Source organism: Canis lupus, chromosome 8 (assembly GCF_048164855.1).
Source record: "Canis lupus baileyi chromosome 8, mCanLup2.hap1, whole genome shotgun sequence".
In the NCBI taxonomy this organism is placed as follows: Eukaryota; Metazoa; Chordata; class Mammalia; order Carnivora; family Canidae; genus Canis; species Canis lupus.
Genome location: NC_132845.1, coordinates 27,263,418 through 27,379,490, shown reverse-complemented (window position 1 = coordinate 27,379,490; position 116,073 = coordinate 27,263,418). Strand labels below are relative to the sequence as shown.

At 39.2% G+C, this 116,073-nt stretch overlaps 1 protein-coding gene, 1 long non-coding RNA gene and 1 pseudogene across 2 annotated transcripts; 1 reads left to right on the top strand and 2 right to left on the bottom strand.

The window, feature by feature from the left end:
* Positions 1-15,691: 15,691 nt before the first annotated feature.
* PALMD (palmdelphin) lies at positions 15,692-65,425 on the bottom strand. Its single transcript, XM_072834672.1, has 8 exons — positions 65,004-65,425; positions 48,364-48,444; positions 42,342-42,466; positions 24,356-24,470; positions 24,186-24,219; positions 23,966-24,079; positions 20,173-21,267; positions 15,692-16,053 (listed from the first exon to the last, which is right to left on the bottom strand). The coding sequence occupies exons 1-8, from the start codon at positions 65,046-65,048 to the stop codon at positions 16,010-16,012; spliced, it is 1,653 nt and encodes a 550-aa protein (XP_072690773.1). The 5' UTR covers positions 65,049-65,425; the 3' UTR covers positions 15,692-16,009.
* Positions 64,613-90,436, top strand: LOC140638033 (uncharacterized). The gene is made up of 2 exons (XR_012035151.1): positions 64,613-64,849; positions 90,294-90,436. It is a non-coding gene; the product is annotated as an uncharacterized lncRNA (long non-coding RNA).
* On the bottom strand, positions 83,596-84,658 carry LOC140637571 (proteasome subunit alpha type-1 pseudogene; annotated as a pseudogene).
* Positions 90,437-116,073: the final 25,637 nt, after the last annotated feature.

Here is a 116,073-nt window from a genome sequence, read left to right as displayed (position 1 = left end):
GAATGGTTGATATCCACAGATTGAAAAATCTATTCTTCGTGCCTGTCATTATTTCTTCTTATTTTTGTAATAAACATTTTTTTTTAAAACTTCCTTTAATAGGAGTGATTGTTAAACTAAATGTCTTTAGATCTTCAGCTGTGTTGTCCCCAAACAGTGATCAAAATCATAAGTTTTCTTCCTAAGGATGGTTTCCTCTATAAAATAAAAATAAGTATGTTTTTTTGGAAAAGATGAAACAAATTCTCAAAAATTATGGTTGAGGTAACAGTCACAACTGAAGCTATTTTTTGCTTTCATTATTTTCTGCTCTGTGGAAATTAATCTTAAGGGCATAGGTACCCTATGGCATAAGTTATCGAATAAATGAATCAGATTCACTTAGTGCTTACTTGGTCTCAGTCAGGATTTTAGCTGTAATGTGTGTGAAGTGATATTCATCCCTTCCACATCCTGCCTCAGTCTGGGATGCAGTGGAAAAAGACGGTGCTGACTAGTAGTTGATGCCAACTAGGAAGTTCTAGGGGCACATGTAGCTTTTAGCTGAAATTTTATTTAACTCTATACTCTGGTAAAGCAGAAAAAAATGAATAAAGATCCTTGTTTAAGATAATCCATTATAGATGGGAATGAAAGGTAAGATTCTTCTAATCTCTTCTCAAATTTGATTAGGATACACACTGTTCCTATCCATACCCTCTTCTTTCCTCCTTGCCCAGTACCCAGGCTCATCTGTACCCAGGCCCCTGGTAGTCATGATGATGCCTGGAATGCCTGTTGTGTTTCTTTCTAGCAAAAGCTAGTTTTATCAGGTTCTTCTTCTTCTTCTTCTTTTTTTTTTTTTTTAAGATTTTATGTATTATTCATGAGAGACACACAGAGAGAGAGAGGTAGAGACATAGGCAGAGGGAGAAGCAGGCTCCCCAGAGGGAGCCCGATGTGGGGCTTGGTCCCAAGATCCCAGGATCACAACCTGAGCCAAAGGTGGATGCTCACACACTGAGCCACCCAGGTGCCCCTAGCGTATCAAGTTCTGTCTCAAGATATTCTTGTCTTTGGAGCCTTCTCTGGCTCTCCCTATCACACGGGTCTCTCCTGACCATCCTTATAAGTGGAGTGGTAGTGGGCTAGGAGGCCGCTGATCTTGTCAATGAAAAAGGATTGGGAGTGGGGCACCTGGGTGACTCAGTTGCTTAAGCATCTGCCTTTAGCTTTGGTCATGAGGTCCTGGGACCCATCTCATATCAGGCTCTCTCTCAGTGGGGAGTCTTGCTTCTTCCTCTCCCTCTGTCTACCCACCCTCACCTGCTCCTGTGCACATGCTCTCTCTCTCAAATAAATGAAATATTAAAAAATAAAAATAAAAAGGACCAGGAGTTTGGGGATGGAGTTGAAAGACCTGTGTATGCATGTTTATATTACAAGCTGCCTGTCCTTGAGCAAGTGACTTATGTCTTCTCTGAACCTGGTTCTTTCATCTGTAAAGCCTACCTCACAGGGCAGTTGTGAGGAATGAATGAAGTGATTCCAGCAAAAGGTGCTTTGTATGTGTTATTGATGATGTTGGTGCTGTTTGATTACAGTGTTAAACTTGAGTTGTTTTTACTTATAAAATGTGCATTTTTGTTTCATAAATAGTTTTGATTTTCATCTTGGAAACATGCTCAGGAAATGGCCAGGCATAAATGGACAACTATGGTGTGATTTTATTTATTTGAAGTACATAGACTTGCCAAATTAATGGAGAAGAAAGTAGAATGATGATTACTGGGGGCTGAAGGAGAGGAGGGAGTGTTTAGCAGGATTTCTATTTGGGATGATGAAATAGTTCTGGAGTTTGGTAGTGGTTATGCTTGCATAATACTGAGTGTATTTGATGCAATGAATTGTGCACTTAAAAAATTGGCTAAAATGGTAAATGTGTTATGTATATTTTACTACAATAAAACAACAACAACAAAACTTGGTGTTCATAGCAACACTAGTATTTCTTTCTAAAGATTTATTTATTTGAGAGACAGAGATAAAACACCTGTGTGAGCAGGAGGAGGAGCAGAGGAAAAGGAGAAGGAGAGAAGCACACTCCTTGTTGAGTGTGGATCCCACGTGGGGTTCGATCATATGACCCATGAGATCACAAGCTGAGCTGAAACCAAGAGACACTTAACTGAGCCACCCAGGTGCCCTGAGAATCTAGTATGTCTACAACCTAATATTTTAGGATGTACAGATGATAATTCAAAATTACCTGACAGAAGAACCAGGAAATTCTGACCCATTCTCCAAAGTAGGGGTTGGCTAACTTTTTCTTTTTTATTTTATTTTATTTTATTTTATGATAATAGTCACACAGAGAGAGAGAGAGAGGCAGAGACACAGGCAGAGGGAGAAGCAGGCTCCATGCACCGGGAGCCCGACATGGGATTCGATCCTGGGTCTCCAGGATCGCGCCCTGGGCCAAAGGCAGGCGCCAAACTGGTGTGCCACCCAGGGATCCCTAACTTTTTCTTTAAAGGGCTTGATGGGGGGTCGTGGTAGCTCAATCTTAAGCATCTGCCTTCGGCTCAGGTCATGATCTCAGGGTCCTGAGATGGAGCCCCACATAGGGCTGGCTGCTCAGCTGGGAGCCTGCTTCTCCCTCTCACTCTGCTGCTCTACTTGCTCTCTCTCTCTCTCTCTTATTGTCAAATAAATAAAATCTTTAAAAGAAATAAAAGGCTTGATATGAAATATTTTAGTTTTTTTTATTTTTTAAAGATTTTATTTATTTATTCATGAGAGAGAGAGAGAACGAGAGAGAGAGGCAGAGACACAGGCAGAGGGAGAAGCAGGCTCCATGCCGGGAGCCCGATGTGGGACTCGATCCCAGATCTCCAGGATCACGCCCTGGGCTGAAGGTGGCGCTAAACCACTGAGCCACTGGGGCTGCCCATATTTTAGGTTTTATGGACAACATATAGTCTCTGTAGAATATACATATGTGGGATTATAAAATTTTGTTTTTTTACTGATCCTTCAAAAAATATGAGAAACCATTTTTAGCTCATGGGCCATACCAAAAAAAAAAAAAAAAAAAAAAACATACAAAAACAGGATGTGGGATGGATTTGGCCTGTGGGCTATCATTTTTCAACCCATGCTTTAAGGAAAGAATCATCAGTGTAGACCATACTTTAAGATTTCCTAGATGATTATATTCAAGAGATAAGGATTTTATACATCTATTATAACTATTCTCAAAGATATAAAAGGAAATGTTTGCTAGAAATAGAAAAGATGCACAGAAATAGAAACAATACAAAAGGATCATACAGATATTGGAGAACTGGAAAAATAAAACTATTTGAAAATATTCACTGGAGGGAATTAATATTAGAATGGAGATGACAGAGAAAAGAAACCATGAACTTGAAGATAGATCAGTGGAGATTGTCTAATGTTTTAAGAGAAGAAAAAAAACTGGAAAAGAATTGAGCAGAGTCTCAGGGACCTGTTAAATGATAGCATCTTTAGGTATTATCAAAGAAGGAGAGGAGACTCTGAGGAGATAATGACTGGAAAATCCCCAAATTTGCTAAAAGGCTTAACTTTGCTGACTCATGATGTAGGAAAACAAGCAAAAAAAAAAAAAAAAAAAAGGCATTTTTAATCTTTAATCTTAAATCTTTTAAAAATCATAGTCAAACTTTTAAAAGCAAAAAAACAAGACAAAACAAAAAAACGAACAAAAACCAAGCAAACAAACTAGAGTAAATCTTGAAATGAGAAAGAGAAGAAGGAAGGGTTATATACTGGGAAACAATGATTTGGTTAACATCTGACTTCTCATAAGAATATATAGAGGCCAGAGAGAGTGGAATAATATCTTTGAAGTGCTGAAAGAAAAAGCCATCAAGAATTTTACCTGAAAAAAATCCTTTAAGAATGAGGGCAAAATGACATTTTTTTGGGTGAAAGACATCTAGGAGAATTAGTTGCTAGCATACTTGAACTATAAGAAATGCAAAAGGAAGGTCTGCAGGCTAAAGAGAAGTAATGTTAAATAGAAGCATGGATCCTCAGAATGGAATGAAGAGCACTCAAGATGGTAAATAATTGGTAAATATAAAGACCTTTTTGTATTTTCCCATTTACATTCTTTATAATAAATGTCTTTTTAAAAGCAGGCAAACAAAAAAACCCTGTATTGTTTCATGGGGATTATAACATATGTGAATGTACTACATATAACAAGTTATTATAAAGGATGGGAAGGGATGATGAACCTACATAGTTGCAAGATGTCTGCATTTTATTTAAAGTTACACAATTTTAGTTCTCAGTAAGTTCTAAGTTCTAATGTAAAAAGCTAAGAATGTATATTGTAATTCCTAGGGAAGAAAATAAGACACATATAAAAAGCCCATAGAAGAATTAATATGGAATTCTAAAATTATTTAAAAACTTTAGAAGGGCAGCCCCGGTGGCCCAGCGCCTTCCGCAGGGGGTGTGATCCTGGAGTCCCGGGATCGAGTCCCACGTTGGGCTCCCTGCATGGAGCAGGCTTCTCTGTCTGCCTGTGTCTCTGCCTATCTCTCTCTCTCTCTCTGTGTCTGTCATGAATAAATAAAATCTTAAAAAAAAAACTTTAGAAGACAAGGAAGGAAACATAAAGGAGGAAAAACAGGGGTAGAGAACAAATAATAAAATGGTAGGCCAAAACACAAATCATATTAATAACTCCATTAAACATTAGTAAACTGGGAGGGAGGAGGCAAGGTGGCGGAGGAGTAGGGGGCCTCAATTCATCTGGTCCCACCAACTTACCTGGATAACATCCAAAACGTCCTGAACGCCTACAGATTCCACTTGAGAGGTAAAGAGAGAACAGCTGGAACGCTGCAGAGAGAAAAGGACCGCTTCTGACAAGGTAGGAAGGTGGAGAAGGGAACGGGTGGGGGAAGGAGCCCGGCTAGCCTGGGCACCACAGCCCGGCCCCGGACAAGCGGGAACTTTAAAAATCTGCGCCTGGAAGAGTCTCCCCTGACTGAAAAGTGCTTAGCGGGGAAGTAGGGGCAGAAGTGCACGAGGGGCAGCGAAGCCTCAATATTCCCAGAGACACAGTAAGAATAGGGGCGCCCCGGGGGAAGCTCACCGCAGACCGGTCAGATCTCGGTAAAGGGCCTGAACGCTGCAACCCTCCGGGCTTTTGGGAGAAGCTGCTGGTTACGCGGCCGGCACCGGAGCTCCCTTACCCTAGAGCCTGGCAACGCCGGAGGCGGCTGTCCTCAGTTCCCTCCGGGAGAGGTGGACCCGGGAGGCACAGGCAGTGGAGAAGTCTCCTGCCGCTGGGTGCTCTTCAATTTGTGCGGATCAGTGCCCCTGCGCCTGCCCCCAGGAGCATCTAGGCCGGTGTGCATGGGGAGACTATGGTTCGGTGCTCCTGGGGAGCTCTTGGCTCCAGGGCTGGAAATCTGGGCCCTGCCATTTTTTATTTTCTTCTTTTCGCCTTTCACCGGGAGAGGCACAGCCTCTAGGGAACAAAGGCCTCACAGGATAAACAGCTTCACATTGAGTGGGGCCACCGGCAAGGGGCGGGGCAGGGCATCCTCGCCCAGGCACGGACATCTGAGACTCCGCGTGCACGCCCCTCCCCCAGAACTGCTGGAAGAACAGGGGAAGAGCAAGTTTACTCACTAAGCAGCCCTGGAAAGTTCCAGGACTGAGGGAAAATAGTATATAGAACTAGAGGTTTTTTTCCCTTATGATTCATTTATCCTTCAGGTTAAAAATTTCCAGTAGTTTTTCCTCTTTTCTTACCTTAACTACAATATTTTACCAACTCTTTGTTTTTAAGCTTTTTCCTTTTTGACTTTCATATTTCTACAATTACATGTCTTAGCTATATTCTTCATTTTTGGATTCCCTTCAACATATTCAATTTTTTGGTAGATACATGAGTTATGGGTTTTTGTTTTTTGTTTTTTCTGTCATATTTTGTTTTATAATGGTGGAAGTTAGTACCTTCTAACACATGGACCAAAACACACCGAGAGCCAAGTGGAACACTGTGCTGGTTCATTCTGTGAGACTATATTCTTTCTTCCCATTCTGCCCCCCCCCCCCCCCTTTTATCTTGTTTGTTTTTGTGGTCAATGTTGGGTCTCTATATAAATTTTGCTGGCTTATATAAATTTGGAATTGAGGATCTTCTAACATACAGAAAAAATACACTCAGAACCAAGAGGATCACCCTCTAGGTCCCCTCGGTAAGACTATATTAGATTCGCTCTCCACTGCCACTTCCTCACCACCCCCCTTTTTCTTTTCTTTTTTCTTTTTTTTATTCTATTTTTTAAAATTTGTTTTTCACTTTAGTGGTGCTTTTGTTTTATTTTGTTCTGTTCTTGTTTTTCTTTTATTTTCTGGTCTCTGACCTCTTTGGAATCATGTAGGGTGTATTTTTCTTAGGTCGTGGTTGATATTTTTGACTCTGCTCACTCATACAGCCACTCTGCCCTGGACAAAATGACTAGAAGGAAGAACTTACCACAAAAGAAAGAACTGGAAGTAATACTCTCTGCCACAGACTTGCTGGATGTGGATTTAAATACCATGGCAGAGATACATTTCAAAAGTACAATTATGAAATTACTGGTGGCTCTAAAAAAAAGCATAAAAGACTCTAGAGATTCTCTTACTGCAGAACTGAGATCTGGTCAGGCTGAAATTAAAAATACTTTAACTGAGAGCAGTCTAAACTGGATGCTCTAACTGCTAGAGTTAATGAGGTGGAAGAGAGTGAGTGACATAGAAAAGAAGTTGATGGAAAGGAAGAGAGCAGAGTAAAAAAGAGAAAAACAACTAAGAACCCATGAGGAAAGGCTTTGGGAAATAAACGATAGCTCGAGAAGGAAGAATATTCATCTTATTGGGGTTCCAGAAGAGGCTGAGAGAGAGAGAGAGAGAGAGGACCACTAAGCATATTTGAACAAATCATAGCTGAGAACTTCCCTAATCTGGGGAAGGAAGCAGGCATTCAGATCCAGGAGATAGAGAGGAACCCCTCACTTCCATCAACAAAAACCATTCAACACCTCGGCATTTAATAGAGAAACTTGTACATTTCAAAGATAAAGAGAAAATCCTAAAAGCAGCTCGAGACAAGAGATTCTTAACTTATAGGGGGAGAAATATCAGATTAATAGCAGACCTCACCACAGAGACGTGGCAGGTAAGGAAGGGCTGGCTTGATATATACAGGGTATTAAACAAGAAAAATATGCAGCCAAGAATACTTTATCCAGTGAGGCTGTCATTGATGATAGAAGGAGAGGTAAAGAGCTTCCAGGATAGGCAGAAACTGAAAGAATATGTGGCCACCAAACCGGCTCTGCAAGAAATCTTAAGGGGGACCCTGTAAAAGAAAGAGGAAGCCCAAAGAAACAATCCAGAAAAACTGGGACTGAATAGGTATTACAATGACACTAAATTCATATCTTTCAATAGTTACTCTGAACGTGAATGGGCCAAATGATCCCATCAAAAGATGCAGGGTTTCAGACTGGATAAAAAAGCAAGACCCATCCATTTGCTGTCTACAAGAGACTCATTTGAGACCTAAGAACACCTCCAGCCTGAAAGTGAAGGGGTGGAGAACTATTTACCATTCAAATGGTCCTCAAAAGAAAGCTGGGGTAGCAATCCTCACATCAGATAAATTAAAGTTTATCCCAAAGACTGCAGTAAGAGATGAAGAGGGACACTATATCATACTTAAAGGGTCTATCCAACAAGAAGACCTAACAATCATGAATATTTATGCCCCTAATGTGGGAGCAGGCAAGTATATCAGTTAATTAATAACTAAAGTTAAGACATAATTAGATAATAATATACTGATAGTAGGAGACTTCAACACAGCACCTTCTACAAATGACAGATCTTATAAGCACAACATCCCCAAAGAAACAAAAGTCTTGAATAACACATAGGACCAAATGGATTTTACATATATATGTAGAAATTCCATCCTAATGTAACTGAATACACATTCTTCTCACGTGCATATGGAACTTTCTCCAGAATAGACCACATACTGGATCAAAAATCAGGTTTCAAACGATACCAAAAGATTGGGATTACCCCTTGCATATTTTCAGACCACAGTGCTTTGAAACTAGAACTCAATCACAAGAAGAAATTTGGAAGAAACTCAAACACATGGAGGTTAAAGAGCATCCTGCTAAAAGATGAATGTGTCAACCAGGAAATTAGAGAAGAATTGAAAGGATTCATGGAATCTTTTTGAAAGAAACTAATGCAAATGAATAGACAACTGTTCAAAATCTTTGGGATACAGCAAAAGTGGTCCTAAGAGAGAAATACATCATAATACAAGCCTCCCTCAAAAAATTGGAAAAACCTCAAATATACAAGCTAACCTTACACCTAAAGGAACTGGAGAAAGAACAACAAATAAAGCCTAAACCAAGCACAAGAAGAGAGGTATTAACGATTAGAACAGAACTCAATGAAATAGAGACCAGAAGAACTGTAGAACAGATCAACAAAACCAGAGCTGGTTCTTTGAAAGAATAATTCAAGTAGTTATCAAAAACCTCCCAGGACACAAAAGTCCGGGGCCATATGGCTTCCCAGGGGAGTACTACCAAACAAGAAGAAATAATACCTATTCTACTAAAGCTGTTTCAAAGGATTGAAAGGGACAGAATACTTCCAAGCTTGTTCTATGAGGCCAGCATTACTCTGATCCCAAAATCAGACAAAGACCCCACCAAAATTATAGACCAATATCCCTGATGAACATGGATGCAAAAATTCTCACCAAGATACTAGCCAATAGGATCGCAACAGTAAATTAAGAGGATTACTCACCATGACCTAGTGGGATTTATCCCCGGGATGCAAGGGTGGTTCAACACTTGTAAAACAACATGATAGGGACTCCTGGGTGGCTCAGCAGTTAAGTACTTCCTTTTGGCTCAGGGCGTGACACTGGAGTCCTGAGATCGAGTCCCACATCAGACTCCTTGTATAGATCCTGCTTCTCCCTCTGCCTATGTCTCTGCCTCTCTCTGTGTGTCTCTCATGAATAAATAAATAAAATTTAAAAAGATCAATGTGATAGATCACATCAATAAGAGAAAAAAAAAGAACATATGATCCTCTCAATAGATGCAGAGAAAGCATTTGACAAAATACAACATCCATTCCTAATTAAAACTCTTCAGAGTGTAGGGATAGAGGGAACATTCCTCAATATCATAAAAGCCATTTATGAAAAGCTCACAGTGAATATAATTTTTTAAAAAAATTTATTTATTCATAAGAGACACAGAGAAGGTAGAGACATAGGCAGAGGGAGAAGCAGGCTCCTTGCAGGGAGTCCAATATGGGACTCCATCCCAAGACCCTGGGGTCATGCCCTGAGCCAAAGGCAGATGCTCAACCACTGAGCCACCCAGGCATCCCTGAATATCATTCTCAGTGAGGAAACACTGAGAGCCTTTCCCCTAAGATCAGGAACAAGACAGGGATGTCCACTCTCACTACTGCTATTCAACATAGTACTAGAAGTCCTAGCCTCAGCAATCAGACAACAAAAAGACATTAAAGGCATTCAAATTGGCAAAGAAGAAGTCAAACTCTCCCTCTTTACAGATGACATGATACTATACATAGAAAACCCAAAAGACTCCCCCCCCCCAAGATTGCTAGAACTCATACAGCAATTTGGCAATGCGGCAGGATACAAAACCAATGCCCAGAAATAAGTAGCATTTCTATACACTAACAATGAGACTGAAGAAAGAGAAATTAAGAAGTCAATCCCACTTACAATTTCACCCAAAAGCATAAGATACCTAGGAATAAACCTAACCAAAGAAGTAAAGGATCTATACCCTAAAAACTACAGAACACTTCTGAAAGAAATTGAGGAAGACACAAAGAGATGGAAAAATATTCCATGCTCATGGATTGGCAGAATTAATATTGTGAAAATGTCAATGTTACTCAGGGCAATTTACACGTTTAATGCAATCCCTATCAAAATACCATGGACTTTCTTCAGAGAGTTGGAACAAATAATCTTAAGATTTGTGTGGAATCAGAAAACACCCTGAATAGCCAGGGAATATTGAAAAAGAAAACCAGAGCTGGGGGCATCACAATGCCGGATTTCAAGCTGTACTACAAAGCTGTGATCATCAAGACAGTGTGCACTGGCACAAAAACAGACACATAGATCAGTGGAACAGAATAGTGAACTCAGAAATGGGCCCTCAACTCTATGGTCAACTAAGCAGGAAAGACTATCCACTGGAAAAAAGACAGTCTCTTCAATAAATGGTGCTGGGAAAATTGGACAGCCACGTGCAGAAGAATGAAACTGGACCATTCTCTTACACCATACACAAAGATAAACTCAAAATGGATGAAAGATCTAAATGTGAAACAAGAATCCATCAAAATCCTAGAGGAGAACACAGGCAACAATCTTTCGAACTTGGCCACAGCGGCTTCTTGCTAGACACATCTATGAAGGGAAGGGAAACAAAAGCAAAAATGCACTGAGACTTCATCAAGATAAAAAGCTTCTGCACAGTGATGGAAACAATCAACAAAACTAAAAGGCAACCTACTGAATGGGAGAAGATATTTGCAAATGACATATCAGAGAAAGGGCTAGTATCCAAGATCTATAAAGAACTTATCAAACTCAACACCCAAGAAACAAACAATCCAGTCATGAAATAGGCAGAAGACATGAAGAGACATTTTTCCAAAGCAGACACATGGCCAACAAGCACAGGATAATATGCTCCGCATCACTTGCCATCAGAGAAATACAAATCAAAACCACAATGAGATTCCACCTCACACCAGTGAGAATGGTGAAAATTAACAAGACAGGAAACAACAAACGTTGGAGAGGATGCAGAGAAAGGGGAACCCTCCTGCACTGTTGGTGGGAATGTGAACTGGTGCAGCCACTCTGGAAAACTGTGGAGATTCCTCAAAGAGTTACAAATAGAGCTACCCTACAACCCAGCAATTGCACTACTGGGGATTTACCCCAAAGATACTGATGTAGTGAAATGCTGGGACACCTGCACCCCAATGTTTATAGCAGCAAAGTCCACAATAGCCAAACTAAGGAAGGAGCCATGATGTCGTTCGACTGATGAATGGATAAAGAAGATGTGGTGTATATATACAGTGGAATATTACTCGGCCATCAGAAAGGGTGAATACCCACCATTTGCTTTGACATGGATGGACCTGGAGGGTATCATGCTGAGTAAAAAGTCAATCAGAGAAGGACAATCATCATATGGTTTCACTCATACATGGAATATAAGAAATAGTGAAAGGCATTTTAAGGGAAAGGAGAGAAACTGAGTGAGGAAAAATTAGAGAGAGTGAAAAACCATGAGATACTCCTAACTCTGGGAAACAAAGGGTTGTGGAAGGGGAGTTGGGTAGGGGGATGGAGTAACTGGGTGTCAGGTGCTAAGAAGGGCACTTGATGGGATGAGCACTGGATGTTATACTATATGTTGGCAAATTGAATTTAGATTAAAAAATTTAAAAAAACACTAGTGGACTAAATACTCCAATTAGAGGGCAGAGAATGTCAGACTAGTAAAAAAAAGGAAAATCCATGATGTGATTTGAATATAAAGAGGTAGATAGGTTGAAAGCAAATGAGTGGAAAAAGATACACCATTGAAATAGTAAGCACAAGGGGGCTGAAATATCTGTACTTATGCTAGATAAATTCATTTACAGCCAAGAATATTATCAGAGATAAAAGGAGACCCTTCTTTTAAAAAAATTATTTTATTTATTTATTCATGAGAGACACAGAGAGACGCAGAGACAAAGGCAGAGGGAGAGGCAGGCTCCTTACGGGGAGCCTGATGTGGGACTTGATCCTGATGCAGCCCAGAGTCAAAGGCAGACGCTCAACTGCTGAGCCACGCAGGTGTCCTAAAAGGAGACCTTTCTTAATGACTAAAGCATTCATTTATCATGAGTACACTGCAGTTATAAGTATGTATATATTCCTACCACAAGACTTCAAAAACACATGAAGAAAAAGTGGACAGAATTAAAGAGAATATTATATCATTCATGATATAAAACACTCAACAAATGTGAAATAAAAGGGAATTTCTGAATCTGATAAAGTCATCTAAGAGAAACCTATAGCTAACATCATACTTGATGGTGAATGACTGAACATTTTCCCTCTAAGATCAGGAACAAGAAAGAGTGCTTGTTCTCACCGTTTTGCATCACCATGGTATTGGGGATGTTAGCAAGGGCGGTTAGGCAAGAAAAAGAAATAAAAGGCATCCAGATTGTAAAGGAAGAGGTCAAACTATCACTTTTCATTGATGACATAATCTTATATATAGAAAATCCTAAGGAATCCAGTAACTACTAGAACAAATGAATTCAGGATGGTTGCAGTTGCAGGATGCCAAATCAATGTATAAAAACTGACTGCATTTCCAAACACAAGTGATGAACAATCTGAAAGTGAAGTTCAGGAGACAATTACATTCATAATAACAACAAAAAGAATAAAATAAGAATAAATCTTAGGAAATGCAAGACTGGTACACTGAAATGTATGGAACATCATTGAAAGAAACTAAAGATCTAATGAAATGGAAAGACATCTCATGTTCAAAGCATTTATGGGCATACATCAAAGGTATAGAGGAACCAACTGAAATGACCCAAAATGAAACAAATTTGAGCAACAAATTGTGTTGAGTTAGATTATAACTCAGGTGTAAAGTAAACATTCATGAGTCCATACTGGTTTAAATTAATGATTGAGTATACAAATAAATTGAAAGAATAGACAAATCTGTGCAGAAGAATTTGAAATAATTTATATAGGTACTCCCTACCTTCAAGGAGAAAGAGTCTAATTCCCTGCTGTCTTAAGTATGGGTTGTGTATGGTGACTTCTTTCCAAAGCATACAGGAAGGGGGATAAAATGATTTTACAATGGAGTAACCTGACAATCACATTAGCAAGAGATCATGGTCAATATCACCAATGTAATGGTTATTATATACGTGTATATATATGTATAATATTATATATAATATATATGTCATATAATATATGACATATATGTACCTTATATATGTAAGGTATATATGTACCCTTGATATGATGCAATGAAAATGTCAATTTACCTCTGTGGTCTTCTCCCTACAACCCCACTCTAATCCTGAGGAAAACATTAGATAATTTGCAACAGAGGGACATCCTGCAAAAATACCTGACTGGTAATTTTCAAAATTGTCAAGGTTATCAAACAAGAAATTTTTCAAAATTGTCAAGGTTATCAAACAAGAAATTTTTAAGAGTAGCATAATAGACATGACAAAAGTAATGTAGTTTTCTGTGTGGGATCCTAGAACAACAACAACAAAAAAAGACATTAGGTAAAAGCTAAGGAAATCTGAATAAACTATGAGATAATAATGTATCATTATTGGTTCATTTAATTTCAACAAGTGCACCATACCACTTAATGTAAGAAATTAGTTATAAGGGAAACTGGGTGTGGGCATATGAAGACTTTGTATTATCCTCTCAATCTTTCTGTTAATCTAAAATTGTTCTTGAAAGTAGTGTCCAGGGATGCCTATGGGGCTCAGTGGTTGAGCGTCTGCCTTCAGCTCAGGGCATGGTCCCAGGGTCCTGGGACTGAGTCCCGCACCACACTCCCCACAGGGAGCCTGCTTCTCCCTCTGCCTGTGTCTCTGCCTCTCTCTCTCTGTCTCTCATGAGTAAATAAAGTCTTAAAAAAGTAATGTCTAACATAGTTAGCTGTGGCTACAAGCAAGGACTCTTGAGAGTATCTGTCTCCTTTTGGGGAGAGGGTAAAATCTTTGTATAAAAGATAGCTACATCTTATTGGATGTAGTTGTTTTTTGGTTTCTCGAATGTTCAAATGTATGTGGAAGGATAAATATTCGAGTAGAAAAATGGATGGACTGTGCTAGTTTAATGCTTCATCTTCATCATCATCATTTAATGTTTCATTTCCAAATACATCCTTTGCCCGGATTCGTGATCTTGACCCTGTAAACATCTTTTGCCAGCTGATACAATGTTACGCTTTGCCAATAGAAAGTGCTGGAGGAATGCTGTGAGGCAAGAGTCACAAGAAGTCACCTCACTTCCGTTTTCGCTGAGCACAGGAGTCGGTGGGTTAGAGTGTGGGGTAGTACACTTTCTTAGCAACTGCCCTGACTGACCAGTTCCTGCTTTGCAGCCCCCCTCTGCTCACCTGGCAGCCAATTCCACAGCAGCTCTAGCTTCACCCCTAGATAAAAGGCCAAGTCCAGCCTTCTGTATCTTTTGGCCACGCTGGGCTATTTTTATGCACCAGGACCCGTGGCAAGGGGCCAGAGATCTGCCAGCCAGATTCTGGTTTATGTTGCCTGAGGCCAGCTGGTATTACCAGTGCCCGCTCGTAGACTCTATCTTTTCTTTTCTGAACCATTCATTAATTTATTCATTCATTTATTGATCACTTACTAGGTGCCAGGCAGTGATCTAATAAATATTTGTGTACAAACAATCAAAACCAAAAATCAATGCTTTAATCACAAGGATGGCAGACCTGCAAAAGAATGTGCAGGTTTGACAAGTCACTTATGCTAAAGTCAGAGCCATGAAAGGGAAGGAATGGGACCATTGGACCTGGGATAGGGTTGTTTGTGTCACAGTGTCTCTGAAATTTGAACCTCCAGATTTCCCAGATTCCAGGCCAGCAGAGAGAGGCATTCTCTTATGCTAGAGAACAACTGCCCCTTGCAAACAATTCATCTGAGGTTGATGCTTGGCAGGTTTAAGCTTGTCCTCATCAGGATCTGCTTCTTTTGTCTCTCATTGCCTCCACACCAATAACCAAGACAAGGTCTCATAATTTCACCAGAGAAATTCAGTTTCTGCTCTGAGAAGAAACAGACTATTTACTGAAGGACTTGCAGGACCTGGATAATATGCACTTGCCTGATCCAGGGGAAGATGTGTGAAGATGGATTTTAAGAGTGTTGGGTGGAGGACAGTACAATAAGGTGGAGTAGGAGAGAATTGGCATAGGAGTATTTTTCAAATCAGGATTTAACACCTTGGCAGAAAGCTTAGAGGTGACGGGCTGTACACATTCTTGTTAAGTCTTAATATTAGGCTTCTAACATATTTACAAGGATTGTCTAGATTTGTATTCCTCGAGAATACAGGAAGTCCTCCATCTAATAGCCTTAGGTCATAATCAGTCATCACACCATGGAGTTCACACTGAACTGAATGAAAGAAAAAATACTTCAAGAATAATAAATGTGTCAGTTATCATGTACAAAGTCATGAACACTATCAAGATACTACAAATCTAGTCCCAAAATATGAGGATAATTATGACATGCACCTTTGGGATGGGTGCAAAGAGTCTGAAGTCTCTACCAAATCCATTGGTCCTTAGCAGGAGGATGTGGTTGTCTTAATGCCTTGTGGATTTGGGATGTCATGTTTACTTGTTGGGGTTGAAGATGAATATTTCTGTGATGAGGTTGCAATGGCTTCCTATGATCTTTCAGTCTTTGTATTAGCAAAATTACCATGTTGGTTAATAGAATATAGTCAGGCTATTTTAAATAACTTTATTTTTAAATTTAACACACTCTTATTAGAAATGCTTTGGTATCAATACAATAAAAATACGCTGGTTTCTCCCCCACCACTGAATTGTGTCAAGTAACTGGAAAAGTTAAGCATTTGTTCTCCCTAGCTTTTTTGGGATTTTTTCCCCACAAATAATGAGTACTGCTTATTCACATGGCTTAATATGGCTATAATTATAATTTCTGGAGTCTCAGGAAAAAAGAAACAAAATACCCAGAAGAGAAGGTGGCAAATGTTTCTTAGTTTCTTCTCCAAAGGATGTTTAGGTAGATGATACACCTCTCAGATAACTTTTTTTCCCAGTTTTGCCATTCTCATCCTTAAAGCTGAAAATTAAAAAAAATAGTTATTAAAAAAAAGCTTTAGTTTTCACTCTAAATGACCATTTCATAGAATGCAGGAAAGTTTGAAACATACCTCAGATGATTTTATCCAACAATGTGAGCATTGTTTTAGTAGCACAAAAAGATAGTAGAAATAATAAGCTATGGTTAACTAGGGCTGAAGCAGGTTCAGAACTAGAAGGAACCTAATTTCTATAAAGATTAGAAAAATTAGTAGGACAAACACAGCATAAGTTGAGTAAATATAGATTAATGTGCGATTTTCATTATTAGCTTTAGATAAATTCCTACACATCAATGACTGTTTTGTGCATATTTCTGAGTTATGCACTACTAAAAATAAGAAAAGCATTGACATAAACTTTAATTCATGGCTGAGTTATCATTTAAGTCATCCAACTTGCTTACCCAAGGAGCTCCATCCTTGGATATAGAAGGACAAAAACATATTTCTTTGTGAGTGGAAAAAATGTTGACCAGTTATTAAGAGTTGGAGTAATTATAAAATTATGTCTTTGTCAGGATATAAGTATACTTTCAAAAGACAATATATCTTTTGAGCATATTCCACTGCTAATGATAAATGTGATGTAGAAAACATTTTTATAGATTTAGAATTCATAGCACTCCTCCAGTGTTCTGGTATCATGCCTTTAATACTTAGGACTTCAAAGTATGGCTGCCTTGGTCATGTTTCAAAAGTTGAAAGATGCTTTCAAGGCACTACATATTCTCTCATTTTCCAGCCATATAATTAGTTGTGTATTAACAAATGAAATGACCCCCATCTCTAAGGTGCTCTTTTTTCACAAATACGAGAGGGGATGGAGGGATCCAATACTGTAACAAGACTATGATAATTTTTATTCTTATTCTCCTTATTTGAAATGTTTTCATTTAAAAGAAGTCAAGGAGCATTCTTTCCTGTGGAACCTTATGGGAAATGGTCATTTCTAATGTCAGAGTCATGAATATTTTCTCGAATTTAGGACCAACTGAGAGAATTTCCTTTGCTCTGTAGCCAGGAAGATGGTGTCTGCTGCCAGGATGGTGTCTACTGTCTACTGATGTTGGATGGTGAAGCCTGAGGAGAGGGCTGTATTTCTACAGCAGGAGGTGAACTTAAGGCAGAAGGCAAAGCTTTATATTTTCTACTCTTGGATTTTATGGATATCTACCTTGGCCCTAACAAAAAAGAGGGCAGGGGAAAAGTCCATTTTAAGGGACTTTTAAAAGGTCTCTTTTAAGGCAGGGACAAAGTCTTCCTCCTTACAGCTATTCCTCAACTTGAGATTTAGGAGATCAGACACAGCCTTTGTGCTGTGGACATTTAATGGAGTTTTTTTTTTTTTTTTTTAATGGAGTTCTTGAAGACATCCTAGATGTGCACATCCTCAGCAGTGAGGTAATGCAGTAGCTCATTGTCCCATTTCTTAAGGGAAAAAAAAAAGAATTCTAGATTGCTAGAATCTATTTTTTTTCTTTAGACCTATGGCAAGGAGATGTGTGGAGCTAGAGTATATTGGCAACAGGAAGGGGTACCAGGTTAAAAAGAATCTGGGCCATCAACTCTTGCTTGTATTTCTCCTTTCTGCTCTTTTTTGTTCTTTACTTCTTCTTCCCACAGCAATTCAGACACATAGTTTTGGCTGGTTGAACTTGGTGGAAGAGAGCTTGCCTCCTTATTCTCAGTATTCCTTGGCTCCTAATGATTGCTACACGTTGGCAATTTTGACACCAGAAGCGTGTGAATCCCTCGGAGCTGAAGTTCCCTACCTCCATCACCCTGGAATGCTGCTGACATATCTAAGAGGGGTGAATAGAGCTAGAAGTACAAGAGTAGGTTGGTGAGGACTACCAAAGAAAGCCAGCTGCCTAGTTGGTGGGAATAGTAGTGGAATCCCAGTAAAAAGTTATTGGGGCCACTCGTTGGTGGATGTATCTGGCCTTGAGCTGTACTTTAGAACATGATCCTGTTATATTTACATTAGCAGATGGACATAACTTTGCTGAATTTTCTTGTCATGTCTTAACCTGTTCAAGAGTTTTAACTAAGACATTTGGATCTCCAAGCTCCACTTTCTCCCATTTTTCTTCCTTCTTTGTGCTCTTTTCCAAGTTCAAAATTGCTCTTAGATAAGGCTCTCATAACAATATTTACACCAAGACTAATAATTCTTAATTATTATGCCTACCAATATATTTATATTTACTAGGGGACCATGAATAAAGGAACTTACTGAAATGATGGAGTTTCAGGTGTCAAGAAGCATTTATGGGGTGTTGAGGGAGACACTCAACCTATGTGGTGCTTGTGAAATCGACCTGCATAGGTGGCTATATATTTCTATGGGTGCCTTGTGAGGGTGAGGACATATGTCAATATGGTATGCTTATTTTAAAAGCCCATTAGAAAAAATATCATTTCTGTGATCCATGCACTGAATTGGAAAACAGGAATGTAAAACAATATCATGATGGAAGGTAAGGAATTTGGGGCATTCTGTTTATAATATGCTTTGATTGATAGTACGGAACTTTGTATTGTTACTTTGTCTGGAAAAGGTCTTCCTGTTTTCATTATGTTAGTTCAGTGGCATGATTAGTGTTGTCTGGAAATGTTAGTCACTTCCTGTCTTTTTCTATGGGGTAAATGTGTTGACATGGGTAGGGGAGAAGGAGTAAGGGCATTTGGGAGGAGGTGGCTAACATTCAAGGTAAAAGATAGAAGGTTTTATGCTTGGTAATGTTCCTGCTCTTGACCATAGTCAGTGTGTTTATCTTTTCTAGGTCTACTGTGTTGTTGTTTGAAAAATGAATTTAAGATGCACAATTTGATTAGCAAACTAAATTCATTCTCAAAACGGAAAGGAGGTTTTCATTTTAGTAGGTTTTCATTGTGGGGACACATCATTCAATTCTGATTTAGGAAGATAACTGTACACTTACCAAGAGGTTAGAAATTCTCCAGATAATTAAAATTTTGGTGTAAGTGTAATTTACTTAAAAGAATGGAAGAGGCTAATTTTATTGTATTATTGGCAATCCAGTATTGGGCATATGGGTTGCAGAAGAACCCTTCCTGAATTGTGCAAGTACTGCCACACTTCTATAGAATTATCAGGTTCTACTTGCTGAATTAGCTGGGATGTAATATTTATTGCTTTTTAACAAGAATCCTTCTATTAAAAACATTAAAATTACTATCCCATTCACACATTCAGAGCCTATATGTCTGGGTAATTTGACATAGGTCTTTAGCTAAGGTTAAGTACAGCTATTATACTTGATTTTATCAGGCTCTTATTTATTTATTTTTTTGTAAATGAGAAATAGGATATAATATTCAAGTGATAACAAGGAATTTAAATTGATGAGTGGTTACTTTTCTAGAAAAAAGTGTTACTTTTTCCATTTAATACTAAAAAAGCTAGATAGCTATAAAACTTTATAGAGAATGAGAAATGTGAATATATATAAAATAGAAAAAAATCACTAAGTTCAGGAAGATTATGGAAAGTTAAATATTATAGATAATGTAAGATAAATTGACATTCTGTTTTAAAATGTAGAAAATTAAGGAAATAAAGTTAAACTATAAAAGTATAGAGAAACAAGATATAGCAAAGTAATAAAATATCACACTGAAAATAAAATTTGTTTCTTCTTTTTTTCTTGCAAAATTAAGGCAACTTGTTAACTTAGGTAAGAAGTTTAAATAAAAGGCACAAACAAGTAGCTGGCCTCAGATTCTGGTGGGAAAAGACATGATGTAGATGACCCAACATATTAGTGATCCAAACACATTCACAAACAGTACCACACTGTGACAGAAGACAAATTTCGTTTCTAAGGTCAATCAATGCAGTATCCAAATCAGGCAACAATAGTTTTTTCATTTTATCTTTCAAAGTGACTTACTTTAGTTATGGCAACAATAATTCAGGTCAGATGAATAATAACAATAAAAAAGCCCTTAGCGTGTATTAGTTTGTGGGTGATCAAAAAAAAAAAGCTGAAAGCAAAAGGATTTGTTAACAATGCAAAAGGAAGATTGTCACACAATTAAACAGCAGTGGCAAGCCTTGTTATTCTCATTACCTGTTAAGGATGGGTCTTCGGTCCCGTCTCCGGCTATCTGAACGTCAAGTGGACATTGTTGAGCAGGGCTGCCTAAGCTTTCTTCTTGCTCTTTCCGGGATATGGAATTTTTGTGGGGAGATCTGTGGCTTGTGTTTTCATAGGGCTTCATTTCTGATCTTTTTCTAGGAAGTGGTGTTGGTGTGGCAGGCTGGTAAACCTTACTGCAGGGAGCCACGGCATGGTAGGATGGTTTCTCAGCTTCTCCTTCAGCCTCTTCCTCCTCATCATCAATCACAACCAGCTCGGCATGGATGATCCCGTCATACCCTGTCAGAAGCTTCTTTTCTTCTTCGTTGTCTTCTGCCTGCTGATACCCCATGAAAATCATCGTCACAGGTTCTGAATCAGCCATATCAGAAGGCAGGGAATGAACGATATTATATCTAATATCTTCCTCATCCTCCTGGCAAGCAGAAGAATCCTGGTGGTTTGACTTCCCAGCTAGTGGTTCACTGGGACTCAGTCTTGCCTTTGGAGAGGCCAAATATTTGTCCTGCATCACATTTGATTCTTCCCAAGGAGTCATCAGCCTCTTTTGTTGGGTGTGCGGCATCTCCTCTGCTTGTTGAGTCACTGATCGGGGTTGAGGTACTGGCCGAACGGGGCTGATATGATTGAGGCTGTTGTCCCTCTCCTCTGAAAGCCCATTGTCCATTTTGAGCATGGATTCATTCATATCATTACCTAGTCCATTAGCTTTCATCTTTATCCTTTCTTGAAAGTTTGGACCAGGAGTTACCTTTTCCCTCTGTGGAGTTGTAGGCCTGCCAAATGGATTGGCATAGACAGGCTCATGATACTCTGTTGGGGATTTAGAGTTTCTCTCGGAGGCTTGTCTCAAAAGTTCCTCCACCTCAACTGGTGCCAGGCCATCGGTGCCATTGTATGCTGCCCCATGATTAGAGCTTACTGCATATACTGACTTTTGCCCGTCATCGTAAACTTTTATTCCTGTACCTTTAAAGTCATCTGATGGGAGAGGTATTGAAGACAGGACTGTACTTTCTCCAGTTTTCAAGTCTTTTTCAACTTTAATTTCCATGGCATACAAAGCTGTTGAGAGAGAAATTTGATCTTTTATTTATTTAAAAGATTTTATTTCTTTATTTATGAGAGACACACAGAAAGAGTCAGAGACATAGGCAGAGGGAAGAGCTTCTCCCTGTGAGAAGCCTGATGCGGAACTTGATCCCAGGAACCTGGGATCACGACCTGAGCCAAAGGCAGATGCTCAACCACTGAGCCACCCAGGTGCCCCTGATCTCTGATTTTTTATTTTTATTTTTATTTATTTTATTTATTTTTTATTTTTTTTCCTGATCTCTGATTTAATTAGTTTTCTCTTATGAAGTAGCCTGCTTTCACAGTGTATTTTTATGCTAATTATGCTCTTGATATTCTTTTTTTTTAAAGATGTATTTATTAATCATGAGAGACACAGAGAGAGAGACACAGAGACACAGGCAGAGGGAGAAGCAGGCTCCCTACAAGGAGCCTGATGTGGGACTCAATCCCCGACCCTGGGATCACGCCCTGAGCTAAAGGCAGATGCTCAATCACTGAGCCATCGAGGTGTCCCTCTTTGATATTCTCTTATGTGAGATTTTGTTGTTGGTTCTTAAAAGTTTTGATTTTATTCATTAGTTGTATAATGGTCAACCCTGTAATGACATAGGTTTCTATGTAAGGATGCACGGAAATACTGCAAAATGGGATTGAAAACCTGGTTGGAGAAGAGAAGCTGATGATTCCAAATAGCAAAGATCTTCATTGGGAAACCAAAAAATATTCTATTTGTAACTAATAAATCTGACAAGACGGATTATATTCTTACATTATTCAATGGGAGGCAACAGACCTCTTTGTTGGGAGGAATACATGGCCCTGGGCATTACAACAGGTAAAAGGCCTAGCACGGTATATTTTTAGTTACATCCTTGCTGTGTGGACCAGTAGCCTGCCGAAATTACGGAGGAGCGTTCTAAAGTTCTCCCAGCAGGGAGCTTGTTTCAATGCAGAGCGGGGAGGAAGGCTAGAATCACATGCTTCTCCTCCTGCCTCCTGTTGCTGTCTCTTTTACTCCAATATTCAGGTAGGAGGAAAAAAATAGAGCAATATCAGCTCAACCGAAAACAACCAATCTAGAGAGCGCTGGGTAGTTGAGCTCTGCCTCACGGCTCAGGCAAATTCCTTATGACTGGAGTTTTAAGAGCCAATAGGGTGGCTGCACCATTTCACATTCCCACCAACTGTGTGGAGGTTCCTCAAGAGTTAAAACTAGACCTGCCCTGTGATCCAGCAATTGCACTGCTGGGGATTTACCCCAAAGATACAGATGCAATGAAACGCCGGGACACCTGCACCCCGATGTTTATAGCAGCAATGTCCACAATAGCCAAACTGTGGAAGGAGCCTCGGTGTTCATCGAAAGATGAACAGATAAAGATGTGGTCTATGTATACAGTGGAATATTCCTCAGCCATTAGAAATGACAAATACCCATCATTTGCTTCGACGTGGATGGAACTGGAGGGTATTATGCTGAGTGAAGTAAGTCAATTGGAGAAGGACAAACATTATATGGTCTCATTCATTTGGGGAATATAAATAATAGTGAAAGGGAATAGAGGTGAAGAGAGAAGAAATGGGTAGGAAATATCAGAAAGGGAGACAGAACATGGAAGACTCCTAACTCTGGGAAACGAACTAGGGGTGGTGGAAGGGGAGGAGGGCGGGGGGTAAGGGTGACTGGGTGGCAGGCACTGAGGGGGGCACTTGACAGGATGAGCACTGGGTGTTGTTCTGTATGTTGGCAAATTGAACGCCAATAAAAAATAAATTTATTATTAAAAAAATAAAATGGATTAATTCCCTGAAAAAAAAAAGAGCCAACAGGAATCTGGGCCAAATGACAACATGGCAGCGCTTACTTCTCTTGTGACCTCCTGCCTCCCTTTTTGGACCATCTTGGATTTCATACCTCCTCCTTGGTCCCCTGGTGGTTCTTGGCCTTCCCTGGCTACCCAACTAAAACAGCACCCCTCTCTCCCTGTCCCCTTCCTCTGCTTTAGTCTTTATTTTCACACCCTAATATGATGTATTTTACGTAATTAATTTAGGGGCTGTTTTCTCCTTGAGAATGTCAGCCCCAAGAGGGCAGAGATTATTGCTGTTTTATTCACCACTCTATGATTACTGCAAGAATTGAGCTTGCCATGTGGTATGTGATCACTAAATATTTGTTGAATATTTAAATGGATGACTGCTTGATACATATAGAGTGTGGCTTTCTTTTCTACTCTAAACTTCAAAGTTTCCCTTTCTGCTCCCAGGTAAGCCTTCATTTTGTCCAGAGGCTTTGAAGTATAAGTTTTATGAAAATCATTCCCACATGGGGGTTAAATCATGTCTAACCTTCTCAAGGGGATACTTTCATTTTCATAAAGGATCTTAGTGACCCAATAGAGTTTCTACTAGATGGAATACTTGGGGATAGAGATTTTTAAGCAGTGGAGCTTTGCTTTTAAGAGTTTGGCTCTTTCAAGCCTTTCTCTTATTTGTGCCTACCTAGTTTGCATGAGTACTATAACCCCATTATCCATACCTATGCAAGTAATGCAAATACCTCATGGAACTTTGTAAAATGGACCACTGCTTCACCTGAAGCATCAGATGTCACAGCAAGTTGCTAATATCTAACATTGTAAAATCTGAATGAGAACCTACCTTTGGGTACAGATTTTCCACATACCTTTTCTGTTTTGTTCATCATCTTCTGTTCCTTCATTTCTTTCCTTCCTTAATCTGGAAGGCACATAGGATTTCGGAAGGTCAGGGATGTTAGCATAGATGTCTTCGATTGACTCTGTAAAATTATTATTAATTCAAAATACATTTAGGATATATTTACAGTAATGGGAAAAATTTCCATGGATTTATTAAAAAATATCATAGACTGCTCGAAAACATACCTTCTGAAGTTTCTTCCTTTTCTACCTTCACAGACTATAAGAAAAAAGAGTTCTCCATGACTAATACAGTTTAAAACATGAATTCTAGATGTGGGTATAGTTTAAAGAATGATATACTAATTGTGGACTCATTCTGGGAGGGGTTTATAATTTTAAATGTTAATGCTCACCCTTATTATGTCTTCTGTTGTCCTCTCAACTGATTTTAGTTTCTTTAAAATTGCCTCTTCATTGTTTGAGATTTGTAGCTCAGCCTTTTCAAGATCTTGGATCTCTTTCTCAATTCTGACAACAGAAAGATAATGTTTTTCATCGCTTCAGGAAGTACAAATGCAAAGTTCCCAAGTCTATCTTCTCCATATAAACACTTTCCTTGGAATATTGCATGTGAATATCCAGATACCTTTTAAGAACACAGCATCACACTAGCGATCATACTTAGTACATGGAAGGTACCTAACACCTGGCTTTGATTTAACAATCTTCAATTCAAGTTTAAAACAAAAATTTCGACAGAAGGAATTCTTAAGTAAAGTGTTTGAAACTTGCCTCATTTGCTTCATTGTAATTACTGATGTTATTTCCAAATAATTAGAGAAATTTCTTTTATAAAGAGACTTAAGTTTAAAGTTGAACCAGAAGGAATGGTTCATCCTTTCCTGAATGGTCCATCCATAGTTATTTTATAGCTCATCAATTTTTCTTACCCATGTCTTCATATAAATTATTTGGAGAAAGCATTATAATTATTTTTTCTAGCCAATCAACACTTTGTAAGATTATAATATTTAGGCTTAATTTAATAATCAAAACTCTCTCTTCAAAATCCTGTGTATACTAAGACTGAAAATGATGCTTCATTTTAATTTCACAGTTTCCGAAGAATTGTGCCATATTATATTGAGTAGGGTAGAGATGAGAAATGGACAAAATATAGGATAGTGGCCTCAGCTGCTGCTGTTGCACAGACTTCATTTTCCTTTTTTTTTTAATTTTTTAAAAAATTTTATTGATTTATGATAGGCACACAGTGTGAGAGAGAGAGAGGCAGAGACATAGGCAGAGGGAGAAGCAAGCTCTATGCACCGGGAGCCCGACGTGGGATTTGATCCTGGGTCTCCAGGATCGCGCCCTGGGCCAAAGGCAGGCGCCAAACCGCTGCGCCACCCAGGGATCCCCAGACTTCATTTTCTGGGGAAAAAAAAGGCACACATGGCCTGATGAAGTATAAGGGAATTTATAAGACAAAAAGACAGACATTCAAAATTGGATTATTGCAAAAATTCTGAGCTGGAATCTTGACCAGAGTACAGCTGCATGTCAGGTTCAAGTTAACACTGGGGTGTGGTGTCATGAGCTCTGTCCTGTATAAAAACACAGCCACTGGCACTCATGCAGTTAGTAAGGCTGACCCTTGGCTGCCACTAAATATGAAATACGTGGTATCTGAGCCAAATATCCTAAACTCTAAAGTCAGCTGCCTCAAGGGATGGCTGATTAAATAGAGCAGCTAGTCTAGGAGGTGACAGCCATGGGTATTTGCATCTGCTATGGTAATTGTCCATTTTCTTGGCTTCCTTCTTAAAGCTGACTCTGGATATGGCAGCTCAAAAATCTTGTGCTATTGTCACACCAATAATAGCCCAGGGTATGGTCTGCTTGACCATTCTCTTACTCATTGCTACAGTTTCAAAGTTCTGACTTTCTTGCTGCCTCTGGCCATCGGTGATTGGCTATTTGCAGCTAAGGAAGTTTTCTCAGGTATCCTAGAACTCCAAGTAAGTGTAGTATTTTGGTTTTTTAGAAGTTACCGAGGTCTATCTGTTATCCTAGTAAAATCTATCTCCATCCACGGTAGCACATTTGCCCATCAGTAGAGCTATGGGGATATATGTTGGTTGGTAGAGTGGAAAGTGATAGATCTGAATTATTCTGTTTCTGCTATTCACTATTTGTGAGAACTGATTCCTTTAACTTCCCTGAAACTTGGTTTTGTAACATGAACCATGAGAACAGAGTACTTGCCTTACTTTATACAGAAATTTGGTGAAGCCAAGAAGAGGTGATGTGTATGAAAGCACAGTGAATACGGTTGATATCAGATCTAAGCATTAATATGGTATAATTATTAAAGGTTTTCTGCAATATTCTGTGTCTCTTTCTCCTTCCACACCCTGTCTCACAGAGTTCTTTATCCAATAGTAAAGTCTAATGAGGTGCCTTTGAGAAAACAAGGGCGTTCCAATCATTGCTGCAAGTGGCTCTTGGACTGCATGATTCACCTGTGGAACCAGATGGATCTGGGCTTAAATACTGGTTCATCTTCCAACTTCCTGTGTGACCCTGGACAAGTCAGCAGACCTTACTAAGCTTATCTTCATTCATTCATTCATTCACTCATTCGTTCGTTCGTTCATATAAAAATATTTGTTGAGTCTCTATTTTGTACCAGGCACAATCCTATCTGCTGGGGATATGATAGTAAACAAAACAAATTTCCTGCCTTCAAGGAGTTTACATTCTAGTGGGAGGACACAGTGGGGCTGGCAACCTTTTCTATGAAGGGCCAGATAGTAAATATCTTAGGTTCTGCAGGCCACATACAATTTCTGTTGCATATTCATCTTTTTTGCTTTGTTTTTCTTTTTCTATCCCTCGAGTGATTAAAAAAAAAGATTCCTACTTGCAGCTATACAAAAAGAGGCCAGGGCTAAACTTTGTCCTCGGGAGGGGGGGCATTATTTACACAGTGTGGTCAGGGAGAGGCTAACGGATAAAGTGTCATTTGAGCAAAGACATGAAAGAAGCGAGAGAAGGATGAATGAGGGCTTCAGGGGAAGTGTGCTTCCAAGAGAAGGAAGAGTAATGACCAAACCCAAAGTAAGTGCACAGGGAAGGAGAACAGTGGTGAGAAACGAAGTCAGAGAGGCGACAGGTGACGACTAGATCATATGGGACCTCATGCACAGTGAGGCCTTTGGGGAACCATGAGGGAGGCCTGAGCAGAGGACAAATGTGTTATGACCTGAAATTCAACCAATTACACTGGCTGGTGTGTGGAGAATAGACTGGGGGTGGGGAGTGCAAGGGGGAAACATGGAGGTCAGTTGTCATACTTCCATGAAAGTGGCTTATTCCAGGCAGTTGCTGGTAGAAGGATGAGAAGTGATTAGATATTCTGGAAATATTTTGAAGGAAGAGTTGTCAGGATTTGTTGATACATAACATGTGGGCTGGGAGAGAAAGAGAGATATCAAGGGTGATTCTAGTGTTTGTGAATAACTGGGAAGATGTGAATCCAATTGGTCAGACAGAAATCTGGGAGTGAGAAGAAAGGGGATTGGTGGGGGATGTGGTAACTTCGAGACAGTCTATGGTGATGAGGTTAAAACAACTAGATATAAAAGTCAAGAGCTCAGAGAAGTCTGGGTTTCAATATAAATTTGGGAGTTGGTACTTATAGCCATAGGAGTGAATAAGATTTCCTAGAAAGTCAGGGCTTCCAAGGACTGAATTCTGGAGCAATTAAACATTTATAGATCTGGGCAGTGTTACTACTTCACAGGGTTTAACAAAGAATAAAAGAAATAGCAAGCATTCAGCAAATGCTAGTTTCCTCCTGTTTTTGCCCCTTTCTATAGCTGGGGCACAGAGACAGATTCTTATTCGTTTTGGCCAAATGTACTGGTATTTGCAGTTGCTTCCCTCTGTGGAGAGGCCTGAGAGATAATGTAATGCCACGTGATTCTCATGGATGTCTTTAGACTAGTATGGGAAGAGCATCAGGTTGAAAGCCTGCTAACCTCATCAAAGTATCTGCTAATGAATGTTTTTGAAGGTTTTCAAGTCACTGGGTGAAAGACCCTTTAATATAAGGTTGCAGTCAAATGACACATCAGGCATGTTTATGAAAACCGCAGAAACAAACAAACATCCTTTTTCTGTTCTTTATCATCTAGTTACAGCCAGTTGTCATTTATATAGGATAATAAGGAAGCCTCTTGGCTTAGAATCACAAACCTCTACCAGAGATGCTTACTGATAGATGGCATTTCCTGATTCTCACTTCAATGCAAAACTCTATACCCTATTGTTACATGTTGATTTGATATATCTGTATATTATTTGTGGACAATATAAATAACATCAAAAGATAAATGTTAGAGATTTGTCGTTCTAGAAAAGCTCTCTGACATCAGAATGCCAGTGGAAGGGACGGGAACAAGAGTAACAGAGTACGGAACTGGCTCCTGCTGCCTCCCCTCACAGGGTCAAAACTCAGAGGGGAAGGCATGATGGTAGTCGGGCAATGGAAGAAGAGGTCTAACGAGCTCCACACCAGATAATGCACCAAGGTTTTAAGGATTGCTTGTTCTTAAGGAACATAAAACAAAAATTGCAACTGGCATGCAGACACCATTTTTGTATATATAGCCCAGGGGGGAGGGTCTCAACCGACAGTGATTTCCCCCCGCACTGAGGACATTTCGCAATGCTGGAGACATTTTAGTTGTCACAACTTGAAGACTTGCTGCTGGCATCTAGTCAGTGGATGCCAGGGACTCTGCTAAACATCTTATGATGCTCAGAACAGTTCCCACAAAACTTATCTGGTCCAAAATATCAATGGTGCTGAAGTTGAGAAAGCTTGAGACAATGCTTGGTATGGTGGGTGCTTGATACATGCTTCCTAAGGGATTTTTAAAATATCCATCTCCCTGATATTTTTTCTTTTTCCTCATTATTTCTCTTTTCCATTCAGCTACGATATGGAATCCAAACTATTATTTGTTCAATAGAATTTGATCACCTCTATTTTTATTTAAAATTACCATTTGGGTTAACTTCCTTTCCAAATTTCTCTGTATTTATATCTATCTATGCATTTATTGATTTTTTTTTCTGGCTCAGTGACCATTCATAGTGAAGAGGATACTCAACCCAGACTTATTTATTTATTTATTTATTTATTTATTTATTTATTTATTTATAAAAAGATTTTTATTTATTCATTCATAGAGACACACACACACACACACACAGAGGCAGAGACACAGGCAGAGGGAGAAGCAGGCTCCATGCAGGGAACCCGATGTGGGACTCGATCCCGGGTCTCCAGGATCATACCCCCGGCTGCAGGCAGCGCTAAACCGCTGCGCCCCCGGGGCTGCCCTCAACCCAGATTTAAAGCTCAAAAAAATTTGGCCCCTAAATTAGGGACTCATATCTAATCCTTTTCCAAAAGGCTTGGATAGAGAGAAAGTTTTAGCAAGTGTAAATGAAGTACTGGGGAAATTGTGTGTGTGTGTGTATGTGTGTGTGTGTATGTGTGTATATCTGTGCATGGTGTATATATATTTGTATATATGCTCATCCATTTTACATACATACATAAACATACATATATGTGTATCTGTGAAATTTTAGTTTTATATCTATAAAATATAAGCTTATGTATATGTGAAATGATTTCTTTTTTATATGGAAAGCTTTTGGGGGAGGTCACTAGGGGATAACTTTCTAACCTTCACCTGCTTATCTCTCAGCAGACGGGCTAGAATTTCCATAAGTGCTCCCATGCCCACCTTTAGAAGGTATTACCTTTCTGAATGGGAACTGAGCTCCCAGAAATGCTGATTCAGTCTGCCGAGCAACAGGCAGCGGAGAAAGAGAAATATCCTTCTTGGGTGCCTCCTGGGCTGTTAGGCGGGGCCTGGTGGATGAGTTAGCACCTCTCACGATTTCTGAGAGATGGTGGGCAGGCATCATGTGCCAATTTAGATAAGCAGAGTACATGAAAAAGGATTTGTAATGCTATCCATTATTGGAATCTTTCTTTTCCTTGCCTATTTGCTGGGGAAAAATAGGGTTATTTTCAAGAGCTCCCTAGGTGAAAGCAGGTAGCTTTCATTTCATGCACTGTTCTAGTAATGACCTCCCTTAATCATCACGAGATAATGTCCCCAGTCCAATTTCAACACGCAATTTTTTTGTCTTAGGAAAAGGACAGCGCATAAATGCTGGATATACCAAGAAGGGGTTATTTCGGAAGGCAATTTTTCTGCTGCTAAGTGTCCATTTATCTCTTTCATTTTTTGGTGGAGTTAACAAGGACTAACAACCTAATGAAGTTTGCCATTGGGACGAAAAAAGCCAGAACTCAGGACAGTTACATCCTACCTTCCATCATTTTACTTGCTGGCAATTATAACAACCTTAAAATGTACTGAGGATCTACCCCACATCAGGCATTGATCTAATTAGTCCTCCCAGCAACCCCCATGAGTACCATGATTAGTTCCATTTGACCGATGAGCAAGCAGGGCGCCTAGACAGGAAACTGGCCTGGAGGCTTACAGGTAGCTTGTGGCAGGACAGAATTTGAAATCAAATCTCTGTCGGCAGAGCCTGAGCTTTTAACAGCTTTCTAATTAACCACCATGGGAATAAAACTTTAAAAAATGGATTCTTATGAACTTAGATACAACATTCATTTTGCTTAGTGGTGTAAAAGGATTTCTTACTTCCTATCATAACAAAGAAAGGAAAGACTGAAATGGTGGCTGGGGTCCACCCACATGTAAAAGTTGCTGACTCATACCTATAAAGGTAGTATTTCTGTCCTGGTCTTCATTAGGGTCATTTTGTTATAGTAGGAATTTTTCTGCTTAGTGGACAGTCTGACCAGAATTAAAGTCAAGGCTTTGTCTCTCTCTTTCTCTTTCTTTCTTTCTTTCTTTGGCTGCTTGAGTCTGGATTTTGGTGGAAGTCTTAGAACAGTCTCTTTCAGACTTGGGGTTTCCCTCAGCTATAGCCACTTTATAGAGAGCCTTTCTTTGGCCATAGAACTATTGTTCAAAGTAATAGAAGTTTTAGGCCTTAAAGAAAAACTGACTGATGTAATTTGATTATACAACCATAGTTTGAAGGTAATCACTGAGGCTATGTTTGAAATAAAGTTTATGACTGGCTTTAGCTGTATACTTTGAAAGGACTGATGACCTGTTTGCCTCTGGGGAGTCCATGCTCTCTCATTAAAAGCTGGGCCTACACCCAAAGAAGACCCAATTTTCATTTCTCTGGGTTGGCCTGAATCAGCAGCACTGGACCTAGGTCTATATCACCGCTGATATACCTCTAAAACCAGTTGATGGAAGTGTTAGGACCACCTCACCAACCCTACCCCAAGTTAGACAAAGAAGGATCCAGTTTCTTTGGGAAATCATGGGCTCTCAGAATGGGTTTGCCTCCAGAAGGTGTTGAATTAGGCCTGGAGTGGTGAGCAGTTTGTCATCTTTGACTCTTCGCTTGGGCTGCAGATTCTCTTTCCTTTCCTTTCCCACTGAATCTTGGGAGAACAGGAGATGGCTGGTGATTTACCTACATTTTGTTAGTTTTTGGGTGAAGGTCTACTTTTTTGTTTTCAGTTCTACCCATGGTAATAAGAAAGGGAGCTCAAAGTTAACTAAAGCTAACATACTTGGTTTACTTCCTTAGCCCAATCAATCTTTGGTTTTCTTATCTAGTGAATAATAACAGTATTCACAAAAGGTTGTCTTAAGGAGATAAATGAAATCATGTTTGTAAGCTTCTAGCATAGGGTGTGACACAGAGGAATTACTCAATAATGTAGGAGTAGTTACCCCTTTCTCTTCCTACTCTGCTACGGAGAGGAGGACCATCTATGACAACTCTAATAAAAAAAAGAAAACCTACCAGGTCCATTTGGGGATTTGATCTTCAACTTTAGTATTGATGATTTTGGAGCAAGTGTGGGTGTTAATATATAGCCTCAGGGACACACTGTCTTTAAAAATACAGTTCTAGCCAGAAAACCAAAACACGCTCCAGTTATTACTAGAATTTTCATAATATTTATGGGAATGGTGTCTATTTAACAAATGTTATCTATTTTATAATTGAGATAATATGCTAGTCTGTTTTGACAACCTGCTAATCCCCCCTTCACCCCGGTTCATTTCCCCTGTTCTTTTTAGTAATAGAACTCCTTGAGTTTAATGTGTCTCCCAGTTACCCTGCTACAGACTACATTTCCTGGTCTTTGCATTTAAATGGTACCATGTGACTAAATTCTGGCAATAGGATATTAGCAGAAGTGACCTCTCCAATTTTCAGGTCATATCTTTAAAATAGAACAGTTTGCCCTCCATTTATCCTCCCTTTCCTACCCTGGAATGCAGATGTGGTGATGATGAGCTGTCTTTGGCCATCCAACCATGAGATTGCTTAGGAAACAGCAAAGGAACAGGACAGAAAGAAACAGAGTCTCTTGATCATTGATCATCTCATGGGACATTGCTTCTCCTCTTCCTTTGAATGTCTCCCAGCTAGGATTGTTATGGGTGTGAGAGAAATGAACTTTCTAATCTTGTTTAAGCCATTGCTATTATAGAATTGTTTAAAGCAACAAAACCGGCAATGCTAACTATTGCATTGTCTTATGGAGATGAATCTCTGAGTGACCAATTCTATGAGATTTTCCAAATATTTTTCTTTGATTTGCAAAATTACTCATTAGTATCTTGCATTTCAGGTAGTTAGCCAGTAAAAATAGAAAAACAAGTCAGTTTTGCGCCTAGTGATTAAGGAATTTACATGTCTCTAAATCATCTATCAAATCTGACATGATTTATATTGATGATAGCTAGTTAATATTGAATGGCTAAGGTTTACAATGAAAAGAGAAAGATTTACTTATTTATTTATTTAAGATTTTATTTAGGGATCCCTGGGTGGCGCGGCAGTTTGGTGCCTGCCTTTGGCCCAGGGCGCGATCCTGGAGACCCAGGATCGAGTCCCACGTTGGGCTCCTGGTGCATGGAGCCTGCTTCTCCCTCTGCCTGTGTCTCTGCCTCTCTCTCTCTCTTTGTGACTACCATAAATAAATAAAAATTAAAAAAAATTAAGATTTTATTTATATATTCATGAAAGACAGAGACAGAGACAGGGGACAGAGACATAGGCAGAGAGAGAAGCAGGCTCCATGCAGGGACCCTGATGTGCAACTCAATCCTGGGACTTCAGGATCACACCCTGGGCCAAAGGCAGGTGTTCAACCACTGAGTCATCCAGGCATCCCTTTTTATTTATTTTTTAACCATACCTCATTTAAATGAATAGCTTTAGAATCACGACAGATACTATTGAGTATATGTAGTTGATGACTTCAATCAGGTAATCTTGACTGTGGTGTGTTGGTCATAGGTAATGGGCAAATAAGCTATTACTTATGGATCAAAGGTTAAAGATATTTTATCTTTTTAAAAACGATTTTATTTATTTATTCATGAGAGACACAGCGAGAGAGGCAGAGACACAGGCAGAGGGAGAAGCAGGCTCCCTGTGGGGATCTTTTTTCTTTTTCTTTTTTTAAAGATTTTTAAATTTATATATTCATGATAGACACACACACAGAGAAAGAGAGAGAGAGAGAGGCAGAGACACAGGCATTGGGAGAAGCAGGCTCCATGTCAGGAGCCTGACACGGGACTCAATCCCAGGACTTGACGACGCCCTGGCCCAAAGGCAGGAGCTAAACCACTGAGCCACCCATGGATCCCCAACCCTGTGGGGATCCTAATGCAGGACTTGATCCTAGGACCCCAGGATCATGACCTGAGCCAAAGGCAGATGCCCAGTCACTGAGCCACCCAGGTGCCCCAAGATATTTTATCTTTATAGATAGTTTGCTTCATGATATTATCAAACTATATTTTCTTATAAAATTGACAACATACAGTCTAGTAGAAGGGGGTTGTTTTATTTTTTAAAACTAGGGGTCTGATAAATTTCATCGAACATTTAACAAACTTTTGAAAAGTCCTTACTATGTGTCAGGCACATTTTATTCACCAAACTGAAATAAAAGTATACCAAAAAAGATGAAGAATACTTTTATGCATAGGCATAGGACCAGAATTGCCTTACTATCAGCCCTTGCCAAAAGGGTATGTGTGTAATAAGGAAGAGCTAACCCACCAGTGCAAACAATCACATGCTATGGGTAAGCATGCCAGAGAATTAAAGGGCATTTGGCATACAACAAACACTCAGTTTGCCCTGAGCCAGATCTATTGCCTCTAATCCTGAGCATTTAAGAACAGGAGGAGTATAACACAGCAGCTTCAAGATAACAAGGAGCAGAGAGCCGGCCCAGCAGTGACATTGAAACACGTGTCAGTCTGCTCTGATAATTGCGAACAGAGCGGATATTTAGAAAAGCTTAATAATTTATGGTTACATATGAGCAGCTTTTGCATGGGTGAATCATATCTCCTAATATAACTCAGTAAATATTAATAATTATCTTATGGACAGATGATATATCATGATTTGAAACTGCCATGTAGGCAGGTAATGTTAGAAGATAATAATTTAGCAGGAAAGCAAACCCTCTTAATCAGAATCATATTTTGTAAATCAAGGGTTTCATTTGCCATGAAAAATAAGAAACCAAACTGGTTTTCAGAGAATCACCCACTTTCATGCGCAGATTACAAATGTAATTTTAAAATAATAGCAAATAAATGCATGCTCTGGAGGTTGGTGCCGTATGGCATACTGGCTTCTCGAATGGGTGTGTGTTTTTTAATTAGAGCCTGTAGAGAGCCTTGTCGTACATGCCAAACACTTAAGAGCTAAATAATTTCAATAATAATTCACACTGACCTCTGCATAGGTGTAATGAGTGTCCCAAGTGATCTTCAAATACTGCTATAGCCAACACATGATAAGTTAGCTGCAAATGTGCTTCCCCCTGATTTGGGGAGGTTTTTTTTCTTATTAAAAAAAAGGTTGTAAAGGAAAATATTTTAAGTGAATAAACTACTTGTAACCGTATTATCAAATGGCAAAACATATTCAATGATGTATACAGCCACCGACTCTCTCTACTCAGAAATAATTACCGGCTTTGTGCCTTGTAACCCTTAACATTTGACTCCAACAATATTATAGAGCAGCCACTGTGTTTTCAACTTTCTATCCAATTCATTTTTGCTTTGTTTCTAGTATTAATTGTTCATACTTGATACCAAGAACAGGACCCTATTATTTGAAGACCAATAAATATAAATTCCAACCTTAATATAACATAGAATAACAAACAAGGATCAGTTAGCCTGGGGTGGTCTAAATGGACTAGGTGACACTTGCCTTATGGCAGAAAAAGATGCATTCCAAGGGGTGTGGTGTGGAAGCTTTCTGAGCCAAGAGGCTGGGGTGGGCGACAATCTTGGGGAATGGGGAAACCTAAGCCCTTTGGTAGCACATTATACAAAAGAGTCTCTGCCTTTGAACAATCTTTATGGTAATGACTTGGAGGATGGATCACTGAAACTAATTCTCCTACTTTCTCCTTTGTTCATTTATTTCTTTGTTCCTTCTCTACTCATGTCAACACAGCCAAAGATTTATGACATCCATACTAATGGTTTTAAGTTTCTGTTCTGAGTTACCGTGTTTTGAATGAAATAATTAATGTAAAATCACTTTGAAAAGTTAAAAGATCTAAAGGGAGGTAAACATAAATAAATATTTGCTTGGAGGCACCTATGATTCTCAATCTCTAGATGAAGATGGGTTTGATGTGGGGGATTCTCTATATGTGTTTATTGAACTGTATCAAGAATAAGCTGAGTGGATCATGGTGGAATGAGTCTGGAGTCAGAAAGATCTACATGTGACTCATGGCTTCACTTATTGGATTTACAGTTTTCTGTGTTCTAGTGGCCTTCTATATGAAATAATGGTGATCAGACTTCCTCCAGCGAACCATCATTCTCAGAATAATGCTTAGTACATAGTATAAGTTCCATAAAGGATAGCTGTTATTATTGAATTACAGTGGAGTGGTGTCATTCTACTCTACCTTTAAGCCTACCTTGGTGGGGGAGTGTTTATTCTGGGTAAATTTAACCCTTATTTCTACTAACCTAATGGATGAGATTGGTAGGTGTGAACAACAGAGAAGGTTGGAAGGTAGGGGACAAGGAAATAAAACAGCCTATGAAAGAGGGAAAGGTGAGAAAGTGAAGTGATGGTGAGCCATCAACAGTGGCCTCAAAAACCACGGGTACCACTGTCATGTAACTTTGCCCTTTACTCAAGATGGTTGGGTACTTACTCTTTTTTTATTTTTTAAAGATTCTTGAGGCTTTCCTTTTTTAGTTCCTTAACGTTCATGTCATTGTGTAGTCTTTAGCTGGTCCTTTTTTTTTTAGCTGGTCCCTTTAATAGGTGATATGTTCAAGTCTGCCCATCCTTTCATCCGTCCATCATCCATATTTTTCCATTCATTTATTTATCAAGCTACATAGTCACAGGTATTCCCCTATGTGCTAGGCATTGTACTAGGCTTTTTCTGATGGGGGCTGGGGGACAGATACTTCTTTTTTGCTGGAAATCTGATTCATTTTGGTCTTTTTGTGAAATTAAAAAAATCTCCTGAATTAAAAATAATCAGAATATCTGGGAAATTAAAAACAACAACAGATGAACTCCTACAAATCTGATAAACCAATTACTCAAATATGGAGAGTGAAAAACAAGCTTGGAATGATTTTGACTCATGTAATTGCTTCAGAATAATTTCTTAAGTGTTTCTAGGCAACAGCAAATTTAAGAAGAAGAAACAAATGGTGGTTTCTCTCTCTCTCTCTCTCTCTCTCTCTCTTTTTTTTTGCCTTTTCTCCCTTTCTCTTCTCTCTCATGTTGTCACAAAAGAGCACCTTGTGTTATCTCCCACAATGTAATGCTAGATATGGCTGGCTAGGTCAGGGCAGGAAGGCAGAAACATTTGGAATGTGATATGTAGCCTTCCTCACTGCATTGGATGCGACATTAGTTTCATTAAGGTACAGGTGGACCTCACAGGTAGATCAGAGCATTAGGTAGGGTTAAATTTGGATTGATATCAAACGAGCTGGATTTCGATAAACCACAACCAGCATCAAAATCATTTAACCTTTATATTTCTACGTCAATCCTTTGAGTTCCTTTTTGAAATTGAATCTTACCTGCTATTTTTTTTGAGTTAACTGAGTAGATTATTGCTTTATATGATATTGAGAAGAATGCATTTCCTAATACTGAATCTCCCTTTGTGGAGGAATTTCCTTTATGTGGGGTAGTGGTAGCTGCGGCCCGCTCCTCAGATTTTCTCATGACATACAATCACACAGAAATCTACTCCTTCATGTATCTTCCTATTAGTACCATATGGGCAGGCAGTTTCTAACCATTTGGAGACAAATGAGAGCTCATTAAAGGAAGGCAGAGGGTCAGAAGTACACTTTAGAATATGAAAAAAAAAGGTCCTTACTAAAGAACATTTAATCATAAGTAGATAATCCTTCTCAAAGGGAAGGCAGTGCGTTTGTCTCATTCTCCTTGGCAGTTAACCTTTTGCATTTTATGCTTGTGACATTTCTGTCAGGCGCTCTGTGTGCTCCAATTGAAGTCAGAGGTCTTTGGACACAGCTCAAAAAGTAGCAAGTGTCTGGAGGGCAGCTTGATGTAAACCATTTTGGCAGGAGTCATGGAGAACAGCTGGGCAGCTGCATAGGAAAGAGGAATCTAGAATGTGAATGACATAGTTCCTTGGGATACTTCTGAGGGTGCTTGGTGGGGGGATGGTGGTCATTTGGGGTACAGGCTATTGGATGGAGGGAATCAACAGACGTGACAAAAGAGGATTTCTAAGCCAGCCTATAAATGTATGCACATGGATGTCTGGACTAAAAAGTCAGCACTGGATTTGCACCTGCGCCTATAATCAGGAAGTAAGTGGTTCAGTGGTCACAGTAAGAACAAGGCTCATCTGGGAGACAAATTGAAAGTCTATTTAAGCAAAGTGATTCAGAAGGAGTTGTTCAATATCATTTTCCTCCTGGGAACATTTCTTCCTAAGGTATTAATCAGGGCACCAGGCAAAATACTAATATTGTTCCAAAGCTGAGAATGTGTCTCTGAGACAAAAACCATGGAAACCTACTTATTTTCTGAAATGTTGCTTCTCTGAAAGAAAAACTGAGAGGATGAATAAGCAGACATGCTTTACTTAAAGGTTAGGTGTGAGTCAGGGAACCTCTGAGTGTTTTCAATATGGCAGAGAGTCATCTGAACGTCTATATAAAATGATGCATGTGAAAGAGTGAAATCATAGCATGGATTGGAAATAAAAAGTGCTGTAAAAGGGTAGCATTTACAGGATTTGACTTCTGTAAAAGTTTTCTGCAGGATCTGAGGCATAATTTATTTCTATAATTAAGACTTCTAATTTGATTTTAAATCTTGGGTCTTAAGTTTTTAGCTGTAGGAGTCAGGGCAAGTCAGCATCTAAAAATGTCATCTTTCTCACCCATTAAATGTTATCTACCTCATAAGGTGATTGTTGGTATTCAACAAAATAATCTATATGAAGGACTTAACACAGTGCCTGGTCTATATCACACACTGTAAAAACTAACTGCTGTTGTTAGCATTTCAGTCTTCAAGCCATAAAGAAAACCCATCAATTATTTCCAAATGGAAAGAATCCTACTTGGGTGCTAATCTCAGTTTACTCAAAGAAAAAGATTCTTTGTACTGGCATAAGGAAATGAGAGATCTTGGCCAAAAGATAAAAAGCCCCTGATAAATCTCCAGGCAGTGTCCTTCTTTCAATTGTTTTTGACTCCTAGTAAGGAATAGGATCTAATATTTTTTGAACACCTACATGTATCAGGCACTCAAGAAGTTGCTTCACTGATAAAGTCCTGTGAAGTCACTATAATTATCCCATTATTACAGACAAGGAAACTGAGGCCCAAAGAGATGAAAGAACACATCCAAGCTTCTGTATGTACTATGGTTGGCAGAAATAGGGACTTGAATGCCAAAGGCCACACTCTTTCAGTTCATCTCACAAGACTGTGGAAGTATAGTAGTAGGAATGAAAACTCCAGGGGCAGTCTGGTCCTGCTACAGACCCTGAAGGAACAGCAACGTTTCTATTTTGATGTTCCCATTAAAATCTTATCCTCTAGCTGAGAGGCCTGGCAGATGGCAAATGTCACCCTTGAGCAGTCATTGAAGTCAAATGATAAACACATTCAGGGCTGGGGATGCTTCCCCTGCTTAGGGAAGGAAGATGGCTGTGGCTGGCTCGACCCCATTGGTTGACTTGGTTGCTTCTTGGAGCTAACAGGAAAATGTACTTTATTTAGCTGGTAATACTAGCTCCTTTAAGTGCCTCAGGTAGTTGTTTTGGAGACAGATTAAATCTAAAAACACGAACCTGATGTTGAGCAGCTTTAGAAATATCTGAGAAGAAAATGTTCAGTTATCAGGTAAAGCTGCTCTGGCAACATGATTTCTACGATGTGGGGCAGTAGTGGAGGCTGCTTAATACAGACAAGGCACAGATATTTTTTTTCTCTGTATGTTGCTTCAGAACATTCTGTTCTCTGCACATTTTTAACAAGATAAACATGGCTTTGTGGGTCACAGTGATGCAAATTCTTTAGTAACTCTTGGCAAATACCTTTGTAGGGCCATTCCTTAAACAAGGCAATTTGCTGGGAGGTGGTAGGTGTTTCAGCATTTCCAGGACATTTCTACTTACAGCACTCCTTTAGTTTTACAGCAGGAGAACACTAAACCTGACTGGTTTTGAGGCCCATGTTTACCCATGCTTCTGTGAACTCAACTAAGTCCTCTATCCTTTCCAAGCCTATTTTGCAGTGTCTGCCATGGAGGTGTCAGTGCTTTCTAGGATTGCTGTGAAAATTAAATGGCTTAATGTAAGTGCAAGTGCTTTGCAAATTGCACAAGGGCACTTAAAAATGAATCATTCTTGTTACTATTATTTCTATTTAGGGGTTGACATCATTCGGTGTTAATAAAGGAGCACTGATGGTTAATGACACCCTAAAGATTCAAAACAAAGTTGTAGTGAAGTCACAGGCACGAAAAGCACAGTGTAGAGAATCTAGTCAATAATATTGTAATAACATTGTATGGTGACAGATGGTGACTATGTTCATCATGGTGAGCACTGTGTAATGTACAGTTGTTGAATCACGATGCTGTGTTCCTGAAACTAATATAATAATATTAGATGTCAACTATAGTTCAATTAAAACAAAACAAGAAACCCTCATAATTCATAATAAGGTGCCAGAAATTGGGTAATGTATAGACACGTAACTAGTAATTTAATATAGATATTAGAGACTTCCTATAAAAGATAATAACTCTTCAGACCATAGAGTGTGGTCTGGAATGCTGTGTGCTGTCACTCTATAGGCAGCATAGCGTAGTCAAATGAGTTAGTTTCTGATCCTCCACTTCCTAATTGTGTGAATTTTTCAGCCTCTGCACAAAAAGTGAAGATGATGACACTGTGTCAGGGTTATGAAGATTAAATGGGATGATATACGTAAAGTATCTGGTGGGTAATATGGCTAGTAAATATGGTTTCTCTACTTCTTCTGGCTCCTCTTTCTCCTTTTGTTTTTTTTTTTTGTCAGATAGGAGCTCTAACTAGGCAATCCACGGTCAATACCGCTAGAAGCTTATGTGCTTCTCAGAGCATTCAGGCATGGACTGAAAGCAATCAGTAGAACCCTAGTAAATTCTCTGGGATTACTTACAATGTTGCCCAAACTTGTTAATGGAGTCTATGTAGCCACTTCAATTATCATCAAGTGCAGAGAAAGTTGTAGGTGTTCAATAGGGGCAAAGATTCTTAATGAGGAGGCTCTGAAGGGAAGCATGGAGGTGTCTACAGAGTGCAGGGGATGCAGGGATTAAATCCAGAACTCCTTTGGAGAAAAGGATTCTGTATTGATGATGAGAAAGTAATCATCAGCTAAGCCAGACTTTGGTAAGAAGCTCTTGCTAAGGGATGCCTTATGGAGGATCACGCTTTCCAAACTTTAGAGTTGATTTTTTGAGTTATTTTTAAGTATTTGTTCTACTATTCAGAAGCACTTCACATCTTTGAGCAAGCAACGGAGGAGTTGTAAATGTAAGCATTTCAATGATTACAATATAACTTTTAAAGAATTGTTAGTTTAAAAACATCTCAATGAGTAGTCAATGATTTTAGCTCTTAAGTATACAAGTGCATGAAATTAGGCAAGCAAAATGAAAATCAGTTTAAAAAGGAAGCTTTTTTCCATGTTGTCAATTTGAGGCCTAATGCAATCTGTCCGTATAGTGTGCTGAGGATGGACAGAATGTGGTCGTTTAGCTATGGGATATTTTCACTTTGCAGGTCTTTTCCTATAGCTCTCACCAAAGAGAACAAAGTCGCGGTGAGTGAGATTTTGAAAGCTACCTATGTTTCAAAGATCCATAGGCTTTAAATTGTTGTCATTATTATGCCATAAGAAATCCCATCTTTTTTCCATGCATAGGTTAGAAAATGGTTCTAACATTTTCTTTCTTCCATGCTATCTGTATTTTGTGATAATACTAATAACCCCATCTTCTATTCCAGCTTTTCAATTTTTTCATATCCATCACCTCATTTTAAGCCAAAGCAATTTAAAAACTTTCCTTGTTACGTCATAAGTTGCTGACTTAGTACCGATGGTGTGTGATGGGCAGGGAAGGACATTGTGAAGTGAGGTCAACACTTGCGACCCAGTAATTAGGGAAGTAGAAGAGAGAAAATGCTAGTAAAGTATTCCTATGGTGTCTTCTCTTCCAAAGTATGGTTGTGACTGGGGAGAGCCTGGGAGAAGGGTGATGGAGGCACAGTGTAAACACACCTGTAGGGCTGTCACCTGTCCTAAGGCGAGAGTGGGGGATGGGGCTGGGAAGGACTGTTTTATGATCACCTGTTATGTGCCAGGTAGGTGCCAGTAGCTGAGCTACAATATACAAAATACATATATTTTTCATTTGCTCAATAACTACAAAAGATATTATTACTACCGTTTTATAGATGAGGAAATAGGCCTGGAGAGCTTTGGGTAAGTCACTACTATGTATTTAAAAAATATATCTGTTGTCTTCTGGTGTTGTCTTAGCCTTTATTAGAAATCCAAATGGAAGATCTGATTTTGTCTCTAAAAATAAGAATGGCTCTTATATATGCAAAGTCAAACTAAAAGAAGTTGTGGAGTGTCTCAGTGAGGGTCATACCTGAGGATACTTTGTTCTAGAACCTGGATCTGGTGCTGGTCTTGTTGATTTTGCTTCTTCATCTCTTCCTGTTCTTTTCCGCTGCTGACTCCATCTAGAAGCCATTTCTCCCTTAAGGCCTTTTTCTGATATCAGGAAACATAAAGATGTTTTTATATCAGTCAACAATTTCCAAAATCTCTGACTGCTTTGAAATATTTTGAATTTTAATATGGACAGAATAAAGAGAAATGATTTTTTCCCACTGCTTTGCCTGAATAAATCTGGTATTTTCCTTCAGTGTACACTTTGTGACTCCCTCCCAAAGCCAGTTTATGTATCTAAATTCTATTATCTTTCAAGTTCTAGTTCAGGTCCCTCCTTCTCTGTGAAACTCTCCATCCCCCCCCCCACCCATGCTCACCCTCAGAGAACTCTCTTTTCTCTGAATCATGCAGCACTGTCTGTTTACATATGCTGTATGTCTACCAGTTGTACGGGGACCTTATCATGTGATACCTTACTATTATTTATTTGGTTAATGGGTATACATCTTGTGTCTTTGAAGTGGAAGCCTCCTTTAAGCCATTTTTTATTCATCTCAATGACAGTGTACAGCTCATGTTCCAAAAAATCTTTGTGGGATTATTTGAAATGATGGGCAAAACAAGAAACTGCTATTGTATCTTAAACCATTCAATGTTAGTCTTAAGTGGTGTGGTCAGGATTTATTGCTTTGCCTACCCAATACCCCTTCTTTTTTTTCTGAGAACCATCCTGGTTCCAGATACCCAAGTTCAGCACAGATTACTTGTTCCAATAATGTGATGCACAAAGTTCACTGATCTGTCTAAATATTGGTGAGTTGAATTTTTGTTAACTTTAACAACAACAAAAACCTTATGTTTTATCACATGCAGAAAAACCCCCTTGAATTTGCATGAAGGAATTACAATCCTATACTTTGCCTGTAAGAAAACTTAAAGCAAATGAGACATGTGTTAATTTTGGAGGGAACTTACCTAGCATCCTATCCATGTCTTACTTCGGAATTGTTAGATATTATTTCAGAGAGTTTGAGTTTCTCCTGAAGAAAACTGTTCTCCCGGGCAGCCCGGGTGGCTCAGCGGTTTAGCGTTGCCTTCAGCCCAAGGTGTGATCATGGAGACCCGGGATCGAGTCCCATGTCGGGCTCCCTGCATGGAGCCTGCTTCTCCCTCTGCCTGTGTCTCTGCCTCTCTCTCTCTCTCTCTCATGAATAAATAAATAAAATCTAAAAAAAAAAAAGAAAACTGTTCTCCCTATATATCTAACTACCTATAAATTATTTGTTCAAAAATTGCTTATTGGGGATTGACTGTTTCTAAAATGGTGAGGAGAGAAGAATGGGAACTTTGTATTTTCTGAGATTTCTTTCTCTTACACCACGATTAAAATGAGACCAAGTAAAAAGAACTGGAGAGGATGCTAGGATTAATGGTACTGGAATATAAATACCTTTGAATTTTAAACAAAATTTAAATAAGGTTGACTGTGGTAGGTAATTATCAAGTGATGGTTATTTTAAGTGAGGCAATGGTTTCCAAGACAATAAGAAACATTACATTGATTACAAATATATATTCTATGGAATTATAGTTTTTAGGACTGATAAAACCTGGACTGCTCTAGTTGAAGCATTGAGGGGGCCTGGCAGCCATGGATGCACAAAACAGTTTGAAAGCCACCAGACTGAAAAACGACCTTGTCCCAGCTAATCATATTTGTGCTGGCCTTTTCAGATTTTCAGGCAATTGCTTGTGGACAACACACCCCATAAGAGTGGTTTGTAGCCAGAGATTATTTTCCTCAGTGTTATCTTAACCCTTAATTACAGCTGTTTAGCCGTTTGTAAAAATGTTCTCCTACAGACACAGTTAAATGTTATTAATAAAGGTCAAAGATTTATCACTTGAGATCAAAGATGCCAAGAAAATCTTAGTATACTATCATTTTAAGAATTTACCTTGATTTTAATTTATTTTTCTTTGATGGAATGTGATGATAGCTAATGCATAGTAATGAAGACAGATGACACCTCTCAAAGTAAATTATAGTCCTTACAAACCACCTACGAGGACAGTTTCAGTCATTTACATCCATATCACTATAAGAAGCATTGAGATGGGATGGTTTTATGTTGCTGAGTTACGGAGAACAGAGAATAATTCCTGTGATGTGATTATTTGAACTTGGGGCTATAGCCTTGGTTCTTAGTGTGGCTAGGAATAAGAATAATTTTAATTTTAGCCTTATAGAACTTTGTTCATAATTCACAAAAGGTCATTTACTTCTGAGATCTTTGCCAGAAGTAAAATGACAAAAATGAATGTGTGAATCAACTCTTTGCCTCTGAATATAAAATATGCAATTTGGATGTGCAGTTAAAACGATACGGTTCAATCACATACTATAACATATAGTTGTTTTGTTTTTAGGTCACAGTTTAGACTTGTGCTTTCATCTATAAGGTCGATGAAAAATGTATGTCACCACAATGATATTCAGAATCAAAAGCCATTGTAACTAAGTGAAAATATAAGTGACATGTGGGTAATAGATCTTTGGGCAGTTTTTTTTAGGGAAAGGTTTTCCTGAAGCATTTTGCATGCTATATTACAGTAGACTTTAGGAACAAATTAATTTTTCATACAAATCAAGTGGACTTCCAGAAAAGAAAAGTTTTCTAAGCTAAGTGTATTTTGTGTTTCTTGGCAGCAGACTGCGATCATGTAACTAGGCAAGGAGCAGCATAGTGTACAAATCTCAAGAATGTTTGAAAGCTAGAATGCTACTCATGTCCCCCGAAACTCCCTTTCTAGAGTGTCATTGGTATAACTGATTGCCAGGTTCCAGAGCCAGAGAATATCAGAACGAGTTGCTACCATTACTTTGCAATATATGTACTAATGATACAGAGGAGTCCTTTGTAAATGTTTGTGTTTGTGTTTAAAGTGTGTCACTGAAGTGTAATGAAACAGCTCGCAATTGGGAAAGTGCTCAGGACAGTCAGTAGGGTGGAGACAGATGGATAAAGAAGAGAAGAAGAGAAAGACTGGTTAACTGTAGAGACAACAGAGCTTTCTTGACTTGGTGAACGTATTGTATTATGAACTTTATAAATACTTCAGGGGTGCCCGAGTGGTGCAGTCGGTTAAGTGACTGACTCTTGGTTTTGGCTCAGGTAGTGAGCTCGGGGTCATGAGATCAAGCCCTGCGTGGGGCTCCACACTTAGTGTGGGGTCTGCTTGAGATTCTCCCTCCACCCCTCTCACTCTGCTCTCTCAAATAGAGAAATCTTTAAAAAATATTTCTGCACATCTCTGAACCCCATTTGTAATGGTGCCCAGTTGCTGTTTGGTACAGGCAACCATTTTCTGCAAAACACTATTCAAACAGCCCTGCTTTCCTCTATGTTCCCTTTGTGGTCCATGCCTCGCATGCGGTGCTCATCACGGTGGGAGTGTCATTGCAGGTTTCAGTGTCAGTTATCATTTTAAGGACACAGGTCAAACTTTATTGTGTCTTCTTAGTGTCCTGCTTAGTACCTTACACATAATGGGTATTTAATAAGTATTTTTTACTAAAAGGCCCTCTATACATCCATATGAATCCTACTTATCATTTAGACTCAGTTTAAATCCCACATCTTTAATAGATCTGCTTTGACCTCCTCAGATTGAAGAGTACGCCTAATCTTGTTTTTGTTTTTAAAGATTTTATTCATTTATTCATGACACACACACACACACACACACACACACACACACAGAGGCAGAGACACAGGCAGAGGGAGAAGCAGGCTCCTTGTGGGGATCCCGATGTGGGACTCAATCCCAGGACCCTGGGATCACTACCTGAGCCGAAGGTAGACACTCAACCCCTGAGCCACCCACCTGGGTCCCACACCTTATATTCTTATTTATTTTTATTTTTATTTTTAAAAAAGATTTTATTTATTCATGAGACACAGAGAGAGAGGCAGAGTCACAGGCAGAGGGAGAAGCAGGCTCCATGCCGGGAGCCCAATGTGGGACTCGATCCCAGGACTCCAGGATCACAGCCTGGGCCAAAGGCAAATGCTCAACCACTGAGCCACCCAGGCGTCCCATATTCTTATTTAAATTAAAAAAAACTTTTAATTTGTCCTAATTATTTATTTAATCCTGAGTTCCCTGCTAGGTTGCAGGCAGAAGGGCTACAGCCCTCTGGGGCCACTGTTAGTCTGTATGGCATTAATATGATAAGCAGGAAAAAGTGTATCTCACCTCCACCCCTTCTGGTCAGTGCACAGCTCGGGAAGATGGATAGCACCTTTGTGCAGAGAAAAAGAAATGTTCTCCTTCAGACAGAAAGAGTCCTATGCCAGCATGCACAGTTCTAAAGGAGTGTGGGCAGGGTTTTAGCACCCCTTTCTCAGGTATCTTTGTGCAGTACACAATCTGCACAACAGTGTACGGAGATATAAAGCATGATAAATGTTCTGATTGGATTGGATTAGACAAAGTCTCCTGGGTTCCAGAAAGCAAACCTATAGGGAAGATCATGTATTATTTTTGGACTGGTTTTGCAAGTATTGAAAAAAGGTGTCACCTCAGAAACAGACTTTTCAGCGAGTCAGGGTCAGAGCTTTCTTTTGTCAAACTTGCTTCCTACAATGAACTCAGGGGATGTTTAACCCTTTCTCCTACTGTGAGCTCTACTGTTTGGCTACCCACTCTATAAGGACCGTAATTGCTAATGCTAGAGAGCTATCCATTTACTCAGAAGTAGTCATTAGTTTATTGTGAGACTCAAAGTGTGTGTGAGTATGTGTGTGTGTGTGTCAGAGTGAGAGAGAGAGAGAGAGAGAGAGAGACAGAATAAGCACTGGTTATGGAATTAGAAATGGCTTAGCTCAAAAATTACTGTGGATTTGACTTTTGATCAGAGTTTCACCAAAATAACTTGGTAAAATTTGTTTTAGTTCCATTGATTTTTCTGGTTATACACACTGCATTTCTTGGCTCTATCTACTAGTCGCATAAATTCAGGATGACATACTGCAAGGATAACAGGCTAAATCTACTTTGAAATTATCCATCAAACATTGGAAATGTCAATTTATATAGGAGCAAAGAAACAGAATCCAGAGAGCGGAGGTTAATTGGAATCCCAAATTATGTTTCTTTTCAGAGGTGGCTACTTGATCCATCAGAAAGTCGAGTGAGCTGAGTTCGGCAGGTTTATCTTAAGCGTGTAGACCCCACGAGTGTAAGGCATTGTTTCATTGAGGGATTAATTAAATCTATTGATAGGAGCCTTGCTAGATAAGTAGCTTCCTGCTTGGGTCTGTTCACAAGGAGCTCCTGTTTGTCATTTGGTTGCATCCTGTGGCTAAGCTACGCAATAAAATGTTGAAACTCAATGTGCTTTAATTACAAAATGACCACACCCATGGAAGATGTAAAGTCTGATTTTAAAAATGGAGGTTTATTTCTGGTTATGATCTCATGTTTTGTCAAAACAAAAAAACAAAGGAAAACAAAACTCCCCAAACATACTCAAACAATATTGGATTCATTGCACTGAGCTTTTAAATATAAGCATCCTTGACTCGGCCAGACAGTGTCTGTTGTACACCCCCTGGGAGAAGGCTGGCTTTTCATTGATTTCAAAAGGGACTTCCTAGCTGGATTGGTCCCTAGGGATGTTAAGCAAGACTGTGTTCGGGGCCAAATTAACAAGGCTGACTTCTCAAGGTTACCCAAGAAAATGAGGAAATTCAGTAGTAAAAGATAAAAGTAATACAAGCATGTTTTCAATTTTCTACATGTTTACCAGAAGGTATTAATCTCATATGCACATATTATGAGCTCCTTGGCCTCCTCTATGGTTATTAGGGTGCTAGTAGAAATATGTTGAATTTTTTTCCTTCCTAGAGCATCTTTACCATAGAAATTTTGAGTGCTAGTAAGCTATTTGAATACAAAATCATTGAAATGAAATTAAATTCATAAATTACCTTCAAATGCTGGTGCTTTAGTTTTTCTTCTTCTATTCTCAGCCGCTTCTGTGAGATTTCTTCCTGTATTTTTCTTTTATCCTGAAATAAAAGAAGTTCCAGCATAATCAACTTTTTCAATTTGCTTAAATATGTTTCCTTGGGGTTGTCGTCATTACCGAATGGCTGGCCAGCAGTATGCTCTTGGCACTGGTAGGAAGCTGCTTTGGAAACTCAGATTTCAAAGCGACGGAGGGCAAAGTGAGACATTCAAAGCATTTTGCTGGTGGAAAACAATATAAGGTGCTTTTTCAAAGAGAACTTGAAAATATTTTAATGTCTTTCCTTCCCTCCCATTAATCTCGCAAGATTGAGCTGTTGAGTGATGCGATGGAAAAAGTGAATTTTAAGGAGGGAGTTTTGAAATAGGCAGGAGGAAAGCCTGCGAGGAGGGAGACTGTTCCTGGCACAGGGGTGAAGGAACCGCCAGGGAAAAGGTCTGCTTATGTGGGAAAACAGGATAGCTAGCCTACAGAGCATTCAAAAACTAGAAAGCTAGAAAGTGGCAGTGTTTCCTCCTTGTATAACTTGCTATGTGGAGATAGAGAAAAAAGAGTTCAGATAATGCTTGTTAACAGTAAGAGGGCTTTTAGCTGTGGTTAAAAAATAATTCATGGGGAGATAGAGCCTCTTTCACCAAGTTTAAATTGCATTACCTCAAAAAACCCAGAAAGCATACCTGTTAATGGCCAGGGGTTGTACTTTTTAGAAAATACAGCATATGTATTAAATAGCCTGGGTTTGATTTCTGGCTCTGCCACTTACGAGCTCTATGCCCTTGGACAAAAATCCTTAACTTCTCTGTGCCTCAATTACTTCATCTGAACAATGAGGATAATACGAGAATCTACCTCATAAAATATGAGCATTAAATGTATGTGAAAGTCCCTAGCACAGAGTTTGACGCAGAGTGCCCTGTATTTGTTTAATAAAATTAAGTAAATAAGACATAATCTGTTAATCACAGAAAGTAGCACACTAATTCTGATAATGCTTCCATAAGCCTGAAATGTTTTAGAGATTCCCTCTCTGGAATTGTTTGAGGCATTTTATGAACTATGCAAAAGGCCCTTATTTCCTTATTATTATTATTTTTGGCCAGAGGTGACATTATCTTCCATCTATTTTATAAGAGTGGGTTTTAAATCTGCACTCAAAATTAAAACCTCCCCAAGGATAAAAATTTGTTGCTAATGAAGACAACTAAAAGAATTTGAAGCAGGCTCAGAAGGTAATTTAGAAGGAAGAGCTCCAAAGATACTCGGCAGCATTGTTCAAATAAGTGCATGGCTTCCTGATACGACTCCTTTGAAGATAAAAAACCTTTTTTTGGATGTGTAAGTTCAGGTACATTTGTTGAAGAAAAACAACATGTTGCTCTCTAGCTTTGTCATGTTTTTCTTTGTGTGTTAGAAGAATATATGACTTCATCAGTATCCCACTTTGTAAATTTCATAAGCAGCTCTTTTGAAAAGAAAAAAAACCCACTAACGAGGCAATGAGAGTGGGTCTTCATATCACTTCTGTGGATCAAATCTTGTCTTTAGGAACAAAAACTCTGATAACCTGTGAGTCTCTTCCACTGTATCTAAAGGCTGTAATTGAGCAAACATTGGTAATATTTTATTTTATTTTTTTAAAGATTTTTATTTAATTATTCATGAGAGATACAGAGAGAGAGAGGCGCAGAGACACCGGCAGAGGGAGAAGCAGGCTCCATGGCCGAGAGCCCGATGTGGGACTCGATCCCAGGTCTCCAGGATCAGGCCCTGGGCTGAAGGCGGCCCTAAATTGCTGAGCCACCAGGACTGCTCACTGGTAATATTTTAAATGTATTATGCCAAACATTTTGGTAAGTATTTTTTAGGCACTATCTCATTGAATCCCCATAATAACAAAGATGTTGCAATAATTTTCATTTTAGAAGAGAAAATGTAAGTTTAACTTAACTAACTAATCTGAACTCTCACAACTAACGGAACCAGGGTTTGAACCCAAGCAATTTGAGTTCAGCCTCCATGCTCTTAGCAGACTCATGGCACCATTTTCCTGAGTGAGTAATTAGTCCAGCTTCTCACAACTTCCTTCACTGTCCCATCTATCATGAAAAACTGCGGCCAATTCTGGTCGACAACAAGACTGGGGCTTCTCATTTTCGTTTCATTTTTAGTGTTGGTGTGTAATCACCCACCTCTCACTACGGGTAGTCCATAGAGAAGAATGCCTTAAGTACAAGAGCCGACGTGAACCTAGCAAGGCTTCTCCACCCTTGTCCACAGCCAGTTTGGACTGGTTGCACCTTGGGATTAGTAATAAGGGAAGGAAAGCTGTGGGTAGGGGCAGGGCATCTGAAGTGTTTTGGCAACACAAGGCTTCTAGAGGGTTGCTAAGGAATATCAATGTTTTGTCTCTCAGAGTTAATGTGATGCCTCCCTTATGTCAGTCTAGGTAATTAAGAAGATAATTTATGATGTTGTAGGCATGATTCTCTTTTAAGATAGAAGCCCTTTTTCCTCATAAAATATTCAACAGCAAGTTATTATCCTTTTGCCAAATTTCATAGGAACTTGTAAGAATTACTGAAAAATAAGATGGCAATAATTTAATTTTGTTAAGGCAAAATAAGTCAATCTTAAGTTGTATACCTAGCTCTATTGCTAGTGTATCAAAAGTTACCATAGCCCTCTAATTCCTTCCCACATTATCATGGAACAAGTAGATATAAAATACCACCTGCTTCCCAAAAATTTCCCAGAAACTTGAGTATCTTCACATAGACATCTGTTATAACCTGGCACATCAGATACTTATTAATCAATTAATAACTATTAATTAATTAATTACTTAATTAATTCTTATGAATAACTTATATAGATGTTTACTTCTTTAATGTTCAACTAAGGAAGACTTCTGTTTAATGAACAGTTGCCTAGATATTTAACTGCCTGACTTAGAATATTTTAGCAGTTGACACCCACGAATTCTAATTCTGTATAAGGCTACTTCTTGATTATGTTGGGAATTAGTTTATTTATTTTGTGCAACTAGAAAGCTATTGTAACCATTCATGATTCAATGATATTATTGCAATCACGTACTTGATAAAGATAAGCACAATACTTGGGAGCGTATTTTAGAGATATGGATTAACGGGGATCTAATATTCTTTTTTTTAGGATCTAATATTCTTAAATGCTTGAATCTGTAAATAAGGTAGAACTGAAACTGAGTCATTTAATGATTAATTTATACAACACTGAGGTACTTATGTATAAATGCTGTGTTCAAGGTGTTGTGCAATGTTTAAAAATTATTCAGAAGTAGATACTTTCATCAAGAAATTTACATTCTTGGGCAGCCCGGGTGGCTCAGTGGTTTAGCACCGCCTTCAGCCCAGGGCATGATCTTGGAGACCCAGGGTCGAGTCTTGCGTCGGGCTCCCTGCATGGAGCCTGCTTCTCCCTCTGCCTGTGTCTCTGCCTATCTCTCTCTCTCTGTGTCTCTCATGAATAAATAAATAAAATCTTAAAAAAAAAGAAATTTACATTCTCATAGAGAAAGAAAACCATCCTCGTAATTATATAGTCTAAGAAAGTGATAAATGTCATTCCTGAGGCACAAAAGAAAGTTCTATGAGATTTGAGGGGAGATAGGAAGCAGTTGTATCTAGCTGATGTGGGTGGGAGAGGCTCTGACATAGCATTTGAGTAGAGTATGTTAGTTGCTGGGGAGCAGGCGAGTGGGGAGAAAGGGTATTGAAGTTACAGGCTCCATGTGAGCAAAAACCTGGAAGCAGAAAATTGGGACATTATTTAGAACAGCGATTCTGGAATCCTAGTTGCCACACGAGTAGGGGAAATAAAATAGGGAAAACAGGATGAGAATTAGTCTTCAATAAAAAAAATTCTGGATGGCAGGACAAGGGGTTTGGAATTTACTATGTTTTGGGATGGAAAGCAAGGGAAAGTGTTGAGAGAATTAATAGAGCTAAAACCATGTTTTAAGAAATTTAATGTAGCCTAACTGTGTAATAGACATTGAAGGAGGAACACTTGAATGGGGGATGATCAGTTAGGCTATGAGTCATACATAACACCAAGAGAGCTTGAGCAAGGGGTAGCAGAGGGTGGGGATGTCAGAGATACAGGGAGTTAAAATTGGTAGGACTTGGCAACTGATGATGTGTATGTGGGAGAGGAAGGGGCCAAATGTGAGTACAGGGCTTTTATGCTTAGGTAGAGCAGAATTGCCAAGAGACACAAGAAATTCAGGAGAAGAAAGAAAGAATTTGGTAGGGGAGATTATGGATTCACACTAAGTTTGAGGTGTCTTTGGGACAACCAGATGGAGTTATTTGGTGGGCAGGTGAAACACTGGTTGGAGAGAGATGAGGGGTCAGAGCTAGAGATAAGGTTGTATGAGTTTCAGAAGGAATGGCTGAAGTCAGAAGACTGTTAGAACATGACTGCGGACATGTTTATGAAAAGAGGAGAGCTAAGGACAGATCCTTCATGAAGCACCTACATTGAAGGGGTACAAGAGGAAGGGAATCCATATGGCATTTTATTTTGGGGTCAATCAGATATTATTTATAATAGAACTTGGCAACAGAATTAGGCTAATTCGATTAGTCAAATTGTTTCAGATTCATTCTGCTAGAAGCTTATCTTAAAATTTCATGACTAGCTTTGCTGACATTTTCATTGCTTGAGATCTCCAAAGAACAGTAAAAGCAGCTGCTTATTTGTATCTAAGTACTACCAGCAATACAGAACTTCTTGGTGATGTGCAAATAACAGTAACCTGGAAAGAAAGGGATGTGCTAACACACTATTTCTAGGAAAGAATCCCGGGCATAGTTGGAGGTTTACTATTTCATTGAAACTAGGTTTCTAAAATTCTTGAAAACTTCTTAAAAAAAAAAAAAATTCTTGGAAAAGGGACAAGCATTTCAAGAGGGAAGACAGACCTCGAAGCCTGGGCAGTTTAGAAGTGGAAACATGGCTACACAATTACAGATGATCTCAGGTAAGAAGAAAAGAGCACTACTATAAGCAAAACCAAACCAAATAGTTTGGTATCACTGGGAGCTCTCCAATGAGCTCATGAAACCAAGAATGAAGATAAACAGGTGGTACCTACCTGTAACAGTGTAAATAAAGGTAAAAAAAAAATTCAGGGGATGTCAAGACGAGAAGCATGTGAAAAACACGGAGGGCACAAAAAGCACGAGTGTATAGATAATTATATATACTTGTTATGTTGAGAGCAGAAAGGTAAAGGCAATCATTGGACAACTGAGATACGCGGTATTATAGCAACATGATGAAAATAGAACTATTCCATTTTTATTTTGCTTCCATATTTTTGACTAAGGAGAATAATCCTTAATCTTGGAGAGGGTAGGACAAGTAAGTTTAAAAGAAAATTGAAGCACAAGAGGAAATAGAGCACTGAAGACAGAGCTGCTCATATTCTGATGGGTTTCATTTCAGAGAGTAGAAAAATTTATTGACATGACAGAAAAGTATCATTATTATTTTTAGAGAGAGAGTGAGCAGGGAGGGGGAGGGGAGGGGAGGGAGAGAATCTTAAGCAGCCTCCACGCCCAGCCTTGAGGTGGGGCTCGATCTCACGACCCTGAGATCATGACCTGAGCGCAAATCGAGAGTCCCACGCTCAACATGCTGAACCACCCAAGCGCCTGAACGTAACAGAAAATTATTGTCAAGTAACCTTGGAATCTTGAGTGAAAAGTTCTCCAAAGCCTGAAAGTGGCAAATGCCCCCATTTTTGGAAGAGGAACTAAGGGGAATCATGAATATTTAAAGACTGGTGAATTTCCTGGTTAATCTCTGGCAGTCATAGAATGAATTATTAAACAATGTTGTATTTAAACGAACAATGTCTAGGAGATAACATTTGTTGATCAAAAATGAAGCTTTTAAAACTACCTTTATTTCTTTCTCTTAATCTTCCTAGATCTGCAGGTGATGAAGATTCTGGTGGTTGCAACAATAGCTAACATTTACTGGGAACTTTTTGTGAGTCAGGAACTATTCAAGTGCTGAAATGTATCAACTCATTTAATCTTTCCCCAATGTCTCTGAAATAGGGACCACGTTTATCCCCACTAGGTAGGTGAGGAAATTGAGAAATGAAGATATCTAGATCGTGGGAATTCAGTATACCTTTGTTTTAGCATGGCTTTGGATGAAGTTTCTTATTTTTTTCTTTCAGAAATTTGTGTAAATTCAAACAGGAAAAAAAAATAGTTGAAAGTGATTGTCTTAACATTAAAAAAAGAACAATGCCCTGTAAGAAGAGAGAAAACTAAAATTAAACCATAAACAAATAAACATAAATGTATTGAGGTAACTTTCTGACTCAGAATTTTGAGGGTGAAGTAAGGGTGGGCTGGAAGATTTATTGTTAGAAACTGCTCCAGGTAACTTTAGAGAATAGCTAGTTTTAGGAGTCAATGAATAAAATATGACCAAATCAAGATTTTGAAATACCTTGTCTATTAGGAATGCTGGATCCCAATTATTGCTTTTTTTTCTTACTAAATGTAAATTATGGAAGTTTGTAGAATGTGTTAATTGTAGAGGATTAAAAAAATCCAGACAACTTTAAAGAAAAAGATAAAATCTCTTTAGATTTCCCACTGCTTTAGAATTAACTACTGTCCATGTTTCGGTGCATTTTATTCCATTCTTTGTTCAGTACACCCAAACCATATTGTGTACCCTTTATGAACACACGTGCAAACCACACGAGGGGTCCCCACTCAGTTCTGCGTTCCATCTTTTGTGCTGAATATTGTATCATGAGCATTTATTTTATTAAATCTTATTAATTAAAATATTAAATTTTATTCAGGACGTCGTAATTTGCTTAATGAGTCTCTTTGCCTGTCCCTTAGGCTGTTTGAATCTTTTGCTATTCTAAGTAGTTGTGTGATGAAGTTCCTTATATGTAAATTTCCTCTTTCCTCTGATTATTTCTTCAAGACAGGTCCATAGAAGTTAGTTATGTAGGAGTAGGGATGTTTTAAAAATTCTTAGTAGAGAGTGCTAAAAAGACTTCAATGCAAAGCTGTTTTAACTTCTATGTCTCCGTAAGTGTCCATCACCTCACCCTTACTGATTATGAATGTTGCAAGTGAAAGATCCTTTATCAATGTCAATAAGGCAAATAGTACCTTATTTTAATGTCTTAATGAGATTTCTGAGATTAGTGTGGTCAAATATAATTCATAATTTTCTCAGCTATCTTATCAATTATTTTTTAAATTGCCTGTTTGTGATGTCTACCCATTTTTCTGTAAAATCTATTAATTACTTATCAATGTGTAAGAGCTCTTTGAATTAGGAATAGTAACCTTTTGTTTGTCATGTTAGTTGCAAATAATTTTCTTATTTGTCTTTCAACTTTATTTAGGTTGTGTTTAGAAGTACTGAAAGTGTTTTTTTCTCTATTGCCTTGGTGTTTTTAATATCTTTATCATCTGAGATACAGTAATTGTTCAGTCATATTTTCTTCCAATTTCCTAAATATTTTTTTAAAGCCTCTATAATCCAGCTAAATTGATTTGGTTTATGGTAAGTACTAAGGATCTAATATTTTTTTCCTAAATTTTTGGCTAATCTGAAGCTTTATCAAAGAATTCCTTCCTATTGATTTACTTTGTAAAAATCTGTTCATTTTATCATTTACTGACTTTTATCATTTACTACTTTTTTATGTACATTAGGGTCTGGTTCTGGATAACCTGCATAGTTTCTTTAATTATTGGTTTTGGCACTCATATTACATAGCTTAGATAATGCGCCGATGAGGTAAATGAACATTTTATTGGTCAAGTTTTCCTTTATTGCTCTTGCCCAAAACGTCTTAATTAGTAGCAGTAATTTTTTTTTCACTTGGACTTTGGAGTTGTTTAGTTAAATTCCTATAGAAACGAAATTGAAAACCTAAGCAATTCCTTATCCATCTTAGTCCCCACCAAACAAAAAACCCAAACAAGCAAACATCCAACCAAACAAAAAACCACATATCCTGATAGAATTTTAAGTTACTCCTAATAGTAATGATCATTATCCAGAGATAATCACAGATCAATACTGTTACATATGATTTATATCTGCATGATATATTACAGCTCATATAAAATTGGAAGTGTGTTTTTACATATTAGTCTGACTTATTTTTTAAATATATCATGAATATAATGTCATATCATTAGTCTTCCAAATTATTTTTAATGGATGCCCATTATTCCATTACATGTAATATATACATATATATTATATATGTACATACACACATTGCCCTTATTTACTCAGCTAAATTTCTGTTTTTAGGCACTGAGTTTGCATCCATTTTCGTAATATAAGAAATGATTTTGCTATGTTATGAACATCTTAGGAACGCATATTTCAGTGCAACTCTTGTTTTTCTTTAGTAGAAGTTGCTTGTTAATGAAATTCTAAGACAAAGGATAAAACTATTTTTGAGTTTTCTTTTACCAATTGCCAAATTGTCCCGTTTAGCAATTTCACATTGCCCTCAGCAGTGAACAAGAAAGCCTTCTTAGAGGATTTTATTGGAATTGCATTAAACATAAAATAAATTTGGAAAAGCATGACAACTTTTTTGTATTCAGGCTTCACTTCAAGGAATGTTGTGCTTCCCCAGACACATATATTGCTCAGTAGTTTCATTATATAAATTCTGTGTATTTCCTTACCTTAGTGGGTATAAAAATGTAAAAGTTTTTTGTATAAATCTGCATATTCCCTAAGTAGGAATACTTTTAGCTTTTAACAGTTTTTTAAAAAACTTTATAGCCATTAGGAATGAGTTATTTTCCCATTACATTTTCTGACTAATCATTGCTTTTTCAGAAAGCTATAAATTTTTGTGTATCTGGCTACTGAGTTTTCAAGTTAATGTTTATTCTAACACTGAAGCTGAGGCCCAGAGAGTTTGTTAATTTCCCCAAGTCGCATTGCTGGTCCAGTGTTGGAATTGATATTGAACTTAATTTTCTATAACTCTATGAATGATGCTTTTTATACCACCCCTCATCCCTTCTCAAGCTTGTCAGTAGAAATACAGCTCCCCAAACAACTGATGTTATAGCACTAAGCCCTCTGCATGGGTCAGAGTGTTCTGTTCCACTTTGAGCACCAAATTTTAAGAGTGACACTGACATTTCAAAGTGTCTAGAGTGAGCCTGTGGTATGAGCAGTGATTGAATTCAAGAAAATAAAGCCGTATGGCTTCACTGGCTGGAGTCATGATGAATGGGTGGGACTTGAAAGAAACTAGATTCTGGCATGGTATATCACAACTCTTAACACAGATGGCTGTTCTCAAATGGAAGAGGGTATTGGGGGAGGTATGGATACACCTGATGTTGGAAGCTTGGAGGAGAAGCTGGGTGAGCATCTTTGGATCATGGCATAGTGAGGATGGGAATGTGGGTAGTCTTCTGTTAGAATGGGAAATCTCTAGGTTTTCTCTTGGTTCTATGATTATTTCTTCATTTTTGTTCTCAGAACCTGAATTCTTAAATAATCTATGGGAATTGGATGTGGTTATCACTACTGTTTATGGAGTGAATTAAAAAAGCACACATTTTCCAAACCTCCTTTATCCAGTAACGTAGTCTTCTTTCCTAGCCTGACAAATTCTGACACATCTCAAAATACAACTCAGTTTGTGTGCTACTCGTTTATTCTTTTGTCTGTCCTTTCTTGTTTGTTCTAATGCATAGTGACAAAACAAAACAAGGATAAAGAACAAACACAAAACAAATCCCTGAATAATCAAGGGGTGATGATAAACTTGGTTGTGGTCTTCAGTGAAAAAAATCTTTTCAGCTTGATGGTATTCATTTGTTTACTCACTCATGATGGTTTTGTGTGTGTGTGTGTGTGTGTGTGTGTGTGTGCCCATCCCAACTAGTGTTGAACTCCGTGCTGGGGAGCTGTGTGAGTTGCAGTGATGTCCCTGCCTTAAGAAATCCTGGCTGGAGGGAGGAGACCATGTAATGGAAGTGGATGGGAAGAAGGTGGTAAAGACTTAGAGTATGCTCTGGGAAATGATGCTGCCCTGTTGAAGCAATTACAAATGCTTCTGAAATGGCATCACATTTTCTTTTCTCACCTCTACTCCCCGGGGACTGGAGAAAGCAGAGGAGATCGTAATGGCTGAAGGAATGGTTTGGGTTAGAAAATGTGGTTAAGTGAAGCAGAACTTCCACAGATTCTTCTCTTTGCTCCACTTCAAACTCTATTAAGGGTGAACCACAGAGGAAGTTCTAAATGGGGTGAGGTTTGTGGTTTTGATGTTTTCTTAGAATTTACTGTGATGCTGTGGTCAGAGAGTCTGACAAGCAGAAGAATTGACTTGAGTTGTGCCATTTAACTAATCCCTTAACTTCATGGTCTTAGGTATCCTACCTACACAAGAGAGATGGTGACATCTGCTTTTGCAAATACTCATAGGATATTTGGACAAGTGAGATACGGATGTGAAAGTTTTATCTATCTATCTATCTATCTATCTATCTATCTATCTATCTATCTATCATCTATCTATCTATTTATCTATCATCTATCTATGTATAATATATAAATTTTAAAACCTAAGTGTCATGTAAGAATAGGTGCTGGGGGATCCCTGTGGTTCAGCAGTTTAGCGCCGCCTTCCACCCAGGGCATGATCCTGGAGCCCTGGAATCAAGTCCCACATCAGGCTCCCTGTATGGAGCCTGCTTCTCCCTCTGCCTGTGTCTCTGCCTCTCTCTCTCTCTGTGTCTCTCACATATTATTTATTAATAAATAAATAAGAAATCTTAAAAAAAGAATAGGTGCTGGTATTATTGTTATTAATCTTGGAATTCTTTGATAAGAGATATCCCTTATGTTCTAGGCCCGTGAGCATAGGTTGATTCTGAGTAGCAGTTGTAGCTCATTTTAATATGTTACACCCTTCCGTCAATCACACGTGGAAAACTGGGTGCTTAGGACAGGAACCATTTTTTAATTTCCATTCAGAGCTTGGTTCCATGTCTTCAAGGGCTTGACTGAATCCACTCAGTCACTGGGGTTTTATGGAAAAATTGTAAATAGAGATCTCACTCAAACTGCTCCTACTGTGTCTTAGGAGAGTAGACATCCCACAGGGTTCCTAGTGAGGGAACTTGCTGAGGCAGTAAGTTGTTAGGGAGCCTCTTCCCAACATGCCATCACTGTCGCTGAAATGAGTTAAAATATTTGTATTTTAAGAGAAGCTAGGTAGTTTGAGACTGGAGATGAGGAAGTGGAAGCCCTGTTTGAGTTTTAGCCAAAATATGCTGCACTTGTTTACACTCTAATTAGACTTCAGTGCTTAGACTCTGATTTATTTCAGTCAGAGGTTTGTAAAGAAGCAGCTTTTGTTTTTTAACCATCCGGTAATATTTAGAAAGTTCCTGGGGATCCTTGTCAGTAGAGGTCTTTGCAAAGTAGCATTATCATTCTGTGGCACACTGGAAAAACCTCGCCCTGTTATCAAAAAGCAGTTTCCTTAATAACTATCAAAATTATTATACCTCATCACATGCTCTCCTTTGTGGGTGGGCTGTTATGCTTGGCAAAGAAATGTGGTACAGCACATTTTGTTTGAAGAAATCCTTCCCTCGCTGGAAGAAACATGCAATCTCAGTATGGCACTGTGGAAAATTGTGCAGAGGCTTTATTGTTTGAATATTCTAGCACAAGACTTCTTTATTTAGGAGATTCCTACACCTCCATGTACCATTGTTATGTGAATGTCTTTAGATTCTCACGACAAATTAGAGGTTCTTCCTGCAACTCTCTTAACCAGGAGGTACTTTGGAACAGTGGTGCCTTATGTGTTCTTCTAGCCATTATTATTTTAAGAAGTCCTTAGAACTCTTAATAATTCAATGATCCAAACACACGTGAGGTTATACTATTAGTAAAGATCCAGGCTACTTGCTCTCATTTCCACTCTCCCGTCTGTACCGGTAGAATGAATCACGGCTGGCCTGGAAGCAGAAGCAGGACTGGTCTCCTGGGCAGGTGACCTGTGAAGACATACTTGGCACCACGCTGGAAAGGGTCCAGCACTTCATTTAATGCTGTGCTGTTGCCATGTTGATATTTCGAATGCTTTTTGAACAAGTATCCCCACATTTTCATTGTGTACTGGCCCCATAAGTTATATAGCAGATCCTGCCTTGAGGCCATCAACTGTCTTATTAACGGCTGGAAGATCCCAGATAGTGACAAAAAGGGCACAAGATGAAGTGCAGTGTGTGGTGACAGGCAACGCATGCTGAAGAAATAACTAGAACCTGGGTGTGTTTGTCATTGTTTGAATATTGGTCTTTGTATGGGGTAGATTTCTGTTTTGTGCAAAGAATTTGCTGCCTCCCCAATTCCCATGTTTACAAGTCTAGAAAAAATTCTTTGGGAGTGGAAAGAAATAGGGAGTGGATCTCGGGAAATGTGAGAGCTCCTTATTATTTTGCGTCACGAGCAGCTTTGGCGGGCAAATCTGGCTCTGTTGCTCAGATTCCAGTGTCAGGACTTTATATGGCTCTCTTCCAAATGGGAGTCAGTTCTAGGCAGGTGCTTGTTGTTGTGATTATTACTGTTGTCTAAATTTTGACAGAGCTCACCTCCTTCACATCTATGCTTAAGTGTCACCCTCTCTGTGAGGTCCATCCTGCCAACACCACTATGATCCACCCCCCCTCCCCCACTCCCAGCCTCCTCCTGATTCCTCTTAGTTCACTTCTTTTCATTTAAATATATAAGGCTTGGCACATGGTTGGTGCTCAATAACCATTAATTGAATAAAGGAATGAGGGAATGAGTTGATAGCGCACATTCCTAATAATTAAAGATAAACCTTGATGGGAATAAAAATGTTACCTTTATTCTTATCCCTTTACTCCCCAGCTGGGTCTGTTCTCTGAAAAAATTGATTCTCGTTCTCAGAATTCTCCTAGGGTCAGCTGCCAAACAGTGGTATTTTTATGATCTCTGGCCAGTTTAAGGTCTAGGAATTTTCTATGTCTGTATGTCCCCATGTTATTAGGAACAGTATTTTCTAAGGTCATAGTGGGAAACGAGAAAAGATAATGTGTTCCTCGTGGAGGAGGAAGGATGTCAAGAGCTTATGGAATATTACTAATCCTAAAGTGATCTTTCTATTTCTTTGGGGAATTCATCTGGTCTTTTCACTGGTTTTACTGTGGGCCAAATTTCCTTCTAGAGAAGAGTTTTGTGGGGAGAACTGTCAGTCCTTCATTTCACTCTTCCTGAGGATGTGGGAAATATTGGTGTCATATATTCCAGTAACATTAAAAGTGAATTTCAAATTACCAGTCTACTTTAATAGCTCTTCTTTTGTATAAAAACTGACTATTCGGGCAGCCCAGGTGGCTCAGTGGTTTAGCGCTGCCTTTGGCCCAGGGCGTGAGCCTGGAGACCAGGGATCGAGCCTCACCTCGGGCTCCGCGCATGGAGCCTGCTTCTCCCTCTGCCTGGGTCTCTGCTTCTCTCTCTCTCTCATGAGTAAATAAATAAAATCTTTAAAAAACAACTATTCATTAAAATATGTACTAATTCGAAAAGAGTCTCAAGATACTTTTCATCTAGTCAACTTGAAGCAGCCCTGTTTTTGAGTAACAGCTGAAAACTGAACTCTTTGGCTAAGAGATACTTCGACGATTAATTCAGTGAAGGAAGAGCTGGTACTTGGATAAGGTAATAAAAGGAAAACGTGAGAATAAGTGTACAAAACAGAATCCATATTTGGTGTACCCAAACTGATATACTGTCTTTTAAATAATCATTTCTGTGTACTTTCATAATTTTTTTCTTTATTCTCTTTGACTCTTTGGGAAGACTTCTGACAATATAACATTCAATTTAGTGATGTGAGAAATGAATGACACAATTACAGTATTAGTTTTCAGTCTGAGAGCCTAAATGCCACATTGCATCTCCTTGTTGGGTTTAATCTATTTTTTTAGAGAAACAGGTCATAATTAGAAGTTATACGTTTCAAAAGCATTGTCTTTGGAAAAGACCGGTACTTGGTTCTGTCAAGTTATAGACACAGACAGATATTTGTTTTTTTGACTCCTTGCAATGGAAATAATGACTGCTTGGACACTCAAAACCAGGTAATATAAATATGAAGGTGAAGATCAGGAAATGGAGGAGCACATTTTAATATAAAAATCAAATAGATCTGGGAGTGTAAGAAGTTTGTTTTGCTGTGTTTGGGTACACTGAAAAAGTAATGATTTTGTTTCTGAACTATACAAACATTGTTTCAGTGTAAGGAAATAGGAGGAAAACAGTCAAAATGAGAAGACTGTGGCTGAGTTTTAGTTTAGGTCAGAGATTTTGAAGATTTTTAGTACTTCCCAAATGAAACAGTCCCAGCGAATTCTCTGGATACTGTCTGTTTTCATTTTCTCAGGGGAGATAGGAAGGGGTGAGGTAGCTTCCTGGTAAAGCAAGGGTGGAGAAAGCTGGCATCTCCCGGGGTGTCTAGCAGATGAGTGGATGTGTTGTTTCCATGGACACACCACTGATCCATTTTCCCCTCTAGGTTGTGACAAATGTGATTGGGCTTAGCCTGGTGAGGTGGAGGCCAGTGTAAATTTATTCCCATAAACTTTTTTCCCATTCCCCCCCCCCCCTCCAGTAATCTTCATAGAAACATACTACTTCCAAGAGAGAATTACTTTGTGATCTTATTTTGGAGATTTGCTTAATTCCTTCTAATGGGATATGTTCAGGCTAATGGAATAATTCAAACAGTAGGTGTGTGTGTGTGTGTGTGTGTGTGTGTGTGTGTGTATGTGTGTTAATCATCAGAAAAAGCATACCCCAGTATATTCAGGAACCTTACTCTCCTGCCTGCTTGTAAGGTGTCATATGCCTCTTGTTCTACCTCTATTTGCATCTGGAACCCTCTGCGAAAACTCCTAGGCTTCCTGAGTAACTGCATGCAGTCATAGCTTTAGACCTTGTGCGGGCTCAGTAGTAGTTATAAGGTGCCCTGGAGCTAATGAGGGCTTTAATAAGTGTGTGCTACAATTTCCAGAAGGAAAATGGAGAAGGGGTGCTTGTTGTGTATTTTACCAGCTACATGACTTAGTTTAGTAAATTAGGAGGTAGAAGCAAAGGTCCGGCCTGTGCCCACACAACTCACACAGTGTAATAAAGTAACCTTTAAACAACAGCTGTAATGCAAAAGGCCCATGCCAAAAACAACAGAGCAGAGCCCAGTTCCTGTCCCTTAAAGCCTGACAGCTGAAACGGTGGCTGAGTTTAAAGACCAAAAAAAAAAAAAAAAAAAAAAGAAAGAAAAAGAAAAAGAAAGAAAAAGAAAAAGAGAAAAGAACAACACAAAACAAACAATAGTCCAAAGCAGAGTTTTCTGAAGACAGGAAAATGTACTAGTTAGAAGTTAGACATTTCAAAAGCATTGTCTTATGGAAAAGTGCCAGCCTTTATTGATGGACTTCTGGCCTCTGGTTCCTTACTATTGGCTGAGAAAATGTTTCAACTTATTGAATCCTTTCTGGGTGGAACTAAAGGCATTGTATCCATTTAGTCAAAATTCTAAATTTGGATTAGCATTATTATTTATGCTGGGGGAATTAGAAGAGCAGAGAATAAAATCCTCCTACCCACCCTGATTTAGCATCCGTTTTTAAAAAGTCCTCATTTCTTCCTGACAGCTAATGTCAGTGGCAGAAAATACTGAGAAACTGGGATGCGGATTTCCAAGTTTTTAAAAAATCATTTCACAAATTGTAGCTAATCGTAAATGACTGTGCCACAGACTTCCAGGTTACTGCCAAATACAGGATTTTAGAAAATTAAAAAAAAAAAAAAAGCTGGGTCACTTAAGGAAAGTAGTTTATTTCTTGCCTTGATTCTTTCCCGGAACAAACATTTAAAAAAAAAAAAATGCACTCTTTTCCTTCCCGGCATTAACGAGATATTTTCCCAAATCCATCGCATCGCATGCACCGCGTTCCTTCATCGGGATCTTACTCAGTTTATGACTCTGCTGAAAACCGATATCTAAGAATTAATCTGATACGTGCTTTCAGCTACTTTTGTCTTGCTTGATGCTTAGTCTAAGTACCACCACGTTCATTCTGATCTGTGAGCTCCCCGGAGCCTACCGCCCCGCTGCCAATAAAAAGTTTCTAGTTGTTTCATTTCTTCTCAGCCCCCCCCCCCCCGCCGCGCCCGCCCCTTTTACAAGACTGTCACTTTCTGGTGCATTATTCACGGTTTTAAAAAGTTTCTAAGTCCAGGATCTGGTTTTTCGTCTCCCCGCCCGGCAAAGACCAGCTGAAGGAAGAGCCCTGCACTCTGGGGCCGAGAAGGTGGGTGACAGCGACCCCCCCCCCCGGTGCCCCTTCAGACGTGGGCTCGCTCGGGCGGGGCGCGGGGCGCGGGGGGCGCGGGGCGCGGGGGTCGGGGCGCGGCTCCCCGCGGGGTCCGCGGCCGCCCCGAGCAGCCGGGCGGGGCCGCGCTTACCGTGATGGCCTGGAGCCTCTCCCTCACCAGCGCGGCCTCGTCCATTGCGGCGCGTCGGGCGTCCGAGGCGGCGGCGCAGCAGAAGCTCCGCGAGGAGGCCGGGCCCCGAGGTGCCGCGGGCGGGCGGGCGGGGGCGGGGGCGGCGGCGGCACCTGCAGCGCGAGCGCGAGCGCGGGGCGGCGACTGGGGCGGTGCGCGGCCGCCGCTGCTTCGGGGCCGCTCGGGGCGGGGGGGTGCGCCCCCGGCCCCGGCCTCGCCCGCTCGTTGGTGTCCGGGGGCCTGCGCCGAGCTCCCCGGCGCCCGCCCCAGCTGCACCCCCCGCAGCCCGCCGGCCGCGGATCCGAGACTCTGCGGCGAGTTCAGAGCCTCGTCGGGAGGTGAGCGGACATCAGGTGGTCCGCGCCCGCCCCGCCCCGCCCCGCTCCCGGCCCCCGCCCGCGCCCGCGCCGCGGTTCCAGCGCTGCGGTCTTCAGGGTCAGGGAGCCACCGCCGCGGTGAACCCGCCGCTGCCCCCCCCTCCCCGCCCTCCTCTCCCCTCCTCTCCCCCCGCCCTCTTCCCCTCCTCTGTCCCCCGCCCTCCTCTCCCCCCCCCCCCCCCCCCCCGCCCTCCTCTCCCCTTCCTCTCCCCCTTCCTCTCCCCCCTCCTCTCCCCGCCCCTTTTACAAGATTGTCACTTTCTGGTGCACTCCTCTCCCCCCCTCCTCTCTCCCCTCCTCTCCCCCCTCCTCTCCCCCCTCCTCTTCCCCCTTCCTCTCCCCCCACCTCTCCGCCCTCCTCTCCCCCGTCCTCTTCCCCTTCCTCTCCCCCTTCCTCTCCCCCCACCTCTCCGCCCTCCTCTCCCCCCTCCTCTCCCCCCTCCTCTCCCTCCTCCTCTCCCCCCTTCCTCTCCCCCTCCTCTCCCCCCTCCTCTCCCCCCTCCTCTCCCCTTCCTCTCCCCCCTCCTCTCCTCCCTCCTCTTCTCCGCCCCCCTCCACCCCCAGCAGGGCTCAGTGTGCTTTAAGCCACAGGGACCACCGTCGGTTGTTTCTTGGCTGGGATTTGCCCGGGGCGCCGCTCTTTCTTGGACCTCATTCAGAAAAGCCACCCTGGGCTTTCAGGAGGTGCCCACTTTGACCTCACCAGTTGTGCGAGAGAAAGGAGCGGGCCTTTGAAAGTGTGAGCAGACATTCTGGGACTCCTGCAGCCTGACACCGTGTGGGTGTTCCCTTGCCCTTTAGAAAAAGAAAGTCAAGCCCAGTGAGACTCTTAGCAGAGGCTGGAGGCTTTACACTTGATTTTGTTTTCTTTCCTCCATGATTTCTTGGATTAAATTTTGATGTAGTAAACCATAGTTACCATCTATCCTGTCCTTATGTGTTTGGCTGCTATCGAGTGCCTTCCAATCAGCATTCAGCTGAACGGGTTAAAAGGAGAAGCCAAACAGTGACCAGATGGTTTAATTTCCTTCGCATTGTTGATCATAATAATAATGGCTAATATTTGTTGAGTACTGTCTACAGACAAATGCTTCACATACTATTTATGGTACAGGGTGCTGGAAGATAGATGCTATTATCCTCATTTTACAAATGAGGAAACTGAGGCTCAGAGCTGTAATTTGCCACATAGCTAATAATGGCAAACCCAGGATTGGCGGACTGACTTTACAATAGCCATTCATCGATGCCTACCCAGGAAATGGTGCAACGGAAGACACAGGCTGAAGGGTTGTGTCAGTCTTTGTGAGAAAGAGTAGGAACCCCAGCCTCCTCTTCTCTCTAGCTCCCAGAACGCTTACATCTGGATGCACACCCTTTCGACAGAATTCCTTGGGAATCCCTAGAGTAACTTAGTGGCCCTAGAGAGAAAAGATTTTTCCATGTTGTCACGTGGAGCTACACAACCACAGAGTGAAACCCACGTTTCAAGAGCCTGAAATCATACTTGGGAGTAGTTTGTCCTTGTTCATACACATACTCAAAGGAGACGGTTTGGGAAACTAAAGACTTGGAGGATTGATTAGGCATGGGCCAAGTTTGGTTGTTATTGGATGGGTATGTAAGCTTAAAAAAATCAAACCTTCAAAATTTTTGATTTTGTGTATGGAGGTCCTGGCTGAAATTAAATACAAGAGAGCGGTAGTGATAAATATCTCAGTCAGAATTGCAGATTTGCAGCCCAGAACACATGGGCACTTATCCAATTATTGGTCTGGATCTTTTCCTAAAAACAATTTACCACTCAGATCTCATTTCTGCTATGGGAAAACCCAAAGGTTTTCTAGTGTAGGGTAGGTTTGGATAAAATAAGAAGACCAGGGAATTTAGCAGGGAGCAGAGTTGTGACAACTGATTGGTATCATCATGTCTTTATTCATTTATTTAGTTGATAATACTAATAGTTGCTAATATTTAAAAAGCATTTGTTAGTTATTTTTTCTGCACATGTCTTTTGGGTACTTATGTCACACATGGTGCTAGGTGTTTGGGATACAAGGATGAGCACAATTCCCGCTCTCTGGAATTTCTCTTCAGGTAGGCAATGAAATATAAACATAATAAGCAAACAAAGTAGAATATGTAAGAAGATGATTAAGTTAGTTGGAGTCTTCTTCTTCTTTTTTTTAAGATTTTATTTATTCATGAGAGGCACACAGAGAGAGGCAGAGACACAGGCAGAGAGAGAAGCAGGATCCCCCCAGAGGGACCCAGGATCACACCCTGAGCCTAAGGCAGACGCTCAACCGCTGAACCCCCCAGGCGTCCTGTTAGTTGGAGTCTTCTGAGGAAACACTTGGCAAGATGAGCTAAAAGTATTAGATTTTATTAGGAGAATGACTCCCTGAGAGAAGATGAGGGAGGTAGGCAAAGAGGGCTGGAGTTGGAGTCTGGGAGAGTGGTCAGACTGCAGTGCAAGTCTGGCTCAAGTGAGGGATAAATGAAGAGAAAGTTGAGTGAAAACAGCCTGACCTGTAGCACACCCTAAGGCAGACTGGCAAGGCCATCAGAAAGTCCTGGAGCTAGGGTGCTGGGTGGCTGAGTCAGTTAAGCGGCGGATGCTTGGTTTCAGCTCAGGCCATGGTCTCGGGGTCATGAGACTGAGCCCTGCAACAACAGGCTCCATGCTCAGCACTTAGTCTACTTGAGTCTCTCTCTTGCTCCCTCTGCCCGCACCCCCCCCCCCCGCATGCATGCTCTCTCTCTTAAACAAACAAACAAACAAACACACACACACACACACACAAACAAATAAATAAAAATCCTGGAAAAATCCTCTAGCCAAAGTCAGCTACCAGAGAGGTCCCATGTCTCCCAGGGAGCCTGTTTGAGCATTTCTGCCATACTCACCCATTGGTTAGGAGCAGTCCCCGAGAGGCATGGTCTTAATGCAAATCCAGGGATGGATTTCAGGGTGCAACAGCTGGGACCCTTTATTGGTTATGCTTTTGCAATTGGATGTCTGGGGGGCACATTTTTATGACAGCCACAGTGATAAATGCAATGAAAAGAAAATAGAGCAAGGGAGGAGAATTAGGATTGCTAACTTGTGGAAGGTTGCAATTTGGAATTTAGAATGAGAAGGGAGTATTCAGATAAGGCCTTGAAGGAGGGGTGGGGGTTAGCCACGAGTATGCCAGTGGGAAGAACATTATCAGGGAAAGTCTGCGCAAATGCCCTAAGGTGAACTTTATCTGGCATGTTTTAGGAACAAGGCCACTGTGGTTTGACAGGAGGTGCTGCAGGGAATGATAACAGAGGTGGTTGAAAATGCAACAGGTCTCAATCCTTGTAGGGTCTTACAGAACACTGTAAGGACTTTGTTTTTATTCTGTGTAGGGTGAGAAGCCGTTGAGATATTTTGAGCAAAGAAGTGGTGTGACCCAGCATGTTTTGCAAGGATGGAAGTAGGGAGACTTGGTAGGATGCTATTGCTGGAATCCAGTTGAGAAATGATAGCTTGAACCAATGTGATAGCCATGAGGGTATTGGGAATTGGTTGAACTATGGATATATTTTAAAGTGGAACCAACAGGATTTCCTGACGTTGGATAAGGAGTTTGAGAGAAAGAGAAGATTCATGATAACTCTATGACTCTTGGCCTGAGCAAATGGAATTTGCCATCAACTAAGATAGGGAAGTGGTGAAATAGTTTTATTTTGACAGAGAGGGCAGATACCAAGAGCTCAGTTTTGGACAAATTCATTAGTTATCACATGGTGATGTCGAGGACAAGTTGGATATATGAGTTTGGAGTTCAGGAAAGAAGCCTCAGCTAGATTTATAAAATATATCTCTTAAAAGTCAGCAGGATCACAAAATATCTAGAACCGTAGTTCACAATGCAGCATAATCTATGTTATTATTAATTGTTAACTACATATATATTCGTGACCAAATTCAGATATGCAATAGAACGTGTCTGCTCCCAGATCTCTTGTCAAACTAATTTTACCAGAAGACTTTGTTTGCCAGCCACCGTATATGAGGATGGCAAGGGTTAGAAGTTAAAATCGATGGCCTGACCTTATGTTAGGAGTTAAGGGATATAACAGATTCTGAGCCAGTGCCCTTTCTTAAAATGAGTTCACTATCTGGTTGGAGATGTAAGACATATACTAGAAACAGGTAAGGGACGAAGAATAGTAAATCGGCTGTCCTCGTATTATGATTAAACAAAGTGCTACCTGTGGCACTGTTTGGAACCACCAGAGTATAGCCTAGTGAGTAGTGGTAGTGTGGGGCACAAGCAGTAAATGTGACATGAGTTGAAGAAGATAAAGATGAACGTGAGTTGCAGGAAAGCCACTGCTGGGAGAAAGCAGAATCTAAAAGCCATTTCTAAGTGTGAGAAAGTGTGAGAAGGAGGGAAACATAATGTGATAGAGGATCAGAAAGGAGATGATCTTACGTGGGGCAAATGAGGAATTAGAGAGAGAGATGGAAATACACATTCATACATAGAATTTGATGTTCAGGGAAAATGGAGAGGGGGAGTGGGAGACGAAAGATCCAATTCATATTTTAGGGAAATTAAACTGTTGACTCTTCAGAACATATAGGAAGAAGGAAAGATTAGGTAGGAAGGTACGAGACAAGAAACATGAGTGCCTGTGGAAAGAGTCTAAAACTTTGCCAGTGCTCTGAAGAGATAAATCCCCAGGTTTCTGTCTGTCTTTCAGAAGTTCTGAATCCAGAGGCCACGACATAGGACAAAGTGAGGGGAATAGTACCTATGGTGCTAATTTAAATATTTAAAAACCCCGAAGTGACAGCAATAGGAATGATTAAAAGGGAGGAAGCCAAAAAAGATTTTAGTGAGCATTAAATTGGAAAGAAGAATGAGAAGTTGTAGGTTCCAAATTAAGTACAAAAGGGAAGCTTAGATTAGAGATTTTGGATTGAAAACCACAGAGAGGGGCACCTGGGTGGCTCAGCTGCTTAAGCGTCTGCCTTTAGCTCAGGTCATAATCCCAGGGTCCTGGGATGGAGCCCCATGTCGAGATCCATGTGGGGTTTTCTCCTCAGTAAGGAGTCTACTTGTCCCTATGGTCTTAGGCTGTTACTTCGACTGAAACTCACTTCCCCAGATTAACTGTCTGGCTCATGGTCTCCCCTTTTTCAGGTCTTTGGGAAGATATCACCTTCCCAGTGAGGCCTCCCTTGACCACACTATAGATAACCACGCTCTGATTTTACCAGTTTCCCTCACCTTGTTTTATTTGTTGCCATGGGTCTTACCATCTTCTGCAATACTATAAATTGCACTCTTTTTGTGTGTTTGTTTACTGTTTCACTAGAGTGTAAATTTCTAGATAGTGAAAGTTCTGCCTGTGTTCGAAGTGCTTAGAACAGTCCTGGTACCTAGTGAACACTCAACAAATAATTGTCAAGTGATTATTATTATGACCTTCTGTTTGATTGTTCATTTGTGTCAGGTGCTTTATAGGCCTCCCTAATGGATTTGGAAACCAGCGCTCAAAAAGATTAGGTAACCTATCAAGGGTTGGGTATCCAGTAAGCAGTGAAACCAGGATTTAATTCAAAGACTGGCTAGTCCCAAAGGTTCGTCTCAGTCAACTGTATCATCCTACCTCTATTTTTCCTTAGTTGTGAAAGACCCCATAGCATGAGGTTTAACCACATATGTCTTTACATACCTAGAATAGTACATCACGCATGACATGCAAATTTGATCGTTTTGATGATTTGTGGAATTGATTTTTTTAAGACTGGACATAGTCTATAGCCATTTTTCCTTGGGAATTTGTCTAAAGATTACAGTATGACTTTTCTGTAAGTGAAGTATTGCAGAGGTATATCAGTAAAAAAAAAAAATTCTACCAACAGATGGTAGAAGAGTGTGCAATTAAGTATGTTGCTTTCTCTTTGAACATTGTACAGCTCTTTCAGGTTGAGTCTCCTAAAGTTCAAACAACTGATTTAGTGGAAAGAATATTTAACTTGTCCAATTGTTGGACTTTTGAGGATGAAGGGGGCAGCTGTTTTCTGAACATGGCTTCAAGTTACCTAGTAGCCTATCAAAAATAGCCATGGATTAAAAAAAAAACCTATTAGCGAACCAAACATATGTAGCAAAATAATTCCCCCAGCCCCCATCAAACACAAGGAAATGGTTTTGTGATTTATTCTCCTCTCATGTGCCCATAACATGAGGTTAATATTTAGTATATTTGGGACCTTTTAGTTTTCTCTGCCTTAATTTACAAATGGACCTGAAAATGATTGGTATCATGCCAGGTATTAGCATCGCTTTCAACCAGAGAAAAACAAGAGACTATACAGTCTGTAATTATCATCCCACCAAGATCAAGGATGGTAGACTCCCCAGCACAATGAGTTCTCTGCCAATTTACCACTCACATGTCTAAACCTTGTGGTACTAATGCCTTTGTGCAGTGTGTACCACAGAGGGGATGAACAGGATCATTTAGATTGAACTTTAAATGTTGTTTTGAGTCAGAGCCTTTGGTGAGGACCGCTGGCCTCATTCACTTTCCTTCCTTTGTTAGCCGAGTAAGGAAGCAGCCCTTCCCTCAGCATTGTTTTCAGGTTGGGGCATTTAAAAAAATGCTGTCCCATGGTGTTCCCTCACTTGATGCTTTCACTCTTAGCCAGTGGATTCAGTGTGATGTTTAAAATATTTGGGTCAAGAAATGTTCCCGAAGTCAAAACTATCTTGAAAGGTGTCCATAATGTGTGATAGCTCATACAAAACTGGATGTCTGACTGGTCCAGTGTGCATCTGTGGGGACTCTGCTGCCTTTTGGACTTGAAAAGTTTGAGCTTTCTTCACTTTTTTGCTTTGAAAAACTTTTTTCTTTTTCTCTTCAATTTTATGGTCTTAATTTAAAGAGTACCTGATTTTAAGTTGTAGCATTTGAGTACTTGAACACTTTTGCCCTAGATTTGCACAAAGAAATACTGAGTGGGGTTCCTTCAGTGTAATGAAACATTTATATTTTCTTTTTGCTTCCTCTGTCTATATTTTCTTTTTGCTTCCTCCATCAGTTTGAATGTCAGTTTTTGTTGGTATAGCAAGATGAACACCCTTTTATCTGTATTGGGATCATAAATGCAAAGAGAGAAGTTGAAACTGATCATTGAGGGGCTCCTCCCCAAAAAGAAGCCATTGACTCATAGTTCAACTAGACTTCCAAATTTAGACATAGATATTTCTGGTTGTAATTGTCAGATTTCAAACACCTGTATTTCCTAAGAGGTTTCAAAGAACAGTTTGGCCATCCCAGGAATGCAGGTTTGGAAATTGGATATGGAATTGTAGAGCAGTGTCATTACTAATTGGAAGCTCGGGTCTTCTGGATTCTGATCATTTGTTCATGCATTCATATTTCACAAATTAGTTAAATATCTACGGACTATGTAACCAATATTGTTCTATGTGCTAGAGACAGATGAATAAGACAATGAACTCTTTTTAGTGGAAAAGACAAGAGGTAAACAGAAGACAAGTAAACACTGTATGAAAAGTGCTAGGTCACCAAAGTCAGATTTAGGGCAGAGGGAAGGCCAGAGTTCAGCCAAGTCGTTCTAGCAGAGGTGACAGCTGAGCTGAGTGTTTTATATTTGAACAGTTAGGAGTTAATTAAGCCAAAGGGTAGGGTAGGGTAGGATGTGGGGTAGGACAAGGTAGGATAGGACGTGGAGAAACTAAGGAGAACTAGTACAGTCACAACTCCTGATTTTCTAGACAATCATAGACAAACTGAATAATCTCCTCAGGTACAGATTCCTTACCAAATGATGGAGTGGCATACTTAACAAATTATCTATATACAGGCTTATAAATCCCCAGTTTATTATATAAGGTATGTGGTGTTCAAAGACTATACAAATATATTCACAGGTATACACATATTAGAAATAAATGTGTCTCTGTATATTTATTAATGATCCTTAACTAATTCACATACATCAAAATCTTGATTCTCTGCCATGAGAAAGTTAATAAATGCAAGTAAGTGGTTTTGGAATCAGAGAGACATGGTCTAATTTTCTAGCCTTTCCACTTATTAGGTGAGTGAACTTGGAAAAATCACTTAATATCTAAGAGAGTCTGGTTTTTTTGGGTGTAAGCTGGTAGTAATAATAGTTTCCATAAGATTGTTTTGATCAAGGTTAAGTGAATATCTAGGTAAAGTTGGTCATGGAGCATAACAGTTATATAATAAATAACAACCAATTATTATTATTATTAACTTAACTATCTTCTTGTACAAGCCAAGGTCTTAGAAAGTCTATTAAATCTTGCAGGCACATTATTAATTCTCTCAGTGCTTTCATATTTATGAATGCATCTTTCTACACATATAACCTAATACTGTGATTGACTTGTTTAGGAGAAAGACCAGGATCTCTTTCCTCTCTGTGAACCAAGATGCTATCAGATGTGTTCATTTCCAATATGGGAAACTGAGGCATGGATGGACTGATTTGGGCAGGGATCCAATTCATTAAATGGTAACATTCTCTGTCCAGCAGTCTTTCCATTAGACTGACTCTAGAAATCTTAGAAGGCTTCCTATGACTCTTTGTCATTATGGAAATATGCTAGAAGCTTATCCAATTAGGTTGGTTTCTAGGCAGAGCCATCAGTCTGAAAGTTAGGGTGCAAGCCGGTTATGTTAAAGTGGATTTACATGGTAAGGCAAGAAATTAGCCAGCTGTCAGCGTGTCTGCCTACAGTCCACTTTGCTATTACGAATGAAGGCTCTGAGGTTTTTGTTCAGTGACAGATTGGATTCCAGACAATTGTAAGCCTGAAGATTTTTGGAAATAAGTGTTTTGAAGGATGCCAACTCAGAGTTTACTTCTAAAATATTTAATGGGTCTCTCTTTGGAGAGATGGCTGCTTTGTAAGGGCCAGTGATTATTGCATGCCTTAGATAGATCTCTAAAAAGGAACCTAAACAAAACCAAACCCAAAAAACCAAATCATTTTCATTTGGAGTTTTTTTCTCAGTTTTAGCATAGTATGAAAAAATCTTTGTTACTTCATCATTATATTCTCCTGTCTCCCCTCTCTCCTCTCCCCTCTCCTCTTCTTTTGATGAGATTCTAACTGTAGGAGTTAGATTGCTTAATGTGTGCCTAGGGCAAAGACTGAAAGAATTGCCTTATGCAGTCATGCAGTAGTGTGGGTGGGGTGGGAATTTCAGAGAACACTAAGTTCCAAGAATTACAGTTGCCACAAACAGATCTGTAGGAATTCCCTTAGAGCTGGAGGTTCTTGAGTCCCTACATCCTCTGAAATCTAAAGGTCGAATATTGTGCAAATAGTCACAGAGATAGCTGCCACTCTACACCACATCGATTGCCTCTTACCCCTCTTAAAAAACTTTTTTTCAGCAACAAAATTATTCTTTTGTATATATCTAATTTTAAATGTAAAAATATTTTCAGGAGGGAAATTTAAAAACTACTTAAATGAATATTTCCTTCTTTTTTAAGTTTCAAATGTTTCTTATTGAAGTATAGTTGACATATAATGTTATATTATTTCAGATGTACAACGTAATGATTCAACACTTTTATACATTACTCGGTGCTCACTGTGGTAAGCGTAGTCACCATCTACACCATATGATATTGCAATATTACTGATTATATTCCTTTTGCTCTACTTTTCATCTTTGTGACTTATTTATTTTATAAGTGGAAGTTTGTAACTACTAATCCTCTTCATGTGTTTCACCAACACCTCTGGCAACCACCAGTTTGTTCTCTGTATTTATGAGTTTGTTTCTGAGTTTTCGTTTGTTTGTTTTGTTTTGTTAGCTGAAATTCCAAAGGGCAGTCTACTCTGTTGCTCATGGACCTTGGGATTCTTAATAATGAAATACTAAGCTATTATGGTACCACAATAGTAATCAGCCCTCTAAAGGCAGTCCTGAATAGGGGAAGAACCCTAATTCAGTTGGAAAAGAAAGGTCAAGCTAGATGACTATCTCTGGTTAATTTTGTTCAAGGCTTTATTAACTTACTATGGTTGGCCCATTTGACATTTGATCGTTATCAAGCTCTATTCTTATCCTCCTCCTTTATTTACATATCTTTTAGAAATTGGTATAAGTGGAATAAAAATCACATCCTTTTAGGGTGTGGGGCAGATCCATTTTCCTTTCTTTGAATTTACCAAATCTGTGTGTGTGAGGAAGCAAGAAAACGGATTTCATGAAGGCTTAATGGAGTAAGTATTAGGTTTCCTGGAGTTATTGAAGGCAGTCTACTCACTTCCAACACAGCAGTGTAAACACTTTAAATTTTTGTTGAGTTTTGTGTGACTGCTGTATCTTCTCCCCTTTCCCACAAATCTACCAAGTACAAATACTCATGCTGATAAATGGAATGCAAACAAATGATATGCAATGGGTATACAACGGGGGAAATGTACAGAGAAGGTCTTATAGGCTATTATAATTGATAGCCCCCAAATACCAAGTTATTTATAAAGAGGAGAAGCAGTGACTTTTTAACATAGGGCTCAAAATAAGAAGGGTTTGTCTAAAAAAAAGAATGCAGTGATTCAGTTCTGTGCATTTGTTTATTGAGGATCACTTTTTCCCCTTACGTCTTGACATTCCACCAAAGCAAACTGTATGATCTTCCCCTTGGGAACCAACTCAGAGCTTAGCTTTATTTACAAGCTTCATTATACTAAAGAGCAAAATGTTCTAGCTGATTGAATAGATATTACATGGCAGCCCACTGACCTCTCTATTTAGGAGAAATATTCAACTCCTACAGAGAAGTCCTAAATGTTAGCTGATTCACGGTCAGTTTTTCCCCCCCTTTATTTACTGTAGTCCAAACCACTGATTTCAGTTCCTTCTTTCCTTCCTTCCTTCCTTCCTTCCTTCCTTCCTTCCTTCCATGTATCTCTATTTCAGGTAAGGTTCTGCAATAAACAAAGAAGAGCTTTTGGCTGCTAAGCTCAGCTTTTAAATTTCTCACTTCCATTTGCTTCAAAGGCACCAAATTCACACCACTTTAGAGTTTTACCTTGATAAGAGGATAAAGGTAGAGTGCAAGGTAGGAGGAAGTCCATCTACTAATTTTTGAGAATGCTGTGATTTCAGAGCATTTGCACGTAGGCTCTTAGGGGAAATAGGGAGACAACTGACAAACCAATTCTTTGGCTCTCAGGCTCCAGAAAGTGCTAGAAACACCCTGACTAACCAGGAAACTCATCTTAGCATAGGAGACTGTTGAAAAAACTTGTACCTTAGTTTAGGAGACTGATTAAGTATTGTCAAAGAGGAGAACTTTTAAGTGTACAGCCCAACTGTCTTGGGCTTGAACTGGAAGAAGCTTGATCTCAGATCCTGAGTAAGAGCTGTAAAAACCAACAGAGTATAGTGCCATTAGGGGCTTAATAAGAAACTCTAAAGAACAGGGAGGAGAGGAGCTTCTCTATAGAAGAGGCCACCAAAGGAAGAGCAGAAAGTTTCAATGAAGGACTTGGAGTGTGTGGAGCCCCCTGAGGTCAATGAGAATGGGCAAAGATTGGACTTTTAGGAATGGAGTGTCCTCACAGACTGGGGGCTCAAGAGTCAAAGATTCTTACAACTGCTCCTATATCCCTGCTCTCTAGGACTGATGTGCTCTCAGCACACAATGGCTCTTCCAGTATCAAAATGTAAATTCAACATTCTACAATTTTTTTTTTTTTGGAAGAACAAAACCAAACCAAACCAAACCATGGATTTTTCTAAAGTCACTTTGATAAAGTATTAAAATAGTAGCTGAGATCCTTGTTTCCCACAATGATATCACGCTGGTTTTGGACCTTTCTTTGCCCATAGCTCTTGATTCTTTCTGCCAAACCAAGGAGTGACAACACATTTGGAGTTTGTAGCCAACATTCTAGCAGCATGCATAATTAATCCCATATCACGGCCAGTTTTATTTTCTTTCTCTTATCCAAGTGTGCACAGAGCTCTTGGTTATTACCTATATTTCACTCTCTGAGTGAAGTCCATCTTGCTGTTGTTTTAAAGACTTTATTTATTTGACACAGAGAGACAGAGAGAGGCACAAGCAGGGGGAACAGCAGAGAGAGACGGAGAAGTAGCCTCTCTACTGAGCAAGGAGCCTGATGTGGGGTTTGATCCCAGGACCCCAGGATCATGACCTGAGCTGAAGACAAACGCTTAACTAACTGAGCCACCTAGCTGCACCGAAGTCCTCTCTGTCCCTCTCTTCCTTTTAACCTCAGAATTGTTATTCTTGGTAAAATATAACTAAATGAGTTTTAGTGTGTTTACTAATCTACCACCCCTCAAAGTGTTTAGGTCAATCTTAAATGGTATATTTAGTAGTGAAAACACTTCCCATAGTCTAATAAATGAAATGTGAGCTTAAGCGTTAAGCATTCATGCTTTCCTGAACGGTCAACTCATGTGAGAAGTGATCCTTTCCTGAAGGAGCTTGCTTGAAATCAGTAGGCCCATTGTGGGAATTACATTCCACCTGTCACCTGTGTGCCAATTGGTGTTGCGGTGGTGCCTATGTGGTTAGTTGGAAAGGATGAATCACTTGGAGTGACAAACAAAATCTTGGTTTCACACATGTTGCTGGGAATCAAATGACAACTGAAAGTCTCTTGAGATCTGAAACTCTGCTCATAATGTGAACCCTTTCCAATGCCATCCACCTGAAAGAAACAATTGTTGTGGCATAGTTGAATTCATGCATCCCACCAGTACATGGGGGTGTATCTACCATGAACCAGGCACCATACATGGGACTAGTGATAGGGTTCTGAGCAGCATGTGCACTGTTCTACTCTCTTGGGCCTTAGATTTCAGTAGTGGAACACAGACATGAGAAAAGCAAACGCATGGGTCCAGTTCTAGCTAGCATTAAGTGGAATAGAGAAAAGAAAGCAGGGTTTTCAGTAGAGTTACTGGCTGGGGTGGTGGTGGTGGTGATAGGTGGTGAGTGAATTTAGACTAAGCAGTCAAGGAGGGCCTCTCTGAGGAGATAATATTTGATTATTCCAAGCTCAGAACTCTTTTTTTTTTTAAAGAAAGATTTTATGTATTTATTCATGAGAGACACAGAGAGAGGCAGAGACACAGGCAGAGGGAGAAGCAGGCTCCTTGCAGGGAGCCCGATGTGGGACTCAATTCCAGGATTCTGGGATCACACCCTGAGCTGAAGACAGCCGTCAACCACTGAGTCACCCTTTTTGAAGTGGATTCCTCTTTTCACAGTTCTGGACCTATGAAATTTAGCTAAATACCTATTTGGCTTTTCTTTGCTCTTTCTAAACTAGCCAAACCTTTTTGTGGTTGCCGTATAAACATTAAATAGACTTGCAAATTGAGCATAGGGGAGAGTTCCTTTCTTTTACAGTAAATATCTCACAACTAGAGAAAACTGCCTCCAGGTAATGGGTAATACTTGTTAAAAAAAAAATAGAGCCTCATGACTTTAATAGCCAGACTTTAGCTTTGAGCAAGCATAGTTAATTGAGACATACTAGATTTTTTTTTTCACCAATGAAAAGTGACTTTGCTTTTAGGACTTCAATATATTTAAACCCGTGCCAACAATGTTGGCATGAGAATTACATCTTTTTGATGGCTTTCCAAAGAAATTACCAAACAAGTTATCTTGGTCTTTTCAGAACTTGGCTATGTGAAAAGAGAAGTAATCTGGCTAATTCCAAACTCTGGTGCAGCCACCAGCACCCTCAGAAAATGTATCCCACCCAATGTCCTCATTGTTAAGCCAACTTGCTTGATCTTCCTTCTTTGTACATTTTGATCAGCTACATGGATAATTGGATTCTGGGGCAAATGTTTCAAGAGTGATAGGTTCCACTTGATAGATAGGTACTGATGTACCAGTCAGTGATGCCTTATCTTGTGGGTGGGTGTTAGTCAAGTATTGTCCTCATGACCCCTCCTGTGATGCTTCAGGAGACACTAGGGAGAGGAGCCCAGCTACCTTCTCTCTGAAGCCTTCCTGGATTGATAAAACTAATTTTCCTCTCATGTGGCACCAAAGCCCACACTACTTTTATTATACCACTAAATACATTGTGATTTCAAATGTATTTGGGGATCTGTAGGTCCACTAGAACATGAGATCTATGAATTCAGAAAGTATTTTAATCATCTGGTAGCAAATTCTTATTTAATTTTTTTTCTTTTTTAATAGAGAGACAGTGAGAGAGAGCAGGGGGCAGGGGGAAGGAGGCAGAGGGAGAGAGTCTTAAGTAGGCTTTAGGCTAAAGCAAAAGCCAGCGTGGGGCTTGATCCCATGACCCCAAGATCATGACCTGAACCAAAATTGAGTCAGATGCTTAACGGATTAAGCCACTCGGGTGCCTTAATTCTCATTTAACTCTTAATGTCAAATGTATAAAATGTATTTTTGGAGAATTTTACTTACAGGCTGATGAAGGCCATTTGATGACATTGGGCCCGATTTTTTCACAAAAGGTGATGATACAGCAGTTCTTTTGCACTGGGCTTGAGTATTTGGGTGGAAATGTCACTGCCTTTGCAATGCGACTCTTTCTTCTTTATGGAAGAGCAGATTTTACCCCAAAGACAGGAATATTTGTCAACAAGGAAGTACGGGGTAGGAGAGAAGGAAGCGGGGGAAAACATACTTCTCTTGAACACATGTCTGCTTTCTAACTTGCCTGACATAAATGTGGGTTGCTGGAGTGCACACCTTACATATGTTGGAATCTCTCACCACCTCTCTTTACATTCTTAAAGTTTTATGATTATTAAGCAGTTCTTACGTGCCAGCTACTTTGATAAGTGCTGTGACTTTCTTACCTGGTTTAAGTCTTACAATAGCACTAGAAGATAGGTACAGTTGTTATTTCCATTAGGAATCAAGACCAAGAGTGGTAAGGAGACTTTGCACCAAGTCACACACAAACATCCCCCTGCAGACTGAGGATTTGAATCCTTTTCTGCTTGAATTTAGAAACTGAAGTCTAAACATTGTGCTCGGAAAACTCTCCTAAGTTAGTTTATTCCATGCATATTTCTGCTGGGAAGGCATGGGCAACCTCGGGCAATCAGCCCCAAGACAGTGATGAGTGGATTTAAGAGCCACCTATGGTGGGTGACTTAGCAGCTGGGCTCAGCTCGAATTTCAGGGAAGATAAAACTTCTTTCAATGTTTTTCAAATTCTTCTTTCCTGTAGTCTATTTTGATGCTGTCCTGCAGCTGTCCAAAGCTCACCCAAACTCACGTGAAGATTCTTTCTTTAAAAAAAAAATGACTATATTGAGACATAATTTGCATACCATACAATGCACCCATGAAAGTGGCCTTTTAGTAGATTTAGAGTTGTGTATTCATCATGACAATCAATTTTAGAACATTTTTGTTATTCCAAAAAAGAAATCACGCCCCTTAGCCATCACTCCCAATCTCCCTGTACTCATAGCACTAGGCAACCACTAATGTATTTTCTGTCTCTAGATTTGTCTATTCTGAACATTTCATAGAAACAGAATCATACAATATGCAGCTTTTTGCTTCTGACTTATTACGTGTAATGTGTTTTTTTTTTTAAAGATTTTATTTATTTATTTGAGAGAGAGAGAGAGCATATGAGTGGGGAGAGGGGCCAAGGGAAAGGGAGAAACAGGTTTCCTGATGAGAACAGAACCTGAAGGGGCTCAAGGGGGCTCACTCCCAAGACCCTGAGATCATGGCCTGAGCCAAAGTCAGACACTTAACCTGCTGAGCCACCCAGGTCTCCCTTCAGTATAATGTTGTTAAGGTTCATCCAAGTTGTAGCATATATCAGAACTTCAGATCTTTTTATGGCCAAGTAATATTCCACGGTCTGGATATGCCATATCGTATTTATCTATTCATCAGTTGATGGACACTTGGCCGTTTCCACTTTTTGGCTCTTATGAATAATGCTGTTGTGAATGTCTCTCAAAGTTTCTTATTCCATCTTTTCATTTCTTTACTCAGAACTTCTCCTTGCTCAAATCTAAGTTCAGAGACAGGAGAATATTAGAATGGTCTAATTATCAGAATTCACACTGAGGTGTAGATGACTCATGTACTACATGCATTTTAGGAGAGGAACGTTAGAACTCAAAGGGACTTCAAATTGGTGAAATAAATGCAGATGGTTCTTGTGAGAAATGAAGCCTTCCCTGTGCCCTTTTCTGACACTGGCTGCTGCCCTGTCACTGTTCCACATCCACAAAATTCCCAAAGAAGCAATGTAGCAGTCACTTCTGAAAAGCTGTTGATCCTTTTAACAGTTGTGTGGTTAGCCCTCTTTTCATTTTCTTCTCACATTATATTTTTCTTCTCTATAGTAATTTTCCTTGGGTAAATAAAAAGATTATTACTCTGTGTTTTGTCACTACTCACATTCACAGTATCTTCATAGTCTCTTCCTACTCTGTGACAACCACTTTCAATCTTCTAGCTCACTCCTTCTAGGATCATGATTCCAACAGTTTGATCCCACCCAGATTTCTAACGCATTGATCCTACTATCTTGTCACTGTCACTTCTTGATGTCCTCTTTTCCATCTTGACCAAGCTTTAATTCCATTTGCAATCAGTATAGTTACCCCCAATTTTCTTGCTTGTGCATCAGTGGTATTCCTTGCTTAAGCCACTAATTCTCTCTATTACACCGCTACACCAGGGAGTCTTGCTGAATCTCAGCAAGACTAGAGAAAAACAGACAACTGTGCCTGACTATATAATTCGTTCAAATTTATTCCATTGTGAATTAGTGACTACCTTCAAGTGAGCCTCCCAAGTTTTATGCTTTATCCTTAATGCTGCCTGAAAATGATGATTCTCTATTCTCTTTCCCACATTTCTGGTTAATTTTTCTCACATCTCTCCTCAAACATCGAATACCTCCTCTGTCAGCCTTAATCACAGCTGAAAGACAATTCTCCATCTGCATCCATGCTTTCTTACCTACTATAAAAAAGGTCATTGACCCAACAATTCTTCCCTCTCTCTCCTGCTTCATCAGTTTTTCACTTTCTTGGAACTCTAGTATCAATATGCAAATATACAATATACAAATATTCTATTTCCTATCTTAAAAAGAATAATGAAAACCAGAGCCTTCTACTCTCTCTACCATTCCTGCCAGTCACCATCCCATTGTTTGGTTTTCTTTTTTTTTTTTTTTAATTTTTATTTATTTATGATAGAGAGAGAGAGAGAGAGAGAGAAGCAGAGACACAGGCACAGGGAGAAGCAGGCTCCATGCACCGGGAGCCCGACGTGGGATTTGATTCTGGGTCTCCAGGATCGCGCCCTGGGCCAAAGGCAGGCGCTAAACCGCTGCGCCACCCAGGTTCTTTTGCAGCAAAATTCTTTGAAGCACTTGCTTTTATCCACTGCCTTGTTGAAATCTCCACTAGAAAAGTTCATTTGTATCTCCAACAATATATCCAAAATATATCCATTTGCCTCCATCTCGGTTGATGGCAAAACCACCCTTTTAAGTGCTCAGAGCCAGATTCCTACAGTGATCCCTCATCTTTTCTTTCTCTCTTGCCTCACATCCAATTAGTCAGAAAATCTCATTTACTCTACTTTTAAACTGCATGCTTTATCTGATCAATTCTCATCATCTCCACCATTAGCACCCTGGTGAAAGCCCATGATTGTCTCTCCCTCCTAATTAGTCTCCTTGCTTCCATTCTTGCTCCTTACCATTTGTTTCAACAAGGATTGATCCTTGTAAAGCATAAATCAGATCATGTCAGGCCTCTGCGTAAAACTCTCAGTCTAAAAGCCAATATACTAACAGTGGCCTACACAAATTCCTGTACGAACTGGGCCCCTTATTCCTCTCTGACCTCATTTTCTATTATATTTTCCCTCCCACTCAGACAAGCGCATATGCTCTACCTCAAGGTCTTTGCACAGGCCCACTTCCTGGAATTCTCTTCCCCTGGATACACATGAGACTAGCTCCCTCCCTGCTGTAAGCCTTTCTGAACATTACCTTCTTGATGAAGTACAGTAGGCCACCTTATTATTTATTTATTTATTTATTTATTTATTCATTTATTTCACAGTTATTTTTAAAACCACAAAGACACTATGTTCTTCATATAAAAACATTAGTACAGGTAACTATACTTTCTAGAAAATGATTATATAGACCCTCTCAAAGAAAAATGCACACCATTATATGGTTCAGACAAGTTACTTGGGAAAAACACATCTGGACTGATTCCTAAAACATACCAGAAGACCATGGTGCATCTTTTGGTTCAAAGTATAGATTACTGTCATCAGTAAGGGCTCCTGCATTCTTACATATTTGGTAATACACATATAGACTGGCTTGTGACTTAACGCTCCATTGGTTCATCAGCCTTTTCTGCAGGTTCATCAGCAGGTTGAGCAGGCTGTGCCTTTCTCTGTGGTCTTTCTTCAAGACCTTCCAGGAATGGAGATACATCATCATCATCATCACAAATCGTAAACTCCAAGTCTTTACCAACAATTCCAATGGAAACATTCTTTGTAGTTAGGTCCTGTTCTGCAGGAAGTGTCTCTTGTAAGGCATGCAGACCATGTTTAACCAGTTCATTCAAATTGCACTCCATAAACCCAGACATATGTCTCTCTAAGTAAGTACCAGCTGATTGAGAACGGGCTCCAATGGACATGGCTCTACAGTCAAAATAGTTGGCAGATGCACAGATTTGGAAAATGTGAGGGTCCATATCATCATAACCAGCAATAAGTAGTCCAACACCATATGGTCTCTGGCCATACCATTGTGTTGGTATCTGGGTCTTGCTTCCAATTAGAGATACAAGATGAGACACAGCAAGAGGTCTGTCAAATACAAATCTGGAATCCAAACACTTCTGGTGCATAAAATTACATAACAGTCTAGCATCAGCAATAAGTCTCGCAATTGAGATACCAATATGGTTATCAACATGGAGAATTTTCTTCTGATGAGCTGCAAGCTCTGACTGTGCTCTCTTCAATGCAATCAACACTGCATGGGTTTTTGATTTCAGACCAACTGTGGCTGAACCTTGTTTGACAGCTTCCATTGTATATTCAATTTAATGAATCCTGCCCTGAGGGCTCCAAACAGTGACGTCATCGTCATACTGGTTGCCAAACATGGTTCAGGCGCAGTCCGGCTGCGGCCTCCCGCAGAAGTAGTGGCTTCAGGAGCATGGCCCAGGCCACTCTATTTAAAAGCACATAACATCTCCGCCCTGATCTTACCTGTTCTGTTTTTGCAAGATGTTTGCTACCTTCTAATACACTATATAATTTCTTTCTTTTTTTAATGATTATTTTTGTTGTTTGTTTCTTTCCACTAGAATGTAAGCTCTATGGAATCTGGGATTTTTTTTTTTATCTACAGCCACTCAGTGCTGGCTCATAATAGGTGCTCAATAAATATTTGATCAATGAATTGATCTGAGAAATTGAGAAATGCATTCAGTATCATCTATTAAATTTATTGATCAAGTTGTTTTACTGTGTGAAATATCAATTTTCTTTGAAGGTCTGGTACTAGAATCATATATTAAATCTGATATATATATCATATATATGCTTTAAATATAAAAATATGCTTTATATATTAAATCTGATATATATCATATATATATGATATATATATGCTTTTATTTATTACCCCAACTGCTACCCTGTCATAAGGTTTTGTTGAAATGGTTAAGAGTTTACTCCAGAAAAATCTTTGTTTTAGCCTACATTATATTTAAAAGCAGCATTCTTTTGTTAACTAAGACCTAAAATCATGCATTTACTCTAAAGAGAGAAGTTTGAAGAGGTGGTATGAGCTTCATGCCTTGGAATTTGACATTGAAGACTCCCCGGAATCCTCCCAACTGCTGGAGACCTAGCTGAGAGCTAAGAATAGTGCAGAACGTAAACTTCTATAGTAGCAACTGTGAAAGGAATTTTTAGAAGCAGCATGAGACTATATAGCATTGTCAGAGAGTTTGAGAAATGGCACTCTTTAATTGTCAAAAGTACATATTTTTAATTATGTATTTTACTATGCTAAATTCAAATGGAAAAGCTTGTAGGATCCTGCTTCCTGGTGTCATTAATTATCTCTCTTCATTCATGTCTTATTTAACATTATTATGAGGGAACATAGAGCAAAGGTCTATATTTGGCAAAAGACTTATGCTTCTTGCCACATTTTGTAGGAAGACCATCAGGGCTTCCCAGAAATGCATGGGGCAGTTTTATTTGACATTGGATTGTAACTTGTTGAATTCATTTTAGACTCAAGATCCTCATTTTTGCTTGCAAGCTTTCAGGGTGGGTTCTAGGAAAGTCTAGGAGAATCTGGGAAGTAGTATTGGTTTTGGTTTCCTTCTAACTGCCCTTCCAGCATTCTTCTGTCAGCTTTCAGCATCTTGATCCTTGTGTCCACCTTGGTCATGGGGAATCCCACAGAGCCCCCCCCTTCTCAGGAAGTGCCTTTTGCCCTGGCTCAACCTGGCTCCTTCCCCTTCAGTGGAAACCTATTCTTAATTGGCTGAGGGCTGGCAGAAAAAAAATTAGTCTACATTTTTTCTTGTGAAATAAGGAAATTGGTCTAGATGATATCCGAGATCCCTTCCTGCTCTAAAATCTTGTGATTCTATGATTCTGTCTCTTTTCTGGGCAAAATGAAAACTACTGATTATATTTTCCTTGAGAAAATATAATATCTCCATCCTGTTTGTGGAAATATTCTTTTTGTTTTATTGATCTCTCTCTTTTTTGTATTCTCAGAAATATTATCTGGACTTAAAAAGAGTATGTTTCATAGAAGATAGGTCTGTCTCAGACCTAGTCTCTGGGGTTTCTATTCAAACCCTTCCCTGGGACCTAGGGGCCGTTTGATGGCAGGGTGTCAGTGCATGTCCCCCTCTTGGTGAATGCATTGCTTTGCAGCCAGCTTTGCCATGTGCTGTTCCACTTTTGGGCTCAGCATGGATCACTGAGTCCTCGAGAGGACCATTTATTGAAAGGTAATATTACTGGCAAAATTATGGTTTGATAACCATGGTCCTTGCAGGCAGTCTTTGTCAGAGCATCCCACGGACAAGAAAGAAGTAAATGAGTGTTATTGTCCACCTTGCCACCCACAGGCCTCTGCTGAGATTAATTGTTGGCAAACTGTCCCTAAGATCCCTGGCTATAAAGCACTCTAGGGAACGCAAAAAGATTATAGTCCTTACCCTGATGGAAAGCTGAGCTAATTTTGCCTGGATCTGACCCTCTGGTTCCAGGGAATCTAGTTATTCCAATCCTGTCACTAAGATGACACACTCTAACAATGACATCGAAGAGTGTGATTAGCTGCTCCTCAGGTGCTGGCCCCCCAGCATTTCCTTTCGAGCTCACAGATATTTCCCTGGAATTTAAAACGCCTTCTGAAATGCAGGGCCTTCCATCCTTTGTCAATCATCCCTGCTTTGTAGCTGGTCAGTGGCTGGAGCCAGAGCAGGAGGACAGGCCATGTCAGTCATGTGAGTCTGCAGTGAGGCACAGGGCAGGAGCCACAGGGGAGAGGCTAGGACGACAGGTGCAGGCACCCAGGGCACAGACAGAACAAAGTTCTCCCAGCAAGGGGCTGGGGGAACCCAGGTGAACTACCTGCAGAGCAGGCTCATTAAGTTTCATATTATTTTCCAGAGCTTTCTTTGCTTCTATGTGACTGGCTGACACTCACAGTCATGCTTGATTAGAGTATTACTTTCTTTGTTACCAAGGCAGTTTTATTACCAAAACTTGGTGAAATATTATAAAGAAAACTGTCATGATATGTCACTTAAAGAGGCCCAGTGAAGGGAAATAGATTCTTCAAAAGAGAAGTGATTTCTTTTCTTTCTTTCTTTCTTTCTTTCTTTCTTTCTTTCTTTCTTTCTTTCCTTCCTTCCTTCCTTCCTTCCTTCCTTCCTTCCTTCCTTCCTTCCTTCCTTTCTTTCTTTCTTTCTTTCTTTCTTTCTTTCTTCTTTCTTTCTTTCTTTCTTTCTTTCTTTCTTTCTTTCTTTCTTTCTTTCTTTCTCTTTCTTTCTTTCTTTCTTTCTTTCTTTCTTTCTTTCTTTCTTTCTTTCTTTCTTTCTTTCTTTCTTTCTTTCTTTCTTTCTTTCTTTCTTTCTTTCTTTCTTTCTTTCTTTCTTTCTTTCTTTCTTTCTTTCTTTCTTTCTTTTTTTTTTGATTTTAAAATTTATTTATTCATGAGAGATACAGGGAGAAAGGCAGAGACATAGGCAGAGAGAGAGGCAGGCTCCCTGTGGGGAGCTCAAAGCAGAACTCGATCCCAGGACCCCCAGGATAACAACCTGAGCCCAAGGCAGATGCTCAACCCCTGAGCCACCCAGGGGCCCCAAGAAGTGATGATTTAGATGAAGGTTTCTCAGTACTGATGCTGCTGTCTTCGTGATCCCGAAGGGATAGGGGACGCAGCAGGGGAAGAATTGGGAATACCAGTTTTAGTTAAACATTGGTGTCAGCACAGGGACAAAAGTGGGGATCCGCGGTTAATTAGACATGAAATGCTTGGGCAGTAGTCCTTTATGCAATAGCTCTCAAAGGGCCTGGCATTTCCTAGGGAGGAGAAGGACCTGAGAGTTATTTTAAAATTCTCCCTGCTTCCAAACAGTCAATCCTCAAGGAGTGCCCTTTGTTGAAGTCCTTCCTACCACCTGAGTTGGTGAGTGTTAAAAAAATAGGCTTGCTTCCAAGGCAGCATGTAGAGTAGAGCACAGTTGCCCTCAATGTTCACCTGCCCATATTTCTTTGAGGAGACTTGCCCTGCCCTAGGCCCTTTCATGCTTCTGAACGGCAGAGGTACTCTGCACACTCTGACACTGTCTTCAGGACTTTGATGTACAACCGATGTGCGAAACGTGAGTGAAGTTTGGAAGACAGGACAAGGAAGGATTTGTATGTCACAGTATCAGCACGGAAAAAGCACATAGTATAGTGATCATACTTTATTCTTCCTGAAGTGATCCTGTCTCTCGTGCTACCCCACTGGAAATTTCCCCCTCTACAACCACTTGTCTTTTTAGTTTTTCTTCACTAAAGTTGCCTTGCCCTGACTTGCTTGCTCTATTATAAAAGACCTATTTATAACACATAGAACTCAGTGAGGATTGGAAATCTTGACTCATCTCTTCTCACTTTTAATAACTACCTAGGCTGAAGATTTGCCTCTTGACAAAGTACTCTTGACGGTACTCAATTTTTGCTCTGGGAAAGGGAGAGTGACCAAATTTTATTTCTGTGGTACTAGTAAGAGCTAGAAATTATTTTGAAAACAACAATATGCTTAGCCCATATCTCTGAGATTCCCACCAGCTTGAGATGCATTCTCAAATGTAAAATACTAGTGATAATAACATTTAGGGAGAACTTGCTATGTAGCACATAGTGTATGTTCTTTACATATATTGACACACTCAATTTTTACTTTAGGATGAGTCCTATTATTAGCATCACCTCAAGGGAAAGGTTAAATTGTTAGTGATCTGGGTTCAGTGCATGGACCAGGAGTTAAAGGCGGGGAGGGGTGCCTGGGTGGAGTATCAGTCAGTGAAGTATCTGATTCTTGGTTTTGGCTCAGGGAATGATCTTAGGGTCTTGGGATCCAGCCCTGCAATGGGCTCTGTGCTCAGCATGAGTCTGCTTGAGATTCTCTCTCCCTCTCCTGCCCCTCCCTCAACTTATGCACCCAAGTGTGCTTTCTCGCTCAAATAAAAAAATAAAATCTAAAAAAAAATGTAGGGGAGATTGATTCTGAACAGCATGTGGTAGATGCCCCTTTGGACCAGCTGCCCTGGTAGGAGGTTGTTCTGGGGACAATGGCTAAGCATATGAGAATTACAGAAGAAAAGCATTGAAATGCAAGTGTAGGGAAACGCTGTGGTCATGACTGTCATCTGGTCCAGTATGGACGTCACTCCAGCAGTGGATAGTTGTTCAGCTGGTGCGGGAACTCTGACAGTGAGCCCAGCTATGATGCTAGTGGACTGATGTGCCTTTTTATTCTCTCATTTCCCCAACATTTGGGGGTTGGGAAATGACCCTTGAATTGAATTGTGAAAGCCCTTGGAATTCTCAGACAATTCAGGATTAGGATGGGCTGCCATTTTCAGGAGATGGATAGCAGACTTCCTGCTGGGGCCAATGCAGTTTCTAGCAACGAGCTGGAAAAGTAAAGGAGGTCTGACTGTATTTATACCAGAAGCTGGAAGAAGGTCTTACATCCCTGAATAGAGGTTACTATGGGTCATCACCTTGTCCAGAATTCTCCAGTTCCCGCTGCAGATGGTTAATACCTTCAATTCCTCTTACCAGTTTCCAGTGTTTTTCTAGCTGTTCTTCTGGGATTCAATATAGATCTTCTGTTGGATCTAAGAAGTCTCATTTCTGTTTCCTGCATATGCTGTGCTTCCTGACTTGAAGCTTTGCTCCTGATTTATTCTGTGGCCTTTGAAAGAAATATTTCTTCGCCTCCCACGATCCAAATTGTACTCTTCCTCCACTAAAACCCTGGGTGCCCTTCATGAAGCTTTTCTTTAGTGCCATGTATCTCTTCTTTCTTTAAATTCCTGTTGCATTTGCTATCTACATTGTTCCTTTGTTTCCATGAGAATAAAGTGCTAATTATCATGAATTACCTACTCTGTATATTTATATCTTTTCACCTTAACAAAGCTTTAAATTCAGAGAAGATGGGGCTTACAAGACTTATTATTTCTTTTGTTCTCTCCACAGGGCAACTTTGATCAAAGGAACAAAAACTATGCATTGAATCAGAAGACCTGAATTTCCATCCTGGCTCTGCCATTTCCTAATTATGACCTTAGGTGACTTTTTCAAGCCTTAGCTTCTTCATCTATAAAATGGAATTAATTATAGCTGTCTTCACACAGTTACTGTGAATATTAAACACCAAAAGATATGTGAAATTAAGGGTGCAAAGACCAAACACAAGTAAATTACTAAGAATATTTGCTCATAAAATCTTTTTTTTTTTTTTAAGATTTTACTTATTTATTCGTGAGACACACACACACACACACACACACACACACACACACACACACAGAGGCAGAGGAGACACAGGCAGAGGGAGAAGTAGGCTCCCTGCAGGGAGCCCGTGGGACTTGATCCTGGGTCTCCAGGATCAGGCCCCGGGCTGAAGGCGGAGCTAAGGAGCTAAACCGGCCAGAGCCATCTGGGCTGCCCATAAAATCTTTTTTGAATGAATGACTATTACTACAACCACACATTTCTAAGCACAGGAATATATGCCATTTCAGTTGCCTTATTAGGGATGCCGGACTATCTCAGAACACTGGGACTTCATTTTAAACTTCCCCATTAAAACTTCTTTAAACTTCCTTTGAGGGATCCCTGGGTGACGCAGCGGTTTAGCGCCATCCTGGAGACCCAGAATCGAATCCCACGTCGGGCTGCCGGTGCATGGAGCCTGCTTCTCCCTCTGCCTGTGTCTCTGCCTCTCTCTCTCTCTCTCTCTCTCTCTGTGACTATCATAAATAAATAAAAAATTAAAAAAAAAACAACTTAAACTTCCTTTGAAGCATTATTTGCTTTCCTATGCAGCCTGGGCCTTGTCATTAATCGCATCAAAGATGTGATGTTTGTGTCATGTTTGAGTCCTTTCTCCTGCCTACCTCCTATATTTCTAATTTTGCTGTATTTGTTATCTATGGCTGTGTAACAAATCACTCCAAAATTTAGTGGCAGTGAAAATGGTAATAATAATTTATTATTTCTCATTGTTTTGTGGGTCAAGAGCTTAGGAGTATCTCACTATATTGTAGTCAGATGTCAGGTGTGGCTCCTGTGACCTGAGGCTTAACAGGGGTGGAAGATCCACTTTCAAGGTGGTTTACTCATATAGCTGTTAGCTAGGCACTTCAGTTTGTCTCCCCAGGCCTCCTCACATGGCTGTTTGAGTTTCCTCATGGAACTGTAGGGGAAGAAAAAAATCTTTTTTCCTTCTATCTTTCTAGGTTTTAACTGGAGCCCCTGTAACAAGAGACAGATTAACAAGAGAAAAACAGTTTATTAACATGTATATCTCATATACACATGGGAAAAATTGGGGGATGAGTAATCAAAGAGGTGGTTAGGGCTTAGGTTTAAATACCATCTTTAGCTGAAATAGAAGAAGAAGGGTTTGGGGGAGGTGAGTTATGGGAAAATGAATAGGAAAAGTATGATAAATAAGGGTAAAGTTTATTATGCAGACTTAAGTGGCTTCTCCATTGATAAAGAGTCTTTTGTGATTTAGAATAATCTTCCTGGTACAAATGGGGAGACATCTTTACAATGAAGATTTTCTTTATAAATCTAAATTTGCCTTGTGGAAAATCTAAAGGTAATTTCTACTCTATTTTCAGAGCTTCTCTGGTGTTTACTGTTTCTCAAAGTTAACTTGATGCCAAAGAGGCATGTTTTGAGGGTGGTGCATTCTGGTCTCCTCCTGTATGACACTTGGCTTCCTCCAGAGTAAATGAACTGAGAGAAGCTGAAATGCTTTTTATGACCTAGTCTTTGAAGTCATACACTGTCACTTCTGCCATTATTATACTAGTCACAACAGGAACAGATATGATTCAGTATGGGTGTGACAGGCTATGCAAGGCATGACTACGTGGAGGTGAGGATCATTAGCAGTCATCTTTGAGACCAGTTACCAATGGTTTATGTTTCTCCCATTTTAAAAATGTATTAATCTCCTTTCACAAGATCCCTGAATCTCATGCTATTAAAGTATCAGCTCAAAGTTCACAACTGCATCATTTAGGTCAGATCTGGGTACAGCTCCTTAATAAAGTTACTCAAGATCTGAAGACCTGTGAGCTAAGGAGACAAATATGCTGTCCCCTGAAGTGCCCAGTATCCAACAAGGGAAAGGCGTAGGATAATAGCAATTCACACTCTTCAAAAAGGAGAGAAAACAGGCATCACACAGTGGTCTGTGACTTGTGGCAATTCTACAGTCCAACTAGACACAAATTGCCAGTTCCTTGATCAGGAGTTGACTGACTACTGCTTGGGAAGGATTCTCCAAGGCTCTTGCCTCTGATCTCTGGGCTTCTGACTTTACCTTCTGAGTCTTCCTTTTTTTTTGTATGAAATGACTAGTATTTGCAGCTGAGTGGTTTTTTCAACGTGGTCCTAGCCCGTAGTGTTTGGGGATCCAAGGGTCTCTCATTTTGTACTGTCTCCGTCCCTTTAAGTCCAAGAAGATATAACCCTTTTTAAAGTTTCGTGAGTTTTTAATGAATTGATGTATAATCCAGTCTATTAGACCGAAGCTATATAAACACATTTTTCAAGATAGGCCCCTCTTTACCTTGATCTTCCTACAAGGTTACTGAGAAATGTCATCCAGAAAATAAAGAGTCATAGGGACAGACCAATGAGTGTTTATTTAAGGTTAAAGAATTGCATTCAAGAAGCACAGATTCAGGTAGATACCTAAGTAGTGCTCCTGCTTACAGGGTAAAAGCAAGGGGGTTTTGAGGAAAAGGAAGGAGGGTAGAGGGAACTATTTAAGTTAAGAGAAAAAACTGTTCTCTGTGTGTGTTTACAAGCTAGGTTACCCTGGGTTATACATCTACTGACTACTGATTCTATCTTCAGAAAGTCCACAACCATCAGTCTTGTGATCAGGATGTCCGTTCTGCTGACTTCTCAAACAATTGCTTAAAATAAGTGCCATTTTGCCTGGTCCAAAGGTTTTGGGCCAGTTCAAACAAAGGTGGATAAGGCAGTTTTTCTATAGCAGCTTCTCCAAATTTATTTTAAAATGGCACCAATCGTCAATTTTTCACCAAGATGTTACCTTTAAGAGTTTTCGAGGGATTTTTGGTTAGAGGAGCAAATCTGTGCTTCTTAGTCTTAGACCTCAGAGGACCTTTTGTCTTATTTATCTAGGTATTGCCTGGTCCAGAAAGGTCTCAAGGCCTTAAGAAAGGACCTTATGGTGCCCCACGGGATTTGATCTTTGTCCTGAAGTCATTTCTTAATTTGAGAATCTTGGGAGGGCTGTGGATGAAAGAGTTTCATTTTTGAACTCGGCAAGTATTGGTTTCTTTATATTTAAAGGTTTTTCTTCAGCTCTTCTCTCCACTCACATTTTAATGTAAGGAGCAAAAAGAAGCCAGGTGGCACGTATAGCCACCTGCTGGAAATCTCTGTAGCTAGATCCTCTAGATCATTAGATACGTTTTCTCCTTTGCCCATTACTGCAGGCAACAGTACTAACATTTCTGCCACTACATAGCAAGGACATTCCTACAGCTTTCATTAACATTTCTCACACTTACTTTTTTTCTTTTTCTTTTAAGAACAGACTTTATTTTTTAGAGCAGTTTCACAGCAAGACTGTGCAGAAAGTAGAGTTCCTAGGTACCCCTGTCTCCACATGGGCATAGCTTCCCCACTATCAACATCTCCCACTCCAGTGGGATATTTTTTACAATTGATGGACCTACACTGACACATTATCATCCAAAATTCATTAGGATACATTAGGGTTCACTCTTGGTGTTGTATGTTCTATAGATTTTGTCAAACAAAACAAAAAAAACGAGACATATTGGCATGAATGCATATCCAGATCCTTCATGAGATGATGAAGACATGAGGGAAAGAATTTCAAATCTTGCCAACTTGGTGTAGCCATCTGGAGATTCCTTGGTTGTGGAGCTGTTTCATGATTGTGGCAGCTGATGTCAAGCCTATAAATGATGCAAATTCATGGGGAAAATCTTCATACTTTGAAAGAAATGATTTTCCTAACTTAAACTCCTGTGTAGGCAGGAATATTTGTTCTGACTGTACCTAAGATTCTCATCCATACTTGAGTCTCTTTTCTGACATTGAGTAAATTTAAAAAAATTTTTTAAAAGATTTTATTTATTCATGATAGACACACACACAGAGAGACAGAGAGAGGCAGAGACATAGGCAGAGGGAGAAGCAGGCTCCTTGTGGGGATCCCGATGTGGGACTCAATTCCAGGACCCCAGGATCACACCTTGAGCTGAAGGCAGATGCTCAACTGCTGAGACACTCAGGTGTCCCAGCATTGAGTAAATTCTGCTGTCAGTGAGCAAGAGGAAGTTTTTAGCAAAAGATACAGACAGTTTTAATAAACTTTAGAGTGGCTTCACTTGTTAATGAAAAGGATGGTAGTCTTAGGAGTCAGGAGTCAGGAGATAAGTTCTAGCTCCAGGTCTGCTATTAGTATGCTGGGACTATATATTTGAGCAAGTTTCTTAAATTATCTGTTCTCATTTTCTGGACTGTAAAATAAAGGGGATGGGTGAGATAATTCCAAAGGTACTAAATCTAAAATTCAATGACAATTTTAATGGGAAAACAGGTTTGTTAAGTAACGATTGATGTCTTTATTCTGAGAAATAATACAGAGCCATGTTAGAAATGAAAAAAATTGAAAAATAGATTGAAATGGCCTGTTGTGGCTCCAGAACTTTAATCAGAGTCTTACAGGACAAACTTAACTGCTAACTGGTGTTAGGTGAGTTAAACTTTTTGGGGAAGGTTGAGAGGGCTGATTGCACTCTGCATCCCATCTCTTTTTTTAGGTAATTTCCTCTCATGGGTCAATGTCAACAATCAGGCATATAGAAAGAAAGCCTTTGAGTTAAGGTTTCAATGCATAAGTGACTGTGGCAGGGTAAATTTAGGTGGCGGAATTTGATAAAGCATCTAGATTGTTTACTTATGAACTTCATCATATTAAAACTTAATTATAAATAGCTCTGAACAAATTTAATATTGAGTGTCCTCTATGAAGGCATCCTATTGGAATTTAGCTACATCACTTGATGATAACAGCATGAAACAATCTTTAACTAATTTTTTTTATTTAAAGGCATTGAAAATGTGGATTTTTAAAATGAAGTAAACCATGTTATGTAGTGTTTCTGGGAATGGATGATGAATTAAAAAATAGATAATTTTTTTCTTAAAGAGAAGTAAAGATTTATAAGCAAAATATAGATGAAAGTACCCTCTTCTTACTTCTATTATCTTTACTAGTAAGAAAGAGAAACCCATCCTTAACTAATAAGAAGGAGATCAATCCTTCTGAAAGAAGGGTGTAGATTTATAGGGCTTTTTTTTTTTTTATATAGGGCTTTGATGAGATAGGTAGGCCAGTTCTTGAAAAACTATGAATAAAGGCTGTTTTTGATGCAATTCTTCTATCTCCTTTTATTCATTTCCAAACAGTTTAATAAGGATCTGTGAAGTGTAAAGAACCTATGTGCTGAAGCCTATTCTCAATCCTTTTGTGTTTTTCAGCTAGGATATAAAAATACATGTGATGAATTTTTAATAACAACATGACAAAATAATAAAAGAGCCCTGAAGTGAGTATGGTTCAAGAGGAGGAGATTTAAGGAGTCTTTAAAATTGTAATCATCCAGGGGTGCTTGGGTGTCTCAGTTGCTTGATTTGAGTGTCCGACTCTTGATTTCAGCTTAGATAATGATTTCAGGGTCATGATCTCAGGGTTGTGACATTGAACTCCTCTCCACTCCCTCCCACCCCGCATACAGCCCTGAATGGAAATACTCACCCAGTGGGTAGTCTGAATGTCCCTTTCTCTCCCCTTATCCATCTGCCCCTCCCCTGCTAAAATAAACAAACAAATAAATAATCTTTAAAAAGATCATAATCATCTAAGGGTGTGTGAATTTTTTTGTGTTTGTTTTAATTTTTAGAAAGGGAATGGTTCCAGCATAATATTGAATATATAGCATGATTTATTTATTTATTTATTTATTTATTTATTTATTTATTTATTTATTTTATAGCATGTTTTAGTTTTTTTCTCTAACTTTCCAAAAGTCTGTAGAGAAATATCATTATTTCTGTTATTTAAATTTAAAAAATGGATGACTGAGCCTCAGTGTTTAAATAATTTGTCCAAGATCAGAAACCTGGTGAGTGGTGATAAAGGGCTTCATCTGCAGGTCTACTAATCAGAAATCTCATCCGTAATACTTAATTGCCTCTGATTCCAGGTCTGGGAGAGTAGATTACTAGATGTAGCCCCTTAACTAAGAAACCTTTTCATTAATCTGGACCATTAGAAAGGTCCATTTTAATTTAAAAACTGCAAAGAATTTTTTGACTATCATGCTCCTCTCTGCTTTTTCCCCTGCTGTATCCTCATTCCTGACAAACAAGTGGAAAGGCATTTATAGAATTGTAGCCTTTGTAAAACCAAGTTGGCTGACTCAGGAAGCTATGACCCTAAAAACAGATCCTGTTGGAAGGAAAAACTATGCACAGTTCTACAGAGTGCCCTTGCCATGTCTTGATTAGTGGTTAAGATATGATCTTGAAGGACTGGCTACATGATTTCAGGGGTCAGTACAAAATGGAAATGAGAGACTCCTTGTTCAAAAATTATTAGGAATTTCAAGACAGAGATAGCAGAGCATTAAACCAAATGTGAAGCTTTTTAAGTGTGGAGCTCTGAGCATCTGCATAGGTTGCACCTGTGAAGTTCATCCTGGATCTTGAACTCAGAGAAGGAATTACCTCTCCTGGTTCTTTTTATTGATCTACATTGAAGATAGGTTGATATAAAGGTTATAGGTCATTCCCCATTAATAGAGTTGTGGAGTAAAGAGTAAAGATGACATTAAATTTAAGAAAATTTTAGTCTGCATGACAAGCTCTAGAATAGTCAAGTCTATAATTTTGTCCTTTTTTGGAGGAGGGCACAGACAAGAGTGGGAGAAATGTATTTTAATAAATGGAAAATGAGTCCATAATTAGCTCAGCTGTTCAGAAACTATGATTTCATGGACAGAGGAGGTAATAACAACATGAAAATACATTTTATTTATATTGACACTCTAGTATTTTTTTTTCCATGTTCTCTCTTTGGTGAGAGGACAAAGGATAGGCAGCACATAAATGACACAGTTGAGTAGTTAAAAACGCCTACTTATAAAGTCTTCTGACGTTCTGGAGCTATAGGCAAAACTAAAGAAATGAAAGAAATAGCCTTGCCTTTTGAAGAACTGACAAATTAGTTTACATTTCAGGAAACAGATTTAGAAAGATATCTAAGAAAGTATATGGCTGAAGTTGAAGAAGATTGAGGATGATATAAGAATAACTTCCTAATTTTTTAGGAATAATTTACCTAAAACAGGAGGTCAATGGAAAGAATGCCATATAAAATATATGACATACAAAAGAAGAGCTTCATTAGTAATTCTGAGGACCATTACTTAATTTTTCTTAAAATTAATAGCCTAATGCTCTTATATTTGAGATATATGATGCTTTAAAGTAGGACAAAAAAGTTACTCATTAGTATTTGCAGAATTCTGAATGAGCTTTGCAGAGAATTACCACATTCTTCATTTGAAATTAGTTTGTCTTTATGAATTAGCTACACTGGCTACAAATACCCTTGAGACAAAAACTACTTTGATCTGGTAATTTTTGTATGTAAGTAATACAACACTATTCACAGATGTTATTAGCTGAGAAATAATTGGTCTGAGACCCTCCAGTCACCAATAATTGTAGACATTTTTAGAGGAGCTTTTAACTAGCATGGTTTAAAAAAATTATGATAATAAACTATGAATGTTACCATCTAATTTATAGCTGAATTGGTTCAAGAATGATTTTAATTCTGTAGTCTATATTATAGTATTTTAAAAGGTCCCTGAAAGATAATTTTGCAGTTTCTCATAAAGTTAAGCATAGATTTACAATATGACCCAGCAATCACACTACTAGGTATTTTCTAACTGAGTTAAGACTTCTATTCAAACCCAAGCCTGCAGGTGAATGTCTATAAAAGCTGTATTCATAATCACTAAAAACTGATGTTTTTCAGCTAGAAAATGGATAAACTGTGGTATATCCATTCAGTGGTGCGCTCTTCAGCAATAAAAAGGAATGAACAGTTGATTTACCCAACAACATGATGAATTTTAAACACATTCTACTAAGTGAAAAAGGTAGATCCCATGGGCTATGTTTTGTATCATTCCGTTTTTATGACATTCTGGAAAAGGCAAAACTGCAGTGGCAGAAAAGATATCAGGGTTGCTAGGAGTTGGTGGATGGGGGCAGTAGTTGACTATAAGGGCGATATACAAGAAAAATTTAGGGTGATAGAACTATTCTGCATGCCATTGGGATGGTAGATGTATAACTTTATGTGTTTTTCAAAATCCATAGAACTGCACATCACATATAGTGAACTTTAACCTATGCAAGTTATAAAAATGTCCACCAGGATGGTAGAGATTCCCAAGGTGGAATGCAGACTTTAGCCAATGATTCTAACTATAGTACAAATGTACAACATAACACTAGTGTATGGGGGAAAAAAGCTAATATAAGTTGGAAAATGGGTTTTGGCTCAAAACTATTAAGAGTGAAGACAAAAGAAATGCATATACATACTATATTCCAGCTGGTGAATTTGTTTTTCATGGACGTATGGATTAACAATTACAAAACTGCTTTACATTTATGCTGAGATGAACAAATAAGTAAGTGGATAGCGGATGGTGGGTGCATTATTTCTCATTATTAGAGTGAGAGGTTAGAAGAGGGGAAGGCTAGAATGAATCCTGTGGTATTGGATTGGAGTTGAAAACATCAGTCTGAACTCACCTATGGCTTAACATATACCCAGATGGATTAATACAGAAAAAAAATTAGACATGTGTGTACATATAGGTCAATACCCATATATTACCCAGCTTTGTCCACTAAGAGTCTAAGGAGCAGTGGCATCCCAGAAGACACAAGCACCAAATACATCTTGGTTTCTAAATGTCATTTTGCTATACAAGCAACTTGGGGTCCTTGGATAAATGATTGATTGCTGGACTGGGCAGGGAAAACAGAAGATAAGCCTAGAGCATCTTGTAGTATCAAAAAGTAAGGACATGCTCAAAAAATAAGGAATTGAGTGTGACAAAGGGATAGGAGCTAAACTGAAGGAATGTGCATTGACCAAAGTAGAATAATTTGGGCCCCAAGATAAATAGCATAATATAGTATTATAAAATACAAAGTAAATATACATACATTAAAATTCATACACAAATTATTGGATAAAATAGTAAACAAGGGAGAAGAGACAAATCTTTCTAACAGAAGAATTCCAAATAATTTAGGTAGGTACTTCCCCATCCCCTTTTTGAATGTGGTTGGACTTACTGACTCACTTCTAAAGGAAAGAGTAAGGAATGAGAAAAATAATAACTTTATTGTAGAGAAACTGGCAAACCCTACTGTAACCATGTGATCAAGGTTAACACCACCAGTGTTGTCATGTTCACATCATACACCCTCGATATGATGTAGTGAGAAGGGTGCTTCACCTCTGTGGCATTCTTTCCAAAACCCCATAACTCCAGTCTAATCATGAGAAAAACATTGGACAAACCAATTCTGAGGATACTGTATAAAATGCATAATCAGTACTCCTTAAAACTCTAAAGTGAGGAAAGACTGAGAAACTGTCAGAGACCAGAGGGCGCTAAACTGATACGATAACTACATACAGTGTAGTGCCCTGGATTGGGTTCTGGAACAGAGAAAGAACACTCATGGGAGAATGAAATTGAAATCTGGGAAAGAGTCTAGAGTTTACTTCATAATAATGTACCCGCGTTGGCTTCTTAGTTTTGAGAAATGCCCCATGGCCAGATGATAACATTTAAAGGAAACTGAAACTGGGTAAAGGAAATACACTGGAACTTTCTGTACTATCTTCACTACTTGTCTCTAATTTTAAAGGTATTAAAACATAAAAAAAATTATTTAAAAAACAGCTCTGCTGCTAAAATCTTAATTGATTAGTAAATTGTTGAATTTATTCCAGAAACAGTTGCTGAAGCCTGTGGTCTCTAGTCACTGATAAAACGATGCACATGTCAGATGCTGTCCTGTCCTCCTGAACTTACAGGAGGATAAAGACAATAGGGAAGTTCAAAACAATCTGATAAGCACTTTGAGAAAGTGCCAGAGGCTTAAAAAAATATTTTTTCTCCTATATTGAAATTAATAGACATGGCATGTTAACTAGATCCTAGAAGACAGAAAACGTATTAGGAAAAATAATATTGATTATTTTTTTATGTTTAGTAATTATATTTATATATTGATTAGGTTTTTATACTGGGTAATCTCTAAACTCTGAATGATTTTCCAAGTATTTCAAAGATTTTTATCAGAGAAATTTGGGGATATTCTTTATTATACTTTGTCCACCAAAGAATTCTTCTTATCAGGTGGAGCACTATTTCTTTTTTTTCACATTCAAAATGGCGAATCAAAGTATACATTCTTTAAAATATTTTCCAATTTTATTTTATTTATTTTTTTAAAGATTTTATTTATTTATTCATAGACACACACACACACACACACACACACAAAGGCAGATACACAGGCAAAGGGAGAAGCAGGCTCCATGCAGGGAGCCGGATGCAGGACTCGATCCTGTGTCTCCAGGATCACACCCCGGGCTGCAAGCGGCACTAAACCACTGAGCCACCGGGGCTGCCCATTTTTCAATTTTAAAAGTCAGTGAGCTTCCTCAAATATGATACATTTTCTTAACTATTTATTAAATCAGTGAAAAAGGTTTACTTACTGATCGTATAAAAATAAACCTGGTCATGTTTTGCCTTCATCAAGATTCCCATTTCTTCAGTTTATCTGAAATAGAAAAATGTATCCCAAAGAAGAAAGATATTCTCACAGTGAAAAAAAACCCTCCATATATTCCCTAAAGCAGGCAGCATACCTCAAAAGAATGATCAACCTTATTACCTTTCTAAGAAGGCTGGGCCCTGAGTGGCCCCAAAGCACGTACACTGGCACCCCTAGCCAGCCAACCTTAGCTCTTCAAAACTTCAGGAATGGGTATTTTAAAAGAAAATGCTTTGTGTGTGTGTGATTTGCAATTTCTCTGTGCAAAGAAATTCATCTCAGTTTGAAGGAGCTTGTGGGGTTAAAAGTCAAGACTTACTTGGGAATGCTGGATGATAGACGTCCCATGTCTCTCTTTGGTTGAAAGGTAATCTCACAAAGAATTTATAGTCTATAGCTGCACATGGAGGCAGCTTTTCTGAGGGGCCCAAACTTGCATGTACTGCAAGTGGAGAGATTGGAGGAGTGAATAGGAAACATTATGGACAGTCCTGACATCTGCTCCTATAGTTACAGAGAAGTTTCAGAATCAGAGGCTGGAATTTGAAGCAAGAATGAGATGCCACAAGGAGGGAGTTCCCAAGAATGGGAAGGAAAGGGGAGGGACAGTGGCCACATTTCCTCTAAAGAAGGAGAGACAATAGAGATGGTATTTCTAATGGGGTAGGAGAACAAAAACAAAACAAATCAGAAAGCAAACCAAACCAAGCTATTTTTAGTGGAAACAAACATGTCATATATCACTCTTTTAAAATTAATCTCTTTGCTGGATTATTTCATTTAGGCTTCTATTTGACCTCCCTACCACCAATTTCTCTGTTTCAGTTTATTCTGCAAAGTACTTTCTAAATGACCTTCCTAAGACATCTTGGTGACAATATAACCTTCATGGTGAAAAGTTTTCAATGACTTGTCATTGTCCCAGAAAGAAAATCCAAACACTTCAACTGGTTTTCTTTCTTTTTTAAAAGATTTTTTTTTTTTAAATTCATGAGAGACACACAGAGAAAGGCAGAGACATAGGCAGAGGGAGAAGCAGGCTCCCTGTGGGTAGCCCAATGCAACACTTGATTCCAGGACTCCGGGATCGCACCCTGAGCCAAAGGCAGACACCCAACCAGTGAGCCACTGAGGTGCCCCTCAACTTTGTTTTTTGAGTCTTTAGATCATTAAAGAAATCACAAAATTTCTCACAGAGGAAGACATAGACATGGCCAACATGCACATGAGAAAATGCTCTGCATCACTTGCCATCAGGGAAATACAAATCAAAACCACAATGAGATACCGCCTCACACCAGTGAGAATGGGGAAAATTAACAAGGCAGGAAACCACAAATGTTGGAGAGGATGCGGAGAAAAGGGAACCCTCTTACACTGTTGGTGGGAATGTGAACTGGTGCAGCCACTCTGGAAAACTGTGTGGAGGTTCCTCAAAGAGTTAAAAATAGACCTGCCCTACGACCCAGCAATTGCACTGTTGGGGATTTACCCCAAAGGTACAGATGCAATGAAACGCCGGGACACCTGCACCCCGGATGTTTATAGCAGCAATGTCCACAATAGCCAAACTGTGGAAGGAGCCTCAGTGTCCATCGAAAGATGAATGGATAAAGAAGATGTGATTTATGTATACAATGGAATATTCCTCAGCCATTAGAAACGACAAATACCCACCATTTGCTTCGACGTGGATGGAACTGGAGGGTATTATGCTGAGTGAAGTAAGTCAATTGGAGAAGGACAAACAGTGTATGTTCTCATTCATTTGGGGAATATAAATAATAGTGAAAGGGAATATAAGAGAAGGGAGAAGAAATGTGTGGGAAATATCAGAAAGGGAGACAGAACATAAAGACTCCTAACTCTGGGAAACGAACTAGAGGTGATGGAAGGGGAGGAGGGTGGGGGGTGGGGGTGAATGGGTGGCGGGCACTGAGGGGGGCGCTTGACGGGATGAGCACTGGGTGTTATTCTGTATGTTGGCAAATTGAACACCAATAAAAAATAAATTTATTATAAAAATTTTTCTTGGATATTGTTTTATTTCATCTGTAAAATGATATTGACATATAGAAGCTCAGATTATTTTAGTAGCTTAGGGCAGATATATAATCATTTTTTAAATGGTTCAAATCAAAAGCTTTTGCACAGCAAAGGAAACAGACAACAAAACCAAAAGACAACTGACAGAGTGGGAGAAGGTTTTTTCAAATGACCTATCAGATAAAGGGCTAGTATTCAAAATCTATAAAGAATTTATCAAACTCAACATGCAAAGAACTAATAATCCAATCAAGAAATGGGCAAAAGACATTTCTCCAAAGAAGACATACAAATGGCCAAAAAGTACATGAAAAAATGCTCCACATCATGCGGCATCAGGAAAATACAGATCAAAACCACAATAAGATACCACTCCACACCAGTCAGAATGGCTAAAGTTAACAGAACAGGAAATTACAAATTTTGGCAAGGGTGCAGAGAAAGGGGAACCCTCATACACTGTTGGTGGGAATGAAAGCTGATGCATCCAGTCTAGTAAACAGTATGGAGTTTCCTCAAAAAGTTGAAAATAGAGCTACTCTGTCACCCAGTAATTGCACTACTTTATTTACCCCAAAGATGCAAATGCAGTGATCCAAAGAGACATCTGCATCCTAATGTTTATAGCGGCAATGTTCACAATAGCCAAACTATTGAAAGAGCTCAGATGTCCATCAAGAGATGAATGGATAAAGAAAATGTAATACACACACACACACACACACACACACACACACACAATGGAATACTGCTCATCCATAAAAAAAAAAAAAAGAAATCTTGCCATTTGCAACAACATGGATGGAACTAGAGTATATTATGCTAAGTGAACTACTAAGTCAATCAGCAAAAGGCAATTATGTGATCTCACTAATTTGTGGAATTTGGAAAACAAAACAGAGGATCATAGCAGAAGGAGAAAAAAATAAAACAAGACAAAGTCAGAGGGGAAGACAAACCATAAGAGACTCCTAATCATAGGAAACAAACTGAGGGTCACTGGAGGGGAGGGAGGAAGGAAGAGGGGGTAACTGGGTGATGGACATTAAGGAGGCACCACTGGGTGTTATTTAAGACTGATGAATCAATGACCTCTACCTCTGAAACCAATAATACATTATATTGTTAATTAATTGAATTAAAAAAAAATTTAAAAATAGTAATTTGCTTTACCCATTATCTCTCTGTCTCTGTCTCTCTCAGTAGAAGTAGTAGTAGTAGTTTGTATTTAGGGTGGATGTAAATACAGGGTCTGAATTATTCCAGTTTCCAATATTACATTGATTTATCTATACAAGTGGTTTTGGTTTTAGTTACCTTGATTGCAGCATGCAAAATAAACAAATCTAATATCCAAAAGAAAAATAATAAAAAAATAAATAAATAATAAAAAAAAAACAAAAGAAAAATAATCACATTTTTGCTATTTATTAGGACTTAGACCAATCCTGACAATATTAAAAAATGAGAATGCTTTTTTGTGCCTGCTATATATTTTTAGATTTAGTAAATAATTGCTTTAACTTAATCTTGTGATCTTCAAAAATCTTTCCAGAAAACCCCCTGATAGCTGCTTCCAGTAGGGTTAATTATAAAACAATTAGGTTCTAATGAGGCCTTTGCTTCCTAACCCTGTTTACCAGCACAGTTTCAACATCCTTCTATTGATATGAAACGTGTGGAAACGTCATTTTTTTCCCTTTCTTTTTAATCTTGATTCTGGAAACCCTGGTAGAATAGTTAAGGAGGTTCTTAACAGCGAACAGGGAAGTCTTTTTTTCTCTTTTGGTTTTGATGGTACACAAATCAACTCGTTTCCTCTACCGAGCTGGGAATTCCGAAAAAGGAACCTGTTGGAAATATGCACATTCCTGCTCTTCCTGAGTCTTAGTTTCGTTAAGAAACTTTTTACTAAGAGGAGAAGGGAGGCAGGATTTACCAAACATGGTTGTTAATGAAGCTGAGAAACAACATAAAATTACTAGTCACCTGACGAACAATGTAAACACCACTATTTACAGAAACAGCGTAACCCCAAGGAAGGGCTTTAAGTTCAACTCAGGTTGCCGCCAAAAGAAGGAGATCAGTGGTTGCCAAGTACCTACCGTGTGTCAGTCATGATGGGAGGCATCTCCCCCCCATACTTCATGTCATCTAATTCTTAGTGCAATCCCATGGCTGGGTAGTTTTTTTTAAATACAGATTATTAGAGATAAGGAAGTTGAGATTTAGGGAATTTTAATAACATGTTCAAGATCACACATCTTTCTGGATTTCTGTGATGCAAAACTGCAATACAATTTCTGCTATAGCACACTGTCTTTGTTGGTGTTTTTACATACTTCAGAGTCCAGTCTCCTGCCTTTTGGGACTAGCCTAGTAATCTTGATTTGTTTTTCAAGAATGAAGGGGGGCGAGGTGACACCTGGGCAGCTCAGTCGGTTAAGCATCTACTTTGGCTCAGGTCATGATCTCCGGGTCCTGAGATGAGCCCTGAGTCTTCTTTGGGAATCCCGGCTCAGCGGGGAGTCTGCTTGTCCCTCTGTCCCTCCCCCACTGCTGTTTTTTTTTCTCTCTCTGAAATAAATAAATAAAATCTTTAAAAAAAGAAAGAATGAATGGGCTAATGAATTACTAAATGTAAAGTATTCTGGTACTTGTAGAGAACACACAGTTATTGAAAGGAAAATCATGACATTTTATAGTTATCTTCTCAGATTTTTTTGTTGTTTAAACAAACTCAGGATAACGTAAGATGCTATCCATACTCTCTTTAATGGCATAAATTAATGGAAAGCAAATAGCCATTGCAAGCATTTCTGAGTATAGTTAACTCATGCTTCCCTGCTGCTAACTTTTCATAAACTTTTAGATTCAGGGGGATGTAAAAACCAAACTATTGTCTTATTAAATTCTTCTTTTGATAAGAATATGTAGGATTCAAATGGGTAAAATGCTGAAGTTCTATAAATACCTATCTGCTTCAGGAGAGTGTGCCTGTAGGATATAAAGTAAATAAAAAAGAACTTGCATTGCACAATGCTCTACCTAACAGGGCTGCAATTACGTACCATATAATAAACAATATATATATATATAGAGGAAAGATCTGAAATAAATATGCCAAAAGGTGAATTGTTTGTCATGTGAAGGTGAAGAGCTTATAGGGCAATTCCATTTTATTAAAAAAAATATTTTTAGAATGTTTGGGTGGCTCAGTGAGCAGCTGCCTTTGGCTCAGTCATGACCCCGGGGTCCTGGGATCAGGTCCCGCATTAGGCTTCCTGCATGGAGCCTGCTTCTCCCTCTGCCTGTGTCTCTGCCTCTCTCTCTGTATCTCTCATGGATAAATAAATAAAATATATAAAACAATATTTTTCTGCATTTTCTAATTTTTTAAAATAAATTTTTTTTGGTAAATAGAAGAATGCAATGAATTTCATCTATATTTTAAAAAAGACATGTTCTTTTGAAAGCATGTCTGGTGGAGCGTGAGGGTGAGAATATACTCAAATGGAAACAATTTTGTTTGTAAGAGAATTCAGCTTTAAAGTGGAAGCCAGGCATTTGTCTCTCTGATGCCATGGCAACCAGAAGAAAACCGCAAAGTCCAACAATGGTATAAAAATGTGCCTCCAGAGTGGGTAAGAAGGAGGCAACCTTGGACCTCTTTTTTTGTTTCCACTTCCCCTAGAACAGAAGGCTGCATTGTGTTTTTTCTAGCTGACTATCGCTTTCCAGCTAGGCTGCTGCGATAGGAAAGAACAAACAATAGTAATAACCCTTTCCTCATGAAGTTTGGGCCGCTCCAAAAAATTGTGTGCTTTCTCCGTGCAGAAAAGTGTCATTTCTTTTGATTAAGTTTCTCTGCCTTCCCTGCCCTTGATATCCTCACATTCAATCACTTTTATGATGAAGTTTCTCCATCTGTTACACCTGTCACCCTCAGAATTCCCCTTGGTTTGCCCTCCTTTTTGAAGCTGTGGGGCTGGGTTGATCTTTTCTCTGTGGTCACTGTTTTCTTCATACCCAAGAGTTCTTTCTGTGGATCTCCTTTCTTAGACTTTAGTGTTTCTGTTGGTCTTCAGGGACTTGGATGTCTGATATTCTTTTTTTCTTTTGAAAAAAATTTTAACTTGGTTTTATCCTGCAAATAAATCAAATTCCTCCAGGCCATTAAAGATTGCTAGGGGTCCTCATTTTGGGAGGACAAATTCAAATATTTTGATGAAAGAGGTTGCCAACGGGATGCTTCCCCATTAGACAGGTGAGTAGTAATGCTGCAAAGCTTTTTCCTGTGGCCTGCATCATATTACCCTACTATCGTGACAGCAAGGGTCGAAACAGTAAGGATTGTTGACCTCTGTGTTGGATTTTACGATGAGATTTTGTGTGTTTGGGTTTAAAAACTTCAGTTAACTCAGAAGCATCCAGCAACCTGGGCAAGTGGCCCTCTAGTTTTATGCGTCAAACCAATGCTCTTCAAGTACTGCAAAGAAAAGGAATAGAGGAGACAATTTCCAGGGCAACCAGAAGAGTTACCTTGAAGAATTGCTGGTCTTCAGGGTGGCAGTCAGAGGTGCAGTCTCAGGAGTGAAGGATCCCACAGGACAGGGCTGTACTGTGACCCAGCATGACCCCTGGCATCAGAAATCACAGGAGAGTTGCACAGCTCTCTCCAACAGGCCCGGGTCCAGCTGGTCATTCTAAGAAACAGGTGGCCATGGTGTCTTTCCCAGGAGCATGATCCAACCAAGGAGAACGAAGATTCTGTAGCCATAAGGAAGCTAACTGTGGAGGATGGAGGACTGAGATCATTCATTTTCCTCTCCTCAGCTCTCATCAGAAAAGGTTACCTTAAATGAAATGGATTGATTCTAGCTCCTGTTCTGGACTAACTGGTGGTAGGGCCTGTAGAAAATCTCTTCATTTCTTTGACAATTTTTTTGTGGCCTGTACAAATTTCGTTTTTATTGAGTTGGCACTTGTGCAAAAAAAAAAAAAAAAAAAAAAGACTTCTTACAGTTGTAGGCCACAATAAAAAAGTTTATTAGTCTTTTAACTTCCTGTCACTTGGAGTCTAGTTGAGGACCATTTCAGTCCTGAACCATGTGCCAGCCTGGTTCAGGGTAGGTTGGTGGGGAAATATAAACTTGAGCATTTATAGAGTATTGTATAGTGTTTAAAAAACTTTCTCACATAGACTATCTCATGTGACCTTTCCTGGGAGTAAAACAAGATATCTAGACTGTTTTCAGTAATGAAGAGTCTCAAATTGGTTCAGGAATTCTTTTACAATATCCCTCTGGCAGTCTGGAGGAAGTACGGGCCTCAGTCCAAACCATAGTCTACAGTCTATGTAAAATGTTGCACACATTGAGGACTGAGAATGCTGATATGAGAGGGGAGTATTGAGGAGGAGACTTGGGAGGGACACACAATTCAGGTGTGCCTTAGAAAATTATAATCCAGATGGGGTCCAGCCCTTTCAAGTCTGATGGCAATGCTAGTGGGCTTTCTCGGCTTAGGTGAATTTGAATTAATCCAAGTCTTTATCAGAATGATACCAGGTTATTTTTCTTGTTAAGAGAGAAAAAAAATAGAATATGAAACTATGTGAAGAAATACAAGAGGTGAGCGGTCAGAGGCTGGAATAATTTCATTTGCTAAAATGATCTGGGGATGGGCACGTCTTCCATAATATAAATTTGCATGTAGCACAGGACCAATACTTAGCAGGTCCTCAGGAAATGTAAGATATGATAATAGACAATAAATTATGCATGATCCTCTTTTGTTTTTGTTTTTCCTTTTCTTTAATCAGGCTTAAATTCTGATTTCTATCTTATTTTTGGCTGCCAGATTATTCTGTCCTCTTACTTGGTTCTTGACATACTAGGTACTCAATAAAATCTGTTGAATGGCCAAATAGAGGAAGGAAGGTTGGCAGTGGTCTTCTGTATTCACTGCTGAGGCAATGTTAGTATTCTCCATTCCAGAGCAACTCAAACAGATTCACATTTATTAGCATCAAAATATCCATGATAAATTTAATGGTGTTAGTCAATCGATTTATTATCAAAATACCCAGCATGGCTTTTCTTTTCCTTCTCCTTTGTCTTTTCCTTTCTTCTTCATAGGTTTTCTTGTACAGTCAGAATAATTTAACTTTTTAAGTTAAATGGCTTTGAAAGCCATTTTATTTTAGTACTTTAGTATTGCCAAAGATAAAGCTGGGTACTAATTAAAGTGGTAAAGACAGATTTTGAGCTGTAATATATTATTGCAATAGGGAAATGAGTCCAATAGGAGCTGGGACTCAACTTTGATTGTAAAGTGGTGACCTGGCATTTGAAAGGGAGAATGAGAGACTAGGGACAGGAGAGAGAGGGGCTCAGGAGAGCCGGGGAAATGGAAAATTATGAAAAGAGGGAAGGGAGAGTTGGTTCATGGGAAACCCATCTGGGTCTGCTAATTGGCACTTGCTCCTCTGTGATGGTTAATTTTATGTGTGAGATTGACTGGGCCACGGATTGCCCAGGACTGATTAAATATTATTTCTGCGAGTGTCTGCGAGGGTGTCCCCAGAAGAGATTAGCATTTGAATTGGTGAGTCCAGTAGAGCAGATGGCCATCCCCATTGTGGTGGGTATCGTCCAATCCACTGAGGTCCTGAAATGAACAAAAAGCCAGAGGAAGGTTGAATTTGCTCTCTGCCTGATTGGTTGAGTTGGGACGTTATTTTCTTCTGCTCCATGCAGAAGATTCTTAGGCTGTTAGTCTCCAGCTGAAATCCATACCATCAGCTCTCTAGCTCTCAGGCTCTTAGGCCTTTGAACAACACCAGGGGCTTTCCTGCATCTCCAGGTTGGAGATGGCAGATTGTAGGACTCCTCAGCCTCCACAGTCATGAAAGACTATTCCTTATAAGTTATAATGATGATACATATCAATATTAAGTATAGCACATACCACAGAGTAAAGATTCAATAAATGTTTACTACAGCAGATATTATGTGTTGGCTGGCTCAGCCTCTCTTCCAATCTCCTTCTACTGTGCCTCTTAGCTTACTGTGTAAGCTAGAGGAACTGCATAGCCCAAGAATCCCTTGTAACTAAGGCGCCATATATGACTTAAGAGTCTTCCTCTCAGACACATTGGCTCAAGGCTCCACTTGGAACTGAAGGCGCAAGGCATCCATTTCACAGCAGAATGGAGTGGGTTTGTATTCTGTTGATTTAGCTAAACTTGAACTACATTTCTCAGAATTCCCTTCCCTGCATAATTCTGGGTGAGCATGGGCTATGTGATCTTGCCTGAGATTTGGAAGGTGGAAATGAAGTGTGTAAAGGCTTCTCTTATAGGACACCTCATTACTGAAGTGGAAAGCTTAGAAGCATTACATCAAAAGAAAGCTGGGGCAGAGGGCATCTTGCTATAATTCACACATAAGTTTGATGTGAGGGCCAATGTCTCATTGCACACTGGTTCCAGGGTTTTGGGGAGTGTCAATTCAGAGTGGCAGCTGCTTAAACACTGGGTTGGGAGCAAGAGCTGGGAAATATTTTCTTGCTAAACATGAAAGTGAAAGCAAATATCTAGTTTGGAAGCTTTCAAAAGATAAGAAAAAACAAACCAACAAACAAACAGGAAAAACAGTTACAAAGCCTGGCACCTCCTATTAGCTAAGTAGATGTAGCTTTCATGGCATATAAAGTCAAAACCAAATTCTACCTTCTATTTGTGGTCAGTTTTTGCCTTTCCAAATGTAGCTGAATGTTCTTATTATAGGGATATTTTGCTGAAGATTGTAAATTGGAATAGACTAAATTATAAGCTACTATTTTGAATTTAAGGCATTGTTATTTGAAAATTCTAAAAGCTATAATAATATTTTACATTCTGTGGGTTTTTTTTTTTCATCTAGCAGGATTTTAGAATTTTACACCATTTTTTAAATAACAGTATGGTCAGATCTCTCCTTAGATCTTCTTTCAATCAGAAAGTTGTTTCTTCTAGTGTATTCATTTCCCAGTAATATTAAACACTGAGAATGGAACAAAAATAGCATCTTTCCCTCCATAATCCCAGGGTTATGGAGCTTTGATTTTTGTCTGTATATGCTCCTATTGCATCCATGAAATTCTCTTAATACTTTATCCTGATGGGCATTGCTACCCAATACAGACTCTTTATTCCTGAATTGAAGTTGCCAATTTCCCAGTATGGAAACAGTGAAGTGGTCATGGAGTTGATGTCACCAACTCAGGAATGGGTGGGGCCAGCTCTCAGGATTAGGCGTGGGTCTTTAAGGAAAGGAACAGTCTTTAGTGTGTTTGGGAGTTCTCCGCACACTGTTTCAGGATGAGAGATTGAGATCTAACAGGGATCGGGTATTTATTACGCATTAGGCCTGGGCTACACATTTGGACCTTATGTCATTTTCTCATTACCACAATCTCGGAAGACTAGCGTTATGATGCATCATCATCTCTATTTCACTAAGAGGAAATTGATGTTCAGAGAGGTTAAGAACTTGCTAGAGGTTGTGTACTAACAAATGGTGGAGTCAGATTCGTGTCAGGGTGCTCTTTACCCTGCTGCTCCCTGAGAGAAGATGAAAGCCTCTTATTTCCTTTCCCCCTGTCCTTTAGCCCCATAGATATTTTTGGAGCAGGTTCTTGGTTTTGTGGGTTTTGCGATGGGAAAAAGGATTTAAAATTGTGTGTCTACTCCCACTCTGAGTTCTTGCAATTAAGTAAAATCTAAAATCACTAATAATGATTAGCTGAATAGGCTCAATAAATCAATTAACCCTTTAATGAAATTCTTACTCCTTTGTCCCTGATAAGCTTTCTGTAGCTTAAAATAATAGTACTCCAAATATACTTAAAAGAATTACCTGCTTATTAGGAGAGAAATTTCAAAAGTGATCTCTGCTTTTTGTTTGGAGAAGGAACTTGAGAAGCATCTGGGAGAATGGATCAAGACTGTGTGTGGCAGTGGGTTGGGTGGTAAGCACTTTGGAAGTTTTCTTTTTTTGAAACTAATTTGGAGTATGCAACATATTAGACGCTCAGACATTTATCTACTAAATAAACTAAAATATATTTCTTTTATCTCTGTTTTCCCCCAGCTCTTCTTCTCAAGAACTCTTCTATCTAGTAATGACTAGCAAATAAAAAAGTTTTAGCATGTACTTCTTTAGATTAATAAAATATAGTTTTTTTTTTCAAAAAATGTGTTAAGTATGAATAAAAATGTTATCTATTTGCAAGATGCAGGATTCTCTTTATGTCTCTTAGATTAAACTTGCAATATTATGTTGTTTGGATTTCCTAAATCTCAATTTTTTCCTGATCGATCTGTTTCTGATAGAGATGCTTTAAAATCTCTCACTATCACTTTGTTTAGCTCTTTATTATTCTCTTTGTTTTAGCTTTATAAACTTGAGGCCAAATTATTAGATGCATATATATTTATTGTGGTAACAGTGGAAAGTTCCTTGTTTATTATTTAGTGCCCAACATTTCCTTATTATTTTTTCCCAAAACATTTACATTTACTCATTTGAAACATGAGCTTTCTTTTGATTAATAGTCTCATGATACAACTTTTCTAGCCCTTTATTTCCAAACTTTCTGTGTACTTTTATTGTTTAATCTATTTACATTTATTATAATTATTGGTATATTTGGACTTGTTTCTACTATCTTACTTGTGTTATCTGGTTATTACCCTTTCTCTTTGCTCCTTCTTGCTCTTTCGTTTAAAATGATAGTTTAAAAATTGTTTAAAATTCCAGTATAATTAACATATAATGTTATATTAGTTTCAGGTATACAATATAGTGATTCAACAATTATATACATTGCTCAGTGCTCATCATAAGTGTACTCTTTTTTTTAAGATTTTATTTATTTATTCATGAGATACACAGAGAGAGAGGCAGAGACACACGCAGAGGGAGAAGCAGGCTCCATGCAGGGAGCCCGATGTGGGACTTGATCCTGGTGGGATCAGGCCCTGGGCCGAAGGCAATGCTAGACCGCTGAGCCACCCGGGCTGCCCTGACAAGTGTACTCTTAATCCTCTTCACCTATTTCACTCATCTGCCCCCTGGTAATCATTTGTTTGTTCTCTATAGTTAAGAGTCCGTGTTTTTGGTTTGGGTCCTTTTTCCTCTTTCTGTTTGTTTTGTTTCTTAAATCCCACGTATGAGTGAAATCATATGGTATTTGTCTTTCTCTGACTGACTTATTTTACTTAGCATTGTATCCTTGAGATCCATCCATGTTTTGCACATGGCAAGATTTCATTCTTTTTTATGGTTGAATAATATTCCATGGTATATGTGTGCCACATTGTCTTTCTAAAATGATAACGTCTTTTCTAAAGACTAAAATGATAGAGTCTTACACATTCTCCCTTTTTTTGTTCCTATCCTGGTTTAGAAGCTAAAATTTATATGTACACATCCATACATATGCATATATATGTTTGTTTTGTATGCATTCATGATTATATACAACTCTACATGTAAGGCTATCTACACACATCTTTGCTTCTTGTCTACATTGAGTCTATATGTATTCTTATGTCTGAAAGTATTTTTATTTTTTTCATACTTTTGAAAGATAGCTTGGCTGAATATAGAATTTTAGGTTTAAACTTATTCTTCCTAAGGTTTTAGAAGCTATCATTCCATTATTTTCTGGCATCTATTGCCACCAATGCAAAATCTAATGACAATAAAAATACTTTAAAAATGTTGATAGTCGTAACTTTTTAGGTGATCTCTCTTTTTCTTTGGCAGTTCTTACAAGTTTTCTCTTTGTATATTAATATTGTGCTGATTTACTCTGATGTATCTCAATACAGATTTATCTTTGTTCATCCTATTTGTACTTAGAGGGCTCTCTTAATCAGTGCCCATAGCCTTCCTTGTAAACTATTTTATCCACTCTATCTTTGAATATTGCACGGGGATCCCTGGGTGGCTCAGTGGTTTAGCACCTGCCTTTGGTCCAGGGCCTGATCCTGGAGTCCTGGGATCAAGTCCCACATCAGGCTCCCGGCATTGAGCCTGCTTCTCCCTCCTCCTGTGTCTCTGCCTCTCTCTCTCTCTCTATGTCTATCATGAATAAATAAATAAATCTTTAAAAAAATGAATATTGCATTGGCACCATTGCTTTTAACATCCTTCCTGGAATTACTGTTAGAAGTTGGAGACACTTAATCTCTTCTTCCTGTTAAAAAAATTATTTCCATACTGCTTTTTGGAATTTTGGTGAATTTTTTAGTACTACTTTTATATTACACTTTACACTAATTTGTTAATTTTCTATGTTGAGTAGACTTTTGAATTTTTAAATCTTGATATTTTTCATTTCTCAGATTTTAATGCATTCATTCCATTTCTTGAACTTGTTTCAAAACTTCCCATTTTTAAAAATGGATGTTATTGCCTCAATGACCTCTTTGAGGACTTTATACATTTTCATTAATGTCTGTTTCTTCTACAGTAGATTTTTCTATTGGCATTTTGGGCCAGACCATTCTTTGTTCTGGGTTGTCCTGTGCACTGTAAGATGTGCAGTAGCACCCCTGGCTTCTATGTACAAGATGCCAGTAGCACCTCTACCCCTACCAGTTGAGACAATAATCAAAAATATCTCCAGCCATTGCCAAATGTCCCCTGATTGACAAAATCATCCCCAATTGAGGACCACTAATTCTGAGTGAATTTATGTTTTACTTTTTCTAAAGTTATTTTCTCAGTGTTAATTTTTTGCATGTGTTTTGGAATTGATGTACAGATTTATTGTCTCCTACCCTCTGCTGTCTAGTGCTTTTGCAGTCATTGTCTGTGGTTCCTTAGCCCCAAACACAGAACCAGGTCATAAGTTGATGGCTCAGGTTCCTGTCCCATGGTGATATTAAGGATATCATACATAGATTCTTAAACACTGTGTGGCTAGACTTGTGTCCTAGTTAAGAGTCTGTATATGTTTCCTTTGTCTCTTGGGGATCTAGCTTCCTACAAGCCATAGCATCACAGAGCTGTATGTAACAGCTTTTCTCAACTTATTTTCACAACGTGCTTTTATGCAGTGAAACTTGCTGCATTTCCCACCTTCTTTATTGTGTATAGGGACCAAACTCCTGGCTGCCACTGCCTGCACCTGTATCCAGAGTCTAGTAGACTCTCCAACTTACACTGCTGTCTGGCTCTGCTTCACAAAGATGCTTATCTTATTTGTAAGCATAGTTTTGTATTTCAATGTTGTCTTTCGTATATTATCTGTCAGTACAATGGTTAGGACAAGGGCTTTGCAATGATGAGGAGAGGCTCAAAGTATTAGATTAGAACTGTTAAACTATATTTTAAAATTCATGATTGCTGAAAATAATATAATTTTTGGTGGCTCTACTCCAGGATTTCTCCATTTCAGAACTCTTGGCATTTTGGGCCAGATAATTATTTGTTAAGGGAAGAGGGCTGTCTTGTGCTTTATAGGATGTCCAGAAGCATCCTTGGCTTCTGTTCGCTAGATGCCAGGAGCAACTCTGTCCCTCCCAGTTTGTGATGAGCAAAAATGTCTTCAGATCTTGCCAGATATACCTGGGGAGGGGGTGTATGTGGCAAAATTGCTCCCGGTTGAGAACTATTTCTCTTACCTATGAATATCTCCTCTTCTTCTGTCTAATTCCTGGTCATATAAAATC

Coding starts and splice junctions, on each gene's coding strand:
- PALMD (XM_072834672.1), bottom strand. CDS start 65,048: ATGGACGAGGCCGCGCTGGTGAGGGAGAGGCTCCAGGCCATCACG. Junction 42,467..48,363: donor TAAAGCACCAGCATTTGAAG/GTAATTTATGAA, acceptor TCCTGATATCAG/AAAAAGGCCTTAAGGGAGAA. Junction 24,220..24,355: donor CAACAGAAGACATAATAAGG/GTGAGCATTAAC, acceptor TTTTTCTTATAG/TCTGTGAAGGTAGAAAAGGA.